General features: G+C 36.3%; 16 protein-coding genes and 2 long non-coding RNA genes across 36 annotated transcripts; 6 read left to right on the top strand and 12 right to left on the bottom strand.

Moving 5' to 3' along the window:
* The first annotated feature begins 6,788 nt into the window (after positions 1 to 6,788).
* Positions 6,789 to 9,997, top strand: LOC103940516 (probable flavin-containing monooxygenase 1). The gene is made up of 5 exons (XM_018645813.2): positions 6,789 to 7,359; positions 7,773 to 8,013; positions 8,606 to 8,787; positions 9,035 to 9,387; positions 9,484 to 9,997. Exons 1-5 carry the CDS (start codon positions 6,913 to 6,915, stop codon positions 9,824 to 9,826), a joined length of 1,566 nt encoding a protein of 521 aa, XP_018501329.1. The 5' UTR covers positions 6,789 to 6,912; the 3' UTR covers positions 9,827 to 9,997.
* A 2,133-nt stretch (positions 9,998 to 12,130) lies between these two features.
* LOC103935328 (peroxiredoxin Q, chloroplastic) lies at positions 12,131 to 13,668 on the bottom strand. The gene is made up of 4 exons (XM_009345091.3): positions 13,373 to 13,668; positions 13,117 to 13,254; positions 12,802 to 12,891; positions 12,131 to 12,518 (listed from the first exon to the last, which is right to left on the bottom strand). The coding sequence occupies exons 1-4, from the start codon at positions 13,571 to 13,573 to the stop codon at positions 12,300 to 12,302; spliced, it is 648 nt and encodes a 215-aa protein (XP_009343366.2). The 5' UTR covers positions 13,574 to 13,668; the 3' UTR covers positions 12,131 to 12,299.
* A 1,033-nt stretch (positions 13,669 to 14,701) lies between these two features.
* LOC108866709 lies at positions 14,702 to 15,845 on the top strand. The gene is made up of 3 exons (XM_018645812.2): positions 14,702 to 14,808; positions 14,892 to 15,102; positions 15,508 to 15,845. Exons 2-3 carry the CDS (start codon positions 14,945 to 14,947, stop codon positions 15,641 to 15,643), a joined length of 294 nt encoding a protein of 97 aa, XP_018501328.1. The 5' UTR covers positions 14,702 to 14,808; positions 14,892 to 14,944; the 3' UTR covers positions 15,644 to 15,845.
* Positions 15,846 to 16,107: 262 nt separating this feature from the next.
* On the bottom strand, positions 16,108 to 21,702 carry LOC103935327 (respiratory burst oxidase homolog protein E-like). 3 transcript variants are annotated; one of them, XM_009345089.2, is made up of 14 exons: positions 20,932 to 21,702; positions 20,621 to 20,780; positions 19,565 to 19,613; positions 19,303 to 19,416; positions 18,665 to 19,090; positions 18,111 to 18,494; positions 17,910 to 18,005; positions 17,727 to 17,842; positions 17,458 to 17,625; positions 17,216 to 17,375; positions 16,925 to 17,113; positions 16,694 to 16,822; positions 16,525 to 16,603; positions 16,108 to 16,373 (listed from the first exon to the last, which is right to left on the bottom strand). In XM_009345089.2, the coding sequence occupies exons 1-14, from the start codon at positions 21,494 to 21,496 to the stop codon at positions 16,264 to 16,266; spliced, it is 2,745 nt and encodes a 914-aa protein (XP_009343364.2). In that variant the 5' UTR covers positions 21,497 to 21,702; the 3' UTR covers positions 16,108 to 16,263. The 3 variants fall into 3 exon arrangements, with proteins under 3 accessions (XP_009343364.2, XP_048431354.1, XP_048431355.1); XM_048575397.1 differs by having other exon boundaries at positions 16,529 to 16,603; XM_048575398.1 differs by lacking the exons at positions 16,108 to 16,373; positions 16,525 to 16,603; positions 16,694 to 16,822 and having other exon boundaries at positions 16,946 to 17,132.
* A 6,714-nt stretch (positions 21,703 to 28,416) lies between these two features.
* On the top strand, positions 28,417 to 30,727 carry LOC103935326. 3 transcript variants are annotated; one of them, XM_009345088.3, is made up of 3 exons: positions 28,417 to 28,859; positions 29,563 to 30,069; positions 30,425 to 30,727. In XM_009345088.3, exons 1-3 carry the CDS (start codon positions 28,841 to 28,843, stop codon positions 30,448 to 30,450), a joined length of 552 nt encoding a protein of 183 aa, XP_009343363.2. In that variant the 5' UTR covers positions 28,417 to 28,840; the 3' UTR covers positions 30,451 to 30,727. The 3 variants fall into 3 exon arrangements, with proteins under 3 accessions (XP_009343363.2, XP_009343361.2, XP_018500020.2); XM_009345086.3 differs by having other exon boundaries at positions 28,418 to 28,859; positions 29,542 to 30,069; positions 30,425 to 30,685; XM_018644504.2 differs by having other exon boundaries at positions 28,419 to 28,859; positions 29,471 to 30,069; positions 30,425 to 30,685.
* A 1,499-nt stretch (positions 30,728 to 32,226) lies between these two features.
* On the bottom strand, positions 32,227 to 36,416 carry LOC103935324 (putative pectinesterase 63). The gene is made up of 4 exons (XM_009345085.3): positions 35,077 to 36,416; positions 33,496 to 33,702; positions 33,137 to 33,372; positions 32,227 to 32,927 (listed from the first exon to the last, which is right to left on the bottom strand). Exons 1-4 carry the CDS (start codon positions 35,572 to 35,574, stop codon positions 32,768 to 32,770), a joined length of 1,101 nt encoding a protein of 366 aa, XP_009343360.2. The 5' UTR covers positions 35,575 to 36,416; the 3' UTR covers positions 32,227 to 32,767.
* A 10,125-nt stretch (positions 36,417 to 46,541) lies between these two features.
* LOC103935323 (auxin-responsive protein SAUR76-like) lies at positions 46,542 to 47,306 on the bottom strand. Its single transcript, XM_009345084.3, has one exon. It carries the CDS (start codon positions 47,209 to 47,211, stop codon positions 46,846 to 46,848), a length of 366 nt encoding a protein of 121 aa, XP_009343359.1. The 5' UTR covers positions 47,212 to 47,306; the 3' UTR covers positions 46,542 to 46,845.
* A 6,527-nt stretch (positions 47,307 to 53,833) lies between these two features.
* Positions 53,834 to 62,530, top strand: LOC103940507. 2 transcript variants are annotated; one of them, XM_009350623.3, is made up of 11 exons: positions 53,834 to 54,918; positions 55,803 to 56,079; positions 56,251 to 56,436; positions 56,524 to 56,676; positions 56,810 to 57,268; positions 57,443 to 59,764; positions 60,204 to 60,403; positions 60,490 to 60,645; positions 60,964 to 61,198; positions 61,301 to 61,608; positions 61,856 to 62,530. In XM_009350623.3, exons 1-11 carry the CDS (start codon positions 54,164 to 54,166, stop codon positions 62,184 to 62,186), a joined length of 5,382 nt encoding a protein of 1,793 aa, XP_009348898.1. In that variant the 5' UTR covers positions 53,834 to 54,163; the 3' UTR covers positions 62,187 to 62,530. The 2 variants fall into 2 exon arrangements, with proteins under 2 accessions (XP_009348898.1, XP_018501330.1); XM_018645814.2 differs by having other exon boundaries at positions 54,780 to 54,918; positions 55,849 to 56,079.
* A 119-nt stretch (positions 62,531 to 62,649) lies between these two features.
* LOC103940515 (pectinesterase-like) lies at positions 62,650 to 64,699 on the bottom strand. The gene is made up of 2 exons (XM_009350637.3): positions 63,805 to 64,699; positions 62,650 to 63,346 (listed from the first exon to the last, which is right to left on the bottom strand). The coding sequence occupies exons 1-2, from the start codon at positions 64,697 to 64,699 to the stop codon at positions 62,652 to 62,654; spliced, it is 1,590 nt and encodes a 529-aa protein (XP_009348912.2). The 3' UTR covers positions 62,650 to 62,651.
* Positions 64,700 to 66,562: 1,863 nt separating this feature from the next.
* On the bottom strand, positions 66,563 to 67,300 carry LOC103940514. The gene has a single exon (XM_009350636.1). It carries the CDS (start codon positions 67,298 to 67,300, stop codon positions 66,563 to 66,565), a length of 738 nt encoding a protein of 245 aa, XP_009348911.1.
* Positions 67,301 to 73,632: 6,332 nt separating this feature from the next.
* On the bottom strand, positions 73,633 to 79,001 carry LOC103935320 (sucrose synthase). Of its 3 annotated transcripts, none has more exons than XM_009345082.3 (12): positions 78,844 to 79,001; positions 77,167 to 77,302; positions 76,922 to 77,048; positions 76,670 to 76,821; positions 76,327 to 76,519; positions 75,788 to 76,219; positions 75,520 to 75,696; positions 75,313 to 75,429; positions 75,049 to 75,215; positions 74,739 to 74,963; positions 74,088 to 74,651; positions 73,633 to 74,001 (listed from the first exon to the last, which is right to left on the bottom strand). In XM_009345082.3, the coding sequence occupies exons 2-12, from the start codon at positions 77,262 to 77,264 to the stop codon at positions 73,830 to 73,832; spliced, it is 2,424 nt and encodes an 807-aa protein (XP_009343357.2). In that variant the 5' UTR covers positions 77,265 to 77,302; positions 78,844 to 79,001; the 3' UTR covers positions 73,633 to 73,829. The 3 variants fall into 3 exon arrangements, with proteins under 3 accessions (XP_009343357.2, XP_018500025.2, XP_048431591.1); XM_018644509.2 differs by lacking the exon at positions 78,844 to 79,001 and adding an exon at positions 77,612 to 77,736; XM_048575634.1 differs by lacking the exon at positions 78,844 to 79,001 and having other exon boundaries at positions 77,167 to 77,538.
* A 4,518-nt stretch (positions 79,002 to 83,519) lies between these two features.
* Positions 83,520 to 89,283, bottom strand: LOC103935319 (sucrose synthase-like). 3 transcript variants are annotated; one of them, XM_048575767.1, is made up of 13 exons: positions 89,185 to 89,283; positions 89,054 to 89,087; positions 87,086 to 87,205; positions 86,835 to 86,961; positions 86,579 to 86,730; positions 86,238 to 86,430; positions 85,699 to 86,130; positions 85,415 to 85,591; positions 85,208 to 85,324; positions 84,944 to 85,110; positions 84,634 to 84,858; positions 83,983 to 84,546; positions 83,520 to 83,895 (listed from the first exon to the last, which is right to left on the bottom strand). In XM_048575767.1, the coding sequence occupies exons 3-13, from the start codon at positions 87,181 to 87,183 to the stop codon at positions 83,724 to 83,726; spliced, it is 2,424 nt and encodes an 807-aa protein (XP_048431724.1). In that variant the 5' UTR covers positions 87,184 to 87,205; positions 89,054 to 89,087; positions 89,185 to 89,283; the 3' UTR covers positions 83,520 to 83,723. The 3 variants fall into 3 exon arrangements, with proteins under 3 accessions (XP_048431724.1, XP_048431723.1, XP_048431725.1); XM_048575766.1 differs by lacking the exons at positions 89,054 to 89,087; positions 89,185 to 89,283 and adding an exon at positions 88,533 to 88,720 and having other exon boundaries at positions 87,086 to 87,510; XM_048575768.1 differs by lacking the exons at positions 89,054 to 89,087; positions 89,185 to 89,283 and adding an exon at positions 88,533 to 88,720.
* Positions 89,284 to 93,508: 4,225 nt separating this feature from the next.
* On the bottom strand, positions 93,509 to 99,614 carry LOC103935311 (3-oxoacyl-[acyl-carrier-protein] synthase I, chloroplastic). 2 transcript variants are annotated; one of them, XM_048575267.1, is made up of 7 exons: positions 99,441 to 99,614; positions 95,551 to 95,721; positions 95,140 to 95,203; positions 94,705 to 94,858; positions 94,465 to 94,524; positions 94,270 to 94,364; positions 93,509 to 94,030 (listed from the first exon to the last, which is right to left on the bottom strand). In XM_048575267.1, exons 1-7 carry the CDS (start codon positions 99,603 to 99,605, stop codon positions 94,005 to 94,007), a joined length of 735 nt encoding a protein of 244 aa, XP_048431224.1. In that variant the 5' UTR covers positions 99,606 to 99,614; the 3' UTR covers positions 93,509 to 94,004. The 2 variants fall into 2 exon arrangements, with proteins under 2 accessions (XP_048431224.1, XP_048431223.1); XM_048575266.1 differs by lacking the exon at positions 93,509 to 94,030 and having other exon boundaries at positions 94,052 to 94,364.
* LOC103929701 lies at positions 96,276 to 98,940 on the top strand. The gene is made up of 3 exons (XR_007254964.1): positions 96,276 to 97,479; positions 97,638 to 97,758; positions 98,688 to 98,940. It is a non-coding gene; the product is annotated as an uncharacterized LOC103929701 (long non-coding RNA).
* Positions 99,615 to 99,693: 79 nt separating the features above from the next.
* LOC125473036 (TMV resistance protein N-like) lies at positions 99,694 to 106,901 on the bottom strand. Of its 2 annotated transcripts, none has more exons than XM_048575263.1 (5): positions 106,103 to 106,879; positions 102,879 to 103,989; positions 102,441 to 102,737; positions 100,434 to 102,305; positions 99,694 to 100,305 (listed from the first exon to the last, which is right to left on the bottom strand). In XM_048575263.1, the coding sequence occupies exons 1-5, from the start codon at positions 106,600 to 106,602 to the stop codon at positions 99,808 to 99,810; spliced, it is 4,278 nt and encodes a 1,425-aa protein (XP_048431220.1). In that variant the 5' UTR covers positions 106,603 to 106,879; the 3' UTR covers positions 99,694 to 99,807. The 2 variants fall into 2 exon arrangements, with proteins under 2 accessions (XP_048431220.1, XP_048431221.1); XM_048575264.1 differs by having other exon boundaries at positions 100,201 to 100,265; positions 106,103 to 106,901.
* Positions 106,902 to 110,855: 3,954 nt separating this feature from the next.
* On the bottom strand, positions 110,856 to 115,118 carry LOC103959105 (3-oxoacyl-[acyl-carrier-protein] synthase II, chloroplastic-like). Its single transcript, XM_048575245.1, has 7 exons — positions 115,104 to 115,118; positions 114,967 to 115,062; positions 114,541 to 114,609; positions 114,419 to 114,467; positions 114,154 to 114,308; positions 113,992 to 114,072; positions 110,856 to 110,915 (listed from the first exon to the last, which is right to left on the bottom strand). Exons 1-7 carry the CDS (start codon positions 115,116 to 115,118, stop codon positions 110,856 to 110,858), a joined length of 525 nt encoding a protein of 174 aa, XP_048431202.1.
* On the bottom strand, positions 113,769 to 125,045 carry LOC103935340 (disease resistance protein RUN1). Of its 7 annotated transcripts, XR_007254957.1 has the most exons (11): positions 124,448 to 125,045; positions 121,638 to 122,760; positions 121,222 to 121,518; positions 120,267 to 121,082; positions 118,996 to 120,148; positions 115,361 to 115,597; positions 114,917 to 115,062; positions 114,541 to 114,609; positions 114,154 to 114,308; positions 113,992 to 114,072; positions 113,769 to 113,859 (listed from the first exon to the last, which is right to left on the bottom strand). XR_007254957.1 is itself a non-coding variant. In XM_009345100.3 (5 exons), exons 1-5 carry the CDS (start codon positions 124,945 to 124,947, stop codon positions 119,504 to 119,506), a joined length of 3,381 nt encoding a protein of 1,126 aa, XP_009343375.3. In that variant the 5' UTR covers positions 124,948 to 125,045; the 3' UTR covers positions 118,901 to 119,503. The 7 variants fall into 7 exon arrangements, 1 of the variants encoding a protein (XP_009343375.3); XR_007254956.1 differs by having other exon boundaries at positions 113,769 to 114,072; XR_007254959.1 differs by having other exon boundaries at positions 113,769 to 114,072; positions 114,967 to 115,062.
* LOC103935312 lies at positions 115,597 to 119,258 on the top strand. 2 transcript variants are annotated; one of them, XR_007254963.1, is made up of 4 exons: positions 115,597 to 116,985; positions 117,130 to 117,205; positions 117,548 to 117,833; positions 118,268 to 119,258. It is a non-coding gene; the product is annotated as an uncharacterized LOC103935312 (long non-coding RNA). The 2 variants fall into 2 exon arrangements; XR_007254962.1 differs by having other exon boundaries at positions 117,307 to 117,833.
* Positions 125,046 to 128,256: the final 3,211 nt, after the last annotated feature.

The following is a 128,256-nucleotide window of genomic DNA, read 5'->3' as shown; positions in this document are numbered from 1 at the left end:
ATTTCTGAAGACGATCAGACTAGAGATTCCAGGGTGAAATCCAATCGCATGGTGGGAGATTCGGTCGGGCTTGGGGTGATCGGGAAGGGGAATTAGGGGAGAGGGAGGTGGGAGAGGAGCCTATGGTAATTTTATTTTATTTGGCTTTTTAGCCAAAATGGTTCATAAGATTTGCATAACTCCTCACTTTGGTCCATGAGATTGTCCATCATCAATCATTTTGTTCATTTCATGAAAAATCTCCATTAAAAAAATAAAATGATAAAAATACCCTCAAATTTTTGGCAAATCATTTTGGCCTATTGTTTGTTAAATTGAGGGTATTTTGTCATTTTGATCCTTATTTAACATAATTTTTAATAGAATGATTAAAATGATTGATGATGGATAATCCCATGGATTACTTCTATTGATTTCAAATCTTAGGGACCAAAATGAGGAGTTATTCAAATCTCAGAGATCATTTTGACTAAAAAAAACCTTTTATTTTTTATTTTTGGATTGGATGTGTTCTTATTGTAAGTTGTAGTATTTCATTTTATTGTTTAATTTAGTTTAAATATTTTTTTTAAATATTAAAAAATTAAAAAGTGATACAATTTTGACAGAATGTTGATGGCGGTTGTAAATTAGCACCAAAGCTTAAGTGTATAGTGGGTAATTGTTAATTTTTTTATTTTTTTATTTTTTTGGTGGCAAATGCACAAAACTTTGAAAATTCAGGTGGTATTTGTGTAAATTTACCATAAAACAACATTCTGAAAATAAAAATAACTTGAAATAGTTTCTAGGTTTTTTTTTTCTTTCTCTTCTATAGCAGAATCATTGCACCACTCTTATCCATCTCTTCTTTCATTCATGTCTTCGCAAGCACAAAAAACAAAAACTAAAAAAAACTAAAACTAAAAACCAAATAATTATCCAATGGCCATTAGTAACCGTTTTCTATATGTACGGCTGTTTGCAAGACGAGTACGTAAAGCGATCTAAATCATTTTGTTTAAGTTACTTAGTACTAGAGTGTAGTGGTATTCTTTTACTTGTAAGTAAGAGATCTTAGGTTTGATTATCACCAAATGCAAATTTGGATCACATTATTACTAATTCATTATGAAGCTTAGCTCACTCTCTACCTTTTAATGTGGATAATATCGTTTGTTAAAAAAAATCATTTTGTTCGACTGTTTTTAATAGTTTCATATATGTGTGTTCTTTTTATTCTCTATGCTAATTGTTTCTCAAATTGTTTCACTATAATCTCAGTAGGGAATTGGTGACGTGACATGCGCAAGTGCTTAATTATTTCTGTGTAAGTGTTGTCATTTTGGCTGTTAGGCTTTTACAATATTTTTTTCCCCGTCTTATTTCCCACCGGTGGGTGGTATGTGAACGATGATTGGCACACATGCACTACTCTTGTGGGGGAAGCTGGAGGTCCATTTGATGATTTAGAGACGCGCCGGCGAGGACTTTGGTGGAAGCCTACATTGTCCGTAGTGTCGAGCATACTTGCGTGCTAGAAAAAGAAGAAGAACAAGAAGAAGCTGCATCGCTTGCGAATAAAGTCTCAAAGGGAAAACATGATATTGAGAATAAAGTTCCAAAGTTTCAAAGGGAGCAAAAAGAAGACTAGTCAGAGTCTTGAAACTGAAAGAGGAGATTTTCTGCTTTATATTGCTGAGTTGGATGTATTTTAGCCTACCTATAGGCTTCTTTGATGATATAGAAGGAGGTTTATGTACCAAAATCTCCATCTAAATTTGAAAGTAAAATTTTAGACGTAAATAAGAAGTAAAAAAATCAGATGGAATGAATGGGTCTTTAATTGAAAAAAAAAAAAAAAAGACTATTGATATGTTGACAGCATAAAAACCTGTTTGGAAAATTCATCAGGCAACTCCAATGGGTCTTTAAAATTGAAAAAACTATATTCTAACTATTCTAGATTTTCGTTCTAGATGAGAAAATTTGGAGACCGATCGATTTGAGACTCCAGAGGTTCAAGTTTTAAAGAAACTTATTTTTCATTAATTTGTCAAGTAAAAGATAAAGGAAATGTACGTTATTAGTTCAGTTGAACATGACAATATGTTCGCCTTAATTCAATTGCACATGGTAGTATGTTTGCAGTCTTATAAGAGTAGTTTATAAACATATATTGTCTCGTCAAAATACCGCATGTTGTAGAATGATTAGTGACTAGAAGTGTGCTTAATAAGTGTAAACCTTCGTTTAGTTTCATGCATAACAAAATAAAAACGATAAATGCCATGAAAAATAAATGTTGGTTACAACGAACCGAAAAAGCAGCTTTGCTGACTTTTTCTAGATCAAGCCACGTTGATGGCTCTGTTTGACTTCCATTTATAAAAAGTCGGATTTTGATTTCAATGTTATGTTCTTCTACGTAACTCTTAACTCACCAGCGAAATTAATCATCAAGAATTAATATTCAATTCTTCTGCTTCCTCTTAAGTGGCAAACAAGACTTTTGGATCAATTCCGTAATTAACGTGGGCTTGCATTCACACGGTACTCAAAATGCCGAAGCTTAGGAAATCGGATTCCTTCGGGATCCAAATGAACTGAGCTTAAGAATCAAATAATCTGGATTATTAAAATTTGATCTAACGGCTAAAAGTATTATAACTTTTAAATGAATCTCTTATTTGTAGCCGTTTGATTAAATTTCAATGATTTGGATCATTTGATTCTTAAGATCAATTCTTTTGGATCCGGAAGGATCCGGTTCGTAGCTTGAAGGATCCGGTTCGTAGCTTGGTAGTCTGACAAAAAACAATAGTGCATGCATTAGGGCTTATCAGTGATGATGGGAGAGTACTGCAGGCAGACTCCCCTCCTTCCTCAGTTCTGTGAATCTAATCATTTCATGTCCTTTTTAGTTGAAAGTGCAGATGACATTTTGTCACGTCTTAAGGAAAAGGAATAACTTTTTTGAATTACATTTTGGAGTATGTACTGCTTTGAGATTCCAAGTCATAATCATCTGTTTTATCAACATGAACTTGAGGAGTGCAAACGAAATTAAAGTTGCAAATGCCATTTTGCCCAATTCTAAAGAAAAGCACTAACTATTTTGAACTACATTTTGGAGATTGTATTCAAGACTCCACATAAATCATCATGCACTCATTTGTTATACTAACATTAAGTTAAAAAGTGCAGAATAATTTTTTGAGCACCACCAACAATTTCTATACATACAATTACATATGTATCATATATTTGGAAGCACATCAGTATATAACTTTGAGCTGGACGTGAGTTTGAAATAGATATGTAATTTAAATGTAGTCGACATCATTATATTGTTTTGTGCGAAAAATATCTTGAATAGATGGATGCATGGATAGCAACGGGGAGACAGGCAGGTGGCACTATTAGTGGGGATGGATATATAAACACGTGAGGGCCGGCCCTAACAATTTGGGGACTTCAGGCGAATTTTCAAAGTGGCGTTATAAACTCTGATTTCTGACCCTTTGTACATCGATATGTATAAGAAAAATTTGCTAAATACATGAAAAAAAATCTATTTGTACATCAAATATCTTTATAAATTAATATCATAAAAGAATATATATATATATATATATATATAAAATACAAACATTATTTAAATATTATATGTTTCACGTTTTTAAATGCATATATACTAATTGAGCACAAAGTTTATAATATTAATTTATATATATATATATATATAAATAAATAAATAATTGAAAGCCCCTTCGCAGTGGGGCCCATGGCGGCTGCCTGCTCCGGCTACTGAATGGATAGCAAAGAAGCAAAATAAGGGAGAAAAGCAAAAGGAGGTATGAGTACGTGGTACTGTTATCCGGTATATACACACTCCACAAGTTCCAAGTCCAGTAGTCCAGGGCAGCTGGGGATAGCTAGATCGATATGTGGCCAAAGTGCCGCAGTCCTTTTGGAAATTAAGATGGATATATGATGTGAAGTGACTTTGAAATTGGAATGGTAATTAGATAGATGCATGGCTAGTTCTCGATAAATAATGCATTTGAAAAGTCGGGTCAGAACTGCATATATCGAATAGTACAGCATATATATATATATATATATATATATATATATGTATGTATCCTTTTTCTGGCTTCCTAAATGTGTATTTAGTGTGGAAAGCCACCTCCTGAGTTCTGACCGGCCACTTCCATCTGCCAAAATTTTCCTTCCTGCTATGACTAATTGACTCCTTATAGGCACAAACCCTAATAGGCTGATAGCTAAGGAACTCAACAAGAAAACTCTAAGACTTGTCCAACAAGAAAACCCATAAAATAACAATATACCCTAACATAATAAATTAATAATAAACCAAACAACTAACTAATTAAGATAGATATTTGCGATTAAGATAGTAGTTTATAGGTTTAATAATAATTTTGTTAATGGTAAATAACATAGTAATACTCTATTGTCAGACAACTTGACGTATCAAATCGTCACAATTCTAAAATTACACCAGTTAAACTTCTTAATCCAGAACAAAAAGCTATAATATGTACATACAAAGAATATGATAGTTATTTTACTTAGATGAAACTCACTAAGAAAAAAAAAATTACCATGCACAAATTATTTTAGTGTATACTTACGTATATAATAAGTATAAAATTACGAATATGTTATGTGGACTATGTGCAAATTTGAATTCAAATTCTTGTTGTAGAAAATTATATATATATATATATATATTAGTGTATACTCACATTTATAAATGTATACAACAAACGAAGATCAGGGGCCCTTTGAAATTGAGGCCTCTGTGCGAGTGCACCACTTGCTCTCTTCAGGCCAATCCTGATTGATGCTACGTATAAATGTGAACTAACTGATGTATATATAATTCATCCAAGAACATGCATGGCAAGTCTTACTATAGACTTCTGTTCTATATATGCATCGCGCATTTGCATGAAATCAACTGAATTTTTTGAAATATCGACTCAAATTCTCAATATAAACCGCATGAATCATGGCTAAAAAATTAGCACTTAAATATACCAACATATCGAGTCAAAGGTAGCTTTGAAATTGCATTAACAATTTCATCACATTGTTTGAAGTTTGAACAGAAATTGTCAACCAAATACTCCACGTGTCTATCTGACTAGCCAATTGGATTGCTATTTTTTAATACATTTCCAGTTTGCTTGTGGCTCAACTTTAGCGTGATAAAGAAGGGTCAGACATAGACCCCCACTTAACTTCGATTAATTTCCACTTCGTTTATGGCTTGACTTTGCAAAATATATAGAAAATACATTCTCATACGTACAAAATATTGAAATTAAGCTAGAAATACACAAATGTTAAAATCAATGTTTTTGTATGAAACCATTGCATCAACAAACAGTGCATGTGTATCTTGGTTGTTGGTTAAAGGATTGCTTCAATTGTTTTCGAGAGAGACGCGTTATCTTTAATTTATTTTCTAATTCTGTATCTTCCCTTTGAAGTAGATTTCAGTCTACAAGTGACCTCATTTCCTGTAAGTTTCTTGTTCAATTCTTGGATGTTTCCTTTTACACACTATTTCATTAATCATATTGTTTCGTGGATTATGTTGCATCAAATTTTTTGGTGGATCATTAATCAAATTGTTTTGTGGAGTCTTGCATCAATTTTTTTGGTGGATAATTAATTGAACTATTTAATGTAGGTTTATATATATGCCTTGCATGAACATATGTATAACAAAATATATGAATTAAATCGTAGCTTTCTATATATATGACATGCATGTCAATTAATGATTTTATTCGAGCTCTAAATATATCATCACATAGGTCTCCTGAAATGTAGTTGTAAACATGATCAACTTAGCCGCGTGGATGTTGCCACTCCCAGTTTTGAATCTTTCTATGTAATTCCTTAGCCCAATATAGGCACAATTGGTTCAAATTCTTTTAGAAGCGAATGCATATATAAAAATAAGTTGACATCTTTAGTATATTTTTTTAATAATATACGTTATGATTAATTGATATGATTCTTATTAGACACTCATATTTTTCAATAATATACAGTATGATCAAGAAACAATCGCACCATCACATCAAGAACTTTTATGTACCTGGAACACTTGTCACATTTTTATGTGTTAAAATATAAGTGAATGATAAGTTGCCTTTGGTCCAATATTTGGACAGGGTGTTGGTTTGTACCCATGCATACCTGGTTCGAAAAACATTCATCTCCTGAATTATTGTAATAGTTTCAAACCCTCCTCTCACCTTAATAATAATAATTTTTTTTTTTAAAAAAAAGATAAGGTTGATAATGTCCTGCTTTCAAAGTTTATTAATGAAAAAAAAAAATAATACATGTGTTACAATTTGTTTGTAACTATAATCTCATGTGACGATGTTCTAGCTACACCTACACCGAAAAATCTCTCGCACCATGTCATACACTCACTATTTTCTTCTTCATTTTTATAATTTCAATTTGCACGAAATAATTAGGATATTATAAATATTTGAATGCTCAAAGGTATTCAACATAATTACTGTATAATTTGATCAACAAATGTAAATAAAACATGAAGCGGTGGAAGGTTCCCCCTCCTTGACGAACCAATTTCGCATAACTAGCTGCAGAAATGGTCGTAAACCACGATCGAAATTCAACCCTAGCATGCCCTTTAGACTTGAAATTCAATTTCACGCGATTCCATCATATATGACGACCCTCTCATGATGCCCCGCCCCGGACCTCCACTATAAATACCCCTGCTCTCACGTTGTTTTAGCAACCAAGCAAATCGACAGTCTACAAATATATCCACCCTCATTTCCAAAACCATCTCAATTTCCAATCGGCTTGCCAAATCCTTCATTACTCTTTATCGTTAACAACAAAATTATGGCTCCAATAGTCTCAAAACTTGGCATCATTGGTGCCGGTGTAAGTGGCATAGCAGCAGCCAAACAACTAGCCCATTACAACCCCATCATTCTCGAGGCCTCTGACTCCATTGGAGGGGTTTGGAGGCATTGTTCTTACAATTCCACAAAACTTCAGTCCCATCGATGTGACTATGAGTTCTCTGACTTCCCTTGGCCTGACAGGGACAACACTGATTATCCTTCTTACCTTGAGATATTGGACTACTTGAAATCTTATGCTGAGCACTTTGATGTGCTTAAGTTTGTCAGGTTCAATTCCAAGGTGGTCGAAGTCCGGTTCGTTGGTGACCGGGAAACTACTGATTTTGGTGTCAAACCTGTGGAGTTTCAGAGTCTCTCGCCGGCCGGCGGTCAGCCTGTTTGGGAAGTTGCCGTCCAGACCAATGATTCAGAGACCATTCAGGTTTAAGTGTTTATTTCATATCCAAATGGTATTTTCGGACAGTTTCATGCATGCCTAGGGTTTGCAGATGACTACTTACTACAGTATCATTGTGGAAATGGAACTCGGATTAATTACTAGAGTCTTACTAAGAAGTATATAGAGACGCAAATATGTTACAAAAAGTACTTTTATACGTAACCGAATTATTGGTAATAAATAAAACTATGTGAACACACAAAATTAACACACTTATGAACACTTTCTAATAAAGGTGAATTTTACCATTTTATGTAAATCAAATTGTATTAGAGAATGTGTCAGCAATTGAGATGATACCTTTTCCGTAGCTTAAATGTCAATCCTACTGGTTATTATCTTGGAAATGATAAAATAATGTTCTGATTTGTTTTTGTTTGTTCGAATTAATTCAGTGGTATGCCTTCGAGTTCATTGTGGTTTGTATCGGAAAATATGGTGATACACGCAAACTTCCAGAGTTTCCACTCAACAAAGGGCCTGAAGTATTTCAAGGTCAGGCTCTTCATGCTCTTGATTACTGCAAACTGGACAAGGACGCTGCTTCTGAATTGCTAAAGGATAAGGAGGTCGTTGTGGTTGGCTACAAAAAATCAGCCATTGATTTAGCTGTCGAGTGTGCTGAAGCAAACCAAGGTAAAAATTTGGTCCTAAAAATTCCTATATATGATGAAATCTTAGGTTAAAAAATGATAGAAAAATAGGTCTACGTTTTCACGTTACGGGGTTGTAATTTGCATGGTTACACACAGCAAACAAAGAAAGAATTCAATGGAAAATACGAATTGCGTGGTCAGGGTGTCAAAAGAACTGACCAATATTATGATGGTTTGGACTTCTTTGACTGCACATGTTTTTCAACAATATGATTCCAAATCACATGGACTGAATTACGTCCACATCATTAGATTTGACTTCATTAATGTTAATTACTAATTAATTATTTGCTAATTTCGCATTCTCTATGTCACTTATTCAATTATCTATGTGTAAAAGATTTGAAATTTTGCAATACATAAAGAAGCGTGTGAATATGAAAAATAGTTCCATACATAAAAATAAAAAATAAAATAAAAAAAATAAAAATAAAAAAACCCTTGCAAAAACTTAAAAATACTATTTTTAACCAATTGTTTGTGGGATTAAAACCTCGATTTCTTACCTTTTAGGTGTCTTGATTATATTGACCCGAACTAATTTTGTTATTCTTTTTATGGATGTATTGCAGGACCAGAAGGCAAACCATGCACCATGGTGGTAAGGACTTTACATTGGATTGTTCCCCATTACTGGATTTGGGGCTTGCCGTTTTTCTTGTTCTACTCAACAAGGTCTTCACAGTTTCTCCATCAAAGACCAAACCAAAGTTTCCTGAGAACCCTCCTTTGCTCTCTAATTATGTCTCCAATGGTAAATTAAAAATCAGTTAGCAAGAAAAGAAAATATTAAACTAATATATGAGAAGTGATTTCTGCACACTTTTTTTTGTCTCCTGCCACATCTTGTTTACTTCTGGCTTTTGGATTGAGTAAATCCAAAAAGAATCGTGCGATAAGACTGAACAGGGTGTACAGAAGAAAGAAAATAAAACAAATGCGGAAATCAGTTCCTTAACATATATGAGATCAATGCTAAAAGTTTTGGTTGTTATTTACAGAGGCATGCAGTTTCAAAATTTATTGAATCATATTTGCTGTGGAAGATGCCTTTGGAGAAGTATGGCCTAAAACCGGATCATCCATTTGAGGAAGACTATGCATCCTGCCAGATGGCTATCATGCCGGAAAATTTCTTCCCCGAGGCGGATAAGGGAAAAATTGTGTTCAAAAGATCAACATCAAAATGGTGGTTTTCTGCTGATGGAATTGAATTTGATGACAACACTAAGATAAAAGCTGATGTTGTGGTCCTTGCAACTGGTTATGATGGTAAGAAAAAACTCAAATCCATCTTACCAGAGCCTTTTCGCAGCTTGTTGGAATGTCCTTCTGGTATCATACCCTTATACAGGTAAACCTAGTTTTCGGTTTGAGATTTCAAAAATTTACACGTGTTAGAAATGTTAAAATTGGAGAGTAAATTTTTTGAATGCATGTTTCTCCTCAGGGGAACAATTCATCCTTTGATCCCAAACATGGCTTTCGTGGGTTATCTCGAGAGTGTTTCAAATCTTCACTCTTCCGAATTGCGTAGCATATGGCTGGCCAGGCTGCTGGATGATAAATTTAAGCTTCCAAGTGTGCAGAAAATGCTTGAGCAAACAAGTAAAGAAGTGGAAATCTCAAAGAAAACAACCAGGTTCTACAGGAGGCATTGCATTTCTACATTTAGCATCAACCACAGCGACGAAATTTGCGAGGAGATGGGATGGACATCTTGGAGGAAGAATACTTGGTTGGCAGAAGCATTTAGCCCCTATGGAAGTCAAGACTATCTGAACAAACATTGAACCTAGGGTTTGCAATACCTATTAAATTTATAATTGACAGTTAGTTTACATAAGTATACTAAGAATAAAGAAAACCTGGCTCCTTACTGAAACAGTAACGAATTATTGTGCCATGTATAAGCAATTCAGAATCTATTTAATTATCTCAATAAAAGATTTCTCCATTGTTTACTTGTTAAACTCCCACAAAATTATGAGCTGCTTGCAAAGTTGCCAATTAATCAGAATAAGCAAAACATCTTCATGACCTACTAGTTATCACGACAGCACATCAGTGATTATATATATCCTTCAATTTTTTATTTTTTATTTTTAATTTGGCCACAAAGTCCGTCTCACTCCAGCATTGCTATCATAGGAAGAGACTTTGAGGAGAATTTATTGATAAACAAGAAAAATATAATATGTCAGGGGGACATGAGGTTAAACCCAGACCATTAAAAAATTCATAACAATAATTGAAAACCTCTTTTAGCAAAACCTATAACAAGGAAGCTTGGAAAGATTCTGAGAATAAGCAACTGTAGCACAAGGAGGGCAAGAATCCCACCAACGGACACCGGGGTGATCAACATCATAATTAGCCAAACAATCAGCAACTTGATTATCCTCTTTAAAAATATGAGAAATCTGATCTGCCAAACAAAGAAAATCAGGATAATGTTTTCTGACAAGGCTCAGTAAAGCTCGCCTAGTGGGGCGATTTGCTAAGCCCCTAATATTCCAATAAATGGTCTTCATGGATCACGGGGAGCCATAGCAGCAACCCTAGCACGAGTTTGAATAGTCTCACGCTTGTAGGTATGATAACCAGATTCCCGTTGTTTTTTCCGTAATCTTCTCTTCTGAGATTTTGAGAGAACCAAAGTCATGTCATCCTCAGAAACATTATTTGCACCATCTAAATCATTGTTTTCTCTACTGACAACATTATTTTGAAGAGCATATTCCTCCACCATATTGTACCAATCATTAACCTTTCGAATTTCAGAGCGAACTTGAGGAGATAAAGAAGGAGGACTAGCCTCTTGAACTTGGGAAACAACTTGAACAGAGTCATTAACATTACATCTCTCAGAGAGTACAAGAGAAGAGTTTAACTGCATACCTATAAGGGGAGTATCCATCGGAGTATCAGAAACATGGTCACAAGTTGTATCATTATCATCAACTAAACCTTCCACAAAATATGAGGGAGAAGCATCATCCAAACCTCTCGCACTAGAGAGGGAGTTCTTACTAACCATACCAGCCTTAGCCAATTGACTAACCATATGATCATGAGAACCTGGAGTTTCTGAAACGTATGCAGAGGTTGTCCCATTATTTTCTAAACCATCGACAACATGTATGGGCGAAACATCACCATCATCCAAACCTCCCACACTTGAGTTGGACACATTATTAACACGAACCTCACCTTCCGGTTGATTGCGGATATCAGTTTCAACTCGAATGTTATCCTGATTGTTCTCATTGCGCTTCACTATTCGTGATCTTGCACCTTCCTTCTCAACCACATGCCGACGCTTAATATCCCTTGCAGCAACACGACAAGTAGCAGGCAGATGCCCAATATTTCCACAAACAGAGCAAAAAGCAGGAAGTTTTTCATATATTATTTCCACAAATAAAACCTCTCCACTATCACGTTCAACCATAAGTGAAGTGGGAGGCTTTTTAGAAAGGTCAATGTCCACTAATATTCTAGCATACGTACCAAAATTCACAGAAGCTGTCGCCCTGTCCAATTGGATTGGTACTCCAACTCCCCGAGCGATTTCCATTAAGGTTTGAGGTTCCCAATATTCCAATCCCAAATCATATAGACGAATCCAAACTTGCGCATGGGTCGACTTCTGTTTGGAGGGTGAGAAATCTGCGGACCATTTGGGAAATTCTAAATAATCCAGGATTAAGATTGAGTGTACCAACTGCCCAAACTCGTCTCATGTCCTCGGCGTGATCAAAACGCAGAGAGAAAAAACCTTTCCCCAAAGGGATTAAACGCCAAGCCTTAAAACCCCATATGGTCTCAAGCTTATTTCTAAGATGAACCATTTGAATTGGTGTAGAACCCTTAGGTAAAACCATAGGCATGAGTTATGGAAGGAGGGTAGACAACGTGGTCGATGGATCAGCAAGCAAAACATGCCGGCCTCACAAAGCTCTGAGGTGTATCCATGTAGGAGTTTTGTGTGTTCAAGAAGCTCCGGTGATCGGGCTTTAATTTCTAACAATATTAAGTTTATTGGCATCTGTGTTCTTCATTTTCGTAATCTCGTTAGTTAATACAAATATCAATTGAAATTTCCACAGTGACATACAAATAGCATCTCACTTGATTTTCATTGCTACCAAATATCACAGTAGTTGATTATACAAAAACTACTACTTGCTAACCCTGTTTTGTGGAGATATAATGGACATGAAAATAGGAATGAAAATTCAGGCAGCTAAAAAGGAGAGAGCTTTAGAGGCTTTGAAGTAGCTTGAGAGTTTCGTCGATATGCTTCTCGGGCTGGAACTGGTTGTTGTAGATGAGTTGAACCACCCCATTCTTGTCCATAACATATGTCTGTCTCCCTGGCAATGCCCCAAACAGATCCGACGGCACTCCCCATTCTTTCCTCACCTTGTTACCCTCATCGCTGAGTAATGTGAACGGAAGTCTGTTCTTCTTTGCAAACTCCTACAAACATTTGCAATCGTAATCAACTTTGAGCTTTGATTTGTAGCGGTTATGCATACAAAGCATACAAAACAAGTGTCGAATAAACTACTAGAGAGAACGAACATGCGCGATTTATAATTCTTAGCTCACGTATCAGCAGCTTAAGTTTTCGATTACATTGAAAAACCAACAAATTTATCCTTACATCTGTTGAAGAATCAATGAGCTTTGGCCTTGTGCATAATTACCAAACTAAGCCTCAATGTGATGACAATCTAAACACACAAAGCTTTCACAGTACCTTGTGTGATGATGGGTCATCACCGCTGATCCCTACAACCTCGGCACCCGCCTTCTTAAACTTCTCGTAAGAATCTCTGAAAGCACAAGCCTAAGGAAGTATCAATTTGTCAGTGTCAGTACTAACTAAAGGCACAATGTTTATCCGGGGTTGTCAGCTTCAATGCAAATTCCATATCATTAACCGAAAATTTACCGATACATAGCAGAAGTGAAAATTATTGGACAAAACTAATCCAGGATAAGCATTTCAAGCATAAAAAACTTCAAATTAATTGGAATTAGAGCATACAAAAAAATGTGATTAGTTTTAAACCTGTTTGGTGCAGCTAGGGCTCTCATCAGCAGGGTAGAAATAGAGAACCACAGGCTTTCCCTTAAATTTGGAGAGGCTCACAGTTTTTCCATCCTGATCTTTCAACGTGAAGGCTGGTGGAACCGTACCCTTGTCCACCTGTCCACAAACAGACCAACCTAACTAATCAATAAAACAAATTAGCCGGACTTGTAGCTCAGATGATTAAGAGCGTTATCCCGATAATAAGAAACACAAGATATATAAGCAAATGAACCTTAGCAGAAATGAACATCTTGCCAGAGGAAGATGAAGGGATTGGCAGAGTGGAAGAAGTGGAGAACTTGAGGCCATAGAATTTAGAATGTGAAGAGCTGGAGGCAATTGGGAGGGTTTGGGAAGATGGGTAGTGTTTGGGAGTTCGGGTGGGGAGTAGAGAGGGGAAGACTGGCTGCTTGGGAACTGAGAGAGAGGCCATTGGATTGGATTAGACTGGACTGGACAAAGCTAATCAGAGAGATATAAAGTTGTCTCCTAGGTTTCTCTGTTTTTTGTTGGGTTTTATGACAATTGGTGGAGGAAGATAAGGGAGGGAGAGTGTTGGGTGTCGGGGAGAAGATGGGGATTTATTGGCTTTTGTGGACGATTGCTGACCCCAACCTTGGTACACGTCACATTTGTTGAGTTCAACCGACAAAGTTTGTAATTTAAATTTCAAGCTGATTACAATATATGTATTTACTCAATTTAATCACGTTAATGCAAGTATCTAGCACGCATCAACTTGTCATTAAATGTGTTTAGTTGTTGAGTTGATGCATAATTTAGTATTAGTTTGCTTTAATTTTTTTTTAAAGAAATTTTGGTCACTGGAAAAATAAAAGGCTTATTTTTAGCAGCGCTCCTTGAATTCTATTTTGATCTTACTTTGCCCTGTAACTTAAAGTCATCATTTTACTCTTTAAAACTCAAATTCGTTCCACTTTGACCTGTGGACCCTCACTTCTCTCTTAAACTTATAGGTTACCTCCTCAAATATATGGGAGACCCAACATCCAATAAGACTCTGCCACATGTGCAATAAACTTGATTATAAATCTCCATTATACTTTAACATTTAACAACCAAATAATATTAAGTTTAAAAGAAATTGAAGAGATGGAAAAAATAAAAAAGAAATTGATTAGTATGTCGCTCCCAAATCAAACCCACATAAGAAATTAACACATCTAGGACAACGTGAAATGAATTCTAAGTTTTATAGAAATGACTTTTAAGTTTCAGGGAGCAAAATAAGATCAAAATCAAGTTCTAAGGACAAAGTGGAGCAAATTATGAGTTTCAGGGAGTAAAGTAGTGACTTAAAAATTATGAGTTTCAGGGAGTAAAGTAGCGACTTTTAAGTTATACGGAGTAAAGTGAGATTAAAATCGAGTTTCAAAAGGCGTAATTAAAAATAAGCCGAAATAAAATGGTATACATACATTTGTAAAGGGCTTTACCCCAAGTGGTTTTTGTTCACCCAAGCCCAAGTTTCTGGACAGAACCAGTTTTGAGTTTAGTTTTATTTTGGGCCTTGAGCCCGGTTATACCAATACAGAGGAAAGAAAATCAAACATAAATATTCCGCGAAATTTGGAGGGAGAAGAATACTCCACAGTAAACTTGGGATCTTTGAAGAAACGAAAGCGTGACCAATGCGAATCGAAATCGGTAATAAACCCTAAACCCCTAAATTCTCAGTACTAATCTCCTTACGTGTGGAATCCCTAATTGGGTTTCCGAATTGTGAACAGGATAAAGCGTTCTGGGTTGGGTTCTCTGCGTTTTCTCTCGAAGCATTAGAATTATGGAGCGTTTGCAGAAGTTGATTGGGAAAATCCCGAAAGAACCCCCAAAATTGGGCTCCGCTTCGGCTTCCTTCGACCCTCACCGTGGGACTGAAGGTCTCGCCGCTGCTCTGTCTTCCTCCGATCAGTCTCGTATTTTGCTCAACAGACCCGCCAGGTACCTGTCTCTCTCTTTCTCTCCTTGTTTTTTACTTTACTTGTTCAGTTCTTTGAAGTTTCAGAATATTTTATGGATTCTGTGAATTGGGTTGCGTTTGGTTTGTAATGGGAGGCTTGGATTTGCGAGTTGTCTTTGAAATACCAAATTGTTGGATTTTTTGTTCAGTGATTTCCCCAATCATGGTTTAGGGGTCTTAAGGCTTGGATTTTGTGGGGTTTTTCTTTCAATGATTTCCCGAAAGCGGGTTTCACTTGGTTTTAAAAGAGTTGAGGTTGATGCATTAATCAGCCATGAATTTGTTTCTATGTATGCATGTTGAATGTAAGCACTCTGAGTGTAAACATTGGATGTTGCTGCCATTGTCGTCTTCTTTTTACGGTAATTTTCAATGTCTACTTGCAGGCAATTGGTGTCACTGTGGACGTGCTCAAAGCTTTGTACAATTTGCTTTGTTGCTGGAATTGTGGTTGGTTACACGCTGAAGCGACGTGTCCGAAGTTGGACTTCCAAACTTCTCAAGAAGATCAGAGATGATTGATTGCTACTGGATCTCTTTATATGAATCCATCTAATGTGTTGCTCTCCATAGAAGAACGATTCTCCACCAATAGTTGTTTGCTCTAGAGGGTGCAATTTTGATTAGCTTCCCGAGGTTATACTAACCCTGCATCTGACCTGATTAACAGATATTGTTAGCCTTCGGCTTTCTATTATGTTAATGATAAATTTTACGAGTTAACCATGAGCATGATTCTGTTCCTGTAGTTTTGAATTGTTGCATTTGCCGATTTAGCTTCGCTCGCATACTTGCATAGATCTATGTGATTGAAGTCGGATGAATTCTGAATACATCAAGTCAGAATGGTATCCCTTTTGCTTGTACACCTCCAGGCTAGGTTTTATCCTTTTCTTCTTGTTTGTCCATCAAATTGCAATACATCGGGTACATATTTGCTAGATTTCGTATTGTTGTAAACTAGCTGAATGTGTCAAGCACTCATGGTTTCGAAAGCTGGGCATTATATATGATAAACAATTACATCTACATCTTTCTAAGTTACTATCCTTGTACATTTATGATTATCTTTCTCTATGGATACTCCAAACGATTAGAAATGAATCGCTGCTTAGTATTTTGATGATGGTGGTCTTCTAGTTTTAGAAATACTCCTTGTGGAATTCAAACCGTGTCGTTGTCTTCTGGCTGAGTTCATGTGAGAGCACCTTGAGCTCCTTTGCCAACATCGGCATCCCACAGTAGAATACCCCTGCAAATTAACTGATTCGTTCAGTCTCTCGGTTTTTTATTTCTTTGCTTGAACAGATGCACTCTTAGGGTTTAGGAAACTGGGTTAAAAGTTTGTAAGAGTTTCGTCTCGTTCTGTTTTAAACATTTTGGTTGTGGTAGAATATCTGTACCTACTGTTGAATACGGATGCTTGGAAGCTATCTTGGTAAACACTTGTTTCCAGTCTGGTCTTGCGAAGTGAGTTCTTACCTGCAATGCATGATTCAATGTTTGAAAGGTCATTAACTGCTTAAGAACACAATTTACCGTGCTAACTGAAATAGCGATGAAGGATCATACTCGGGTGCCAGATAGGATGTCGACACCATGTTTGGCGTGGTTGAGAGCTTGGACCATGGTGATTAGAGTCGACCTGGCGTCACCCTCTTCGTAGACACTCGTAAGATAGTTGTGGAGCTCAATCTGACCCTGTCATAAGAGAGAAGGTTAAAGACTAGTAACTTGGCAGTAGCACATCATCAAAGTTGAAGATAATTATGACGTAAAATGGTAAAGAAATTCATTCATTACTTTGTGATCCATTTCTGCAACCTCGTCCATGACTCCTTTAAACCACTCAAAAGATCCAGGCTCTCTGGTAACCCAGTAGAAGTGAGCATTTGTAGTCTTCTGAGATTTCTTCTTGTCACCGGGCGTCAAACTTGAAGACATAAAACTATTCGGGCTGTCGTCTGATCTACTAGTTTCCGTATTTGAATCCTAGTTCATGATCAATGTACTGTAACTTAGTTATCAGTAACAGAGAAATCTATCAAAACACTGAAACGTTGTACTCGAAGAGTCGGATATTATGAATTGTACCATTTGTTCTTCTGCTGTTCTTGCTCTGTCAAGAAGATCTCGAAGAATGCTTATAAAAGGGGTAGCTCCGATCCCAAGCCCCACGAGGAGCAAGACATCGTAGTGCTGGTAGTCCTGCGCTGGCGCCCCATATGGACCGTCAACAAACAATCTGGGTTGGCTGCATTGATGTTGCATGTAACATTAATAATCCCATACATACACTGACTGTAAATCTCGGAAGGTAAAATATTGGTTCATACCCTCTCTGATCCAGATTTCGCATCTGAGCAAATCTTGCTGGATGAACTACAGATGAATCATCTTCCTCCGCTATGGCTCGCTTCAATTCTCGAGTCCAGTCTCCTACTGTTCGGATGTGAACGCTGAGGTACTCGTCTCCTGGTGCGGAGGTAATGGAAAATGGATGCCTGTAAATAATAAAGGAATGGTTCAGTACTTAATCGTTGTCCGGGTTCTTTTTCTAATTTACATTTCCTGAAAGACGAAGTTTAACATGAATCAGACTCACCATTCAAATGGGGAGATGGTAGAGCATTGAAGAAATATGTACTGCCCACTTTTGTACTTAAATCCAGGTGGTTTGGACATGATTAAGCTAATCACATTTCCGGGGAGGACCGAAGCCTGTTAACAGAGTCAGAAACCAAAAATCTCTAAACTATATGAACAGGTTCGAGTTAAATTTTCTTACCTTTAACATCTTAACTGAATAATGCTTCGATCTACATGTTCTCAGACTGCGCTCCGCTACATAGAGCAACAACGGAACAGAGATGTACATCCATGTCTGCTAAGTAGTAAAACATTAATTACTCGATGGTCGATGCAATCAGTTAATAAGTAAATGAAATTTCCTTTGTAATTCTACTATGTTATTGTTCACATTTCGTACCGTTTTCTCGTACCACCTGTGGGCTAAATACAAGCAGCTTCCATGGATGATTAGCAAAATGTAGACAAGACCTAGCAGATGATGAGAATACCAGAATGCATTAAAACCAGTCAACTTGTTGAAGGGCGCAGGCAGTCTCACCATGTTCCTCCGAAATCTATGAGCTGCTAGCGTGAAGGAGATGGCTATTAAAATCACCATCAAAATTCCAGTCGCGCCTTCACTTCCGGTGAGCAGGAATTCATAGGTGGGCTTTTTGTCATGGAAATCCGAGGATAGTGGTGCAAAATTTTCCGGCGAAGAGTTTACCAGGCGAGGAAAGTCGCACGCCAAATGGTTCCCGGCGTGAATGGTTATTCCAATTGCTATAGCAAATGCAATTATCTGTGGTAAAATAAGATCAGTACAAACAGAATGTCACATTGTTGTGTCTTAAGGAAAGAAAATTGAGAAAAAGCACAAAGCCGACTACAAATAGGCGACAAAATGCACTGGTTTATATACGATTTATTATCTGCTTAGTATTCCGAGTCAGTGAAGATTAGTGCTTATACCTTGTGGAAATTAATATTGTCATCAAATGGGATGAAGGACCTAGCTCTTGTAGACCGAAGGCATGTCAGCGTGTTTCGACAGACCGGTAGCAGGATGAGAGCCATGTTAAGCTTGAGAGTCTCTGCAGCCCCTTTGGCCACTGGCAAGCAATAATGCATGACGTGAAATGTAGCCCTATTTTTTCTGTACTGGTAGAATTTCCATACAAAAAGGCAAGCCATTGCAACAACCCACAACAGTAAAATCCAACCACGCCGCCAATTCTCGAGTGCGAGACACTGGAGTGAACGGCTCAGTCTCCGGACCAGATTCTTGGGCTTCAAGGAACTGGGGTTCTGACTCCAAGGTACACTTGCTGTGCTCAATGGTCCGCTGTAGTTTATGTACACGTCCCTTTGTAGAAGCAGTGCTTCCAATTGCCATAACTGATAAAATGGTATTGGTAAAACATCATCAATTTCCTGATTCAAGACCCTAGAAAGACGATAAACCTTTGAATGTGACGATCACACTACCACTAGTAAACGAATGCACGCGTTAATTATGTTGGTGAATTGATAATGTGCCATGACAGTGTGACGGTCGCTGTTACAAAGTTCGATGACAAACTTTTATTCGAAGGTTGTTTTAATTTTACCTCGATGTAACCGAAATTTTCGGGATCAAGTTCTTCCATTATCAATGAAGCATACTCTTCAGCTTGTTCTTTGAGCTTGGATAGCTTGTTTGCAGAAGCACTGAGCATTATAAGCTGTAATTGAAATAATTAGCAAAAAAAGGACAAAACGAAACTTCATTAGATTGTGCTAATTAGATTTAACTAATGCATGAAGTAGTTTAACAGACGGTTTTATTTATTTATTTATTATTATTTTTTTACTGCAGTTAACAGTTTTTACCTCTTGAACTCCTTCCATTGTGATTCTTCCATCTTCATTGATATCCGCCCTGAAAATTAAATAAAAAAATAAATTAGAAAACAACTTTTGACCAACTAAAAACCCAAGGAAAGTGATTTTCTCTCTAAATTTCTAGTTTTTCGATCCAATAAAAACCATGAGCAATTTTATTTTTTCTAACCAGAGAAATACACAGCCACAAATAACAAAAGGCAAAAGATACACGCAGTTCAAAAGCATTTAATTACTTAACTTTTGTTTTAAAGCTATTGAGATGGAGAAATTTTTTTAGCGTGTCTGGAATATAGGGTGGAACATTACATGTCATTATGCAATTGAAGAAAAATATTTTTCAAGTGTTTTCTAATTGTATAATGATATATAGTATTACGCCATGACATCATGTATTCTGCGCACACTGAAAAATCTCTCGTTGAGATGGGAAAGGTTGAAGTAGATAGAACACAAAAAGACACAGCATAGTTAACCCTATGTGGGTAAGATTCTCTCTTGTTGGTCAACTAAACAAAAATCTCACACAAACGCAATGCACAACTGCAACAGGCAAAATGCCAAAACACAATAAAAAACTCCAAGAACACAAGATTAATAACTCTCCAAAAGGGTGTGACTCATGAGTACCAATCACTTGATGTGTTGAGTGCATTAATCTTGAATGATACAACTATAAAAATATGCTACGATGAGTCATATATAGGGTTTGTAACAATATTTTGCCATAAAATTATGTAAAACTCATGTACACATAGAACATCTTAAGCTCCCACACGTCACTGACTTTAGCACCTCTCAGGCTCTCACTAAGGCAATAATATAAAAATAAAAAATATCAAAAGAAAAGAAAAAACATAGGTACAAGTTAGGTCAGTTTATTATGGTGTCTGCCTCCTTTCACTCAAGTTTCACCTTAAGATATATTAGATTAGTTTAGAATTGGAGCTCTGTCTGTCTGGACCGTCGATTTGTTAGAAGAAAAATCATACAAACCTAATCAACGGCTGAGAATAGAAAGAAATGAGAGTGAGAGAGACCCACATGTCAAAGAAGATTTGAAGGCGCGCGTCGAAGCTGCTGTCGGAAATTTGCAACCAAAAGTCACGAAGCTCCTCTATTGTAATTTTGGTTATCTTCTGCCGCCGCCGCCTCGCCAGTGCATCAAATATCCCCACCGCGAACTCCTCCGAGTCCCCCATCCCTTCGTTTATACAAAATATCATCAATATTTCCCTTGCAATTTTCCGGGGAAGCAAACAGACAAATTTACCTAATCTCAACTACTAAACTTAATTAATATCAATTAATTAAACTTCTACGAGCACTTAATATTTTTTGTTTACACTATTTACCTATACATTCACCGAAGTCTGCTCTGGCGAGCAAGCCGTCCTTAGCAAGCGACTCGAACCTCGCCTCCACTTGCTGCCATTGCTCCGCCGCGTCATTTCCTCCGGCAGTCGTCTTGCTGATGAATCTAAGACCGTTGAGAGCTCTTTGCGCGCTTGATCTCGTCCGTTGAAGCATGGCCTTCATCCTCCTCCCCTCGCGAGCCGACATAGTGAACTCCACCACCGACTCCGAATTTGACGCCGTCGTCCTCGAAGACGCCGATTTCAACCACCCGAACGTCCGCCGTACACTCCTCGACGTCGCGGAAAGACTCCTCCGTAAAATCCCGTTCTCCGCTACCGCCGACGACGTCAAGTTGTCGTTTGCGGGAGCGACGCTGCACACGACAATTGAGCCGCCGTCGTCGTCGTCGTCGAGCTCCAATGTGACTTCGACCAAGTCCTGGCTGAGGTCTCTGAGAAACTTCGGCAGCATTGCGCCGCCGACCGGCGACGGCGAGGAGGGTAACTCAAACCCGGGGGTGTAACTCGACGGCTTCGCGCTAGACGACGCCGTCGACGTCATTGTTTAATTATTATAATTCTTGGGGTTTTCTGTGTTTGTTCCAAAAAAAATGAAACACTTAGGATTTTTCTAGCTCTAGAGAGAGATACAAGACATGCACTTCTTAACCGATTCGTCCCTCACAATTTCTACACAAGTCGTGTTACTGCTACCTCTCTCTCTCTCTCTCTCTAGAGAGTAGTTGAGTTTTTGCTCAAGAACCTAAATTTGTCTCCACGACAACAATACTTTTCCAATTATATATATATATATATATATATATATATCTCTACTAATTAATAAAACACTCATTGTAAACTAAAATCCTATCAAATTACCACTTTAACCATCTAATTAAAACAAAATATGAATAATAAATACGGGGCAAAAATGTAATTTCACATAACTAAATTTGGCTGTTTTTTTTTTCAAAATCTCACCTACATGTAATCTTAACATATCTTTAATTAAAAAAAAAAAAAAATCTAATTCACTCTCTTCCTCTCTCCTTCTATTTCAAAAACAAAAATAAAAAAAATGTCTCACACACTTTGTGTGTGTGTGTGTGTGTGTATATATAAAATAATATAAACTAATTAAAATTTGATGATCTTTGAAAGCAAAGGAGAAAGTACGTACTATATATACCTCCACGTACTATATTTTCCCCGGCAAATTTTTTTGCGTATAGATAAAGTGTGTTATTGGGATTTTATGATTTTGTAATGATTTTATAGGAGGAACTTACCATCTAAAATTTAAGAAGAAACAAAGTTTATGTTAATTGCAATGTTTAGGTTAATTGTCAATGATTATTGTACATACGCACATCTTGTACAGATAAATATTTATGTATATGTATTTCTACAAGACAATAACCCTACAATTTATCTTTTTCCACCAACTACACTCTTGAATCTCACGTTTTAACTCTATATAAGGGGGTGGTGGTGTCGTAAATTTAGACTTGTATTTTATTTTGTCACATATATATTGTATCATACTCATGCAAGCATATACTAAACTTATTAAACTGAATTCTTCATGTATTTTACGTAACCCATCGAGTTATTTTGTATAAGTAATATATTTTGCCCTTAAGTATATCATTATAACCATTAACTATGTGTTTGAAAGGAGAACCATAATAATTAATCTGGGACTAGTGCTATATTTTACTGCATTGCAATACTACAAGATGGAGTAAGTAGCTAGAGTGATGTGTACTGATTGTATGCATCATTTTGCAACATCACTTGATACAAAAATGTGTTCCTCCGAGCAACGCTCGCGGTATGAACATGTATACATAAATGGTTAGAATGCTTATTATCTTAATAATTGACTATAAAATAAAATATGAGAAATACCATGTGTGTGAGTAGGGTTTATTTTCAGACAGCTTTACTCTTGTTTATCCGGCCGGTGGTTCTTTCACTATTTTTATGCCTAACAATTGCCCATCGATGGCTTCTCTAGTTTTAAGTATACGTACGTAAGTAGACATATTGGTAGTGGTGATCACTGTTGTTGAGCAGTCATTCTCAGACTCGATTTTTGATACAATATACCCAGCATAGCTTAATTACCAGCTGGAACCAAACATTTTTATTTATAATGTTATCATTGTCTTTGACTGTTTAAGATTCTAAACAAGTTTCATTGACAAGTGCATTAGCTATTTAATTAAACTATTCAAATTGAATTAATAGGATCCCTTGACTAATGAGTAGAGCTATGATTAAGTCTCATTTTTCATCCCTTTTTTCAGAAGACTTCATCTCTCAATTTATATATATATATATGAGCTAATCTCGTTTAATTCTTTTAGACAATTTATTATAAAAATATACATATATACAAAAGTTGGTCTTTGTTGTTATAAAGTTGTCATACCTTACTACAACTTAAAAATGTATGTGTACGTACTGTCATTGAATTTGTTGCTTGGATTATTTGATTTCCCATTTAGAAGATGCCTTAACAATATTCTTTTATTGTCCGAACTCAAAAAATTCTACAATGAAGTTAAATTTTGGGGCTTTTTGACATAGCTAATTAGAGCATGGCTTCAAGTTGACACATGTTCCCTCTTAGATTTTGGACATGATTTTATAATTACTTCAAATACGATTCAGAGACCTCAATTCGACAAAAAATCAGTTTAACCCCATTAAATTGATTGATAATATTGTCTCCGATGAAATGATGTTCTAAATTATAGATATGAATTAGATTAGTTAGTCAAGTTAATGTGATTTGCATTGTACATGGGTTCGAATCTCCCTCCTCTTGTATCAGAGCAGTTTAGGAAATTGCTTATATCAAAACAATATTTCAACTTAAAATTTATTAATTATTCTTTTCTCATACATGTTATGGCATATATATATGAGAGGATACATAAAGGTGACGCTTTGAATTTTAAAATATGTGGGAAGTAAGAAATTATATATGTTAGCAAGAAGCTTTTAGTTTAATTGGTTATAAGATCATATTTTCTGCTCTCGAGGTCTTGCGTTAAAGTCCTTCTCCCCAACATCTATTATATAAAAGACAAAAAAAAAAAAAAAAAAAAAAAAACCATATATGTGTGTATGTGGCAGAATATTATGCACACAACACAATAGACGCTGGTGCTCCAAATTTATGATTTCAGTTTATTAGTTGATTGTGTATGAATTAGAGGGCATAAATAGAATAATGTTCAGTTAACGTCTGGAATTTTTATTTTCTGTAATATAATACGTCTACCTTATATTCTTCTTATTAGAAGGTTCGTGTCTTCCACTCCTGCCGCCCATGAAGGCAGCTCGTAATACACTTCACGTCAAAGATAGAGATTGGAGATTTGGTGGTGCCCTAAAGTCACACGCATATATATGACCCTTCCATTTATTCGTATGTATACTAGTTTTTTTATTTGATAGAGAATCAAGTTTTGTTTATAGCCAGGCATTGTTCTATTTGTTAATACTATATACTATTGTTTCATTTGTTAATACTATATATGCTTAATTATTATATTGTAAAGGTATTATTATGGATAAATACTTTGATCCATTTTATGGCAAGTATCATTTTATCCATTTCTTATCGTTAATGTATTTTAACTGTACAAATCTCGTAACAAAAATTGTTCTTTTATTTATTTATTTATTTATTTATTTATTTTTAACATCATTTAAATACATTAATGTACTCTTAAGATAAAATCTCAACCCGTGGGGCTGCAGGTACCATGGATCTTCTGACTCCCAATTGGGAAGCAGTAGCTTCTTGGACTAAGCTGAGTTGATATGATAGTTAGGCGAATGAAGCGATTAATATCAAATTTAATAGTGCGTAACCATATATTTCTAATAACAAGCTAGCTAGTAACCAATAGTAAATAACTCGATAAGTAGATATTCAGGGTAGTAGCTTCAACGTTTATTTGACAACTGTAGCTTTTGTAATAGTTTTGAAGCCTCCCTTCTTCTTAATAATAATGTTTTTTTTTTTATAAACATACACACACACACACACTGTACACAATATAAGAAAAACGAGATGAAGTTAATCATGTCATTTCGACATGCTTTTCGTTCAAGTTAGATACGGATGATTTCAAATTATTGCTTAGGTCGAACTTAATTTGTACGTGTCACTCTTTGAATCTGCGGGTCATGATTTGTTATAATTTGATTTACAAATTACTTTAAAAAAGTTCTGCATGCTATCTCATCTGAAAGCTATAGCTTCCATCCTCTTGTCGTCGTTTATGGAAAGAATGTCTATCAAGCACCAGAGACATTTGAGGGAAGTAACTCAACCAATCCATTGACTTTAACAAGTTTGATTAAAGATCTAACTTTAGAGTAAACTTAATACTTAAAACTGTTCTGGAAAATTTTTGAGCTTGACGGTCACACTGCTATCCATGTTTGATGTTAATTACTAATGAACATGTATAATATGTACGGACGTATTGTGGATATTTTATGTACTTAGAGTATAGTATTAACAAATAAATACTCTTATTACAATATGAGTAAACTGGTAACATCACGTGACAATATTCTAATATTGAAAAGCTCTTGTTAGAACGAGAACATTGTAAAATGGGAAGGATTTGTACTTCCAAACCCATTTGATCTTAATTAAATTCTTCCATTAATGTTTAAATTTTCTTGGTTAGAAAGCACATTACATACTTGAAATCCTATAGCAAACAAAGAAACCTTTCCATATGGCCTAGCTTGATCGATCTTGTACTCCCCTTCCCTCGTACTGAAAATATTGTACCAGGCAACAACAACATTAAATAAATTAAAGAAATTAAGATTTCTTAAGCAGCATTTTGGTCAATTAGGTGGAACCTACTAATCAACCAGAAACAAAATGCATGGTTTAATGTGGACATTTTGTGATGGTGATACACGCTGGATTTGGTAAAAATCTAAGATTCCAAGCAAGTCTTTGGAATGACATGACACAAAATAAAATTAGTCCTTCAAGCAAGTTTTTGATGGTGATACATGCTGGGTGTGGCAAAATCTAAGATTCCAAGTAATTTAATCCTTCAAAATCAAGCAATTAAACTCATTGCTACCAATGCATTTCGTGTCCTTTCTCATTCCATTCATTTTATTTGCATGCTCAAAAATTTTAAATTGCCAGAAAGCTAAACAAACAAAATAGTATTAATAAGAATAAATAATCAGCAAGAATAATGGCGGATTCAAAAACTTTTTTTTTTTCGGGGATCGACTTGTGCTCTAACACGAACCAACAAAGATAAATTTTCGCTCTTATTAAGAAGCTTAAAAGATAAGTCAACAGTCCATTTTTGCTTACCCATTAACCCTGATCCAACCTATCTCCATTCAGAATCGTGTCATGTGTCTAAAGCGTATGCATTCTTTGAATATTTTTTTTTTTCTCAATGCGTTCTTTGAATTATACATGGTTTTTTCTAGTTAGAAGGGGGGTAAGGTTACACCAAGATTATGAGTGAACGAAGACTCATCAATAACCACCACAAATTCCCAATGAAAACCAACAGTGTCTCTATCGACCCAAAGATAAACCAATAGTTTCTCAACAGAATATTGATTGTGTTCCAAGATAACTAAATTAAAAGGAACTTAATTAGGTAAATGATCTTCCAGAGATATAGGTCATATCAGGCTCAAGCTGCTCAATTCTATATAATTGACCCAAAAAATATTCGGCTCCATGTTGATCTCAATTATGTGGCCCAAAAGATAAGAAAGTCTTTGTAATCCCGCAGGCAAATTAGTGGCCCGAGTCCAAAGATCCTACTTATCATACACTATTGGCTGAGGCTGCTGAGCTCCTCATCAGATTCTGTGATTTTTCTGACTGGTTTGGTTTCTATACTCCTCCAATGAGAGCAAAAGAAAATTGTAATCTATTCAGCTTATAGAGTAGACAGATAAAAGACGAGTTTCAAATCGCTATCCTTAAACAACTATACATTAACACAGCTGTAATTCATTTATCTATCTTGCGATTCAAGAAAATTTTACTGTATAAACAATTACATTACATTTTTTAACCATTGAATATGACAGATTTATCTTTTACCCCGGCATGATATAGAATGGTAGTTACTACTAATTTAGTAATGTATGTTATATTTTGTTTGTATGGTAAAAAATGATGCTTCGAAGTTAGAATCCATGCCTTCAAGTTTCATAAAGTAGCTTCTAGCATACATAGTAACATACTCTAATTTGGAAGCTTTAATATTAATGTCTTCCCTCTCCATCCTTATCAACAAACGTGGCTGGTAATGTATCCTTAAAAGTTAATTCATCTTTTTGGTCAGCTCAAAAACGATTCCTCAGCATTTGTGAGATGAAAGAACACAACAATGTTAATGAGTGCATGAACATGCATGAAATAAAGATTACAAGAAGTTAACAACAATAAAAAAAACTTTATTTTATTAAGTGAGGTCGGTTGTATGAATTTTAGAATGCAATTGCACTCAGTTTTGCGCAAGTCTTTTATTAGCTCCAAGGTTTAAGATTCATTATCATAGGGATTCGACGTGAAAATAAAGTGCCGATTGTCGACTACTTGACGTCCACCTCCTCCTCCTTTATTCAGGCTTGAAACCTACAACATAAGATAAACTTAAACATGCGGAGTTGCATTATGCAATGATTAAGACCTACATTTTGTTTCAAAGATAATCTATTAGACTTTGGTAAAGTCATCATCTAACGCAACATGTAATGTAATGCGTGGGTTCAAAGTTGCTTAAAGTCGTCCAATGCCAATGGACGATTTCTATTATTTTCAACATACAAACTTAAGGTAGAGCTTATAATGTATACACTCTCATCACCCCGCTTTGCAAGTAACACGAAAAGGCCTCGTAGTAGTGTTGCAATCATTCCAAATAGGCGTGGATATAATATTGACATCAAATTTTTTTTTATTTATTGTTAAATTCTCGAATTGTCATAAAGAAGTGATATCAGCGCTCTTGTAATCTGTTAACGTACACGCCTTATTGGTTATTTATTCTTCATCATTCAACTTTTACGTTCGCTCTTATGTGTGTAGTTAATACGGAGTGAGAAAGGAATCAATGAATGCAAAATAACAATTGAGGAGCGAGAAAGGAAACATAATGAAAAAAAAGTGAAGCTATGAGTTCGCGTTCGTATCTTGGTATAATTTAATGACTTCGTATACAAGCGTTTTCCCCAAAAAGAAAAAACCCAATAAAAACTAATGACTTGGCATCTCATAAACAATGACTTGGCATGGGATTGGACTCAAAGCACGTGGAAAAGCCAAAACTCAAAAACGAAAAGCAAAAGCTATCGCCCTTGTACACACGAAAGGTCGTTCAAAGTTGAGAGTCTTCAGCTATAAATATGCTCCTCTGTTTTTCATAACATCTCTTCTCTGCCAAGTCCTCATAATTGTCCACTTCATCAAATATAAACACACTTCTCTGTTTTTTCCTCTTTTTTTTTTTTTATGGTTTCACAAGAAAACAAAAATATATAAATTATTTATTTATTTGGATATTGAAGAAGAGAAGCCGTTAGGTTTGTTTGGTTCCTAGGAAAACAGAAAAAAACAGAGTCGTCCGAAAGCGTAGGCAGAGCGAGTGAGAAAGGAAAATTTGCCTCCGAAAATTGATGGGATCACAAAAGTAGTAAACTGTAAAACTCCCAAAACATTCATCTCCCCTTTCTCTCTGGGATTTATTTTCAATTATTATTAGCGAAATTTAGAATTTTTTTTTTGAAAAGAATCTCTCTTTGGAGAGCTAGAGCTCGCTGTGTTATTTCCTTCCGAAGCTCCCATGGCGTTTCTTCATCGGGTTTGCAGTTGATGTCCTCCCCCTCCTCAGGTAATTACATTTTTATTTGATATTCTCGTTTGGATTCATGGGTTGAAATTGGAATTATCAGATTTATTGGCTTCTTTTTTCTGTGTACCATTTTGATAGTGGTTGTTTTTGGTCATTTGGGTTCTTTTTATATTTTTTTTTGGGTTTTTCAATTTGTAGATCTTGATTTGTGAAGTCAAATTATCACATCTGACATTGAACTGAAATTATATTCCTAGAGGGATGAAATTATATATTTTATTGAAATTTCACAAGGAAAGATAAAAGAATTCACTTTTCAAAATACAGAAAATATTACCATGTTGCTATTTCATCTTATATGAATGAAAAATCTCAGAAATCGATGTAGGGATGGTTAAAGTTTGGAACTTGGGTGCAGACGTGGGTTTAGGTATGTTGGCTCAAGCGGATGTGCTCCTTCTCCTACGCACCCAAGTCCTAATCTCCGTCCTGGAGATCAAATTAGTTTAAAGTAGAATATCGTTTATAACATTGTATCAAGAAAACAAAAAGTTTGGAACTTGATTGTGTACTTATGGTATGGTAGATATAAAGATGTTGATGATTTGAATTATAATGATGACGGTGAATTGAACTTAATCCTTTCATAGTGGAAGAATATCTGATGAAACCTTGTCGTGTGGAATCGGACAATCTGATTTCTGTGTTGGGATTCTTTCAACAATTGTGGTAAAACCTGTAGCAATGAATGAAAATGGTGGCACCAAGTTGACCGGAATCAGGCAGATTGTCAAGTTCAAAGAAATTCTGCAGAAGTGGCAAGCTGTCACCCTTGGCTCGAGGGCAAACAGCCCCCGAGCCAAAAGTAGTCCCCATTCTGAAAAAAGAGGAGGGGAGAGCACCACTCCCCGTTCTGAACGAGGCCATGGGGGCATTTCACCGGCAATTAGCAAGAGGCTAACAAATGTTCTTTGTGATTCCGACGAGGATATATGCCACAGTCCCGAACCGCCACCTGATGTCCCCCAAGGGTATTTGGCGGTTTATGTTGGACCGGAGCTTCGGAGGTTCATCATTCCCACTAGCTACCTCAGTCACTCCCTTTTTAAAGTATTGCTGGAGAAGGCTGAGGAGGAATATGGGTTTGATCATGGCGGCGGGCTCACAATCCCATGTGAGACTGAGACCTTCAAGTACCTCTTGAAGTGCATGGAGAACCATCAGAAAGCTCACCCTGATGACATCCCAGGTAAAAAACCACATACTTTACCAGTTACCTTTACGTTTTAGTGCCTTATAGATCAAGTCATCCTCTTTGATACCCATAATGAATTCTAAAACTCTCTAACCGCCGGTATATCTCAAGTCAATCACACAATCTTACACGTTTCAACCTACTTTCTCATATGGATGTGTGTAATTAAGATAAAATATCGACACAGTAACATCACAGGTGCATAAAAGTACTCCGGAAATAGGCCCTTCATCCATTTTCAATTTGATGGGTCATGGATCCACATTGCATAAATAATATTACTGTTTTCTTCACGAAATAGGTTGCTAGTTTTATTGATGTTAATTTGGTATTGTTGGTGGTTTTGCAGCTGGAGACTGGAAACTCATTCAATGAAGAGTAAGTGATCGTGATGAAGCTTTTTATTAGTGGTCCAGGTTTTTAGGGGTGTGATTTTCTGGTGTAAAGCAGGGTCTCTCCTTGTATTCAGACATCTTTTTAATTTTTCTCTTTTTATTTTTTATTTTTAATTAAAGAACGATTAGAGAAACTTTAGTTAGATATTTTTAAAGGTGTGGTGCCTACAATTTGGTGCTTAGAGTGGTGGTATTGTTAACCTCTCTATTTTCTCTGATTGAGTGTTACCTACATCTGATATTTGATCCTCAAAGTATGAAACACATTTGTCCTCCATCACAAAATATGCCAAATATTAATTAATTTCCTAATAAATATATGGTTGCCTAACAAGTTCTAGCCAGCTTAAGAAATGATTTTACAAGCTTTTTTCGCTCCCAGCATCTTTGTTTACTTATGTCTCTTTATTTTCTTTTGTTTTATTCGATTCAAATATCTAAAATAAACATAAATGTGCTCGATAAGAAATATCGTTTCAGGGGATAATTTGATGTCGCGTGCTTAAGGACAATACCCACGTACAATCTCTCACTTTCTCTCTTCACATGGTTTCCAGGATCACAATCCTTAACCTACATAATTATTTTTCCAGTGGCCGTTGCTAATTAAGGTCGTAGTTAATATTATATACAACTTGATGGCAGTTATCATGTGAAGGACCAAATCAAATTGCAGACTTTATTTTAATGAGATATACTTCATAATCGAAAATAGCTAAAAATCTCTCATCGTCTATTGGTACGAAGACCGCATTGTATAGGACCTACAAAAGGTTAAACTGCTTGAGCCTTGGAATCGTGTGCTTTTTTGTTTTTTGGGTAACATAAAAGGGTGAATCATCGTAAACTAACTTAAAGAGTAGTTACAAATAAGGTGAATCCTAAAAATTCTATCATATCATCACATAAACAATATATATTTAGGTTGATTCTTAAAATATTGATAACCAAGATTCATATTACAACTCCAATTAACAAGATCATTTGTAATCATGTTTTTACTTTAGTATATATGAATTAAATTGTCTGCAACACTGCACTGATACATATGAGGAGTGACTTTCCTACTTTCTTTTATCTTTATGCACTATTCTTCTTAATCTATACATTACAATTATTCTTTTATTTATTCAATTCAACAGTTAAAAAAAAATTGCAAGAAGTGAAAGTAGGAGTTCATAAATCATTCTCTTACAAGAGAACTGTGCACGCAAAGGGTCGATTTGGGGGTGGGGGTGTTGTCTGTCTGGGTTGGGGGAGAGAGCTTTTCCGCCGCACTGCCGCAGCAGGAATAATCATATATCATACAAAGCGAAGTTTTCAAATTAAAAGGCTAGGCTTTTTCCAGCGAATTGTAGTCTTTAATTTTGCCTTCTGGGTTGTACATGTCGGCCAACTTGGATCACAAATCAAAGATTACGAAGAGGAAATTTTTAGCCAAGTCGGAACTTATTTTGGAAGCCCATTTTACCCAACAACCCGCAATGTCCCATTGATATTACTACCGGGTTAATTGTTTCGCGGAAATATGTACACATTAGCTTCTAAAGGTACCAAAAATTTTCATCACTCTGGAGCCAATATAAATATGCATGATAGGATTGAGATAATGTCACTTTTGCGTCTTTGTTGCATGTAAATTTCTCTGCAGTTTTTGAGAACGATAACATAGATGCTTAAACAACACTAGAATTATTGGCACGGTTGGAACTTATGCAATAATTTAGAATAGAGGCGGAAGAATAAAAATTAGTTGTGGTCCTTGTGCAAGAGAGAAAATTCATAGTAAATAGTTGTTAGTTACAATGATAATTATATGATGTGGTATAACTCCTAGCTAACCCCAAGGGATTGGTCAAGAGTTGAAGCCTCCAATTCGAGTTCGAGCTCCCATGGATGCATGCATTTTTGGGGTCATCAGGTTTGTTTTGGCGTAAGGTTTGACCGAAAGACAAAAATATGACCGTCTCGTACACTATTAAAGCTGCATGAGGATGTGGATTAGTTTGTTACCAATGTGTGGTAGGTTATCTCCTCTATCCAAGAAAAAAAAAAATCAAATACTATGTGGTGTATAGAAACCCCAATTTTCACTAAATAACTTGCTTTTCTTGCAAAGTTACAAGCTTACAACATGGGGTAAACTATATACACATGGTAAGACACTTACAGGAGAGCACATTAATGCTGGCCTGGCTAGTTTCCCTTGACCTTCAACCTAGTATTCCTCATTTTATTTACTACATTGATACACACATATATATACTGATGATATGAGCAGTATACATATATATAATTCATATCTTGGGAGGTGGGAGAACCCACTTTGTTCCTTTGATGAAAGTCAGGCTGAGAAAGGGCTTTGCTTCTTCATCAGATAACATTCTTGCATACTTGACCCGACCCGATGAGCTCGAACCCGGTCCCATACACTTGTACTCTCCATAAAACACAGTCCTACAACAAAATCACCATCATCGTCGCTTAAACTTATCATTTGTATTTTTAATAAAGTTAACATACATGTTATCTATTCTTTTTAGATTGTCTCATGATGCGCATATATATTTAAATTATCAAACAATCATGTTAATTTTTGCTTGAACATAAATTTTTAGTGTGACATTGTAAATCTAGCAAGATAACATTATTAAGAGGGTGCTTACTTGTCACGCTCGGTATGCATGTAGTCAGACCATCCTTGTTTATCGATGAGAGAGCCCATGTATGTGTAAGCAAACACAACCCTAGGTCTCTCCCTCCAAGCTCGCCCAAGAAATGTGTCACCTGTCCCCGTTATGTTGCAATGCACAAATGCAAAACCACTATCGTCTTCCACATTTTCCCTAGCATGTGCCGTTATCACCCCCATACCATTTGCAACTGAATGTATCATATTATTCTGCAATACAAAATATTCATTAATTCTGAATCTAAAACTAAAAACAATATTTACGTACAGTTATAAAATTGTATTATAATTTGGCTAATTAATTGGGTTAATTTTAATTATTCAACGAATTACCAAGTAGAGGGATTTGCCATTGCCAAAGATGAAATCGACCGTGCCTTGGATGTGGCAATCCTTGAAGAAATGTCTCCCCCTATCATCCAATAACGTGTCTTGAAATCCTATGAACCTGCAGTTGTGGAACGCTGCCTTGTCTCCTGATATCCTCATCGCCACCGCCTGTGCCCCCGGCCTTATTCCGTCCGGCATCGGAGCTGAATTCTATAAAAACAAACACACCATGCATGCATGATCATCATTAGTCGAATTATAGAACTCTTTATTTTACAAACTTAAAAGAAAAATATAATTAAACTGGTAGTTAAAGCTGATTTATTCATCTTCACATGTTTTTGCCCTCCCTAGTCCCTATTAAAATCGTGGGGTTTTTTTTTTTTTTTTTTTTCCCTCTCTGTCACCAGGAAAGCTGCCGTGTCTATAGATATTTTGGTTTTGCAGATTAGCATTTTCCATGCTGCAGTTTACACTTCTGGCCATTGTTGTGACTAGGTCATGATTAAGTTTCATCCACAAACCGTCAAACGATATCCATCAATTAATATCATCGTATCTCATATGTATAACGCGTATCATTAATATTTTCATTCACACATCTTCAATCACAGTGGCTTGATGATATGCAGATCTACACCTAACTCAAGTTAGATAAGCCGTGTTTCTTTGAACTCAAGTTCAGATTCACCTTTTCGTAGCTTAGATTAGATAATCAAAATATCGTTTACAAATAAAATAGTGCCTTGATGATGTAATGACAAGCGTTTAAAAAATGTACCATATGATGATGAAGTAAGATTGTAAGATTTTAATTAGGGCAATTAATTTGTTAAAGAAAATATTGAATTGCTAGTGTTTTTAAAGGGAAGCAAAAACCAAAACATGTCCAAGACTCCAAACCTATTTCAGGGAAAGGTAATAAATCTTAATAGCCAGATCCATTCGTCATACTTTTCCTAGGTCTATCTTTCCATTCCCTCATGACCTCATCACTGAAAATAACCACAAACAATGCCATATATGCGTTCCGTTTTGTGTTCTTTCTTTTTCTTCAAGACAGATAGCAATAGATACAACGACACAAAATGTGAAGAATAAAACAAAAGAACAATTTTTCTTTATGGAAAATAATAAAAGTATTTGAACATACAAAATTAACATATTGGTTAATACTCTTTAATGCGGAGCGGATTCTATCATTATATATGAGTTCCTCCTATCTATTAAGGGTAGTGATATTTACATACTCATTTTTATCTCCTGCACACTCTTGTTAATTTTTCTCTATTGATTTTCTTCAATTCATACGATCCGACAACCAAATAATTGAGAGAAGTATATGACAGATAAAAATAGATGTGTGGATAACATCATCCTATATTAAAGAGTATGTCAACAAATATGTCAATTTTATTTGTCAAAATAGCATCGTCAAATAATAACGCACATGCATATCAAATATCATGTTAAGAAATTCCAACAACCAAAAAAAAAAAAAAATCATGTTAAGAAACGACATCAGAATTAAAAGAATTATGAACAAAACGGCAAAAACCATCATGACATGATATTATAACTCACCACGAACGCAATATTGACGGCCACGAAGTAGTCGGACTCCACCGCCACCGTGGAACTATTCCACGTCCCGTACTTCAACGCCGTGCCATCGAACGTGATTGACGGCACGTCGTTCTGGTCCCCGTAAAACGTCACGAACGGCTTCGACGCGTCAACAAGAATCTTCTCCGTATACACGCCCCCGCCGATGAAAACCACGACGCGCCTTGTGTTCCCAGAAGGAATGCTGTTCACGGCGTCTGTGACGGTTCTGAATTGGCCGGTTCCGTCTTTCCTGACGGTTATGATTCTGACGATTTCCTCGGCAGAGAGAATTTGGGCGTCGAAGCGGAGAGTGGCTTGGGTGGCCTTAAGGTTGGTGTAGCCCCTCATGTTGTGGGCGATCCACGAGTCGAGTTGGGAGAAGTTGGGGGGGATGAGGTTGGGGCGACTCAGCCCGAGTTGAGGTGAGTTTATGAAGATGTTGACAACCAGAAGAAATGCTAATAGTGGTGCCATTAGTGAATTCTTGGATTTCTTGAAAATGTTTAGGGTTTGATTGATTTGATGGGTAAGAAGTTGGTGGTGTGGGAATGTTTAGAGAGAGAAGGAATTTAGAAAGTGGAAGAACAAAAAAAAGAGACGTACGGACACATTGCTATACGTGCAGCTTGTTACTGAATTTCATGCTTTGGTTTTAAATGATTTCTTGGATTGTTGTATATGCTTATATAAACTTGGTGTTGGTGATGATGCAAGAAAAAGAAAAAAGTTCTTGCATCTCTCTTGTGTATGTTCCACTCGCCACGATTCTTTATTTACTCGTGTACGAGTTATGGGGATGGTTCGTGTGATCAAAGTTTTCTTGAAGGTACAAAGAAGAAGAGAATTTGTATTCTATGTAAAAAAACTTGTCACGTGGTAGAGTTATGTAACAAGTTATGTGAGAGGGAAATTGTGTACAACAATTGTACGTATGCAAGAATATTGGGGAAGGTAAATATTTAAGGTGGCTACTGGTTTATGAGTTGCGAATTAGGATGTGAAGAGGTTGGAGGAATCTGGGTAAAAGGAGGGTTTGGGTGGACAAAGAGGAGAAGTTGGTGTATGACAATACGAGAGAAGTAACAGATGAAGTTGTTTTAAGTAGGAAAAGGGGAGGTTGGCAGCGGAGTAGCAGTTTTTTTTGCCACGCCCAAAATAGCAGAATGTCAACTGCTTCTTGGGAAACAGCGTTTGCAATTTGAAGCTGTATGGACTTGGATACAGTTTGGGCTGAGAATAGGAACTCTAGCCCTTTCTTAAGGGATTCATAAACTTAACATGAGGGCTTCTCACTGTTAAGAGAGTGAAGGTGTTAAAGGTTGGGCTAAGAAGCAAATTGGTGCTATGGGCCTAATGTTTAAGCATTGTTATACCATTTAATATCAAGATTCCAATCACTAGAATGCAAGAGCATACATGCATTCTCTAGCATTGTAACGAGGACATGCTGAAAGGGAATGTTTACTTATTAGGAATGCCGTGTATGTAAGGCAGTGGTAGATTCATGAATCGTACAATTAGTCAATTTTTGCCGAGTTTTGTCAGTGAGGCATTTTGCTCATGAAAAAATTTGGGGTTCCATCATGGGAATAGATCAACCTCTTATAAAGGTTTATTCTTTTACCAATGTATGACTCTCTTACCTTCACATCATTACATGCTCCCTCACATGTGACAAATTTTCAAGTCAGACACGTGAACAATACAGATTGGGTGACGTGGAACACGTGTGTCCGTGGGCATCGCACGTTCACACGTGGCCCAACTTGCATTAATACCATGAAGAAAGTTGGAGTTCCACCATAAAACTAATTGGTAATATGGGAAGTAGCTCAACCTCTTATAACTCTTGTAAGATTTCTCTTTCATTAATGTGCGACTCTTTTACCTTCACATCTTTATAATTCAAGCACTTGATGTGTCTGTCCACATCTAATGAGTCATGATGTCGAAACATGTACATCTTCCGAGCTATGATGTCCAGGCTCGTTGAAATCTGTCCCAGTCATTTTAAAAAACACAACAATTTATCATCTATACAAACCTACGTAAAATTCCCCATAGGACCTCCCGAACCATTTTTTTCTTTTCAGCTTTCAGTTAGTCACATGACCCTATAGGGCCTTAATGGATATGTTGTTGATGCAAGATAAATGTATCATTTTGATTCATGTCTAATCATGCGTTTAAAATCGAGTAATTAGCCTCTTTTTTAGGGTCAATTATTCTAGCTAGCTAGACACTGACTTTTAGAAGAAGCTACTATCAACTGAGAATAAGAAGAGATTTACCTTTTATTCCGCACCCTGCTCACTACAAGAGTAAGATGTTGGAATATATATACGTATACACGTAAACTAACAGCAAACACTAGAACACAATCCAATTAGATTATCGAGTTCTAACCCGCAGTAGACATGGTTGTGATTCAAAAAGGACTCTTCTACTCACTAGGAGACTTGTATTCTCTTATGGTGATAGTCCCAAATACGAAGAGAGGGTTCTCTGTGAGCAGTGAATCCAATTTATAAAGCAAGGTTTACACAACTTCCATCTATCATGGGAGTTGGTTACAAATCCTATTGCTTTCAGTTCCAATTGGGGATGAGTGAGATCAAGTACATGCTTCAGTTTTAATTGGCAGGGGTCACCTCACTTCGCCGAGAAGGCTAATGAGATGACCCCTGCCAATAAGGATTCAAAAATCTTTCTAGACCGAGACTTGGATAGATAACCAGTCAGCCTCGACGTAGTGCTGTTTATACAAACTGAAGGTGCTTCTTGGTCGACTGATTCTACGGCAACAGTGCTATTTATCCAAACTGAAGATGTTCGCCGGTTACCTTCACAGTGCTGTTTATCCAAATTGAAGGTGTGTTGGCGGAAAAAGAAAATAAAAAATCTCAAGATGTTTGAGAAGTTTGCGCATGGCAGTTGTGTGTTGAATTGAAGGTGGCCTCTTCTAAGCTTTCAAAGCCTTGTATTTATAGAATTCGTAGTGCTCTGTTGCCGAAATAGATTTTCCTAGTTCCACTATAACTTTTCTACATCCAGATATTGTGATAAAAACCCTTTGATAATATCACTTCGCCTTAATCAAAGTGTCAATGTTGTGCTCCAATTTGTATTATTATCTTAACATATTAATTGGAAGGACAATTCACTTCCCAAAACAATCACCTTACTTTTCTCAAGAATCCGTGTCCCCCACATGTTGCAAATGCCTATCCAATTTGCAATTCGAATTCATCCCATCTGCAAGTTACCCACGCATACATGAAGACCACGTATCCCAATCTTGATCAAATTGTATTGCCAACTTATCACCACCATGTATAAAATCTTTTCCCATTGTTCCATGTGGCTTTGTACACGAGTCCATTCAACCATAGATCCCATATGCAGTCGACTAGATACCAAGCTGACATCCATCACCTAACCTTATTAGGTTTCCCATTCACCATCATCTTTGGCTTGCAGATCCATGTTAGGCCACGTGAAGTGTCCAAGAATTTGTATAATTTATTTTGTATAAGATAATTAAGATAATTTATTAAAAGATAATTATTATGATTAAGAATCATAATATTATCTCTTAACAATAGCAAATTATCCTAACTTTCTTATCCAACGATTAAGAACCATGCTTACTCAACGGCATCGATCGCTTGGGCCGATGGTGTAAAATCGGGTCCAAACACACATATACAAAACTCAAAACGTGATTTATAATTTAAATGTGCTGACTCACCTTTATCACTAGTTGAGTCCAATAAGGATTCTTACATAAGAGTAATCCAATAATCCAATGATTCTTGTTTCCTTTTTGTCTTGAATCCAGTAACTAAGTCTATTGTCTAATTAATGTTTATTAATGAACACAATTCGTTCGAACTATTTGGCAAACCATGTCCGCAGTCTCTAGTTTTATGGACGGACTTGTTCAATATTTGGTATAGCCGGAAAATAAACACTTTCGCTACGTACCTTATCCAGTGCTTGAGTTATGATCCTGAATTACTATTGTGAAATATATTGTGCATGAAGTAATTTTTCAATGTAACATTACACCACCACATGCCTTAATAGTCTACTCAAGTTATAACATGTTGATTTTAATTAGTGAAGCACAACCACAATATGTATGAAAATTGGAAAACTAGCTAATGCATGCCCCACAACTTTCAACCTCAATTGTTCGAATACACAACAGTGAAGACAAAATATTAACCCAACAAAAATGATATATATATATATATATATATATATATATATTTATTTATACACAAGGAGAATGGGACGATCTGAAGCCAAACAAGGCACCCCGCTCTTTGTGACTATCAAGGGACACCTTCAGAATTAATTATATGTATGGATATCCCAACAACTAGTTACCAGGGGGAACATTCTCTAATTCCTCAACTTGGCCGACCAACCCATTATATCACTGTGAGCCATACATACATTCCACGACCACCAACAATATTTCTCTAATTTTCCAAGTTGTGTGACATGTCTGGCACCACATTCGATATCTTATCCAGTAAACTTGAGGGCATGCTAGGGTTTAATTCATGGCTTCTGCTTTGGATTAAATTAGGTCATGACTTGTACCCTATGTCCACAACATAACTTGTGATCCATATTTCATCACTCCCCGTTGATTTTCTTACACATTTCACCATATCTTCCACACATATTCCTGACTTAATTCCCTATATCATCATCAAGTCACGTAGGAGTCTGAAACGCCACGTGCTCAATCAAACTCGGATCGTGGTGTAAGAGATACGATCCCGCTCTAGTCTCTAGGGCCGACTGGAAAAAGCTGCACTTATCCATTAATACCCAACACACCTCTTTCCCTTTCAGATGACAACAGAGTTACAGATTGATCAAGGCATGCATGCATATGAAACCCTAGTTCAGTAGTTCTAACGGGTTCTAGTATGGGCTGCAGCAGTGAACAAGCTAAATCGTGCGCTGATATCATAGCATGATAGGAGGGGACCCGATTTAAATCGAAATATTACCACCAAATATTAATAACATGTGCAAAACCTGACATGCATGCTGTAGTTTATCTGCAAATCTGATAAATCCTGACCATAAGGTAACATCACCACATGTAATAATTTTGGCGTCATCGAAATCCAATCCATTCCTCTCAAAAACTTTAATGGTCCCCTTCTCTAATTGGTAATTTCACATGCATGAAGGTTTTCAGAAACGTTTACATGTTATTATATAGTCAACACCTCTTCCTCATATTGATGTTCTAGACAATATATTAACAAAAACAAAACGTAAACTTGTAGTTTGAAAATAACTCTACGTGACAGTGTTTCAAACCGAATGCATGCGACATCTTTTTCTTTCTTTGACTTTGCTTTCTTGATCTGATAAAAAAAATGAACTTCCTCTCTAGAGTCTTCCTAGGGCTCACAGTTTGGAGGAATAGAAGGAATGGAACACACAGATTTTGGATAGTGGTTTGTTTGGTAACGTGGGAGATTGAATTTCAGCTTTCAGGCATCACATGTCGTGTCCTCAATTTGGGTTTAGGGTTTTGTAGTCTAGTGCCTACAAAAGTTTTTTGTTGTGTAACAAAACGTCGCATCGCATCGTTAAGTTGATAGAAACTTTCTGCAGGTACGTCGCATTTGCTCTTGTTTTTTTATTTTTTTTTATTTTATTTAATTTTAAATTGTTAATTCTCACATAGATCCAGTCATCAGGTAGAGGACTAGGACTGCAAAATATGATATTAATGTACAAGGAAAACTGCTTTAAAGTTTTAGAGGATCTAGCTTCCTTTTTATATTTCTTAGTTACGTTTTGGATTTCACATGCATGCTTGATGTAGAACTTATCCTATATATTATTTGGCAATCTGAGATATGTAAAATATTTCATATCGAACTTTAAGAAGTTTTACAAAGATGTATAAATTAAGAGATAATATAGCACAATTTTGCGTTTTACTCTCAATATTGTATAAAGATAAGTTTCAAAATTAGATTCTAATTTTTATATCAAATTGAATTATGAATAAAAATTCAGCAATCTACTGCAGACATTGACTGTGGTTGATGAGCTTTTTCTTCTAATGTGTGTGTGTGTGTGTGTGTTTAACGAACTTATAATGAGCCGTATTTGTGGAGTGACCTTTCAACATCAAGTTTATAAAATGGTAGATAATCAATTAACTCTAAGTCATGGCTGGCTCTTTAGTTTTCATGATTCTGACAGACTGCATGCTGCCGTGGCGCGCACCACTGAGTTACTGTACTCTACAAGTTGACGCTTCCTCATGTCTTCTTTGCCTTCTTGGTAATGGCCGCTTTATATGATGAATCCTACTCACACACACCCCACACCCCCCACGCCCCTCGCCCCACACCCCCACTCTCTACTTTTTTTTTTTTTTTTTTTTTTTTTTTTTTTTAACGATAGATTAGTTAGATTAGATGTTAAATTAAAAAGTCAACAATTTTTGAATCCACGTCATGATGCAAGGTCAACATTCATCTCCATTATTGTGGTATACTAAATATGTATACATATCTCCATCGTAGAACAAGATAATGTTATAGAACATCTTCATCTCCAAATGGTTTTTAGTAGTGGTGGATTTGTAATAATTTACTAATAATTAGTACATTATGCAAGGCCAACATTCATCTCCATTATTGTGGTATACTAAATATGTATACATATCTCCATCGTAGAACAAGATAATGTTATAGAACATCTTCATCTCCAAATGGTTTTTAGTAGTGGTGGATTTGTAATAATTTACTAATAATTAGTACATTCTTATTGAAGTAGATTTTGACTAAAGAATTCATTCTCTTCACTCATGCATGCATGCATGAATATTTTCATAGGATTTCAAGAGACAAAAATTCCTTGCATCACATGGAGTGGTGACTTGCGTCTTTCAAAAAGGCCAAATCCGATTTGACGACGTACGTACACTCCCACGTGGGCTGGTTTTTGGCGCCTAACTTTGTTGATTTATGACAGAATGACATAAATACCCTCATACAGATGCATGTCTGTCCATTCACCAAATGATACCAAAATCGATGCAAAGATGATTGGCATCCGGGGGGCACCCTTTCTCTGTCTCATCAACAGCCGCGAAAAAGGCCGTCTTTTTCTGCAACTCTGTTTTTGTTCTCTTCGATCCTGACAGTTTAGGCTACTTCCGTCATTCAGGGGTATATCTGTCTTTCGACCTCTCCCCATGTTTTGCTAGAATATTTATGTTAAAGAGTAAAGTACAAAAAACTATCTCAATTATTGGTGTCACGATACTTTAATACCTCATATTTTAAAATTGACAATGTCGTACCTCATCTTTAGAATTTGTGCTAATGTTATACCTTCCGTTAGCTTGACCGTTTATTTCTCAGTTAAATACTGACGTGACTTGATTCGGAGATCACTTTCTATTAATAAATTACTAATATATTATTAAAAACTAAAAAAAAAATATTTAATATTTTTTAAATATTAAAACAAAAGTTAAAAAAATAAAAAATAAAAAAGCCCTCACTTCATTCCTTCCCCCCTCTCTCTCTTCTCCCGCATCTTCATCTTCCTGCTTAATCTTCGACCAAAAAAAAAAAAAAAAAAAAAAAACCAAACCAAACGCATTTTGTCCCCACTCTTCCACCCCCACCCCCCCCCCCCAACAAAAAAAAACCCAACCCCTTGTCAACCCCAAATCCACCACTCCCACCCCATCACGAAGGTTTCCCGATTCCACCTCAACGGGATCTGGGTTTTTTCCTTTTTTGGGTTGTAGGTGGTGGGTGCGGGTTTAGGGAAGAAGGGATGGGGGAAGAAAGGAAGGGGGGTCGGGGAAAATCACCAGTTGGGGGGGGGGGTGGGGGAAGATAAATTGGTTTTTTTTTCCTTCTTCTTTTTTCTGGGTTGCAAGAAGGGTGCTGGAAGGGAAAGAAGATGAAGATGGGGGAGAAGAGAGAGAAGGGGTGGTGGGGAAAGGGCCGTGAGGGTTTTTTTTTTTTTTTTTAATTTTTAATTTTAATTTTTTAATTTTTCTTTATTATTTTAATATTTAAAAATTATTAAATGATTTTTTTTAGTTTTTCATAATTTTTTATTAATTTTTTAATAGAAAATGGATCTCGGATTAAGCCACGTCAGTATTTAACTGAGAAATAAACAACCAAGCTAACGAATGATATAACATTGGCACAAATTCTAAGATATTGTCAATTTTAAAAGATGAGGTATATAAGTGTCGTGACACCAATAGTTGAGGTAATTTTTTATACTTGACCCTATGTTAAATTATTCATTATCTAATAGTTGATGACAACTTTCAAATGTGTATAATTAGAAAAAGTTTGAACATGTAGCATTCAATAGATTTTGAATTCGAAATGGGGATGGATTTCGACTTTGCAATCCACTATTTACAATTTTTAGTTAGTTTTGGATTGACTACGTATGTTATAATTAGCATGACTTGATCTCTACTCGTTGCCAACTAGTTTTGAATTTGATGTTTCCGTTTTACCAATTTTGTTCTTAGTTTCTCTTTGAATCAGTCACAACTCATGCCCCAACTTTTTTCTTTTGGTAAGGTGGGACATTACTCTTCAGATTGCAACTCATTAATTCAATCATTTAGAAAAGAAATTGCTACTCACATTCCAAATCTTCTATATTCAGAAAGAATTTTTATTTTTATTTTTATGAGCACTGCACAAGTATTTGGAAAGCCAATAATGGTTTCCTTTTTAAATTATGTTTTGTCTTATTTATATGTTTAACTTTATGTTTTATCTTATTGTGCTTGCTAGCTAGTCTTTAAAACTTTGTCAATATTTTCGAGACTTTAAAGATTAAACCATTATCAAGGTTTTTTATTTTAATTTTATATTCAATTGAAAAGTGCAACATCGTTCACCAAGAGAAGTACTATATATTTTAGAAACCCTGCTCATTGGCTGGAACTTATTCAATGGCGCCACGTACGATTAATATTTCATTTATATATGCATGCATGAACTTCTGGACAGAAAGTGTGGAAGCTGCTGCAAAGCTTAGACTTAAGAGCTTTACGGGTTGGCAATGGCAATCACAGCTTGGCTGAGACGCGTTACTGGTACTAATGCATGCATTCCGACAAAGTTTTGTGTCTTCCACTTCGCATATATTTTATTTAATTATTTTTTTTCTCCAATTAAAACACTCCAAATCAAACAAAAAATTTAAGCGTGCGGTTAGATTTATCATATTTCTATATCCATATCGATCGCAAAGGCATCTCGAACTACCTAATCATTAGCTTCTGAATTAATAAACTATATGTATAAAAAAAAAGCATTTCTGACTTTATGTGTGTGAGAATATTTTGAATCAAATTTAATAATCATAATAAAGTTTAGCTTAATTCAATCAATTAACTAATTAATTTTTGCCGAAAGGTACCACCTGTAAAGTTGTTGACTAATTCCCCTGTTGTCTCATAACATAACATTTTCTTTGCAGCTACCAGCTTAATTTTACATGCCTATTATTTTTCTTCTTTTCTGGCTATTTCAGCGTTACTTTTGAAGAAAGTTAAGGTTCCAAGATAAAATCAATTATCAATATGAGAAGTAATCAAACTTATTTGTAAGGTCGTGCAAGATCCTTCCTCTCATTGATGTGTGATTCATTATCAACATGTCCCCTCATATGTGACGAATTTTCATGCTGAACATGTGAACAACACAAACTGGGTGACGTGGCCATTAAGTTTCACACGCGCGACAACTTATTCTGATATTATAAAAAGAGTTAAAATTCTACATAAACTACTGAAGTAAAATACCATCAGAAACAATAGGTTATAAATCCCCAACCTGTATTAAAGAAAAAAAAATTGAAAAAGTTTTACACCCTTTTTTGAAAGAGTACAATGCCGGCTGTATACACAAAATTGTAATATCATTTGTCTTAATACAGAGAGATTAGTGTAAGGTTAGTCTGGTTAGAGAGAAAAGGACACAACTAGCTAGGCCTCCAAGCTAGCTTTTAATAAACTTTTTTATTCTGGTATAATAACATAATAATGACATATTATAATATATGATGCCACTGAATTAATTAATGAAGGTTACAAGGTTTTGTTGTCTTATTCAAGGATTTGTTGTCTAGGTTATATATACAGCGGGAACTTAATTATCTCATCAAGTAATTAATATGGCTTTCTAAAACAAATCAACGGTTAAGGACGGTTGATAATCATTTCGTTATTTTTTTAGTTTGTACCTATACATGAGGAAAGCATAGATATATATCGTTTGGTATGCAGACGGGACGGGACGGAATGGAATGGGACGGGACGGAACGGAACGGAGCGGGAGCAAAGATGCCCTCGGATGGAAACAAGGAGGAAGAAGAAGGAGACGGAGAGGTTATAATTTTGTGTTCCACGGATGTGGAACGAGTCGTCCCAGGGGGTGAGGTGGAACGAAAATTCACCCAAAACTCGTCCCGTGGAATAGCTCGTTCCACACGTTTTAGGCACACCAAACGTGGGACGGAACGCCTTGTCCCACTCTGTTCCATCCCGTCTCACGTACCAAACGGTACCACATGGAACGAGAAATGAAGAAGGATGATGGAATTGATGAGAATGGTTGAGAAGTGCTAACAAGACTCTCAAATTGAGACTTTTTATGGAATCTTTGTCACCTCACACTTTAATGTCAATTTGCATGCTAACATTATAAAACATTATGCAAAAAGCATGAGATGATAGAGAGTCCATAGATAATTGCACTTTTGAAAGAGACTCTTTAACATTTCTCATTTGTTGTTTTTATTTCATATGATTTTTTCTTGTACATTTCTCCCCTTATCATCCTTGATCCACTATTTTTCATGCATTTTCCCATGTATCACTAACTAACACAAAAAGTTAAAATTATAAAAAAAAAAAAAAAAAAAAAAGGTAACAAAGAAGAATAATTAATAAATAAATACATTTCAATTAGTACACACATGATGGCAGCCATTATATTTTTCTGTTTCTTACCAATTGTCAATCTCACATTTTTATGGTCTTCAAAAGTACTCCTTTGAAGGACCCACCAGCGTTACAATTGATAGGTCATCAATTTTGTGACATAAAAATACAAAGGTCGCACACACCTTTGTCAGTAAAAAAAATACTCCATGGTTTATTAACATGCATTATATCCCCAAATGTCACAAGTTAAATTAGTTACCTAACTAGATCATAGTCCTTTAAATTGGGTAATTAACAGCTACTCTAATTTACACTATGAAAAATGTGAAGGTTAGAATCCGGAGCGTAATGAGTTAAAAATAGACCATACATATCAATCAAGATAATATACCATTTAAGAATTGAATAAAAATGTACTTATGAAAAGATAATCCATGAGAAATAAACATAAAAGTTATATTTATTTATATATTTAGAATGAACAAAGAAGAATTACAGAACTGACGAAATTTCCCACCAGCCCAGATGTGAAATATGGGGTTAATTATCCTCGACCGTGCAATCAAATCACACAGTCAAATCTTTTTTCCCTCAGACGCCGATGATCTATTAACAATGTACAACTTTCTCTACCCAGTGCGGATGACCACAGATAATCACCCCCACCACTCTCTCATTATTTTCCTCAGTAACCTAGTCACACCATGCACATACATACATGGCATAATTACTTGTAAATATTTCCCTCAGCAGGCATAGAACTCGACTAACTCGTCCATTGACTCGGGCTGTGGATCGGCATTCTCGAGCATCCACAACAAGTGCTCGAACAGCACCACCTCGCATGCGACGTTGATCGTGTCGTCGTCTGACCTGTCAGCCAGCTCCTTGAAAAGCGGGTGGTCTACGACGTCGGAGGCCACAAGGTAACGTCTTCTGGACTTGCCCACATAGACGGGGTGGAGGTCTCCTGAAATTATTACGTCGGTGGAGTAATCGTCATCGGCGGCGGAGACCACGGAGTTGAGGCTGCGGCGGCTGTTCTGCTTGCTGAAGGAGTTCCACTTCTTCAGCACTGACTTGAGCTTTGTTAGCTTCCCACCTTTGGCCATTGATATGAATGGTTTTCAGAGAGAGAGAGAGAGAGAGAGATTTGTTTGAGAGTTGAGGAGCGTTGTGTTGCTTTTGGGGGATTTGGAAAGGGGAAGGAAGGTTCATATTTAAACGGAATTTAGGTAAGGGAAAGGGGTGTAAATGTAATATCATATATTAATGGGGCTAATTGCATGAGGAAATTCACAGGGATTATTATGTGTGCTGTGAATATTTTCTTTTTAGGAATTTAAAAAATAAAGGATGTACTTTGCGGCGCAAATAATCATTTTGGTATATGTATATGTAGTCGGTTATAGTTTAAGTAATTAAGAGTATTTACCCTGACGTATTTAGATTGAATTCATTCAAAATTTGATGTCATAGATGTGATAGGGTGCTTTCATTTTTCTCAATTATGCATATTTATTTTAAAATTGATAGAAGTGATAGGGTGCATTCTATGAAAAATCTCTGTTAAATTAAAAAAATCACCAGTTCAAGGAGAAATATTGATTTGACAAAAATACTCTCTATTTAAATTAAGGAGATTTCTCATAGAATGATCAAAATGATTGATGATGAACAATCTCATGAACCCCTTGTATCGATTTTAAATTTCAAAGACGAAAATGAAGAGTTATGTGAATTTCAAAGATCATTAATATTTTTTAAAAAAAAAAAAAAAAAACCCTTTAAAGTGTGACGTTAACCATACACACTAGAGAATCATGGCCCTTATACATATATGACCAATTAAATTCACAGTTTTACGATATAAATATATAAAGTTGTTCAGTAACAGCAAATCAGCATGCGGATTTCCGCACATTATTCCTTCAAAGTTTGGTTGCTGTCTGATGCTTACTAGAAAGTTGTTGGTCTCCACGATGAGAATGAAATACATTGACTCTTTTTTTAAAAAAAAAAAAAACAAAACTGATTTCATTCTAATATTTTTCATTTCAATTTCAAATTACAATAGTATTGTCACTGAAAGAGACAGACATGTGCAAATGGTGTTTTCAAGAACGTCGTCGTCAAATCGACCATCCATAATTCATTAGTTTGTCTGAACTTGTTCATTGTTTTTTTTTTTGTTTTTTTTTGGTAAACGATTTGAGAAGGTGAATTAAATTTAAAAATAATTGAGAATTAAGAAGATTATCGTTGCCTCCATCTTCCAGAATATTATAACTTTAAGTGCTAAGGCAATTGGTGTGTTTCAACGAGGGAATGTGCTTTGGCAATGTCCTTAGATGGATTCTAGAATAAATCACGGTAAATGTAGGTAAAATATGATACACTTTTTTTTCTTCAAATTGTTGAAGGAGTCAGATTCGAACTTGAAACTCTATTAATATTGTGGATTAAGAGCATTTTGCGGTGTGATACAAGTGTAAAATTGCAAAACATATTACCAATTTTCATAGCCTCTTTTGTTTTAGACGTAGATATACAATGACTATATGACTATGCAACCACAACAAAGTTGTATGGCGAAAACTAAGCTAGTTACAATTAGATATCAAAAAATCACAAAAACATAATTTAATCAGATTTATGAGTCAGATTTGAGAGCTTCTCCGGCTAAACAAAGACAACTATTACTAGTCCAATGGTAGCAAGTTATATTCATATCCTCTAAAAAATGAGTCTAAGAATTAAGTGTCTAAATGAAACAGATGAAAATATTGTAACTACTTCGAAATAATTGGGCACTATGAACATCATAATTGGTGGTTAGTTTGGCATTTTATGACAAATCTTGATAAAGATACATGACGGCCGCTGGTGAGCAAAAACATGTGAACAACACATGGACTTAGCATGTCCTAGAATATTTGAGCCATGTCTACATACTAGTAACATTTGTCACACCCATACCTCCCCCACGTGGATTTGTGCAACTATGTATAAGTTGTATAACTAGAGTGGTAATGGACTCATTTTCTTGTCAAATTATTTCGAATATTGTGTGTACAATAATGGTTGATCCTAACCAGCTGATATTTAATTAATTGCAATTTGATTGTTTAATACTAGATAGTGCAAAATGTTTTTATCATGCCATGTTCTCCACAAATCAGTTTAAACAAATTTTGTTGTGTTATGTCTTTTTCATACGAGAAAATTGAATTTAGAAGTCTAAGAAAAGAAGGACCATGCCTTACACTAATAACTAGTTTTATTAATTAGTTGTGTAAGTATCTTAATTATTTATTTTCTGTTTCGTCCCGATTTAGCCCGTACTCGACCCATAAATTAAGGATCATGATTGTTTTTTGGATAAAGGTTGAATCAATTTATGTTCAAAGTCCTAGTCGAAGACGGTGAGATTTGGTTGCTATAGAGTTTCGGCCGAGAATAAGTCCAAGTATATTATGCCGCATAATTGAACTATTATTAGAACTACACTATTTGGTATACTTGGCCATTACAGAATTATCCCTATACATACAAGAGGTTTTGCAACGTAGAAACTCTCACTCCACGTGAAAACCCTTCTCACAACCCTAACAAAAATACTAAGGATCCCAACCCTCTCATCAATACATACACTGTGTTGATAATCTGCGACATCTTCAGTTTGAATATGTAAACAACACTGGAATCATAGACCTAGGCGAAGCATCTTCGGTTTGGACAAGTAAACACCACTGCTTCTAGTTGGTTGGTTATCTATTCAAGTCTTGCCTGGCCGAGAATTCTTAATTCTTTCGCCTAAAGAGGCCACTTCATTAGCCCCGAGAAGTGAGGTGTTCTATGATCGGTTACTCTCATTTGTACTTCACAGTTTGACATTCAAACGATCGAGCCACATTCATCATAAACACAATCATCTCCTTTGAGTACCTTTGCCCGTATAGCTTGATAGCGATTCCTCACTTATATTCTCATAAATATAGTTGAAGTTGTAGAACCCAGCACAGAAGATTTTGAACTTTGCAGTGAATTAAGCAAGATTGTCTTCAGGTTCTAGAACCCTAGGCCGAGAGGTGTTCCTTCTTTGACTACATCACTCAGGTGTAGAAGTTGTTAGCAGTGCAATCAATACCACCACTACTTCATCTATTTTACTCGGCCAACCAAGCTCGTTCGCAAGTTGGGATACCCACATTTACAAAAACGACGTAGTTAGCTCAATAGTTGCTCGACTTACACGCAACGTAGGCTTTGCATTTTTATGGTCAACACTTTCTTTTTTTATTTCGAGTATCTTATTTACTTTACATAATCTTGTCATGTTATATCCAATGATTTAGTTCCTAAGTAACTGTTGATAACATCAACTAATTGTGACCGATGCGTAGTATATATCATCGGACTTGTTAATTCAATCTTATTCATTCATTAGGTCTGCAAATAAAACAACATGTCTACTTAAGCACTAATAAGACGACCCTAATCTCTATAAGGAATCAAAAGATTAATGGATTAAATAAAACAAAAACGTGATAGGTGGTTGAGAGTCATCGGAAGAAAAGATGTTTAAGATTCTTCATGTCCTCCTACATATTCATACATCAGTTTATAGTCAGTTGTTTCTATACAACAACATTATATTTACATTAAGCACTAGGCAGGTGAAGTGAGGTAAGCTAACTCATTGAGTTATTCGTAACAAATATGATATCAAATTTGTGTGATTAAAAGGAAGACAAATTAAAATTTCTTACTTACAAATAAAAAAATATAACTAAACTGTAATGTTAAATAAGTTTGGTCAAAAATCAAAGAGCAGAAAATGGTGTAAATAATAGAGATATGCAATCTGATTCTCTGTTAGAGACACAATCTCATATTTTGCAGGCGGGTATGTGACAAAGAGCACGTGATGAACAAAATCTTTAATCACATTTTGTGAACCATATAATTATTTGCTCTTTTTATTAAGAAAAATTAAAAACATTAGTATGGACAAGAAACTTTTCAAATTGATTCCTACTGATTGGATAAAATAAATTGGAACAAAATATTAAAAGATCTTGATTGGTTTTAAGATAAATAAGTAGAGACAAGGCCACAGTATGATGTCTCTCTATTTCTGTAGCAATGGGTAAATAATATAGGTTCCAAATCATGTGCTTAAGAAAATCGGGTCGACCTCATTTATACATTAATGCAATTATCTTTTTTTTTTTTTTTTCCAAATGAGATTAGTGGGTGGCTTCGCCACGACAATCCATCTTTCCGGGAGCTAGAAAGACTCACAGAGGCATTTCAGCATTCCCCTAACCACCATTGTGTGATTCACAAGCGCCAAGAATCAAACCTAAGACGTGCCATGTGAAATACGAATCTGAAATGAGTTCCCACCTATGGTTATGTTAGTTTTGTCTTGCTAATTTATGAGGCTCACATTTATCTGTTATCATAGACGTTAAGAATCAGAGAATAAGATAATAAACTTACTAGGTAAATTTACTGACATTGTGTTTGATCATGCACCAAGTTAAATACTCTAATATGTTGTGCAAAAAAATTTGGAAGAAAATGGAAAACACTATAACATGATGTAATAGATGTTATTTTTCAATATACAAGCAATATTCTACGACAAACTCATCTAAACTATAACTAAAAGGATTCAAACTCAAGAAGAGAGAACACTGCTTTGTAGATGATGTCATAGATGTTATTTAATTGAATTGCGACACTATTTTTCTCCAACTCGGGTTTTATTCCACTCAGGTAAGGTTTTAATGAAGGTAAAGAACAGTAGAATAATTGGCTTCTTGCGGACAAATTAGACTTTGCCATATAGTTTTAATATGGTGTTTTTGTAAGTATTTTAGATTGTTACTTGCAGTTAAATGAATAACTTCTTACATATAACGAGCTAACAATGGTAAACAAACCCAAACCTCCCCACTGTGCTGTTGGAATCGAAGGATTTGAAGTTCATGATGTTTTTACAAGAGAATGAGGGTGGGCCTGCCTAATGGGTTTCATCGTGAAGAAGTATCCATTGAAGAAAGTGGACTATTCCAAGACTAACAAGAGGTTTGGATTCTTGGTAGGTTCGTTTGAGATTAAATTGCGGGCTGGATACATTAACGCCCGTTCAAATCTGTACTTGGGCCACTTGAGAAAAAATAAAAACCCGTATCGGTCAATGCTACGAAATACTGAAGTAAAATTACATAGCTAGCTAGAAAAAAGAAAAAGTGATTTTTCTTTGTGAGCATATCACGATTAGACATATGTGTATAATTACTTTCTAAGAGTTGTTATTGACACTTCAAAAATAAAATTGTATGTTAACTAATAATTAAAGAACAAATAGATCCACTTAGTACTATAGTCTAGTGGTATTTCTTTTCATTTGTTAGTAAGATGTCTTAGATTCGATTCTCGCCAAATGTGAATTTAAATCACATTATTGTTAGCCCATGGTAAGGCTAAGCCGACCTCCCTCCCCTTATTGTAGATACGTTAGAAAAAACAAAGAACAAATAGAAAAAAAGGAAATATAAAAGACTGTTTTGAAGTAGTAATAATAATTCTTTTTTATTCTTATTTTGATTTGCATATGTAAGGACCTTTAACATGTTGGGAACACGGACTTTACATGTACAATGATCGCACAGTTACATTTCTGCACGCATGCTGTATCTAAGAGTCCATGACACACAGGTCACTGACAACTTTCTAACAATACACTCATGCGTTTCACATAGTAAAATAATTTTTTCATACCTTTTTAGTTTTTCACAAAGCTCTATATATTGATAGTTATTGGATTAAATAAATCAAATGAAATCAACGGTCATAATTAAATAAGAAAATGTAAGAGGTTAAAAAGAGTAAAAATCATTGCCCGTAACATATTGTTCTAATATGTGAGGTCCTTGTATGGTTGTATCAATACTTAAATAGTGCATCAATACTTACCTAGTTGCATCAACACTTTGACATAACACTTGGGGTTGTTTGTAAGTACATTTAAAATGGCTAAAAGCGAAAATAGTAAAAATATTTTTTGAACCAATTTATATTAAGTGCTTTCAAAACCTTAAAACACTGTTTCTAAAAACTCAGAAATAGCTCTTAATGACGAAGTGACAGTTGCCATTGGAGTGGCACTACTAGTACAAAAAATCAAACTTAAATTGATTGAGTACATCGAATAATACAATATTACATAAAAAGTTATTATTAGTATTTTAAAAATTTTATTTTACGCTCTTTAAAAATGTAATTTAAAATACGAAATGAAAATTTTAAAGTACTAATAACAATTTCTTATTATATATTAAATTTTCTTTCATTTCACGTAGCGTTATATTATAAAATTAAAACGTTGCTTTAATTGTGCACCTGCCCTTAACTTCTGAGATTTTTCAATGTGACCGGTACACGGAATGATACAATACATGTCATTATACAAATAGTGGGATATGTGTGCTTAAAAATTAATAACTTAAAAAATAAAATTTTCTACAATTTATATTAAAACACGTGATGTACCACTTGTATTTCTGTTACAATTAAAAATTTCTACACGTGGAGCTCTCATGGCTCACTTTTCCTGGGAAGGGACACTTGTGCCACATGGCACCGCCTTACCGCCGCTAAAATCATAATGTATGGACAATAATATATGGACCGTGGAACTTTCTATACTGGTTGCTCTCGTAACTGTGCCTTTTAGTGAATTTAGTCGGAAATACGGACCGTTAAAGCTCCTTTCTTGGGATCCATTCGCGGGTAAAAAACGCTCCCGCCTCTTCTTCTGACCAATCAAGGTCGGATCCCTCCAACTTACTTTCCGTTTCCATCCACCGTCTTCTTCTCCACCGCCCACGTCACTCTCCATCACAGCTTTCTACATCTTTCTCTCTCTAGAACTCTCTCTCTCATCTCTGATTCCCTATCACTTCTTCCCCACCAGAAAAATAAAAACCGAACTCAGAGTTTTCAAAAAACCCGATTTCCGGTTCTTGGTTTTTCGAAAACCCAAAAACGATGAGCAATCTGAGCTTGAACCTCCCCCACTATTCCAGCTTCACTCCCCGTTTCTCGCCCAGGCACGCTTTCCAGATCCGCGAGTTCCGCGTCTTCCGCCGCCGCAGGCTCAAACTGGCCCCGCGAAGCCAACTCGGAGGCGGAATCCCATTCCACGAATTCATTTCCCAATTCCCGTCCCCCAGTTCCCTGGAATTCATCGCTCCGGTTCTGGGGATCGTCTCCGGCGCCGCCCTCTTCCTCGCCAACAATTCGAATTCGAGTCCGGGTTCGAAACCCGTCGAGTGGAAATCCGACTCGGATATCGGGGAGTGGGTGCTGTTCACCAGTCCCACGCCATTTAACCGGTTCGTGCTGTTACGGTGTCCGTCGGTGTCGTTTCAAGGCAGCGAATTGCTAGAAGACGTGAACGAGAAGCTGGTGAAGGAGGACAGGCACTTCGTGCGGTTGAACAGCGGCAGAATTCGTTTCGATTCGGGTAGCGAAGCGGGGAGTTTTTTGGAGGAGAAATTGGAGTATCAGAGACTGTGTATAAGTACGGACGACGGAGGAGTGATATCTTTGGATTGGCCGGCGAATTTGGATTTGAGAGAAGAGCATGGCTTGGATACCACCTTGGTTCTCGTGCCGGGCTCGTCAATGGGAAGCTTGGATTGGAGTGTCAGGTCGTTCGTGTGTGAAGCTCTCAGGCGAGGCTGCTTTCCGATTGTTATGAACCCGAGGGGCTGCGCCGGTTCGCCGCTCACCACTCCGCGGTATGTTAACTCTCTCAATCAATTCAAAACTTGGAATATTGGGTTATTTTCAGAAAATTTGATATCTTGGATTGAGTATTGCCCTTGTTGCATATAGCTAAGAAATGGGTCTGCATTTGTTTTGGGTTTTTTTTTTTTTTTTTGGAAGGCTAGGATCATGTGTTTGTGAATTGAAGTTAAACACTTGGAGCAGCCGTGGGCGGAGCCGCATTGGAGAGAACGGGTGTACTGCCCGTATGCACCCAAGTTCAATCCTCCTCATAATTTAGCTTAGTTCAAAGTAGAATATCACTTGTATCAGAAAGTTCAAAACTTGAACAACGGGTTATGGTTGGAAATTCGGTATCTTGGATTTAGTATTGCCTTTGTTATATACAGTTAACAAAGTGCCTCTGGTTTTGTTGTGGATTTTTTTTCTTTTCTGTTTGTGCTTTTTGGGAGAATCACAAAGTGGTGATCGTAGGGCTCATGGATGGAGCCAATGAAGACCCACTGGGGGTAGATGCCCCCACTCAAGCAATTCATTGTTAAGCTGTAGACTGCAGCTAGATATTACACTTGTTACATTTGAAGAATGTATATGTATCTAACATCAAGCATACCCCCAATATCAAATATTGAGCAAAAATTCCATCATTTAAACAGTAAAACCCCTCTCCCGCTTAATATTTTTCTCTTCACTTTGCCACTTTTCATTACTACATTAAATTTTTCGTAACATTGAAATTGTGATATATCAGCGTTTGAAATCATCCCCATTATCATATTAGGTATAAGCGATACCATAATAAGGTTTTGTTAGTTGTTTTTTGGGTTTCCCCCATTAGAAGAAATTTCTAGCTCCATCCCTGGTAGGGCTACTTAAGTTACTTCATGTTATGTAGGTTATTTTCAGCTGCTGACAGCGATGATATCTCCACTGCTATACAGTTCATTACTAAGGCTAGGCCATGGACCACGTTGATGGGTGTTGGCTGGGGTTATGGTGCTAACATGTTGACAAAGTACCTGGCAGAAGCTGGGGAGAGCACACCGCTTACAGCTGCCACCTGCATTGACAATCCCTTTGACTTAGAGGAGGCCACTAGGTCCTCTCCTCATCAGATGGCTATTGACGAGAATCTCACTGATGGTCTCATAGATATTTTGAGATCTAACAAGGTGGATGACCGGCTTGAAACTTCTAGTATAGTGCAAGTGCATTCCATCTATTACGGAACAAATTGTTACTCAAAATTCTTAACGTGGTTTCCAACTATGTTCAACCATTTTGTTAACGTAACCTACCCCTTACTGCTAGAAATTATGCTATATGCATGCCTGGTTTTGTAGGAACTGTTTCAAGGAAAATCAAAAGGGTTTGATGTGGAACAAGCTCTTTCAGCAAAATCTGTTCGTGATTTCGACAAAGCAATCTCCATTGTATCTTATGGTTATGAGGCCATTGAGGATTTTTATTCCAAATCAAGTACAAGAGGTGTGATTGGGAATGTAAAGATCCCTGTCCTATTTATACAGGTACCTACATAGTTGTCAACTCAATGCAGTCTTCTTCAATATTGACAAGCTTGTTCATTTTATGCTCATATTATGTCAATTTATCAGAAAAACGATGGCTCAGCACCACTCTTCTCAGTTCCACGCAGTTTGATAGCAGAAAATCCATTCACAAGCCTACTTTTGTGTTCTTACTTGCCTTCTAGTGTTATGGATGGTGGTAGATCTGCAGTGTCTTGGTGCCAGCACTTAACAATTGAGGTAATTAATGAGTTTATTTCTCTTTGAGCTTGAATAATTTTTGTGTATCATTCAACCACCCCATGTTGAAGATTTTGATGGGATCTAAGTTTGCATTCTAATATTCTGATAAGAATGCATGTGGTATGTGCAGTGGCTCACAGCAGTAGAGCTTGGACTTTTGAAGGGCCGTCACCCTCTTCTTAAAGATGTAGACCTACCCATAGACCCTTCAGAAGGATTATCTCTTGTGGAAGGCAGACTGTCCAACAATAGTGGTGCCAAGCTGGTGGATCTTGCCCAGTCAGATTCCTTAAATGGAAATACCACAGGTCCCGCAAACAGTATGCCTGAAGAAAATGATAATGCTGCTAGCTTTTGGGTAAGATCCAGAAAGGACTCTTTGAGAAAGTCAGAGGTCCAAAACACAGGGTTGCAGTGTGTGGAAAATGGTTCCCCGGATCAGACTAAATCTGATGATCAAGAATTGGTCAATGAGGAGGAAGTCAGTCCTGTAGGTGAAAAAGGTCAAGTGTTACAGACAGCAGAAGTTGTGATGAATATGCTAGATGTAACCATGCCTGATACTCTTACAGAAGAAAAGAAGAAGAAGGTGGTGCTCGAAATTGCAGTTTTACGCTACTGTTTACTTTTGTGGTTGTGTTAATGTTAATTTTATATGTTAATTTGGGTCTCTGGTCTTCTCTATGTTTGGTTCTGGTCTATCAGAATAAAATTGTGTACCCAATATGTATTTATCTCACATTTATGTGGTATATGGGCCCAGGTCTTAGCAGCAGTTGATCAAGGAGACACGCTGATGAAAGCTTTGCAAGATGCAGTGCCGGAAGATGTTCGTGGAAAGCTAACATCTGCTGTTTCTGGAGCTCTGCATACTCAAGGCACAAACCTAAAGTTTGATCAACTTTTGGGTATTGCTCGGATTCCTGACATGTCTTCAGGTCTACAGTCAAAGATCGAAGACAAGGTCATGGGAACATCAAGTTCAGAAGGGGTACAGAAAGACAATCGTTCATCAGATCTGTTGAAAAAGGATGATCTGGTGGACAGCTCAACTAACAAACAACCTGATGCAAACAAGCGTCCAGGGGGATTAGAATCAGAGGATCCTCCCTCAGAGGGATCAGAGGATCCTCCCTCAGAGGGATCAGAAAAGATTTCAAATCTGGACCAGTCTCAATCGTTGAGCAGTCAGGAAAGTGATATTTCTGATTCTGTTGGAAAGGACACCAGCGAACCAGGAAATAATTCTTCCAAAGAAAAGGCTCCTGAAGATCTTTCCAATAGTGAAAAGTTTTTAAATCTAGACCAGTCTCAATCATTGAGCGGTCAGGAAAGTGATATTTCTGATTCTGTTGGAAAGGACACTAGCCAATCAGGAAATGACAAGTCTTCCAAGGAAAAGGCTCCTGAAGATCTTTCCAATAGTGAAAAGGGTTCAGAACTAGAAACGACCCCTAACAATTCCAGCCAGGCTGAAATCGTTGGTGGTACTGAGGAAGCAATTGTTGAGGAGCAGAAAGACCAAGATGGTAGAATCACTCCATTAGACACAAAGAAAGAGGAAGACAATGATAATCAAAAGAAGGATAATAAGAATGTGCAGCCCGTGGTGGACCAAAGTAAGAACTTCAGCGTTTCTGAGGCATTGAATGCATTGACAGGGATGGATGATAACACCCAAATGGCAGTCAACAATGTTTTTGGTGTTATAGAAAATATAATAACTCAAATGGAGGAGAGTTCACATGAAAGTGTAGTAAAAGAAGATGATTCTGTATCAGAGTCTGAATCTGCAAAGGACCATGTCAGTCATGTCAATAGTCAAGAAGATTCAGAAGCAAGTAAGACTGACAAAAATGTACAGATGGATATGTTAAGCAGTGTCCTTGTATCTGATCACCCTGAGAATGGTGCGGATTTGCAACATGATGCACCAAATGGATGGGTAGAGAAGTCTAATCAAAGCCCCTCATCAGCTTATGGGATTGGTTTGAACAGTTCTCAGGGAAGTGATGCAGTTAACAGTGTAGGTGATGATAAAAATGAAAAGAAGGATCAACTAGTTGGTACAAATCTTCTTGCTGGAAGTGTAGACAAACTTAATCATGTAAAGAAGCCGCCGCTTTCCGTAACTTCAATTCCATATGGGGTGAATACTCTCGTTTCAAAGGTACCTGACGAATCACTTGATTTAGATTCAACCGCTGCTCTGTTGTTGGACTATTTTCCAGAAGAAGGTCAGTGGAAGCTCTTAGAACAACCGGGACAAGTTGAAAGTTCTGTTGGTAACGTTGCAACTCATAGGGGTGTTGACAGAAATATTCACACCCATTCACCTGCAAAGGTAAATGGTAAAGTTATCGAACCATCATATGTAATATTAGATACAGAAAAGCATCAGGAACCAGTGAAAGAATATGAAACAGTGGAAAATATTGAGGGGAGAGTTGAAATTGGTGAAGAGAAAATAGAGGAGTTTATGCAATTTGTGAAAAATATTGTATTGCATACTTTGAAGATTGAAGTGGGTCGCAGAATAAGTGCGGATGACATGAAACGGATGGAACCCTATCTTTACAAAGATATGGAAAAAGTGGCAAATGCAGTTTCATTTGATGTTGGACATGACAAGTATGCACCATGTTTGGAAGTTGATTACCATAGTATTATTGACTGCACTACGGAAAAAGTTGGTACTCTCCATGGTGAGCATATAATAAGAGCCATATCATCTGCTGTTCAGGGCACTAGTCACTTGAGAAGAGTGCTGCCAGTTGGTGTTATAGTAGGCTCAAGCCTAGCGGCACTGAGAAAATATTTTGATGTGGTTACGATCCATAATTATGGTCGAATAGAAGCCCTGACGCTTAGTCGAGCAAAAGTATCTGGAAAAAAAGATCTGGGCAAGGCTAGTGGCACAGAGATTCACCACATGCCTGTTGATAAATCTGATCAAAATGCTAGCGTGGACAGTTCAGTTAACAGGGAAGGGGAAAAGACCGGGTTGAAGAATATCAACAACAGTGTTATGGTTGGTGCTGTTACAGCTGCCCTAGGGGCATCTGCATTGTTCGTGAAGCACCAGGTAATATGTTCATTTATTCAGACATTTTTAGTTTTCTTAAAATGGTAGCTATACAAGTAGATGCCCATGCAAAATTGTTTTTAGGGATTTGTATTTCTTAAACTACTGTCCAACTTGGTAGTTACCACACAGCATAGTGTTGTCTTTGAGATTAACTTACAGAAAACTTCCTTCTTCTATTGAGGCAACTGTATCATCATTATTCCCACTGCTTAACATGATCTTGTTCAAAATCAGTTACTTTGTATTTACCTTCTCTTTGGTGTTCTGTTATTGTTCTCAATACGAGAGCTGCCTAAGATGATGTCCATGTCACTATGTCAGATTCCATTGCCTTATCCTCTATTGTTTTGTTTATTTGATTTTGTTCTTTGTGATGACAAAAATCAGCTGACTTATTTTATGTTGCTACTTATTATGCATATATACAAACACACAGGATTCGTACAAAGGTGATGAAACTTCTGGCGAGAGTTTGTCCAAGTCATTGGTGAAAGGTAAAGGTCAGAAGGAGCCTGACAAGTTTGAAGAGGCTGAGAAAAACCAAAGTAACATTGTCACAAGTCTCGCTGAGAAAGCCATGTCAGTTGCTGCTCCTGTGGTACCCACCAAGGAAGGTGGTGAAGTGGATCAAGAAAGGTATTAGCACAAAACATATGTATTTCCAATATATAGAGACGTACCACTTCTTTCTTTTACTAATTTTGTAACCCCTTTGCAAATAGATTGGTCGCAATGTTGGCAGACTTGGGACAAAGGGGTGGCATGTTGAGGTTAGTTGGAAAAGCTGCTTTGCTTTGGGGTGGTCTACGTGGTGCGATGAGTTTGACCGATAAGCTTATCCAATTTCTTCATATAGCTGAGCGTCCCTTAATCCAGAGGTATTGTGTAGGTTAATTCTAATTACTGCTTTAGAAAAGAAAGAGAATCTTTATCTCGAAATTATTTAGAGTACAAATTTCTATGTTCAAGAAGTTAATCTTGCATGCCAATCCATATAGTTTACGACTATTAAGAGAGTTTCAAAGTGGAACTTTTATATGTATGTTGCATCATGCATTCGTGAAATCAGTGATCTGATTTCCCTTAGTTTGTTAAGTTCCTTTGGTTTGCATGGTGATCATTTTATTATGTACAAAAATTTGTTCTTGATTATTTTAGTTCCTGATATGTTCTTTTATCCTGATTTGCTTCTGTAGAATTTTTGGGTTTGTCGGTATGGTTCTTGTTTTGTGGTCGCCAATCATCATTCCACTACTTCCATCATTTTTGCAAAGCTGGGCAACCAATACATCCTCTAGATTTGCTGAACTTGCTTGCATTGTTGGCCTCTACACTGCTTTTATGATACTTGTTGTGATATGGGGTAAAAGAATACGTGGATATGAAAATCCTCTTCACAGATATGGGCTAGATTTAACGTCATTTGCAAAGGTATGTGTTAGCTGAAATTGTGGACGTGTACTCTAAGATCATGCAAAATAAGATAGTGTTATTTACTTGCAGTTGTATGATTTTTCATCTCCTTGCTTGCAGTTAGGTGATTTTTTGAAGGGCTTGATTGGTGGAGTTGTCCTTGTTTTGTCAATACACTCTGTAAGCGCACTACTTGGCTGTGTGAATCTTGCCTGGCCTTCTACTCCGTCTTCTTTGGATGCTGTGGCACGGCTCAAAGTGTATACGCAAGGGCTTATGACGGTTGGTCAAGGAGTTGTAGTAGCTACTGGTATTGCTCTTGTGGAAGAATTGCTTTTCAGGGCATGGCTGCCCCAAGAAATTGCTGCAGATCTTGGATATCATCGAGGAATAATTATATCAGGACTTGTGTTCGCTTTATCCCAGAGGTTGCTTTCTATTCATTTTATTTTACTCATCGCCTCCTAGAACCAGTGCTTTCTTTTTGTCTTCTGTATGGTAACTGGAATCGATATTTGCTATACCTTTTAGCTTTTTAGGTGGCCTCAGTTTCCGCTATTGTTGTGCCATACACAAGATACGTGCAATGCAATACCGGAATCTTCTATATAATGCTTTCTGCTGACGACGTGCAAGACAAATCTAACAGTTCTTTATATTTCAATGGAATTTCAGGTCTCCGCTATCAGTACCAGGACTATGGCTTCTATCTTTGAGTTTAGCAGGTGCTCGGCAAAGAAGCGAAGGCAGCCTTGCGATTCCAATTGGGTTACGTGCAGGAATTATCGCTTCAAGTTTCATCATACAGAGAGGTGGCTTCCTAACCTACCGGGCTAACTTTCTTCCTTGGATTATGGGGACACAGCCGTTCAAACCGTTTAGTGGGCTAATTGGTTTTGCATTCACCTTAGTTTTAGCACTAGTTCTGTACCCTACGCAGCCTCTTCGTAAAGAGAATGTGGAAAGGACAATTGAAGAATTTAAAAAACAGCACGGTGGTGAATAGTGTGGCGGTCTTCTTGCTTACCGGTTGTGTTTGCCCGGATACTTATGCCTTGTAGCACAAACAGCGGCAGGTCACCGGAATCAAGTATGGGAGATTCAGAATGGAAATGTTGTTCAAAAGTTCAGAGTGCTTCATGTGACCTTTTCGTCGCCAATGCTACAACTCGCCAAGGGGATGGACGTGGTGTATATATTTACGACCTCATACGCGCTGCAGGCAAATTTTGTAACTAGGTTTTTCCTGTACGTTACATTTGTAATTCCTGAGTATGTAAATTCATTCTTATTCCGATTCTATGTACGTAAACAAGAAATAAAAATGACAACCTGCCTTTTTTTTGTAAATCTCCATTCGATCCTTACACGTAAGATCTAACCATTAATTTTCCGAACCAGTTCCATACCACGAACGAAATTTTGTATTTACAGGATGGTTCTATGTAATTACTGAAATTGATTCAAATTGTTATGAACCATAAGAGAGTGGAATCCCAGTGGTCTGAATCCAGTCACTTTCACCATGCAAAAACAAGCCAACTGTAAACTGCCTCACGATCTCCTCACTGCAATTCCTTTTATACCCTCCCCAATTTACCCTTTGCCTTGTGTCTGATCCAGGTCCAAAGTTCAAGTACTCAATGTACTCCACCGTGTCCACAGTGGTAAATTCATCCCACTTTGACCACCCCTGTGGGTGTATCAAGTCCCCCAGATAGCTCCTCATCACAACTGTCCTTGAGTAGTTCCTCCATGGCCTTCCCAAAAATGCTGTGATAGTTTGCCTCTCGGTCTTGTTGAATTCCGGCGCAGCCACAATGGTGCATTTCTGCAGTGAAATGCCGGTGTTCTGATTCGGGTCCGTTCTGCCTTGTGCAGTGATCATAACTTTCTGTCCGGGGATTGGTTTTCGGACAATCACCCTGCAGCGTTGGAAGACTGCAGCTGCATTACCAAAAATGAAATCAATCGTGCCTTCGATGATGCAGTTGCGGTAGAATTGGCGGAGTGAGTGGACGTAGAGGGTGTCTTGGTATGAACTGAAGTTGCAGCGGTAGAATGCAGAGTTTGAGGTCACTCTTGCAGCAACTGCCTGGAACTTTTCTGAGCCTGCTGTGTTGGTTATCGTCAGGTCCCTAGCTAGGAACTTGTCCCCGATTACAGCTGCAAAGACCGAAAACACAAAAAGGGTTTAACTTTCCATCATCAAATCTCAGATACACATCTCAAAAATGCCAAGAACACAACAGTTCAAATGATTTTCGGAGCCACGAAAATAAGACATACTTAAACCCTAGCTATGAACTTGTCCCTAATGACAGCTGCAAACATCGAAAATACGAAAAAAGTTTAACTTTCTTCAATCAAATTTCAGACACACGTAAAAATAATTGCCAAGAACACGTCAAGATTAAATTAATTACTAATTTTTGGAACTGAAAAAATGTGGCATTCTTAAACCCTAGCTAAGAACTTGTCCTCAATTACAGCTGCAGCTATCCAAAAACACAAAAAGGCCTTAACTTTCTTATCATATTCCGCATACAAATAAAAAAAATGCCAAGAACACACTTGAATCAAAACCAACTAATAATATTCGGAACCGAAAAAATGTGACATACTGAAAGTGGCTGTAGCAAAGGTGGAAAATCCATCTGCAAAGCTCTTAGACCCTGTGATTATGGTTGATTTCATCCCTTCCCCAACAAGCATGATATTAGACTTTACTCTGGCGATCTCTACAGTCTCATTGTAAACCCCGGAATTTATTCTAATTACAAATCTGTCCATGCTAAAATTAGGAGCCACCTTCAGAGCTTCACCAATGGTTTCATAATCTCCACTCCCATCGGCAGCAACAACAATGTCAGCCCTTATTCTTGGCACTAATCTCTGCATCAGATTTCGATCACCCGGCAGCATCCATTTCGGAAACCTCTTCTTCGATGATTTCTTGGTAGTACTGCTACTAACCCTCTTCTGCGAATTCAGAATCTGTTCTTGGTTTCTGATCATTGCCAAGCAATTACTCATCGACTCGGAAATCGGACTCAGCAGCCCTTGCAAGTGACCTTTGAGACCCTTTTGGTTTTCGGAGTCCAACTCCTCCAACTCAAAGAACCCATCAATGCAAGTGTTCTGATTCGTCATTGCAGCGCTCAGAAGGGTCTTGAGGTTGCCGTAAGACACACGCAAACCGTGCAAGTCTTCGATTACCTGGCCTAGTTCGTAAAGGGTTTGGTCTAACATCTCCAAGCAATCTCTCAGCGCATTCCTTTCTTGGACATACAATTCTTGGAGCCTCAAAAGGGCTCTGATGCTCTGCTGGGTTGTTCCAATTGACGCTGCAGTTCGGTTGATGTTGGTCTCGAGGAAGTGGTGGAATGCGGTGAAGTGGTTGTGGGATGGGGCGGAGGCGAGGGCGGAGGAACAGAGAGATGGATGTAGAATGGCGGAGAAGGAAGACATTAGAAGCAGAGAGGTTAAGGAGGGAAAGAAGATGATGAGCTTGTTCATCTTCTTGATGTGGTTTCTTGATCGATACGTTTTGGATTTGGAGTTCATTTATGTGTGGAGTTTAATTTCTACATCAAAGATTCAAAGTAACTAATGGCGCCGGTGTAATAGTAACAACGACAATTTGTCTGATAATATTTGTGTCGTTGGCCCATTTAATAGAAAAATTAAAGCAACTTTAACGAAAAACTTCTGGTACTGTTCAATTTAACAAAAAATTATATTTTTACATTAAAGTCAATTTTGGTATTATTCATTTTATCTTTTATTTTGTCTTTATCGTTAAAACTTAAAATTTTGAAGTCATTTTCATTAGTTTACCTAAAGATGAATTTTTACACCTCAAAAGGTACGACTAATCTCAATGCTTTGTGCCTCGAATCCGAGATCATCCAAGATCAAAAAGCATACTGGGCTTAGAATTCTACTGCAATTTCACTGTACCACTTGTCATAGTGTCATGGTTAATTTAATAATATTACTTTACTCATAAACACTAGATGAGCTTCTGTCAATTAATACTATGGTGTAGTTGTAAATGACAGATCTTAGGTTCGATTTTCGCCAAAGAAGAAATTGAAGCACATTATTATTAACGCATTATAAGGCTTAGCCCATGTGGACAAGACCAAATAGACTTGTCCCGTTTGAACAATTTTAAGTGAATATGAGTAGATGTGTGTCATGATGATATGATAATCTTAGTTTTTCTGTTTACTTGATTACAATTTGCGATTACTATGGACGTAAACTGTGTTCGTTAGTAGCCTAGGAAAAATGATTTTCAAACTATTTTAAACTATTCTAATTTATGAAGTGAGAGATTCAATCAGTACTAATGCGGAAACGATGACCAACTAGTCTAACTCACCTAACTTATGATGAACTTTTGGTATTCCGAATTTACTTATTGATCCCCTATCTCTTTCCATCTTCGAATTTGGCTATTTTATAGAATTCTCTTTTAAAGTCATGTTTTGAGTTGTGCTTACAACTAGGTGTGGCAATTTTAAACGAGTTGACGAGTTAAATTCAAACGCGTTGGTTTACTAATCGTGTCACGTCAAAGTTACTACCCCTACATATTCAACCATCCATTTCTTCTAGATGTCACTAGGGAAATTACTGAAATTACTTAGTCGTCAAGCAAGTTAAAATAAACAAAGAACAGACAAGCCAGATTGAGCTCAGAAACTTCAACTAAAAACGAAAGTGAATTAACAATACAAAATAAAGTTGATGATCAACGAGATCGAATTTTCTTCGAACTTTTCTCAACCAATGCTGCATCATTTTCTTGTTTTAATTTTCTTTTCGTAGACTTGTTGGCACACGCATATGCAGGCTCCTGTTGAAAAATATTAGAGTACAGAACTCTAACACAAGTGTAATTGGAGAGACAAAATAAGTAAACAAATTACTTGCATTAACTTACAAAATATTACAAACACAAACTCTCAAAGACACAATTTAGAAGCTATGGCATTCTCTCACTTCCTAGAGACAAACTCTAGATCACTCACACTCCTCACAAGACCACTCTCACTTCTAAGTTAATTTCTTGCTTCTTTCTCTTCTTGGTTTTTCTTTTCTTTCTTAGTTGTGATTGTGGAGTGGATACTTCTACTTCACTAGGTCTATCTTCTTCTAATTGTTGGTACACGCCAGTTTGCCAAGGATTATGAAGCACTTATTGCTCGACATCATCACCATCAAGCAAATCCTCAAACTCATCTGGACCCGATTGAATTTGAGCAGTTTACTCTCCTATTTTCTCGTGCAACTTATCTTCGATCTCTCTCAAGTCAGGCAACACCTCATTTTCTGAGAACCAGCAAGAAGATTTTCAACGTCCCATTCTTCTTATATGGCCAGATATGTTACGGCGTCCCAATCATCTTCACTTTTCTTTTTTAAGTTGGAAGTGGCAACATTACTCTCTGCATGCCTTTTGAACCAGCAATCCTTCACCTTGTGGCCTTTCTTTCCACAATTGTAGCGTTTTCCCTCAAACCTTTTATTGTTCTGGGACTGACTACAATTGTCATGATACGTTGGAACTCCCCCTTGATGAAAACTTCCTCCTTCTTGATGACATTTTGCCTTGTCACCATTTCTCTTAGATCCTCTACCAACATGCTGCTTGAAGCTGCCTTTACTTTTGTTGGTGTAGAACGCTTCATCTTCACCTCTTGACAGGACCTCTCCCATTTGCTTTGCCAAAGCTTCTTGATCGGCAAGCAATTTTTCAAACTCAACAAGTGATGGTTGGTTTGGCCATTCTTGTATAGAGGCAATAAAGCCTCCGTATTTGGGTCTCAACCCATGGATAATTATTCTTTTTATTATGGATTCTACAATTGCAGCACTAGGGTCTAATTCAAAATTTTCATGGCAAATAGACTTTATCTTGTGAAAGTACTGGGCAATCGTCATGTTCCTTTGGGCCACCGATAACAGCTCGTTCTTGAGAAGTTGTAGTCTTGTGTTGTTCTTTTTTGAACATTGTGTGGCAAAGGTGTTCCATGCTTCTTTTGGTGTTTTGGCTTTCCTTATGTGCTCCAACATCTCCTTTTCAATTGTGGTTTTCAAGACAATCATAGCCTTAACTGCCTTGATTTTCCACTTCCGCAGAGTGACACTGGTGACTTCTTCTGACTATGTAACTTCATTACCGCTGACAACCTCCCAAAGATCTTGGCCTTGTAGGTAAAACTCCATGCATGTCAACCACGTGTTGTAATTTTTGTTGTTCAACTTCTTGATTGCTCCAACAACTTGAAGATCGAACATCATGTCGACAAAACTACGATACGCCGAACAAGATTAGCCAACAATCTTGTGAAGTACTAAACTTCTCACAATTCTCAAAAACTTCACTAGAGTCGGTCCTTGATCGTACTACTCTGATACCAATTGTTGAGGAAAAATTAAAGTACACAACTCTAACACAAGTGTTGAAAAGAGAAAACAAGTAAACAAATTACTTATATTACACTCACAATATATTATAACACACAAACTCTCTCACTTTTTAGAACTCTCACTTCTAAATTATTTTCTTGCTTCTCTTCTTGGCTGCTACTCTCTTACTTTCTTTGTTTGGTTCCTCCCTTCTTACTTTCTTACAACAACAAACAGCCATTTATAGGTGAGCTTAAACCTGGCAATTTCTTACACGACTTGTTAACATGACACGTAAACGATACGAAAATAACAGGTGAGCTTAAACCTGGCAATTTCTCACTTCTAAATTATTTTCTTGCTTATCTTCTTGGCTGCTACTCTCTTACTTTCTTTGTTTGGTTCCTCCCTTCTTACTTTCTTACAACAACAAACAACAATTTATAGGTGAGCTTAAACCTGGCAATTTCTTACACGACTCGTTAACACGACACGAAAATAACAGGTTTCAGGTCAACACGATAACTAATCGGGTCACATGATAATAACCCGTTAATAATGAATCCTTAATAGGTTTACATGAGAGTGACACGCGGGTAAACTATTTCGACACGATAAGAAAAAATTTATTTTGATGATTTTAATTTTTTAAACTACTAAAAAAACTTACTATAAAATACAATATATATAATGAATATGTATATATTGTTTATTAATTATTATTCTATATAAATTTTAAAATTTAAGTTTTATTTATTTTTATAATATATTATAGGTAAAGATTGAGATTAAAAATCATAAAACACATTAAAAATAAAAATATCAAGTAATTTAAAAATACCAAACACATTAAAAAAATTATAATAATTAATTTATATGTGCGAAAAATATGAAAAAAAAATAGGGTAAAGTACAAAAAACTATATCAATTATTGGTGTCACGACACTTTCATACCTCATCTTTTAAAATTGACAATGTCATACCTCATCTTATGAATTTGTGTCAATGTTATACCTTCCATTAGCATGCCGTTAATTTGTCAGTTTAATGCTGACGTGGCTTGATCCAGAACCCACTTTCTATTAAAAAATTAAAAAAACTAAATAAAAAAATCATTTAATATTTTTAAATATTAAAATAATAAAGAAAAGTTAAAAAAACAAAAATACAAAACCTTTCATCCCTTCCACCCCCTCTTCCCCTTTCTCTCTCGCCCCATCTTCATCTTTTTCCCTACTTAATCTTCAACCAAAAAAAAATATTTTGAAAACCCATCAACCCCTAACCCCACCCCACCCCCCCCACCCCCACCTCCCCCGCGGCGAAGAGGAAGAAGAAGAAGGAGAAGAAGGAAGAAGAAGAAGAAAGAAAAAAAACCCAGATCCAGTTCGCCATGCTGATTCTGCGAGTGGAGAACTTGGGTGAGGAGAAAATGGGGGGAATGAGTGTGGATTTAAGGAGTGGGGTGTGTAGAGGAGGGAAAAGGGTGGGTGCGAGGGAAGACAATTGGTTTTTTTTTTTTTTAATTATTATTTTTTATTTCTCGGTTGCAGCAGATAGAGGGAAGAAGAGGAAAAAAGATAAAGATGGGGGAGAAGAGAGAGGCCCCGGGGGGGGGGGGGGAAGGGACAAAGTTTGGTTGGTTTTTTTTTTTCTTTTCTTTTTTCTGGGTTGCATCATGTAGGAAGAAGAGGAAGGGAGATGAAGATGAGGGAGAAGAGAGAGGGCGCGTAGAGGGGAAGTTTTGTTTGGGTTTTTTTTTTTTTTTTTTTTTTAATAACTTTTTTTAATTATTTTAATATTTAAAAAATATTAAATGATTTTTTTAGTTTTTAATAATATTTATTATTTTTTAATAGAAAGTGGGTTCCGAATCAAGCCACATCAGCATTTAACTGAGAAATTAGGTATGATATTGACACAAATTCGTAAGATGAGGTATGTCATTGTCATTTAAAAAAGATGAGCAATGAAAGTGTCGTGAGACCAACAATTGAGGTAGTTTTTTGTACTTTACCCAAAAAAATATACAAACGCTCGTAGTCGCATCCTCTACGCTTTGAGGATGGGTATATGATCTTTTGAATTTTTAAAACCAAACAAACTCTCATGAATAGTATTTTTAAGGGAGTTCAAAATAAAAAAAATTCATAATCATTAATGTATAAGTCTAAAAGATGTGAAAGCATAATAAAAGTTCATAATTGCATCCTCAATGCTTCGATGATGGTTATATAGTCGTTTAGATTTTTAAAACCCTCCAAATCTCATGAACAATGTTTTTTTATTTGAGTGCAAAATTAATAATAATTATTGTAGAAGTGTGAAAAATGTAATCACTCATAATGAAAAGTTTTACAACTTTCATGAAGGGGTCAACTCCGAAATGTAGTTTAGTATTATGTTTTGCATTTTTTTGGATCAAATTATGTTTTTCATTTTCATTTTTATTGATTTAAAATATATTTTTCTTAATAGGTAACGGATCAGGTCATATTACCTGATAATATTAGCGGGTTGATTTCGAGTCGGATCATATTACTCGTTTACTTTAACGAGTATTACACGACACGATCCGTTAAGCTATCGGGTATGACACGAACACAAAAAACACGATACGAATACTAGATGTCCACCAAACTTGAATTTGACATTCTACTAGTTTCTAGCTATTTCTTTCTACAAACAGCCTACCGATATGGGCGTCACATTTTACTAACCTTACAAAGGCTACAATAGCTTTAGATACTTGAAGTGCATGCACCGCAGAAAATTATAGTTCATTTGCACCCGGTCAAAGTGCATGTCTTCTAGAAGCTCCTGCCTTCTAGACTTGCAGCTAGAATCTTCTAGAATCCAAACACCGACCAGGCGGGTGTTGGTTCTTCAACAGCTCTTCCTCCTCCTCTTCTAGAAGCTCTTGCCTTCTAGACTTGCTGCTTGAATGTTCTAGAATCCAAACACCAACTGGGCGGGTGTTGGTCTTCAACAGCTCCTCCTCCTCTTCCAGAAGCTCCTGCCTTCTAGACTTGCTGCTAGAATCTTCTAGAATCCAAACACCAACTGGGCGGGTGTTGGTCTTCAACAGCTCCTCCTCCTCTTCCAGAAGCTCCTGCCTTCTAGACTTGCTGCTAGAATCTTCTAGAATCCAAACACCAACTGGGCGGGTGTTGGTCTTCAACAGCTCCTACTCCTCCTCCTCCTGATGTTCATGATTCGGCTCAACAACATCCAATATTAACTCTTCCTCCAACGATGTCTCGAATTTGTCAAAAGTCGATCCCAACGGCAGTCACAGTACACACAAGGTCAATTTGTAGATGGCATTTTTGGAGGCGGAGGCAATGAGTTGCTCGCGCTGTTTCTCATACTTGTCCTTGTCGACTACATATCCCGAAATCTTGATGAAGGTACTCTTTTCTCCTCTTAGGCATGGCGTTTTTGCCAAAAGTCGAACAAAAAACCTAGAGTTGGCAATGCTAGCGGTATGATCTGCGGATGTTGTCGCCGTGGTCGGGGTCATGATGATGGAACGTCGAGCCACTTCCAGTGTGCTTGAAAATCCAACGTCGGATAACAGTACTTTCACCCGGGGCCAAGATTCTACAAGCCACTCCATGTTGGTTTCGTCTTCCAACAACTCGGTGAAAGAGAACGCCATCGAGTTTCGAGTTTTGGTTCGAACGAAAACACTCGATACAGAAGAATTAGCACGACTAGCAGTAGATCACAGAGAGAGACGATCGATCGAGGATTTTGGGTTGTGAAGGGAACGAGTTTATGTTTATGGAGTGAAGAGGGGTTGCTTATTGCTTTTATATCCCCTATTTCCTTTTTTTTTTTTTTTAATAAAATTTGGCCGCAAAGTCCATCTCACTCCAATATTACTATCATGAAAAAAGATTTTGAGGAGAATTTATTGATAGACAAGAAAAATACAACATGTTAAGATGGATATAAAACCAAACATTGACCATTAAAGAATTCATAAAAGCTTGTCAAAACCTCGTTTAACAAACCTATAACGAAGAAGCTGGTAATTTTGTATGTTATAAAAAATTTATGATATTTATTATGTGAAGGAGAAAATCATGCAAATAATAAATTAGAGATTGCATAATGTGGTTTCTCGAACCATTATGTGAAGGAGAAAATCATGCAAATAATAAATTAGAGATTGCATAATGTGGTTTCTCGAACCATGACACCGCTTCATCACATTTATCTTTTAAAAAAGAACAAACGTTGTGTTAAAAAAATTTTTGGGTAAAGTATAAAAAACTACCTCAATTATTGATGTCACAATATTTTTATACCTTATTTTTTAAAAATGACAATGTTATGCCTCATCTTTAGAATTTGGTCTAATATTACACCTTCCATTACTTGGCCGTTTACTTTTAAGTTAAATACTGATGTGGCTTGATTCGGAACTCACTTTCTATTAAAAAATTAATAAAATATTATTAAAAACTAAAAAAAATATTTAATATTTTTTAAATATTAAAAGAAAAGTAAAAGAAAATTTTTTTTTAAAAAAAAAAAAAACCCCAGTAACCACCCCCTCCCCCCGCCCTGCGGAAGAAGAAAGAGGAGGAAGAGGAAGAAGAAGGAGGTCACAAAGGTTTCCGATTCCACCTCAATGGGATCTGGGTTTTTTTTTTTTTTTTTTTTTCCTCTTCCTTCTTTTGCAGATTCGGGTTTTTTTTTCTTTTCCTCCTCCTTCTTTTGCTGATTTAGGTTTTTTTTTTTTTCTTCTTCTTTTTTCTTTTGGGTTGCATATTCCGTTTTTTTTTTCCTGGGTTGCAGGAAGGGGACTGGTGTCACATCTCGGCCCAGGCCCCCACTACATTCCAGGCTCGACTCCACTGTAGCACGATATTGTCCACTTTGGAGGACCACACCCTCACGATTTTGTTTATGGGAACTCACACGAGAACTTCCCAGTGGGTCACCCATCTTAGGAGTGCTCTCGCGCGCTACTCGCTTAACTTCGGAGTTCCGATGGAACCCGAAGCCAGTGAGCTCCCAAAAGGCCTCGTGCTAAGTAAGGATGGGAATATACATATAGGTATCGTTTGATATGCAGACGAGACGGAACGGAACGGGACAGGACGGAAAAGAACGGAGCGGGTGAGGTGGAACGAAAATTCACCCAAAACTCGTTCCATCCGTTTTAGGCGCACCAAACGTGGGACGGAACGCCTTGTCCCACTCCGTTCCGTCCCGTCCCACGTACCAAACAGTACCATAAGGATCACTCCCTTGGACGATGTGGGATCTTACAATCCACCCCCCTTAGGGGTCCGACGTCCTCGTCAGCACACCACGGCCAAGGCTAGACTCTGATACCAAATTGTCACATCCCGGCCCGGGCCCCCACCACATCCCCAGCTCGACTCCACCGTAGCACGATATTGTCCGCTTTAGGCTCCGACCACGCCCTCACGGTTTTGTTTTTGGGAGCTCACACGAGAACTTCCCAATGGATCACCCATCCTAGGATTGCTCTCGCGCGCTATTCGCTTAACTTCGGAGTTCCGATGGAACCCAAAACCAGTGAGCTCCCAAAAGGCCTCGTGTTAGATAGGGATGAGAATATACATATAAGGATCACTCCCCTGAACGATGTGGGATCTTACAACTGGAAGGGAGAAGAAGATGAAGATGCGGGAGAAGAAAGAGAAGAATGGTAGGGTTAGGGGGAAAGGGTACGAACAGAAGGTTTTTTTATTTTATTTTATTTTATTTTAATTTTTAACTTTTCTTTATTATTTTAATATTTAAAAATTATTAAATGATTTTTTTTAATTTTTAATAATATTTATTAACTTTTTAATAGAAAGTGAGATTCAAATCAAGCCACGTCAGCATTTAACTGAAAAGTAAACGACCAAGTAACGGAAGGTATAACATTGGACCAAATTCTAAAGATGAGGTATGAAAATATCGTGACACCAATAGTTGAAATAGTTTTTTTGTACTTTACCCAAAAAATTTCTACTTGAACCAATAATGGTAAGGAGGGAAATAAAAAAAAATACATTAAAATGACTTCATTTCCAATGGGAATCGAAAATTACAAATAACAAAAGAAAAGAAACATTAAAATTGCTTTGGTAAATAAAATATATATACAAAATCCTCATGCTAAGGAGGAAAAAACTCCACTGTAAGCCAACCAATGCTTCCGCCCCTTTATTTACTCTAAGAAAAACTTTCCCTTCACTCCTCCACAGCAAGAGGAACAGACGCCGCCAGCTTGCGGTACTTGAGGGCGTAAAACATCTCCAGATAGCGGCGGCTCTCCAGGCGATCAAGGTTCGAAACATCTTTCCAGAAGCCATAAACTCCAGTGAGTGTCAAGAGCCTCTCAGAGTAGATTTGCCATGTGTACCTAAACGAAAACAGAGCAGAAATGTAAGATAACTTGCAAGCCAAGCAAAACAATTTACTGCAAAAAATGGATTTGTTCTTGCTTACTTCTCGTAAATGCGCTGCAAGCCGCCTTGAGAAATCTTGTCCCAGTGGCTAGGATCAGCCTTGCTCTTCTCAAAGAAATCAACAAGGATCTCAGCAGCCTGATCGCCGTGGTATGGATCAATGTGGTAGCCCGATTTTCCATTCACAATAATCTCAGCCGGGCCACCCATGCAAGTGGCAAACGTGGGCAGTCCACAAGTCATGGCCTCAATGACTGTCAAGCCGAAAGCTTCATACACAGCAGGCTGCACAAAGGCTCCCCTGGTGTCACAAATGTAGCGGTAGAGTTCACCATTCCTCACACGGTTCATCTGGGATGAAATCCATCTTAACTGCCCGTTCAGCTTGTAGGTGTCGATCAGCTCATACATCTTCTTCAACTCAGCCTTCTCCTCAATGTCCTTGGACTCGTTGCGGCGATCACCAGCAACCACAAGAAGGTTAACCAACTCTCTAAGCTTGGCATTCTTACCATACCACTCGACAAGCCCAGTGATGTTCTTCACCCGGTCCAGCCTTGCCATTGTGAAGATGATTGGCTTGTTCCTGTCCTTCAACACACATCTGATCGGAAAACAATATAAACGCGTTAGCACATATTCGATCACACGAAGTATTGAGCAAAATATAAATGGGAAAAAAGTAACTTACAATTGTTCAATATTTTCGACTTGGCCATAAAGGAGCTCTTCAATTTCAGGGTGGAAGTGGGTCAACCTCTTTTCTTTCTCAGAGTAAGGGAAGTAGACATCCATGTCAGCTCCTGGTGAAACAATGTTGAACTTGGGATCGAAGACATCAATACCATGAACGACACGGTAGAGCCCGGGAAGGGTGAAGGCAGTGTGGCTCTCATACTGACCAACAGTGTCTTTGCTGCAAACATTCATAGAACACAAAATTAGGATCCCAAAAGACAATACGGTTGATAAGAAAAGTCTATGCCGAATGTATATATTACGTTCCAGCAATCTCTTGGAAGGTACTGGTGACGATGAAATCAGTGTGGTTCATGGCGATAAGATCAGCTGTAAATTGGCATGAGAAGTGATAATTCTCATCCAATTTCTTCCAGTAAAGGTCAGAATCAGGGTATTTTGACTTCTCCAGAGCATGGGCAATGGTGCACTGAAAGACAGCGAAAACCGAACAATAAACTTAGCTACTAAGATGTAAAAGGCATCGAAAGGGCATAACTAATTATAACTAAATGGAAATCACAAACCTGTGTAACACCCAACTTGTGTGCCATCAGTGAGGCCACAATATTGCCATCACTGTAGTTTCCAATGATGAGATCAGGCTTGCCCTGCATTTCCTTGGAAAGTTCCTTAATCGCATCCTAATAACACGAAAATCAGCAAGTCTGAGAACCAAATACAAGCAAAAATTAGAACATATGGAAACCGATAGTATTAACAAAGAAGTTCACCTCGGCATATGTCTCTAGGTAGGGCCAGACTTCGAATCGTGAAATCCATCTGCGGACAATGGCACCCTTCTCGTCTCTGAAAGGAACACGAAGAATATCTGAATGCTCACACCCGTAAACTTTCTCAAGACGATCACCACATGTGGTTCCAACAGCATCAGGAAGAAGCCTTGTGAGCTGTGTTTGAAACATAATAAAAGCATCAGAATAGAATGAAATCACCAAATAACATAAATTCTGCAGCCACAAAATTTCAGACAAAACTCACAATGATAATGCGGGGAGTGATATCGAGTCCTTGCTGCTTAATGCGCTTAAGCATCTCAGACTCCAAAGCGCGAACTTGATCCAAGATATAGACAACCTGGCCACCAGTGTCAGGGAACCCCAAGACATGGTCTTGGGCAAAATATCCGTGGGGCGAAAGGATCACAACATTGAAGACCATGGGGATCTGGCCGAGGAATTTCTCAAGAGTAAAAGGATCGGGTGCCTCAAGAAGGTCCAACAGAAGTTGGATCATCTCAAGCACGCGCTCAGCAGTGTCACCCCAACCCCTCTCCAAACCCATGGCTTGCAACTTGGGCTCGAACTCCTTGTAAGGAGTTCTGGGGGCAATTGAAGTGAGGAAATCCTCTGCCTTCCTCAGAACATGTTGCAGCTCATTCACATTCTTAATTCTGTTATTCAGCATCATGTTCTGCACGAAGAAGCCGATCAAATTAAATCCAGAGATCAGCAAAAGAGTATTAATTTCATTTGATTTCAAACAAAGATGGTAAAGTTGCAAATGAAAGAAAATCAGACCCTGCCCTCATAGCAGTGAACTTGGAGAAACTCAAGCAAAGGGTGCAGGCTCTCCTTGTCATGGAAGAGCTTAGCAGAAAGGTGACGATTGAGGAACTCAACGCCATTTCCAATGGACTTGGAAAGAGTTGGGCGGGGGAAAGATGCATTGAACGGCTGAAAGTCCAACTCAAGCACGAAGTTGCCATTGGAACTGCAGTTGAAACCAGCAAAAATGATTAACGACGCAAAGAAACTAACAAATGCGATATTCTAAACTACTCAAAATCTATGAAAAGTAACAAAAAATTAAGAACCGAATAGAAACTTTAGAAATCAAACTATAAAAAAACAAAATATCTACCTCCCATCAACAAGTTCCTCCTTGAATTGCAAGTACTCAGCCACACGCAGCTCCTCGAGAGTGAGAGCATGGACATTCACACGAATGTACTCCCAAACACCGGGCCTTGGGCGCACAGCAAGAGCCACCCATGGGGGCAGAACAACAGCCTCCTACATTAAACAAAAACATTCACACAAACAATTCAAAAACTCCTAAAAAAAACACAGAAACAAATGACTATAAAATATAAGTATGATCGAAAATGTATACCTGGGTGTGCTTCAAAACTTCACCAAAAGCCCCATCCAACAGCTTCTGCCTGTTATTTTCAGGAATCGCTTCGAACTCGGCATGAAGCTGATGGGGTTGCAGAAACCCTTTCCCCTTGCTCTCAATCCTAAAACCCCAAAAACCCTTTTAGTGATCAAACCAAAAAACAACCTTATTGCAAAAGACAAGTTTTTGCATGTTTTGGAACATTTGACAGAAACCCATTTGTGATCATAACATAGTACCTTGAAAGAAGGGCCAGAATCTCATTGCGTTGAGTAGAGAGGGTTTCGTCCAGCCTCTCCCGTAAGCTCTGGACCCGGGTCAGCACACGTTCCGCCATTGACAGCAGCAGCTTGAAAAATCAGACACCCTTAACAGCTGCAAGAAAAGTTAAAAAACCAGAACTTAACAAGTTATCCAGAAAAAAGTCAACAATTCAAACCTTAAATAAGACTAAACCAACAAATCAAACGGATGAACAGGTTTTTTTAATATTCAACAAAAATAAAAACAGACATCTAAACAAAAACAGGGCAAAAACCCATCAAATAAAGTCTGAACCCAAAACGCAGAAGCCATTGATCTATGTGGTCGCGTAATAAAAATCCGGAAAAGATAAAAAAAAAAGATCATCCCAAGAACAAGAAAAATAGAAAAAGTAAAAAGTGGGAAAAAGAAAAGGAGTACCTTAGGGAGGAAGGAAAAGAGTTGAGAACAGTGAAGTGAAATGGTTTGATGAACAAAGATAGTGGGAGAGCGAAATAAAATGGTAAGAAAAAGACTTGGACAAGATTCCATTTCACTTTTGACCTTTTTGTCTCAATTAGGATGGAAAAAATACTCATAGGCTTGGATAGACGTGATTATCTGTAAATTTAAAGTTCACGATTATGGTTATGGGTAACCGTTTAAATGAATAAACGGTTAAGGATATAATTGTTTATTTGTGAAATTTAAATGGATAGTTATGGTTATTACTCGCGGTTATAACAGGTATCGGTTATGAATATTACTTACGGTTATAACAGGTATCCATCAGTTATGGTATTACCCAAAATCCACAAATTTTATTTGACAGATCTGTCCTACTGTTGATTTTTAAGTGTCGGTAACGAAAGTTACTTACGCATATAAAACTCTACGGTGATGATATTTCAAACAAATATCCCACTGCTAGGTGTTGGACTTGCACAGCATGGCAAGTTCAGGCCCTTGAGCTATCCTAAGGGCCAGGTCGGGTTTGATGGGCTCAAGCAACTAACTAAAGTAAAATATTTGATGAATCAATTTAATTCGAGAAGTCAATTTGAAGCAATATAAAGACATCTTCTCATCCATTTGAAGCAATTAAAATTTAATATATGTGTTTAATTATCCAAAAACGAAAATATGACAATTTTTTTTTTTTAAGTTGTTAAAAAAAATATGTAGACAGATGAAAAAAATGATAAATGGGTAAAAAAGGATAAACGGGTTCAAAACGGATAAATGTTTATGGTTAAATAGGTAAACGAATATGATTAAATGGGTACACGGATACGAGTATAAGTATAACTGTTTATGCAATTACCTAACAGGCAAACGGTTATGCAGGTATGAACCTAAGCGATTATGGGTAAATAACCACGGTTACCTGCCCGCCATAACCGTTGTCAATCCCTAGTCTCAATTTCTTACCAAAAGTAAACAAAAATAGTAGGAATTTTTAGTGCAGGTGCAGGCATTGTAAATGTGTATAGAAAATGAGAGTATTAAATGCATGGAAATTAAGCTGGAAACATTCAATTGAAACACAAGAATCAAACGCTGTGGTTACAAGCAATTTATTCATAAGCGCTTGAAACTTTTGGATATATATATAGGATCAATCAAAAAATGTGTATAAACTTTTTCTAATGGTAAAGACTAGCTATCATTACCTTAAAATCCGACGAAGAATTACCACCAACAAATGTTCTTGACCGAAAGAGTAACGAATCAACGAATAAATCGAAGTGGTGATGAACGAAGTATTCAATATACAGAACACAGAGATGATAGAAATGAAGAGAGGATGAATAAGAATGGGATGGAGGAGAAGGATGGTAGAACAGCCTTTTATACATGTCCTTTGCCTCCTTCCTTGCTGTTGGTCGTGACTGCTGCGTAATGCTGTTGCTAATTGACTTGACTATTAATTTAATTTAATCTCTTTTTAAATTACAAAATAAAACAATTGGTTCCTGCGGCTTTCATTTCCAGCGGTTTCGTTGTTGTTTTTACAAAACTGCTTTACTTTTCTTCAGGAATATGAGTCTATGACCCCATTTCTTTTATACTCATTTTCCATGTACACTTTCTTCTTCAACGTCCCTTTTTCTGCTCATTAATTATTTGTTTATTTCTGTACTTTATAGCTTGTAGGACCTTTTGCCATCCTATATTATCGTCTACGTTCTTTTTATATCTTATGGATGCATTTGTTGTGTTGGACTATTTCATACTGGACTAGTTTCGGAGATTAATTTAAATTGGCTTAGACTAGACTAAGCTGATTTAGTGAAGGATTTGATGTAATGTCAAGATTAAGGAACAAATTAATAACAAATTCAAATATTATATTATTTAATTCATATTTATTAATATTTTATATTATTTAATAAATATTTAGTAATATTTTATTATTACTTCGGTCTATTTTCTCATTCTAGAAACCTCCTTCCATTCCTAATTGTTTTCCTTCCATCCCCTTTTTCTTCCTAAATTTAAGGGTTTGATGTAATGTCAGGATTAAGGAACAAATTAATAACAAATTCAAATATTATATTATTTAATTCATATTTATTAATATTTTATATTATTTAATAAATATTTAGTAATATTTTATTATTACTTCGGTCTATTTTCTCATTCTAGAAACCTCCTTCCATTCCTAATTGTTTTCCTTTCATACCCTTTTTCTTCATAAATTTTCTCGGCCCCTCTCCCTCCGTTTTCTTCCTCCCTTTCCATCTTTTTCTTCGTCCCTCTCCCTCTTCATCTCCATATTCTTCTTCCTTTTGTTCTCCATTCATCTCCCTCTTTTCTTCCTTTTGTTCTCCATTCATCTCCCTATTTTCTTCCTAATTTTTCTAAGACCCAATTGGTGAATCAGAACTCGAATCAGAATCTAGGTCATCTGGGTATTCATGGGTCTGCTTCTCCGACGTCAATGGCAAAGGTCTACGATAAAGGAGTCAAGACTTGGTGCATGTGTGATTAGAGCAATTGTTATGCATTTCATACGCACAACAATTTTTTTTTCTTTTTTTGCTTTTTTGTTTAAAATTTTGGATTTGGATATGATTTGAAAATGGAAAGACTGCAAAATTTTGCCTTTTTTGTTTTGAATTTTGCTAGATATGGATCGAAAAATGGTAGATGAGAGGGGCGAAGTAGGGAGTTGGTAGATGGGAAGGGGGAAGTGAGGAGGGCGAAGCGGATAGGAGTGGGCTTAGCAATCAAGCCGATTTCGGCGGGTTTCGCTAAGACCCTTTAGCGAAGAGCTTAGTCCCGTTTAGTCGGAATGAGTCTCATTAAACTTTGTCTCAATGTGTAACAAACACGGGACTACTCTGCCAATTAATCCAGTCAAATCTAGGGAATGCAAACAAACGATACTTTTTTGAACTACTTAATAGTCCCAAACTATTAAAAATTGAGCTACAACATGTAGTTTTCATTGAGTTTCATTTTTATTGTTGTATTTTTAATTGCGTCGAATTTGGTTTCTGTAGTTAATTGTTCTACTCCGAAAAGTATTTTATCTTTTTAAATATTTTTCTTTTGTCGGAAAAAAAAAAGCCAGATAAATAGTTTCATAGATATGCATCAAGCTCCTTTTGCAAGGGATCCGGAAGCTTCAAATCTTCCTTGTGTCGTGTCGTCACTTTTACAAGCATGGCAAGATAAAACACCATTTAAAATAAAGGAATTTTAACGAAAAGTTTTATTGTAAAGTTCTCTTTAACGAAAAACCATATTTTTATACTAAAAAGTCAATTATGATATTATTCACCTTATCATTTATTTTGCCCTTATCATTGAAACTCAAAGTTCGCAAATCATTTTCATTAGTTTTCTTTAAAATAAAGGTTCATTGCACATGTATACCGCTTCGTAAAACCTCCCTGTTAGCAACAGTTCCACCAAATAGAAAGTAAAAACGAAGAACACCTTGCCATCGACTGGTCTACAGCAACCGCTACAGCATCATACTTAATTCTTCGGACAAATGACCTTGAGGGCCCATGGTAGACATGACAGTCACCACAAAATCCTTTCCATCCTTAAACCCGTCCTTGATCTGTGTAAGCACTGTCATCAGTGGGAAGCCTTATATCCCGAAATATTGACGAAGGTAATCTTTTGTCCTCTTAGGCATGGCGTTTTTGCCAAAAGTCGAACAAAAAGCCTAGCGTTGGCAATGATATCGGGATGATGTGCGGTCGTCGTCGTCGTCGTCGTGGTGATGGAACGTCGAGCCACATCCGGTGTGCTTGAAAATCCAACGTCGGATTTCGGGTTTCGAGTTTTGGTTTGAATGAAAACACTCGATTTAGAAGAAATAGAACAATTGGCAGTAGATCAAAGAGAGAAAGACGATAGATCGAGGATTTCGGGTTGGGAAGGGAATGAGTTTATGTTTATGGAATGAGTGGGGTTGCTTATTGCTCTGATGGTTGGAAAGTAATACTATTTTATGATTATTTGGATTTAGTTGTTAGTTTAATATTGGGCTTAGCACATATGAAATAGGGTTTTTAGGTTTTTTTCCTTATAAATATAGTTTATAGTTTAATACGAATATATGTTAGTCACAATGTAATCTAGTGAGATTTTGTATTTATTTTAACATTTTCGTTTGTTTAATAATATTTTTGTTATTTTGTAATCTTGTTCGTCGCACACTCTTATATTCAACTTTGATCCTTTGAGATTTAATCTGTTTAATCTGAATTTGTTGTTGATTCGTATAAGTATGTCTGTTTGTGTTGTCCGTTGTTTATTTCTAGTTTAGATTGTCGTTGGTGTAGTTTGAAAAACAAAAAAATCTGGAAAAGAAAAACTGTCATTACGTTGAGCCCCCGGAGCGCGTTGCACCATAGCCAATCCGAAACGTAAGGTCTGTAACCCAAGCCACCATGCCCAGCATCCATGACCACCCCACCATCACCTGCATGACTCATCGTCGCTGCGCACCACCCGTTGCCAGACCTGGCTGATCAACCCGCACCCGATCCATTCATGGTTCGCCACTGCAGTACCCGCTGCCTGAGAGCTAGTCACTTGCTGCTCATGTTTGCACTTGTTGTTTGTTGACCGTCGTTGCCGCTACCAAATCGAATCCAGGTTGTCGGTCCAAGGAACTGCTGTTGTTCGAGGCTGCTCTCTTGGCCCCTGTCTTCAATTCTGATGAACCCGAGTATTTTATGATGATGGCCCCTTATTTTGTTCAGATGGACCTTTACTTTGATCTAAAGTGTTGGAAAAAAGACAAAAAATTGTTTGGTTTTTTTAAGGCCCATACGGGCAATGAGAAATAATTCGCCAGGAAAAGATTGGCATTTTTGGTTTGAACTTTTTTTAGGCCCACAAGGATAAGTGTTGCGAGTTTGTTTGTCTGAGTGTTTGGATTTTTGACCACTCGAGTGATAATAGTTTCTTGATTCTCTCCATTTGTTGTTGTAGTTGGAATATGGGAATCTCGTTTGTGACGAGGAGCACTAGTATACTTTCTTTCCATACTCTCAATACTAACCAGTCGGAATCAGTTTGCCAGTTAAGTCAAGTCAAGTTTGCATGTCTGCCAGTCCGCCTAACGAAGCCAGTCCACATCTACTTGTTTGCAAATCCACGTCGTATACCACCATGAGTTTGACGAGGTATTGGAAAATATTAGTATTTTATGATTATTTGGGTTTGCTTGTTAATTTAGTATGTGGGCGTAGTCCATCCGAAATTGGGTGTTAGATCCCACATCGCCCAGGAGAATGGATCCTTTATGCATTATATGTACATGATTATCTCTTCCTAGCACGAGACCTTTTGGGAGCTCATTGGCTTCGGGTTCAATCGGAACTCAGAAGTTAAGTGAGTTCGCGCTAGAGCAATCCTATGATAGGTGATCCACTGGAAAGTTACTCGTAAGTTCCTAGAAACAAAACCGTGAGGGCGTGGTTGGGGCCCAAAGCGGACAATATCGTGCTACAGCGGAGTTGAGCCCAGGATGTGGTGGAGTTCGGGTTGGGATGTGACATTGGGTTTCTAGGTTTTTCTCTCTATAAATATAGCTTATAGTTTATTATGAAGATATATTAGTCACGATGTAGCCTCTTAGGATTTTGTAATCGTTTTGGCATTCTCGTTTGTTTAATAATATTCTTATTATTTTGTCGCACACTCTGATATTCGATTTTGATATCCCCTATTGTACAATAATTAATATGTAAATGGGGAAATCAAGCAAATAATGAATTACAAATTGTATAATGTGGTTTTTTGAACAATAGCGCCTCTTGATTACATTTATCTTTTAAAAAGAACGAACGTGTTGTTAAAAAAAGAAGTCATGTTCTCTAAGAAAATAAAAACATTGAAGTTGACTTCATTTCCAATAGGAATAGTTACAAATAACAAAAGAAAAAAAGAAAAAAAAACATTAAAATTCCTTTGGTAAATCAAAATATATACAAAATCCTCATGCTGAGGAGGAAAAAACTACACAGTAAACAACCAATGCTTCGGCCTCTGTACTTACTCTTTAAGGAAAACTTTCTCTTCACTCCTCCACAGCAAGAGGAACAGACGCCGCGAGCTTGCGGAACTTGAGGGCGTAAAACATCTCCAGATAGCGGCGGTTCTCCAGGCGATCAAGGTTCGAAACATCTTTCCAGAAGCCATAAACTCCTGTGAGTGTCAAGAGCCTCTCAGAGTAGATTTGCCATGTGTACCTAAACAAAAACAGAGCAGAAATGTAAGATAACTTGCAAGCCAAGCAAATCAATTTGCTGCAAAAAAATGAATTTGATTTTGCTTACTTCTCGTAAATGCGCTGCAAGCCGCCTTGAGAAATCTTCTCCCAGTGGCTAGGATCAGCCTTGCTCTTCTCAAAGAAATCAACAAGGATCTCAGCAGCCTGATCGCCCTGGTACGGATCAATGTGGTAGCCCGATTTTCCGTTGACAATAATCTCAGCCGGGCCACCCTTGCAAGTGGCAAATGTGGGCAGTCCACAAGTCATAGCCTCAATGACAGTCAAGCCGAAAGCTTCATACACAGCAGGCTGCACAAAGGCTCCCCTGGTGTCACAAATGTAGCGGTAGAGTTCACCATTCCTCACACGGTTCATCTGGGATGAAATCCATCTTAACTGCCCGTTCAGCTTGTAGGTTTCGATCAGCTCATACATTTTCTTCAACTCAGCCTTCTCCTCATTGTCCTTGGACTCGTTGCGGCGATCACCCGCAGCCACAACAAGGTTAACCAACTCTCTAAGCTTGGCATTCTTACCATACCACTCGACAAGCCCAGTGATGTTCTTCACACGATCCAGCCTTGCCATTGTGAAGATGATTGGCTTGTTCCTGTCCTTCAACACACATCTGATCGGAAAACAAGATAAATGCGTTAGCACATATTCAATCACACGATGTATTGAGCAAAATATAAATGGGAAAAAAATAACTTACATTTGTTCAATATTTTCGACTTGGCTGTAAAGGAGCTCTTCAATTTCTGGGTGGAAGTGGGTCAACCTCTTTTCTTTCTCAGAGTAAGGGAAGTAGACACTCATGTCAGCTCCTGGTGAAACAATGTTGAACTTGGGATCGAAGACATCAATACCATGAACGACACGGTAGAGCCCGGGAAGGGTGAAGGCAGTGTGGCTCTCATACTGACCAACAGTGTCTTTGCTGCAAACATTCATAGAACGCAAAATTAGGATCCCAAAAGACAAGACGGTTGATACGAAAGGTCTAGGGCGAATGTATATATTACCTTCCAGCAATCTCTTGGAAGGTGCTGGTGATGATGAAATCAGTGTGGTTCATGGCGATAAGATCAGCTGTAAATTGGCATGAGAAGTGATAATTCTCATCCAATTTCTTCCAGTAAAGGTCAGAATCAGGGTATTTTGACTTCTCCAGAGCATGGGCAATGGTGCACTGAAAGACAGCGAAAAACGAACAATAAACTTAGCTACTAAGATGTAAAAGGCATCAAAAGGGCGTAACCAATTATAACTAAATGGAAATCACAAACCTGTGTAACACCCAAGTTGTGTGCCATCAGTGAGGCCACAATATTGCCATCACTGTAGTTTCCAATGATAAGATCAGGCTTGCCCTGCATTTCCTTGGAAAGTTCCTTAATCGCATCCTAATAACACGAAAATCAGCAAGTCTGAGAACCAAATACAAGCACAAATTGGAACACATGGAAACCGATAGTATTAACAAAGAAGTTCACCTCGGCATATGTCTCTAGGTAGGGCCAGACTTCGAATCTTGAAATCCATCTGCGGACAATGGCGCCCTTCTCATCTCTGAAAGGAACACGAAGAATATCTGAATGCTCACACCCGTAAACTTTCTCAAGACGATCACCACATGTGGTTCCAACAGCATCAGGAAGAAGCCTTGTTAGCTGTGTTTGAAACATAATCAAAGCATCAGAATGGAGGGCATAAAATGGAATCACCAAATAACATAAATTCTGGAGCTACAAAATTTCAGATAAAAGTTAAAACTCACAATTATAATGCGGGGAGTGATATCGAGCCCCTGCTGCTTAATGCGCTTAAGCATCTCAGACTCCAAAGCACGAACTTGATCCAAGATATAGACAACCTGGCCACCAGTGTCAGGGAACCCCAAGACATGGTCTTGGGCAAAATAGCCATGGGGCGAAAGGATCACAACATTAAAGACCATGGGGATCTGGCCAAGGAATTTCTCAAGAGTAAAAGGATTGGGTGCCTCAAGAAGGTCCAACAGAAGTTGGATCATCTCAAGCACGCGCTCAGCAGTGTCACCCCAACCCCTCTCCAAACCGATGGCTTGCAACTTGGGCTCAAACTCCTTGTAAGGAGTTCTGGGGACAATTGAAGAGAGGAAATCCTCCGCCTTCCTCAGAACACGTTGCAGCTCATTCACATTCTTAATTCTGTTATTCAGCATCATGTTCTGCATGAAAAAGCCGATCAAATTAAATCCAGAGATCAGCAAAAGAGTAATAATTTCATTCGATTTCAAACAAAGATGGTAAGGTTGCAAATGAAAGAAAATCATACCCTGCCCTCATAGCAGTGAACTCGGAGAAACTCGAGCAAAGGGTGCAGGCTCTCCTTGTCATGGAAGAGCTTAGCAGAAAGGTGACGATTGAGGAACTGAACGCCGTTTCCAATGGACTTGGAAAGAGTTGGGCGGGGGAAAGATGCATTGAACGGTTGAAAGTCCAACTCAAGCACAAAGTTGCCATTGGAACTGCAGTTGAAACCAGCAGAAATTATTAAATCGCAAAGAAAGTAACAAATGCGATATTCTAAAATACTCAAATCTATGAAAAGTAACAAAAAATTAAGAATCGAATCAAAACTTCAGAAATCAAACCATAAAAAGATCCAAAATCTACCTTCGATCAACAAGTTCCTCCTTTAATTGCAAGTACTCAGCCACACACAGCTCCTCGAGAGCGAGAGCATGGACATTCACACGAATGTACTCCCAAACACCGGGCCTTGGGCGGACAGCAAGAGCCACCCATGGGGGCAAAACGATAGCTTCCTACATCAGATAAAAAAACATCCACACAAACAATTCAGAAAACGCCTAAAAAAAAACACAGAAACAATTGACTATAAAATATAAGTATGATAAAAAATGTTTGCCTGGGTGTGCTTCAAAACTTCACCAAAAGCCCCATCCAACAGCTTCTGCCTGTTGTTTTCAGGAATCGCTTCGAACTCGGCAAGAAGTTGATGGGGTTGCAGAAACCCCTTCCCCTTGCTCTCAATCCTAAAACCCCAAAAACCATTTTAGTGATTCAACCAAAAAACAACCTTAAAAATGCAAAAGACAACTACTTTTTGCATGTTTTGGAACATTTGACAGAAACCCATCGGTGATCACAACATGGTACCTAGAAAGCAGGGCCAGAAAATCATTGCGTTGAGTAGAGAGGGTTTCGTCCAGCCTCTCCCGGAGGCTCTGGACGCGGGTCAGCACACGTTCCGCCATTGACAGCAGACAACCTTAGAATCTGCAATAAGAAAAAAAAGAACCATACGCATGCAAGTTATCCATCAAAGTCAACGATTCAGACCTTTAATAAGACTAAACCAACAAATCAAACAGATGAGCAGGTTTTTTATATTAAACAAAAATATAAGCAGAGCAAAAAACCCATCAAATAAATAAACCCAAATTTCAGAAGCCATTGATGTTTGTGATTATGTAATAAAATCCAAGAAAAAACACCATTTGGCCTAAAGAGAGATTAATCACCCAAGACCCAGGAAAATAGAAAAAGTAAAATATGGGGAAAAGAAAAGGAGTACCTACTACCTAGGGCTGGAAAAAAATCCCAAAAATCCCAAACCAAACCGAAAAAATCCCGATCCCAAACCAAAAAAATCCCAAACCAAAATTCCCGAAAATTTCGGTATGTAATCCCGAACCAAACCGAAATTTTCGGTATGGGATTCGGTATTCCATCTCCATTTTTTCGGTATTCCCATACCGAATTGAAATAAATATGATTAATCTTTTGTTTGTTTCTATATTCCAGTTGTCTCAACTAATGTGATTAATCTTTGGATATTAGTTTAAGTTCATCAGAAAAGTTTGATTATATATATCAGTATACATATATTATACTAGTACCTTAATATTGTGCATGCATATTGTTAATTGATAAACTAGTACATTAATAAAACTAATTAATATAACTGATGTGGTGTAATTCACTATAGGGAGGTTAATAAAGGGTATACTGATAGTTATAATTGATGCACCTTAATATTTGATGTAGTTTAAGTTCTAACTAGTACTAATAGTTAGTGATATGAAAAGTTTGTATTTGAATTATTCATTATTTATTAGTTGTAAACAATTTAATTTCCTCTTTTATTTTCTTAGTATTTATTATCTATTAGATTATAATTCAATGTAAATGATTTGTGGTTTATTGTTTTAGACACGGCTAATTTGGGAGGTGAGGAGAATACAACACAATTTTGGCTCATAACTAATTTTTTTGATTTTGGGTTTGTTACTTTATTTATAAACCTTGGCTTGTAACTACTATTTTTGCTTTTGAGTTTGTTACTTTATTTATTACTTTATAATATGTCAAATTTTAGCCCAAAAACATAATATGTCAAATTTTAGTCCAAAAGCCCAAAAGCATTTTGGGATTCCCGATTTGTCCCGAAATCCCGAAATTATTTCGGGATTCCCGAAAATTGGGATTCCCGAAAATTTGGTTTGGGATTGGGATTGAATTTGGGATTCCCAAAAATTTCGGTTTGGGAATCGGGACAATGGTTTCGGTATGGGATCCCATACCGAACCACCCCTACTACTACCTAGGTAAAAAAATGGTGAAAGAAAGCCTTGGACAAAATTCCATTTCACTTTTGACCCTTGTTAATTTCTTGAAAAAAAGTAAACAAAACAGGGGTAGTTTAGTAATTTGCGCATTCGAATCAGACATGTTATGATTTTTTACTGCGGTTGCAGGCATGTGGAAAGAAACTTGCTCTTCAAAATTTGCCTTTTCTATTGGCCTTGCTCTCCAAGAAGAAATCCGATTAATTAGATTTTTTTCATCATCTTTTAGGGCAAGAAAATTTGGGAAATTTGCGATTGGTGAAGGTGCTTGGTGATGATTCAAAAGTTGGGCTTTCGGATACGTGTAGAACTTTGTAGGTGATCCCTATAAAATTTGATGTGATAAACCCTCAAATTGTGGGTTTAGTGTCACCCACTCCTTGGTATTGAAAATATTTTAGGGTTGTTAGTGTGTATATACACCCACAAGTATATATACACACCAAACATTCAATTGAAACATAGGGATCAAACATCGTGGTTAAGAACAATTTACTCATGCACTCCAAACTCTTGGATAAATATAGGATCAATCAAACAATGTGCATAAACTTTTTCTAATGGTAAAAGCTAGCTATCACTACCTTAAAATCCAACGAAGAATTACCGCCGACGAATGTTCTTGACCAATAAAGTAACAAATCGATGAATAAATCGAAGCAGTAATGGACGGAGAGCTTCAATATACAGAACGCGGAGAATGATAGAAATGAAGAGAGAATGAATACGAATGGGATGGAGAAGAAGAAATGCTAGAATAGCCTTTTATACATGGCGGATGGAGAAAAGGAAAGAGAAAGCTGACATGTCTTTTGCCTCTAAAACTTCACCTTCCTTGGTGGTCACTGCTGGGTAATGCTGCTAATTGACTTTATTATTAGTTTAATTTAATCTTTTTAAATTACAAAGCAAAACCACTGGTTACTGCGGCTTTCATTTCCTGTGGTTTCGTTCTCGTTTATACAAAACCGCTTTACTTTTGTCTGGTATACGAGTCTGACGTGTCTATGACTCCCAACTTTTTATTTTTTACTCGCTTTCCTTAGAAAAATGTTATGTTTAAGATTTTATACGAAGGTTCTGTCTCTTCACATTTTTGGTACAATGTTTATAATATTGATAAAGGAATTGATGTTAACTGTTAGGTGTTAGAAAGTTTATAAAAATTCTCACTTTAAGGAGAGATGTTTCAGTATGATCGGAATACAGGATGATACACTTGTCACTATGCAAATAGTGCGATATGTGTGTTAAAAATTTGATAACTTAAAAAATAAAATTTTTCACAATTTATATAAAAACACGTGGTCTAAAACATATGTTCCGATCACAAAGAAAAATTTCTTTACTATGAAAATGACTAACTAGTGGCTCGTTTCGAGTGCATTTCTCTTTTCCGTATTCACTTTTTTTTTATTATTAAGAAAATGACTAACTAGCGGTTTGTTTATGAAAATTTACCTTTTTGTGAGTCGAAAAGACTTTCAAAGATATTTCAATATCTTCTTAATCGTCATGGTGCGTTTTACCAATATTAGCAACTTATTCGCTTTCTTCTTCAAACTCCTTTTTTCTACTGATTTATTATTTGATTGTTTCTGTAGTTTATAGTTTGTGGGGCCTTTTACTATCATATATTATTGTCCTGTACCTTATAATTTTAATTAATCAGATTCAACTTATTTTTTTTGTAATATTTAACATGCGCATGCATACTCCCATAGCTGCCTGGTTTTTTATGATCCTGTTTTCTTTGACTCGACGCTCGAAGGAGCAGGTATTGAGTATTGACCTATAATTTTATTTTTAGAAAACAATGTTCATCATTAAATTATTTAGATTCGATCTTCACCGCACATTTTATGAACTGTGCACCAGTTGCGGGGCCGGGGACACGTCACTGTGTCAGAAAACGAAAACAAATGTCTAAATCTTCTTTCTTGGTATGACGTGGCAATTTCTGATTGCATAAAAGAACGAGCGCAGAATCTGCAGACTGCAGAGGCTAAGAGAGAATCTGATCTCCACGACGAGAGACCAGAATTATGGGGCGTCAGCGAGGCAGGGAATTGGAATCTGCTGCATGAGGGCGGCCAGAATTTTGAAAATAATGTGGTCCGTGAGTGTGTCACACCAAACTGGCCAATAACTTTTCCAGGAAAAATATTTCTGGATGTCTGATGTGGCAAATACCATCGACGTCGTAGGTTTTTAGCGTAAATCTGTGTTGGTTTTTGGTGTTTAATTCGGCCAGTAAACATATACATGCATTAATTATGATGGATCGAAACTGATAATCTAGCTAACATGTGGAAGAGCATGTTAGTTCAAAACCCATCGGCCGTTTTAGTGGGTTAACGATGATTTTTTTGTATAAGACTCTTTATTAATTTTCTATCACTTTACAGTTTATTGTCAATTCTCATGTTAATATTATATAATATTATGCAAAAATATATGAGATGACATAAAGTCTATAGAGAGTCACATTTTTAAGATAGTCTCATTAGCATTTCTCTAGTAAAACTTGTGTTTCATATGTTATAGTTGACTATTTAGGGTTTTTGAACTTTTGATGATACAATTTGTGTACCCTATTCAATTGCTCTTTGACCAATAAATTGAAAAGCGTCTTGAAAAGCATCTGCACAAAAGCATGAAGTGATTCAATTTCAACTGTTGAGTAATTGTTAAAACTACATCACGCGCTATACTAATTTGTTTCAAACAAAAATTATATCACGATATTGTTCACATATAGATCCACATAATGGTCATGAAAGTTTTAAACCAATGGTTATGAAGATTAGACGTGATTAGTTTCTCATAATCTTGATTTTTTTTTTTTTTTTGAAGAACTATCGGATATATTTGGCGATAAAACACACAAGGATATAACTCCATGCATCAGTCAGACCATATATCCTATATATATCTGATGCAACCCCTTATGTATTGCCAATATATGATAGTCCCTACAAAAGAAGTTCTCCATATTTTGAGACTATACGTTGCCATATTGTTTGGAACCATTCCAATTTTGGCAACAAGTTGTTGTTGTTGTTTTTTTTTTTTTTTGTTGCTATTACAGAATTGTCATCAAGAACTTTTTCCTACTCGATGTCAACTTTATCAGTTTGGCTGCGACAAAATGTAATTTTATCTATTTAAAAGTATATATTTCTATCAAAATCCTAGTTGCCATTAAGACGTGCACGGCTAACAAGCTCAAAACAGTGTATTGCATGTGTACGTGCGTACATAGGCGGAAATATTTTTAATCATCACTCTAAAGTGATAGTGATGTTCATTATTCTATTCATTATTGTTAAATGAGTTTGATCTACTACATAAATATTGAAACTTACAATAATCTAACAGTAATTCATAGAGTAGTGAATATCACCACCGTTTTAGGGTGAGCAAAAATACACTCCTGTATAGGCCATAGCATCATATGTTTCCTTACTGCTCACGTCAATTTTAATTTGCAATTTTTGTTCTCTTTCACTCATCAAGTAATTATTCACATCAAAGATTGCAAGGAAATTGGAATTCGATTTGCTGCTTTGTTTTTTAAACCAATGGATAAGGAATTTTGGGCCGTAATTGAATTATATATGGTGCCACAGAGTAGTTGTAACTATAGATTTGATGTACGAGTAGTTTGCTTTGTTACCATTTGTTAAAGTTGGAGCATCCAACTCGGAATCAAAATACCTGATCTAAAACAGCATAGTTAAAGCATCCAACCCAAATCGAATATAATTTGGGTTAGGGTTGAATTGTGGCATGAGCCGGAATAAAAATAATTAGGGCGGTTGACTTTAGAGCAAACCACTTGACTTAGGGTTGACTTGTGGCCCTTCACAAAAGTGTTGAAATAAATGTACGTATTTGTAGGTGTTTTGATTTGTCTTACCCATGTATTAGGGGAAGTTCTGCCGAAATTTCGGTTGTTTATAAAATTTAATAATTTTAGTTATGAGTTCATGCATATTATGGCTTCATCACATATTTGAGTGATGGTCATCGCGCCTCGATTTTGATGCCCATTAAACATTGGAGTTGGGGTGTGTCAATAGAACCCAAATTTGAGTTTAGCCGTAGGCATCCCAACATGGTTGGGTACAGCTCGAACAAAAAACAAGGGGAAAATTGACTTGCTTCGAGATTGGAGCAGCCTAGAGAAATCGGGGTGTTGTCCATGTAACCCAACGTGAGACAGCCCAACAAAAACAGCTTCAGGTTGCAGGAAAAAAATGGTTTTTGCTCTAACCATTTAATGAGGGTATTCTTATCTTTCTTGAGAAAAAGTTCACGTGTCTTCTCTAATTTTTGGGATATTATGGCCACATTTTTCGTCAACTCCGTTTTAACTTCTATCAAAATGAGTCATGTGTCACACATGTGAAGTTCAACCAAAGGACAAATATGAAAAACCAAATGAGAAAAATTGCAACGATGATCCCTCAACTTTAACCTATTTGGAGAAATGATCCTTCAACTTTAACCCAATTGAAGCAATGGTTCTTCAACTTTAACCGAATTGTAGTAATGATCCTTCCAACATGACTCATTTTGACGGAATTCTGACAGAGTTGACAAAAATGACCATGGTTGCACTTTTTTATGAGTTAAGGAACCAATAATTATGGATTTTTGGTTGAGAAATCATTACTCTAATTATATTAAAGTTGAGAGACTATTATTACAATTTTCTCTAAACCATTACAACCCAAATTTTAGCAACAATACTTTCATGCCCCTATGTAACGGCCGCTATTTTTTTATCTTTCTCCTCAAGTAACAATAAAATTGTCTGTCTTATATTTCTCTATACGTGACAAAAAAAAGAGGAAATGGTTCATATATATATATATATATATATATATGAACCATTTCCTCTTTGACCCCGCCAAAAAAGTTTATTAGGTCCAATTCCAAAACATAACCAAAATCATGACCCATACATTAATCCACAACTTAACATTCACTTTCTTATTCCCCACCTCTTACTGGAGAAGTAAATTGGCGCAATGATCCATATATTGTAACTTGGTCCTTGAATTTAAAATCCATTACATATGACCCTTGAACTTGATAAAATGTGAAACATTTGTCCTCAAGTCTAACTCCGGTAATTTTCCATCTATTATGCTTACATAACATGCAATGGTATTTTGCTTACTTTGCCACATATAGCAAAAAGGACGAAAAAAATTAACGGAGTTAGACTTAAGGACCAGTGCCCCATATTTTATCAGGTCCAGGGAACAAATGTTATAGATTTCTTGTTAACCATTGGGTGAGCCCTTAATATTTTCTACTTAGGGGCCACCTCAACATTCTTCTCGAGCGATTCGGATTTCATAACCGCAATCCATCCCACCATAGAGAAGATCGAATACAAAGGAGACTTCTTGGGCTCTTACTTCAATGTGGATTCAGTCCCATCCGCAAATAATTAGTTCTGCTTAATTTGAAAGCAAAATAAACGAAAGAAAGATCATTGATTTTATTGTCCAAGAAACATGTGACAGTGCTTGTTACTGTTCTACGAATGTTGACTTCAATTTCATAGCCGCAATACTGCAGAATTATGTTTCCGACTACTATTTTTCATAAGAAATCCCGACACTTTGCTTGATTTGTTTACATATTACCATTCCTTCTAAGTTGTAATAAAAAGGTGGCAGTATGCAAACATACCTTCAGTAAGATTGCAGCAAAAGTTGGAGTAGCACACTAGATCTGTGCTTCTACTTGTATGGAGCAAACAAGACTGTTGGATGTAGTTTTGTATCCTGCATTCATGTGCTGACAGAATTAGAGGATTCCAAATATACTTTCATTGGACATTATATACTTGTAAAAGTGCGACAAGGGGAATGGAAGACAACATACCACGCCCTCATCTGGGTTTTCCAGATTGATATTTGGATGTATCCACCCAGTTCGCATCGCCTACCCAAAAAGAAGATAATATGTCAAGAACTACACTTCAAGCCAAACAAAGAAGTACTGTATTTGGTCTTTACGTATAACGTCCAAAAGTTGTACAGCTTTTCCAAGTCGAAGATCTCATCGAACATGGAAATATAGGAACTAAGAAAACAGATGATGCATGTTATGTATTGTGGTTACCTCAGGATTCTGGCCAAACAATGAATGAGAGCATTATACTCCCTGAGATCTCCGGCCGGCGTGGAGGTAGCATGTGCATTAATGTAATTAGCATCTTCCCTAGACACCCCAGACTGTTCTAAAGCCTTTTCAATGCAGAGAATAACCCCGGCCCCTGTTTCCAAGTACATTAATAAAAAACACCATATTGCATAGTAAGATAGAAATGAATGGTTAGAAAACATGTTTGTGAGACTATAGGGGTAGCAGCAAGTTCAAGAAACGCAACAGAAAGCATGATGTGGATTAGCTTGAGGGAACCACTGGATACAGAATGTCCCTACAGACTTTGGACCTACAACCTTACAGACGATGTGATCCTACACAGAAAGAGCGAAGGCATATCCAGACACCAAAATGCCATTGCCAAGGTCATACATTTAGAAAGTACCTTACCATGTTCTAACTCTTCTAGAGGCAAAACGCCATCTCCTTCTCCCCTAGCAAATCCATCATGATTCTGTCCAATAACAAAAAAACATGATTTCGTTAAAAACAGCACCTATTAAACGTTTCAAACTTATTCATTCGCAATGCAATAACTTTGCACTTGTTAAACGTTTCTAAAATTAAGAAACTCAACTCTCAAGCTCAATAGATATGACTAGGTTTAGATATAAATTACGAACATATCATTTCAAAAAAGCTGACCATATTCTATCACAAATTTACATTGAGACAACCAATATATGACATGCCTTTCAATAATTCTTGTTCTTAACAATATTTACAGAAGTTTCATCATATAACCAATCACAGTGGAAATAAAAGAATAAATGAATCTAGCATAGTTATTGGTCGCATTACACTATCCCAAGGGTGTGATGCTTTGGTTGTTTCTTTGTGACAGTGCTCTGCATGCCACAAAGCCTCCCAATCCTCCAGTAATTGCATAAGAACAAGATTATTGTACGTGAAACTCTGAGTAAAACCAAGAGGTATCATCCCTGAATCTGAACCACCACAGAGCATAAGGTCCTGCGTAAGATTTCAACAAATTACTTCACGTTGTAGGAATACTTACTGCATTGGCTTTAATGATATGATTTTCCGAATTCAAAGTACAGAAGCTGCTTGTAGCGCAAGCAGTAGAGGTTGAATAGTTTGGGACCATCCAACCCTGCAAGTGTAAGAGTAAATATCAACAGTGTTTACAAGATGTTTTACTACAGGAGAGAGATACTGATACACTGTCTTAAATTAATAGATAAAGAACATAAACAAGTCCAGTTCTGAAAATCAGCAGTGTTTCATTGAAAGACCAAATGGTCGAAGAAATATACACAAAAGAGAGATCAGGAGGTTCTTCAGACCAAAACAAAAACCATTACAAAGAAGTGTCGAGCGGGCGATGACAACTCTAGTGATCTGGTCTAGCAATGCCCTTGCATCCATAACAATAGGGCCAACTGGCGAGAGGTTGAGGGATTGGTCCTACAAAGCTAAGACAATCTGGAGAGAATCGCTCTCCTGAATAAGATTTTGATAACCCGCGTTGATCACCAAAATGAGGCCTTCTCTAACCCCTGGAGAAAGAGAAACAACAAATTCACAGTCCTACTAAGTTCATAAACATATAAACATGATGGAGCTCCAGCATTAGCCCCACACTTTAAAATTTGCAATCACACAATGGTCACCAAATCTTTATACACCAAAACAACACAAAATATATTTCATAGAACTTCACTATTTTTGAATCATTTCAAAGAGAGACAAAAGTTCAAACCTCAAGAAACCTAGCCCAAAAAACAAGCAAACCAAAATTTAAAATTCCAACCATGGCCTCAATAGACTTGCTAGTTAACCAGGTGAAAACTATAAAGTGACATTATCTATAAAAACTTCAAACTGATTTTAGATCCGTATAAATTAATTTCTGCATTTTTGAACGATTATTTTCACAATTCATGCACTTCTGCAAGATTAATTTCAAATTTTCTTTGCACTTCTGTAAGGTCAGTTTCAAAATTTCTACAAGATCAATTTTAAATTCCAGCACTTTGAAAAGATCAGTTTCGAAATTTTCAATACTAGTAGAGATAATGATGTAGGAGGAGGAATAGGGAGAAGTACGAAGAGAGAAGAGAAAGAAAAATACAAAAAAGAAGGTGGAGAGAGAGAGAGAGAGAGAGAGAGAGAGAGAGATGGGTAGAAAGCAGAAGGATGAGAGAGAGAGAGACAGAAATGGGTAGAAAGCAGAAGGATGAGAGACAGAAATGGACCAAGAAGAAAAAACAAGGACATAAAACTAAAATTTATAAATAAGAATAGGAAAGAACTTGGCTGCTGAATTTTTGGCAGCCAAGTAGTGTTCATAAGAATATAAAGACTTTACAGCAAAATTGTGAATCGGAAAGCAATTAAAAAATAATCTTGATATCACATGTCACGCGAATAAGTTTAATCTCTCTCAAATAAATAATAAAACTTAGTCTCTCTCAAAAAATATAATGTAATCTTTTATCACAAAATAAAGTCATGACAATGATGTAATTTTGAATAAACGAAATTTTTACGTTTTCTTTTTTTCCTTCACCCACCCACATTAACCTAACATATCTCTAAATTTTTAGGGAATTGTTATTAGCATTCTAAAAATCTTATTTTGCATTTTAAATTTTTTATAATTAGAAAGAAAATTACACATGTGAGGAATGTAGAATGAGATTTTTAGAATGCTAAAATTCGATCTGCAGAGGACTCTGTTAGGGTTTTGGTCTGTTGAGATCCGAGGTAATTTTGAATCATTTCTTATGATTGGATTGAATTGTTTCGATTCGCTTCTTATTATTATTATTTTTTCATTTTTCTGAATTATTTATTTATTTATTTCGTTTTCGAAGAACTGATTGGATTGATTTCAGGAATACTTTGTATTTCTATGATTTCAGATATTTGAGGCTGCGATTTCGAATATTGGAGCATCGAGTTCAGAGGTTTGAGACCTGCGATTTTGAATATTGGAGGCTACGATTTCATAATTTTGAGGCTGCGATTTCTGGTTGTTAATACGTAAGTCACAAATCTAAATTCTCTATCTCTAAGTTTCGTTTTAAGTTTCGCATCATATAGAACCCTAGAAACTCACAAATTGCCACGTTTCAGTTCGTTTTATTTTTTTATTTTTTCTCGTGGCCGATGAAAACCTCATTCTGCAGTTGCCCTAACGAATTTAATTTGGTTAGATTTACTGCGATGGAGTTTGGGTCAAAGTTGCAGCCTAAGGCGTCTTGAAGCATTTTTGGTTTTGGACAAAATTCTGTCTCTTGCCTTTTGCCTTTTATGGGTCCTTTATTGTTCACAAAATCAACAACTGGTGGAGGGATGCTCTTGTTGTTACTTATAAATTAGAAAGTGAACGATTGATTTTAATGCCATGGCTATTCAGTTATTGTATTTAAATGTATATGTGAAGGAGTTTCCTCACTTTAGATTAATGTGAACCCCGACTCGTGATTAAACAGTAGTCCAACAAGTCTACCGTCTCTGCGTGGATACTTGATTAATAAATCCAGGAACAGAGGAGTAGTTGCTTTACGTGTTCATCCAAATGATGTAGTTCTTTGATCACCTTGTAGAAATTTTGTACTTATAATCTCATTTCTCCTTGTAGGTTTATATATCCGGATAAAACCAAGTTTTTAGGTAATTAATGTTGAATTCATAATACTTCTTTCATTCACGTATCTGAAAAAGGCCTGGATTTAACTGAAAACGAATAGTTCTTTATAGGTTTTATCTACCCTGTCTACTTCTGTGGTGAAACGAATATGAAGTATGTTTTCCTTCCATCGTTGTTTGTTTGAATTAATTAGACTTTGGTTTTGTTAGTCGAGGGCTGTGGCTTACTCACTCACAGTCACAGATATCTTTAGGATACAAAAGTGGTTTCTGTTTTTGTAATAACTAGCCACCTACAGATGAATTCTTTGTTTCTGCAGATTGAAAACTAATGTTGTATTACTGAGAAGAGCATATGTTGGAGAAGCTTTTCTCCATTTCTGGCATTTGACTTTATCTTGTAGACACGACTTTCCATTGATTTCATTAGCCTTATGATATTTCCATTTTTTATTGATGATATTTTTAGACTTTAGGTAAGAGAAAAGCAAGTGTAAGTGATAGAATGGAAGATATTAGTCTTTGATTTGAAGTTGTGATTAGTAGATTTTTGTTACAGCCGCTAGTTGTTACCAATCGAGTTTTAGTAGTTACTAATTTTTTTTTATTTATCATATACTAGCATATGGCCACGCATTAAGTGTGCATGAAAACTTTTTATTTTTGTTTTTTTAAGTAGAAGGAGAGAGGAAGAGAGAGAATGTGGGAGTGGGGAAAGAGACTTAATTTTTATTTTTTTAATTAGAGATTTGGGTAAGGTTTTGAAATAAAAACAAAAAAAACAAAATTTTGATTGTTTAAAGTTACAATTCTGTCCATATTTCTTATTCATGTTTAGTTTTAAGTAGAGGGTTAAGCTGTGAATTTTATAAGAGTTTGGTTGACACAAGTGTTCTAGTAATATGTAGTTTAGATATATGTATATATATATATATATATATATAAAATAAAAAAGCCAGAAAGGCAAATGCAAGATAATAGATCAAACAAGTTTTCGGTTTGCAAACTGAAATGGTTCTCAAACAGCCTCTTAGTTTTAGATACTAGTAAAGTGCAAACAAAAATGTACGTACCCAAACTCCTAATAAATCAGAAATGCAAATCATCTGAATCGGACGGTTGCTCTTGCTCCTCATCCTCCTCAGTATCAAAAGGAACATTGGGATCAATCTGCCAGCGTTTTGGACGATCATCTGCTGGCTTCGAAGATGAGGAAAGCCATTATTGTTGCTGATCATATTGACTGCTCGTTGGTCTCAGAGACAAGTGAAGATGCTCCTCATCCTCCTCAATATCAATTGGAACATTGAGATCAATCTGCCTGCGTTTTGGATGATTATCTAAGTCGGACGGTTGCTCTTACTCTTGCTCCTTATCCTCCGAAGATGAGGAAAGCCATTGCTGTTCCTGATCATATTCATCATCGACAATATCTGAGGATCAACGTGGATGAGGCCTCATCCCAAGACTGCTCGTTGGTCTCAATAGGCAGTGCACGCCGCAGCTTTTAATGGGACACCCTTTCTGGAATCGAAATACAACTTGACAAATATGTACCCCCGGCTCCTGTTCCCATAAACCCACTAATGCAAGCCTCACATGAGTTGCCTTTGTGTCCTCACCATACCATAAATTATGTTCAAGTAATTCTTCTCCGTTGATGATAATACACGGGTCAATAGGATAATCATGATGAGTCGATGGTTCAACAACAAAAGATAGAGCCAATCCTAATAACGTCTCCCCCACTTGTAATTTTAGAGGAATTTCAAAACGAAATTCACGTCCTCCAACATATGTTTCTTTCCTGTCATATTCATTCGATTCATATTCTGGTAGAGGTTGAATGGTTATGGGATGGTTAGAGGTATAGCTGAACCACTTTGGAACTTCATTGCCTGGGTAAATAATGTCCAATTTAGAGCGCGGATCAATTTCCTGCAATAGTAGATATATATATATATATATAGTTAACAAATTACAAACATTTGTGATCTGATCTCTCTTTCAAGTATCAACAAAATTAATTTTCATTTGAACATAAATTAAGAAGAAGAGAGACCAACCTCATTCAACAAGTTGTTTTCCAACTTTGCTAGCTCATCGCCACTTAGTCCAGAGCAGTTACACAAGTTAAGACGCTTAAGCCTCAGCGGCAGTTTTGGAATTTTCTCCAGTGACGTGCAATCATCCAGATATAACTCTTCTAGTTTTGGTGGAAGGACTGGAATTTCCCGAAGCCTCTTGCAATCCCTCAAGAAAAGTGTCTTCAAGTTGACAACTTTGCTAATACAATTCGGAAGGCTAACAAAATTGTTTCTCGACAGATTAAGTGATGTTAATGCGGACCAGCAATCAAGAGGCGCAAGGAAATCCCTTTCTGATAAATTGCATCCTTCTAGATCAAGAGACAATTGTAAATTGGTACCGCAGGATGAAACTTCATCAAACTTCACCTTCTTTCCAAAAGGGAGGAGTTGGATATTTTGCAACTCACAACCAGATGCAGTCACGTGCGTAAGCCCAGTAAGATACGCAATTGATGAAGGCAATTCTCTTATGCCACTATTTTGTATATTCAAATGGCTTAGGGATTCCATCTTGCCCTCTATTTCTGGGAAACTCTCGAGCCTTCTGCAACCTTCAAGAGAAAGATAATATAGGGACCTTGATTCAAGTCTTGTTGCAAACCTCGTAAGCTTAGAGCACCCATCAAGATGCAAAAATTCAAGTTTATCAAGGAATCCAACTGAATCATGAACCTCAACCAAACTTGTGCAGTCACTTAGATCCATGTAACTTATGTTTGGGTTTCCGGATAAGTCAGGGACATTTTGCAACTCACAACCATTTGCAGACAAGTGCGTAAGCCCAGTAAGATACGCAATTGATGAAGGCAATTCTCTTATGCCACTTTTTCCTATCTCTAAACGCGTCAGAGATTTCATCTTGTCCTTCTCTATTTCTGGAAATGTCTCCAGCCTTGTGCAACCTTTGAGATAGAGACCTATAAGGGATCTCAATCCAAGTCTTGTTACAAACCTCGTAAGCTTAGAGCACCCATTAAGATGCAAAAATTCAAGTTTATCAAGGAATCCAACTGAATCATGAACCTCGACCAAACTTGTGCAGTCTCTTAGATCCAACACCATTATGTTTGGGCTTCCGGATAAGTCGGGGACATTTTGCAACTCACAACCATTTGCAACCAAGTCCGTAAGCCCAGTAAGATATGCAATTGATGAAGGCAATTCTCTTATGCCACTTTTTCCTATCTCCAAACGCGTCAGAGAATTCATCTTGTCCTTCTCTATTTCTGGAAATGTCTCCAGCCTTGTGCAACCTTTGAGATAGAGACCTATAAGGGATCTCAATCCAAGTCTTGTTGCAAACCTCGTAAGCTTAGAGCACCCATTAAGATGCAAAAATTCAAGTTTACCAAGGAATCCAACTGAATCATGAACCTCGACCAAACTTGTGCAGTCACTTAGATCCAACACCCTTATGTTTGGGCTTCTGGATAAGTCGGGGACATTTTGCAACTCACAACCATTTGCAACCAACTCTGTGAGCCCAGTAAGATACGCAATTGATGAAGGCAATTCTCTTATGCCACTTTTTCCTATCTCCAAACGCGTCAGAGATTTCATCTTGTCCTTCTCTATTTCTGGAAATCTCTCCAGCCTTGTGCACCCACAAAGATTAAGCTCTTCAAGGGATCTCAATTCAAGTCTTGTTGCAAACCTCGTAAGTTTAGAGCACCGACTAAGATCCAATATAACAAGTTTGTCAAGGAATCCAACAAAATCATCAACCTCAACCAAATTTTTACATCCACTTAGATTCAAGTGCTTTAAGTTTGGGCTTCCAGAGAAGTCGGGGATTTTTTCCAAGAATTCGCAACCACTTAAATTCATCCATGTAAGCTTTTCCAAAATCTATAAAACCAAAAACAAAAACAAAACAAAAGTTCACATGCTTTAAAAAGAATATAATAAAACACTTGAGTTTTTTTTGGGGAAATAAAATATATGTTTAAATAATAATGATTTAAAATCATTTAAAGTATGTACCTTAAATCCCTTCAATTGTCTTATGTCACTGTATGACATATCAAACTTAACGAGATATCTTGGATGAAAATTGGACTGCAAATTGAGCACAACCGTATGCTTAATATTAATAATGGATCGTCCACCCAGGTCAAACCACCTCAAACTGTTGGGCAAATAATTAACGCATCCAGAAAAGTGTGCATTACGGTTTATCAAAATTTCAAGATTTCCCATCCTCAAGAAGCTTTCTGGATTCAAGGGTATCACATCTGATTTGGGTAGCTCCACCACAATACTTCTAATTTTCTCTGTTCCCTAAGATGGAAAAAAATAATGAAATATTGTTAACAAACCATGTCGTTTAATTAACAAGCAAAACACAATCTCTGTTTTAAAATTTTTGTTTTTTTTTTCTAGATCATGCCAGTCAAATGTATGAACCTATATTCTACTTACCTTGTTTTCAGTTAGAACATCGTACACATCCTTATGAAACCACAACCTGCTCCGCTCACCTGGTTCGTAGGGCGATTCTTGCCAAACTATATGCTTACCCATTTTTTCTAGTAAGTCATGCATCAAAATCCAATTATCTTCAATAGTTATTATGGCTTTCTCAACGAGCACTTCAATACAATCTTGACGTGCTCCGAGCTTTGAACTTCTTAATATTTGTAACACTTCTTCTTTATCTCCACCCTTAAAGAAACATGCAATGTCTAGGAAAACTTGTTGCAGCCCATAATCCCAGGCATCATAAGTTTTTCGAAGTATTTCTTGAATATCTGTATAAGGTTCTCCATCGTAAGAATTGTAGCCATCCAATATAGCTTGCCAACGATTTATACGTTTATCACACAGATGAGAACCTATAATATTAAGAGCCAACGGAAGGCCTTGAGCATAGGCTATTGCACGTCGTGCGAGTCTCAAATAATCCTTCGGAGGTTCATTACTTCCAAAGGCATTCAAAAGTAAAAGCTCAAGAGCTTTGCCTTCTTCTAACGTTTGGACCTCATATACCAACTTGACTCTATAAGAGTCCAACAATCCTCTATCTTTTGTGGTTATGATCACTCTGCTACCCTCACCGAACCAACTGATCTCTTGAACCAAGTTGTCTAACTGCTTCAAATGATCCACATCATCAAGAATTAAGAGAATCTTCTTTTGACTCAACCGATTCTTAATAAGACTGATTCCTTCATGATAACTGTCAATTTGGAACTCTGTACCACATAGAATTTTAGATAGAAGTCTCTTTTGTAGTTCGATTATGCCTTCACGAGATGTCGATCTTTCCCTAACATCTGCCAGAAAACAACTACCTTGAAACTTATGAGCAATTGCATTATGAACAGCTTTAGCAATTGTTGTCTTGCCTATTCCAGATGTCCCCCAAATCCCAACCACACGACGATCATTTTCACCGACACCTAAAAGCTCTTCCACCTTTTCTACACAAGACTCTATTCCAACTGGGTATTTAGCCACATGCAAATATGTGCGATTTAATACTTGGGTTGAAATCTCCTTAACGATGCCGTTAATAAATGTAGTTTCATACCTACCAGAGAAAAAAATAATGACATATTTAATTTAGTTGGCATGGTACGACAATGGCACAACCAATTTCGTGGCCTATTTCATTAAGTTTAACCCCAGTTTTTTTATGGTCCAATTCATTGATAGACTTTCTTGGCCGAAAACTGATTTGTATTTTTATTTTTATTCCTATGTTGTACCTCAAAATGTATTATCAATCACTAGCATCTTGCTAAACGCTAGTAATTGGCTCTTTTTTTAATTTTATTTATTTTATCATTTTTTTAATTTTAAATATTATTATTTTTTATTATAATATATTTTTTAGAACAAATAATATGTGTTATTTTAAAAACAACTAGGGCACGCACAATGTGTGTGTGAATTTTTTTTTATTTTTGTTTTTGAAATAGAATGAGAGAGGAAGAGAGTGATAGAGAATGTGAGAGTGGGATTTTTTTTTTAATTAGAAATATGTTAGGATTACATGTAGGTGAGATTTTGGAAAAATAAAATAAAAATTTGGTTGTGTGAAATTACATTTCTGCTCCATATTTCTTATTTATGTTCTATTTTAGTTAGAGGGTTAAACTGGTAATTTCATAAAAATTTGGTTGACAATGAGTGTTTTATTAATTAGTACTAGCAGCGAGCACACACTTTGTGTGTGTGAATAATTTCTCTTAATGAGTGCATATTTTTTTCTAATATTACATAATTACTGTTTTGTCCTCCTTATTAAATAGTGTATCAAAAATTAGGGTAAAATAGAAAAAAAGGGGAAAAAAAGTTGACAAGGAGGGTTCTCTTAATGGTATAGAATAGATGAACAAAACTACCTATAGTCCTACTATGTGAATTTTTTTGTGAATTTTTTTTTAATTTTTGAAATCTTATTGAGAGAAGGGTGATTTGGGTATTATAAAAGTTTCACCATCTTTGCCATCTCCCTTTACACACACACACACGCACACATAGATGATAAAATATACACATAATGAGTTGTTACTTAACGCCTTTTTTAATCATTGAGGTAATCTAATATACTTGTTACCTATAAACAAGATCCATCACTCACATTTCAAATATATGTAGTAAGTCAAGCCATGCATCAAGATTTAATATACAAATTAAAGTTAAAAACCAAATAGAAGTTACAAAATAAATCAAATGAAAGTTAAAGTACAAACTAAACGAAAATTGCAAAAGCAAAATAAAAAATAGCAAACCAAACAGAAGTTAAATTTACAAACAAAATGAAAATGGAAAAGTGTATCTATATTTTAGAAATTTATTCCACGATCAATTTCTTCAACTTTGGGATGTAGAAGCATTTCCATATTTAATTGACAATTTCTTTTAGTTTTATATATGTAAATTATATAGTTTTATATTTAATTAATTATATATAAATATAAGTATATATAATAATTATATTGGTATGGTACGGTACATTGGTGGTATTGATTTTAAATACCAATATCGTACCAATTATGTTGGTGTGGTACAATTACCGTACCATTACTAATTGGTACCAAAATTGGCACAAAATCGATGTGGTACAGCTAGTAATTTGGTTAGTATGTTAATACGGTAAAAAAATTCACTCCTAGTAATGAATTGATTGCGGTTACAATTTTAAGTTTTTGTAAACCGTTTTAAACCAAATCAAACCGACTACTCACATATTTGTTCTTATATTAATTTTATTTTACCCATTTAGTACTCTTATTGGCGAATAACTAGATAAGGATGTTGAATATAAAGTTATTGATATCGTAGAGTTATATTAAAGTTTGACGACATGATGAATTTTAAGATGCATGGTTCGTTGTACTAAAAAATGATTAATATGTGGCAGATTTTGGAATTGTTCGTTGTTGTTGGGCTACTACGCTAAGTGCTAACAAAGTAACAAAATTGCAAAAGAAAAAAAATATAAGATTTAGGCCTAAACTGCTCAAACCAACCTAACCAAATTGTTGATTATGGTTTGGTTTCTTTAAGAATTTTTATCAAATTTCGACCAAACTAAATCCTTATATCGTAATCAAGTGAATTCTGAAGTATATATAGAGCTAGCGAAGCAACTAAAACCCCATATACAGTAGCATAAGGGTCAGAAATATACGTACTCTCCATTGTTGAGAGTAGCTCCCTTCAGATCTGCTGCTTCTGTAAGAGTTGTCCTCCATCTTTGCACCTTCTCCAGGTTATTCTCATATTTGCGGCTATGGTCAGCAAACGCAGCACCATAACTATTTCTTTGGTGTCGGACATCCGATGGATCCACCTTGTAGAAGATTGCCCTTGTCATCTGTCCCCTTGACTTTCTACATTCAAGAATATGTACGAGCTCGTCCAAGCACCATCTTGAAGAAGCATAGTTTTCAGAGAATATGATGACAGAAATTCTCGAGTTTTCAATTGCTTCGAGAAGAGTTGGTGCTATTTCTTCTCCTATTGGAAGTTCACTATGATCAATGAAGGTGTGGATTCCGTGACGGACCAAGGCTTGGTATAGATGATCTGTAAAATTGTAGCGTGTATCCTCACCTCTGAAACTCAAAAAGACATCGTATGTCCATGAAGGAGTAGTGGTGAAGGAAGAAGAAGGGACAAGTTGATTGGCCATAGGATAATTAAAGCCAGACCATAAACAAAAGAAAAGAGCCTCTCAAAGAATTGGAATACTGGAATGGTGTATCAGTCCTCAAGCTTTTCTCACTACCAACGAAACGGCTTCCTACCTATACCTTTCAATATGAATGTGATAAAGTAGAAGGATTAAAGTTCACGGAACTTCCTCTCTCTTTCTTTGCAGCTTCATATCGGCAAACAGTTTGTTTTTTATGTTACTGGACCCATTACTTTTCTGCATGCCAGATATATTCACAGATCTCAGGAAATCAAATTAACCACTGGTATATCATCAAATGTACATATTCGGATTTTTATTTTTATACAACAATATATTTATATTATAAATCGACCTAACAAAAACAATGAAACATCATAAAAGAACATGAAACACATAAAAAAAATGTATAAAACATGAAACACACGAAATATATATGAAACACATCCAATCTAAGTGTGCTAGATTTGTTAGTATGTTGATATGCAACATCCAATCTAGGTTGACAAAGAATGATTTGCTTCAATTATACCAAAAAGAATTAATTAGTCCTCATTTCACCAAATAGTTGACCCCCGAAAGGAATTAATTAGTCTTCATTTCACCATCTACATCACTTAATTGTGGTGAATGTCTGCCGTTGGATTAGTAAAAAGAGCCATTGGGCTCAATATTCAAGCCAGCAAGTGGACGTACAGCCCACGTGGGTGGGTCACCTCCTGCAGAAATGGGATCGTGCCCGTCAGTTTCCGTGTTTGTGCTTCAACGCATGGCTCTCCACTTGCAGGAGTGGGCCACGATAATAATAGACCAGTATAGAAGAGACATCATCGTCACGTACTCTTTGTGAGGATTCAGTAACTCTTAAATTATATTCGTTTATTGTATATCGTGTGATTATAAATTATTGTAAATTTTTTATTTAAAATTAAATATAAGCTGTACTTAACAAAAAGTGATCGCACGATGGACGAATGTGATTGAAGGATCTCTGAGATCTTCACAAAAAGAATCCGGCAAAAATTTTCTCTTTTAGTATGAAACTTGTCATTTTTAAAAAAGTAATGGTATGGAGACTAAATTTATAAATTAAAATTAAAAATTAAATGATGTGTCACTAATAAAAAATGAGCACGTTTATTAACATTTAAGTAATAATTCAATTATCAATTTTCATATTATTTAATTTACAAAATTTAATCTATAAATTTAATTTTCGTAACATTACTTTTTATAAAAGTCAAACTTAAAACCATGCAGGTATAAGTTCCACAATATGACTTAAGTTGGAGGAAAAACAATCCAGACTTTCAATTTGGAGAAAAAGAGTACAGAGTTTCTTTTTTTCTTTTTCTTTTTTTTGGGTGAACACAGACTTTCAATTTGGTAACTCATGACTTAGAAGAACCCTATCCCATATAAAGGCTTTGTTTGTGGATGGAAGCCAAGGAACTAGAAACCGGGACAATCATGAAATTTTAACGGTATAATAGGGTGATATTTCTTTTCATTCATAAATGAGAGATCTTAAGTTTGAATCTGTAAAGAATAAATTCAATACCAAATTTGGTTGTCCGTTACGTAAGATTCCATTATAAAAACAATTAATAAAATAAAAAGTAGCTTAATTACTTATAAGCATATATAAGGTTACTTTTTTACCCGATTTGAAATTCACTTTTAACATCAGTAAACCATTTAGAACTTAACATATGAATTTTTATTCACTGTCTTTTCATCTTAGAAAATGAGGGAGGATAAAATGTCTATATATCTATTGGATTGATGAAACGGTAATCATCTAAATACCTAGATGAAACCTAACTTTACGTAAACAAAGGTTCGCAGTCAACTAAGTCATGACCAAAAATCAAAAGAACAACTTCCAGGACATTTCTTGGTATATGTAGTGTAGTAGGGACAATGGACTCTCTCTTGTTATATCAGCCCTCGCTTTTCTTTCTATCTGCAAAACAGTTTCCTACCTACTACCTTCAAATGTGAATGCAATCAAGCTAAAAGAGAATAATCATCGTGACAACTTCTTCTCAAAAGTGATTTATACAAAGCATTTTCATATATACCACCTTTTAATGTGAGAGTAACTTTCATAGCAACTTAATTTCATCAACAATAATTTATCTTTCTTTACTGATTCGCTCCTTTTTAACCTCATGTCACTAGCACGATGCAATGCAACGTGATGCTACTATGTTCGTATGTCAAACCAATCTTGCACATGGAAAAGTTACTTGAATACTGCAACAAAAGCAAGTTAGATTGTTAAGTGGTTTTCTTCACACCCTTTTTTTTTTTTTTTTTATCTTTTGTACTTCCTTTTTTATTTGAGGGCGAACCTGAACGCAGTGGAAATGTTGCTCCATTATAACCAACGGGTTACAAGTTCTTGTAATGAAAACAGCATATTTGCAAAGCAAAAGTAAGACTACGTATGATAGACATTCCTTCTCCAACCCTCGCAAAATAGGGAGTCTTGTTGGCTTGAGACTCCCTTTTTATTTCTACTCAGAGGTTGACTCCAATAAAATTCGAACTTATTTATTTTGATTTTTTGGTGTTAAACCCTTTGTCACACCATAAGGGAGGAGACTTATGTTCTTCCTCTCTCATATGGATGCTACACACCACAAACATTGTTCTCTCTAGTGTCTACCTCTTTACACAAAGAGGTGTTTGTACTTTCATCTTCGAATACATCAAGAATATAAGTCATAGTTCATACCAGGACCTTTTACATAGCCTTTGGAATTCTTTTGGTATTGCTTTAACCATTTAGTACGCATGCCTTTGTTGCTTTCTTTTTTATCACGTAGACGCCAGAAAGGTATTTTCACACCCCCAAACCAAAAACTGCAAAATTTTGTTTTGTAAAATTACGTTACTGTTTTTATCTTTTTTGTTGTGATAGAAGACTAAATAGCATTTTCACCTCTTTTTGGTTGACAGAAATGGTTCTATTAATTTGTAGTAAACCAATTCCTAATTTATTTTTAATTTAATTAGACTTGCAGAACTCATTTATGTATCACATCAGCATATAATAAAATTTTGACAAAATTATAATGAAAGAACCACATTAATTTAAGACACATTTTCAAATACTATATTGATCGATTTTAATTTTATAAATCATCTTAATGATATGAACTAATTTCAGAAACCGTTTGATATTGGAATTTGAGTTTGTACCCTTTGAATTTTCCTTGCACATTGGTTCGCCTGGATATAAAGTTTACCATCTGCTTTGACATTTGTGACGTCAAGCATTTGGTAAAGCCTTTATTTATTTATTTATTTATTTTTATCGCTCCGTAATTCTTCAAGGCGCTTTCCAATTTAAAAGTGCTTACATTTTTCTTTTATTTTACATAATTTGTTGTTCATATTTATAATTAAATATTGAACTCGTCATCTGTAAAAGTTAAATTTGAGAACTTTTACATATAAGTGAAGAAAACTATACCGTTTATTGATCATATACTTTTTAATTTCATTTATTAAAGTGAACTCACTCACTGAACTAACTAAAAATGCCCTTCAACTTACTCATTGTCATTTACATGTAGATTGCACCACTCAACAACTCGATTACCTTAGCTCATAAACAATAACGATACTGGAGATTCGATAGTGCATAAAATTGTGATATAATCAGGTTAAGAAAAACAGATCGAACAAACATCACAAGGTTAAGGGAAAAAAAAGTGAGATAAACATGTATGCTTATATGCACATTAATTTAAAGAGCAGAAGCCAGGAAAGTCAGCGATGAACTACATTAATTTGTATAGAGTTGAAGTTAAATTCAAGTTTAGTTGTGCGGAGGCCGGACAAAGCTAACTAGTGGCATAACCCATGTTAGCACATTTAATGAGGTGTGTTTGGAAGTGTTTTTAAAATAATTGAAAAAAACTTTTGAAGAAAGTGTTTTCGAGACAAATCCTTAACAAAAATACAAGTGAATCATGGAAAAACACTTGAAATGCTTCCTGGTGTTTTTAACCAAAATGCACTTCAAGTACTTTTTCTACCCAAAAACACTTTCACTAAAAGTACTTGCAGACATTTTAGAAGCACTTCCCAACAAAAAGACTATAACTCTTTTTTATTTGCGGGCCAATTTTTAATTTGGGCTTTGTTGTTAGGTTCGGGCCGGTTTCTAATATTGGAGCTCTGCCTGTGTATTCGAGCTCCACGTCCCGTTTGCGGTTGGAGAACACAGAACGTGACTACTGCAGGGGGACACGTGTCTTTAACAGAGCGTGGGTCCCAACCCCCGTCCTCCCTGCCTGCCAACCCACAGGCGCCAGAAATTCAAAAATTCTGAAACAAACGTTTTAGAGCATCTTCTCAATTTTTAAATATAAAATTTAAATTTGACAATGTATGTGGTATTTTGATATTTTTTAAAATTTTATTTTTCATTTGATTTGTCAAATTAAATATTTTTTTACCACATTATTTTTTTTTATTAAACTATTATTTTATTAATTTCCTTGTCTCCTACTCCTACTTGCATTAAGTCTTTCTCCATGAAAACTATCCACACCTGCAATATGTTCATCACTTTCTCAACTCCCCACATCAAAGCCAGATCCCTCAATTGGGTTTTCCTCCAATATTTCACATGAAGAAATTGCATTTTTTTACATAATGAACAAAACCCAAATGCTGACTTTGATCGTTGCACTGACTCCATCGACAACTTTGGTGTTTTTCCTGCTTTTCATCTACTTTTACTGCAAGCAAACTGCAAAAAGTGAGCAAAAAGATGTGGAAAAAAACAGAGTAGAAGCAAGAGGAAGCTGTGGAGGCAGAGGAGGAGCTGGTGACTTTTCAGGATGGGGAGGACCTCACAGTATGTGACATTCTCGATGCTTCGTGGGAAGTAATCGAAAAATCGAACTATGTCAGGCTGTATAAGGCTTTGTTGCAGAGCAGTAACTCAGTGAAGGCAGGCAGATCTGATAGCTGCTGTCAAATTTGACAGCAAGAGAGAACTTATTTCATGTCATGTCATGCTACATCAAATTTGATTTTTTATTTGAAAAACATTGCAGCAATTGTTTTGTTTTTTTTACTGTTATTGCTGATTTGGACATTTTGACATTTCCTTTTATTATGTTCTCACTTCAGGTGTGCCTAAGCCGACGGAAAAGTTAACCGAAATTAATTAACACTACCACTCACGTCTGAATTAGCCGTTACTACTTCCATCTCCCTTCCTCCCTCCCTCTCTCTCTCTCTCTCTCTCTCTCTCTCTCTCTCTCTCTCTAGCATTGCAGTTCTTCACTGGCACTCTGGACTTCGCCGACTGTTCGTCTCCCTCAACCTTCAAGAACTCCATATTTACAGTAAGAAGTCCAGCTACGGTTCGCCGAGGGCAAAGTTGCGCATGGAAGAAAAAAAGGATAAAAAGCAGGAAGAAGAAGAGAGGAGGAGCATCCGAGTCGAGTATTCCTTGAACTGAGGGTGTATTGTTATTCTTCTGCACCTGCGCATCTCACACGTTCATCAATCACTGCAGTGGGATTTCAGCTGAGGGTTTTCTAGTAGGACTATTGAAATTACACAAAAATTCTCAATAACAAGTGTTAACGGATTTTGCGGGTTCATCTAAAATGACCCGTTATGTAATAGGTGATTAACGGGTTAACCTGTTAATTACCTGATCCGTTTATCACTCATCCGAATACTAACTTTAAAAGATCAAGTCGGATCGGATTGAAAATGCCAGATCTAGTCATCACGCCTATTTTGGTGTACACTGGAGTTGGGGTGTGTCAATAGAACCAATTTAGCCGTTGGCATCCTAACATAGTTGGGTACACTTTGAAGAAAAAACAAGCCGAAAATTGGCTTGCGTCGAGGTTGGAGCAGCCTAGAAAAATCGGGGTGCTGTCCATGTAACCCAGCGTCTGGGGGAGGCTGGGCGCAGCCCAACAACAACAGCTTCAGGTTGCAGGAAAAAAATGGTTTTTGCTCAAACCATTTAATGAGGGTATTTTTATCTTTTGAGAAGAAAGTTCACGTGTCTTAGATAAGGAGGATGTAGTTAAACTTGGATTTGAGAAGATTTTAAAACATTTTTAAAATTCTAGTGTAATCAATTAAAAGATTTTAAAGGATTTTAGAATCCATTCAAATCTAGGTGAGTCAATTAAAGAAATTTAGAATCCTTTAAAATCTAAGTGTAGTCAATTAAAAGATTTTAAAATCCAAACAAATCTAAGTGTATTAAAAAAATTAAAATTTTGAAAGATTTCTATAAGTTGTGGATTTTGTGGAATTTGAGAACCAAAAGTATATATAACCAAGACTAAAAAAATCCAACCTCACCCCGTAGGATTTCAACTTTTTCCACCACAATCCATTCAAATTCTTTAAAAATCCATATAAATTTTGTAGAAGTTTCTAATCCTCTTAAATCCTATCAAATCTATCACTTTTAAAATCCCTTAAAATCTTAATTTGACTACACCCTCCTAATTTTTGGGATATTTTTGGCTCCACTTTTTTTGTTAACTCTGTTAGAACTTATATCAAAATAAGTCACATGTCACGCATGTAAAATTCAACTAAAGGACAAATATGGAAAACCAAATGATAAAAATTGCAGCAATGATCCCTCAAATGGTCCTTTAACTTTAACCAAATTGAAGTTCTTCAACTTTAATCAAATTGTAGCAATGGTCCTTCCAACATCACTTATTTTGACAGAATTCTGACAGAGTTAACGAAAAAGACCATAGTTGCACTTTTTTATGAGTTAAGGAATCAATGATTATGGATTTTTAGTTGAGAAATCCATACTCTAATTAGGTTAACATTGAAAAACTATTATTACAATTTTCTCTAAACCATTACAACCCAAATTTTAGCAACAATACTTTCGTGCCCCTATGTAATACCCGCTATTTTTTTGTAACAATAAAATTGTCTTATATTTCTCTATATGTGACCAAAAAAAAAAAAGGAAACGATATATATATATATATATAGATCCTCTCTGACCCCGCCAAAAAAAGTTATTTGGTACAATTCCAAAACATAACCAAAATCATGACCCATACATTAATCCGCAACTTAACATTCACTTTCTTCTTCCCCACCTACTGTAGAAGTAAATTGGCGCATTAGAGGATTCCAAATATACTTTCATTGGACATTATATACTTGTCAAAGTGCGACAAGGGGAGTCGAAGACAACATACCACGCCCAGTTCGTATCGTCTACCCAAAAAGAAGATAACATGTCAAGAACTACACTTCAAGCCAAACAAACAAGAATTGTACTTGGTCCTTGCGTATATAAGGTCTAAAAACTGTACAGTTTTTCCAAGTTGAAAACATCACGTAAGTTACCTGTAGTGCTGCAACAGCTTCTACAGCACCACATGCTCCCAGTAGGTGACCAATCATGGGCTTTGTAGAGTTCACTCTCAACTGTAAAACGTAAAGATCTCATCGAACACGGAAATACAGGAATTACGAAAACAGATGATGCATGCTATGTACTGTTGTTACCTCAGGATTCTGGCCAAAACAATGAATCAGAGCATTATATTCCTTGAGATCTCCGGCCGGCGCGGATGTAGCATGTGCATTAATGTAATTAACATCTTCCCTAGACACCCCAGACTGTTCTAAAGCCTTTTCAATGCAAAGAATAACCCCGGCCCCTGTTTCCAAGGAAATTAATAAAAAAACATCATATTGCATAGTAAGATAGAGATGAATGATTAGAAAACGTGTTTATGAGACCATAGAGCTTGAGGGAACCACAGGATACAGAATGTCCCTACGGACTTTGCACCTACAACCTTACAGACGATGTGATCCTACAGAGAGAAAAAAAGGATATCTAGACAGACACCCAAGTGCCATTGCCAAAGTCATAGATTTAGAAAATACCTTAGCATGTTCTAACTCTTCTAGAGGCAAAACGCCAGCTCCATCCCCCATAACAAGGCCACCATGGTTCTGTGCAAAAACCAAAAACAAGATTTCGTTAAAAAGCTGCACTTGTTAAACGTTTCTAAAACTAAGAAACTCAACTCTCAAGCTCAATAGACATGACTAGGTTTAGTTATAAATTACGACACATCATTTCAAAAAAGCTGACTAGATTCCAACACAAATTCACATTGAGACAACCAATGTATGACATGCCTTTCGATGATTTTTACCATTCTTGTTCGTAACAATATTTACAGAAGTTTCATCATATAACCAATCACAGTGGAAATAAAAGAATAAATGAATCTAGCATAGTTATTGGTCGCATTACACTATCCCAAGGGCGTGATGCTTTGGTCGGATCGTTGTAGGAATTCTTACTGCATTGGCTTTAATGAAATGATTTGCCGAATTCAAAGTACGGAAGCTGCTTGTAGCACAAGCAGTAGAGGTTGAATAGTTTGGGACCATCCAACCCTGCAAGTGTAAGAGTAGATATCAGTTAAAAGGACAAGTACAAAATCAGCAGCCATCACGAATTGTAAGAGTATTGCATCGAATACATATATCTTATAATCTCGCAGGATCCATGGCGAGCACGGCAGAACCCATATTTGTGGTTGTGAAAGGCACACAGAAAGGGTTCACCTTCTTATTTATTTATTTATTTATTTTTGAAAATCAGCAGTGTTTTATTGAAAGACCAAATGGACGAAGAGATATACACAAAAGAGAGATCAGGAGGTTTTTCAGACCAAGAAAAAAAAACCATTACAAAGAAGTGTCGAGCGGGCTAGACAGTGCGCTGCTTCATTCGCTTGGCGGCATATATGGGTGATGACAACTCTAGTGATCTGGTCTAGCAATGCCTTTGCATCCTCAACAATAGGGCCAACTGGCAAGAGGTTGAGGGATTGGCCTTATAAAGCTAAGACAATCCGGAGAAAATCGCTCTCCTGAATAAGATTTTGATAACCCATGTTGATCGTCCGAACGAGGCATTCTCTAACCCCTGGAGAAAGATAAAACGACAAATTCACCATCCTGCTAAGTTCATAAACGTATAAACATGATGGAGCTCCAGCTTTAGCCCCACACTTCAAAATTTGCAATACACACAATGGTCACCAAATCTCTGAACACTAAAACAACACAAAATATATTTCATAGAACTTCACTAGTTTTGAATCATTTCAAGGAGAGACAAAAGCTCAAACCTCAACAAATCTAGCCCAAAATCAAGCAAACCAAAATTTTAAAATTTCAACTATGGCCTCAATAGACTTGTTAGTTAACGAGGCCAAAACTATAAAGTGATAAACTAGTCCAAAACTATAAAGTGACATTATCTATAAAAACTTCAAACTGATTTTAGATCCGTAAAAATTAATTTCTGCATTTCTGAACGATCAGTTTCACAATTTATGCACTTCTGCAAGATTATTTTCAAATTTTCTTTGCACTTCTGTAAGGTCAGTTTCAAAATTTCTACCAAATTAATTTTAAAATTCCAGCACTATGAAAAGATCAGTTTCAAAATTTTTAGTACTAGTAGAGATAATGATGTAGGAGGAGGAAGAATAGAGACAAGAGAAAGAAAAATACAAAGAAGAATGTGCAGAGAGAGAAAGACATGGGTAGAAAGGAGAAGAAAGAGATAGAAATTGACCAAGGAGAAAAAAAAAGGACATAAAACTAAAACGTAAAAATAAGAATATAGAGACTTAGAGTAAAATTATAAACAGAAAAGCAATTAAAAAATAATCATAACATTGCATATGACGTGAATATGTTTAATCTCTCTCTCAAATAAATAAAAAAGTTGCTCTCTCTCAAAATATAATCTTATCTAAATTACATGATAACAAAATCTCTCCCCCTAAAGAAAGGAAAAAAATAATGTAATTTTTTTATCACAAAATAAAATCATGATAATAATGTAACTTTGAATAAACGAAATTTTTAGGTTTTCTGTTTTTTTTCTTCACCCACCCACATTAACCTAACATATCTCTAAATTTAAAAAAAAAAAAAATATATATATATATATATATAGATAAACTTGTTCACGTTTCTCCGTCTTCCCTATACTTTCCAACTAAAAAATCTTGTATATTTACGCTCACATTGTGTTTCATCTACTGTATATATATTAACCAAGAAAAAACAAATTCTCCAGCTCGTCGAGAGCTCTCTCTCCAACTCGTCGACCTCTCTCCCTCCAACTTGTCGAGCTCTCTCCCATTGCTTTTCCGTCGATTTTGATATGAGCTAGAGGTTAGAAGCTACGATTTCAGAGATATTCTACTTTCAATACAATTTCGACTCGTTTCCCACTAGTCTAGTACGAATTCGATCTGCAGAGGACTCTGTTAGGGTTTTGTTCTGTTGAGATTCGAGGTAATTTTGAATCATTTCTTATGATTGGATTGAATTGTTTCGATTCGCTTTTTATTTTTCATTTTTCTGATTTTTTTTATTTTTTATTTTTCGAAGAACTGATTGGATTGATTTCAGGAATAATTTATATTTCTATGATTTCAGAGATTTGAGGCTGCGATTTCGAATATTGGAGCTTCGAGTTCAGAGGTTTGAGACCGCGATTTCTGGTTGTTAATACGTAAGTCACATATAGAACCCTAGAAACTCACAAATTGCCTCGTTTCCGTTCGTTTTATTTTTTTATTTTTTCTCCTGGCCGATGAAAACCTCATTCTGCAGTTGCCTTAACGAATTTAATTTGGTTAGATTTACTGGGATGGAGTTTGGGTTAAAGTTGCAGCCTACGGTGTCTTAAAACATTTTTAGTTTTGGACAAAATTCTGTGAACCCCGACTGATGATAAAACAGTAGTCCTACAGGAACAGAGGAGGAGTAGTTGCTTTACATGTTCATCCAAATGATGTAGTTCTTTGATCACCTTGTAGAAATTTAGTACTTATAATCTCATTTCTCCTTGTAGGTTTATATATCCGGATAAAACCAAGTTTTTAGGTAATTAATGTTGAATTCATATATCCGAATAAAATTAAGGCCTGGATTTAACTGAAAAGGTACACATCATGCCTTTCTTTTGGATGCTCGACTTTTGTGGTTTCCATGTTTTTGTGATTTCTAGAATATTAACCCTTCAATGTATAATCCTATTCATTTTTGTTCTCATTTATCAACAAATTGCTGAGGAGGCAATGATCCTATTGATTCCACGTTATCCTTCGATGTCAGTCCAAAGTTACAAGTAAACCGAGGTATGCAAAGCTTGTACGTGTTAACTACTAGTGCAGATGTTCTCTCCCGATTCTCATGGTAACATTTTTCAAGTTAGTTCATGTAGAAGAGTTGTGAGTCGTATAGGTGTTGCTTGAGCACTGCGGTCAAACTCATAGAGTATGATGGCAGGTCAAGGTGAGTGAAAGAGGGGAAACAAATATGAAATAGTTTACAAAGTAAATAATTTATGATGGAGGTAGATAAATTGGGGTGAAACGAATAGTTCTTTATAGGTTTTATATACTCTGTCTACTTCTGTGGTATACGAATATGAAGTATGTTTTCCTTCCATTCTTGTTTGTTTGAAGTAATTAGACTTTGGTTTTGTTAGTCGAGGGCTGTGGCTTACTCACTCACAGTCACAGATATCTGTAGGCTTACTCACCTACAGATGAATTCTTTGTTTCTGCAGATTGAAAACTAATATTGTATTACTGAGAAGAGCATATTGGAGAAGCTTTTCTCCATTGCTGGCATTTGACTTTATCTTGTAGAAACGACTTACAATTGATTTGATTAGCTTTATGATATTTCCGTTTTTTATTGATGATATTTTTAGATTTTAGTTAACAGAAAAGCAACTGTAAGTGGTAGAATGGAAGATATTAGTCCTTGATTTGAAGTTGTGATAAGTAGATTTTTGTTACAGTCGCTAGTTGTTACCAATCGAGTTTTAGTAGTTACTAATTTTTTTTTTTATCATATACTAGCATATGGCCACACACTAAGTGTGTATGAAAACTTTTTATTTTTGTTTTTAAAGTAGAATGAGAGAGGAAGAGAGAATGTGAGAGTAGGGAGAGAGACTTAATTTTTATTTTTTTAATTAGAGATTTGGGTAAGGTTTTGAAATAAAAAAAAAAAAAACAAAATTTTGATTGTTTGAAGTTACAATTCTGTCCATATTTCTTATTCATGTTCAGTTTTAAGTAGAGGGTTAAGCTGTGAATTTCATAAAAGTTTGTTTGACATGAGTGTTCTAGTAATATGTAGTTTAGATATATATAAAATAAAATAAAAAGCCAGAAAGGCAAACGCAAGATAATAGATCAAACAAGTTTTCGGTTTGCAAACTGAAATGGTCATCAAACAGCCTCTTAGTTTTAGATATTAGTAAAGTGCAAACAAATATGTACGTACCCAAACTCCTAATTAATCAGAAATGCGAATCATCTGAATCGGACGGTTGCTCTTGCTCCTCATCCTCCTCAGTATCAAAAGGAACATTGGGATCAATCTGCCAGCGTTTTGGACGATCATCTGCTGGCTCCAAAGATGAGGAAAGTCATTGTTGTTGCTGATCATATTTATCATTGACAATATCTCAGGATCCACATGGACGAGGCCTTATCCCAAGACTGCTCGTTGGTCTCAGAGACAAGTGAAGCTGCTCTTCATCCTCCTCAAGATCAATAGGAACATTGGGATCAATCTGCCTACGTTTTGGATGATCTTCTGCTGGCTCCGAAGATGAGGAAAGCCATTGTTGTTGCTGATCATATTCATCATCGACAATATCTGAGGATCCACGTGGGCGAGGCCTCTTCCTAAGGCTGGTCGTTGGTCTCAGAGACAAGTGAAGCTGCTCCTCATCCTCAATATCAAAGGGAACATTGAGATCAATCTGCCAGCGTTTTGGATGATCATCTCAGTCGGACGGTTGCTCTTGCTCCTCATCCTCCTCAATACCAGAAACTAACTTGATCCATTGCAGTTCCTGATCATATTCATCATCGACAATATCTGAGGATCCACGTGGATGAGGCCTCATCCCAAGACTGCTCGTTGGTCTCAATAGGCAGTGCACGCCGCAGCTTTTAACGGGACACCCATTCTGGAATCGAAATACAAATTGACAAATATGTACCCCCGGTTTCAGGGCAAAGTCCCATAAAGACATTAACGCAAGCCTCACATGAGTTGCCCATATGTCCTCATCATACCATAAATTAACTTCGTTCATTAGTGGGCCATGCCATGGACGAATATCATAACGAAGCAATTTTTTTCCGTTGATGATAATAGACGGGTAAATACCACAATCAAGCTTAGTCGATGGTTCAACAACAAAACATAGAGCCAATCCTACTAACATCTCCCCCACTTGTAATTTTAGAGGAAATTCAAAACGAAATTCATTGCCTCCAGCAAATGTTTTGTCCCAGTCATCTTCATCCGATTCATATTCTGGTAGAGGTTGAAAGGTTGTGGGATGGTTAGATGTATAGCTGCACCATTTTGGAACTTCATTGCCTGGGTAAATAGTGCGGAAGTCATAGCACGGACGAATTTCCTGCAATAGTAGATATATATAGTTAACAAATTACAAACATTTGTGATCTGATCTCTCTTTCAAGTACCAACAAAATTAATTTTCATTTGAACATAAATTAAGAAGAAGAGAGACCAACCTCATTCAACAAGTTGTTTTCGAACTTTGCCACCTCATCGCCACTTAGTCCAGAGCAGTTATACAAGTTAAGAAACTGAAGCCTCGGCGGCAGTTTTGGAATTTTCTCCAATGACGTGCAATCCGGCAGATGTAACTCTTCTAGTTTTGGTGGAAGGACTGGAATTTCCCGAAGCCTCTTGCAATCCCACAAGCAAAGTAACTCCAAGTTGACAACTTTGCTAATACAATCCGGAAGGCTAACAAAATTGTTTCTCGACAGATCAAGTTCTTCTAATGCGGACCAGCAAACAAGAGGCACAAGGAAATCACTTTCTGATAAATTGCATCCTGAAAGATCAAGATACAGATGTACATCGGTACTGCAGGATGAAACTTCATCGAACTTCACCTTCTTTCCAAAAGGGAGGAGTTGGATATTTTGCAACTCACTACCACTTGCGTTCAAACGCTCAAGGTTAGTAAAATAAGCAATTGATGGCAATTCTCTTATGCCACTTTCTTCCATATCCAAATAGCGTAGGGATTCCATCTTGCCCTCTATTTCTGGGAAACTCTTGAGACTTCTACAACCATTGAGATTAAGAAAACGTAGGGACCTCAATCCAAGTCTTTTTGCAAACCCCGTAAGCTTAGAGCACCCAGTAAGATACAAGACTTCAAGTTTATCAAGGCATCCAACTGAATCATGAACCTCGACCAAACTTGTGCAGCCTCTTAGATCCAACTTCCTTATGTTTGGGCTTCCGGATAAGTCGGGGATTTTTTCCAAGAATTCGCAACCACTTAAATTCATCCATGTAAGCTTTGCCAAATTCTATAAAACCAAACACAAAAACAAAACAAAAGTTCACATGCTTTAAAAAGAATATAATAAAACACTTTTGAGTATTTTTTTGGGAGATAAAATATATGTTTAAATAATAATATGATTTAAAATAATTTAAAGTATGTACCTTAAATTCCTTCAATTGTCTTATGCCACTGTATGACACATCAAACTTAACGAGATGTCTTGGATGAAAATTGGACCGCAAATTGAGCACATACGTATGCTTTTGATCAATATTGAGTCGTCCACCGAATTCAATCAACCTCAAACTGTTGGACAGATAATCAACCCGTCCTGAAAAGTGTGCATTATAGTTTATAAAAAATTCAAGATTTACCATCTTCAAGAAGCTTTTTGGATTCAAGGGTATCTCATCTGGTTTGGGCAGATTCACAACAATGCCTCTAATTTTCTCTGTCCCCTAAGATGGAAAAAGAAATAATGTTAACAAACAAGTCACAATAAAATCTTTTTTTCTTCTTTTCTAAATCATGCCAATTAAATCAAATGTAATTATGTAAGAACATATATTCTACTTACTTTGCAATCAATTAGAACATCACGCACATCTTCATGATGCCACAACCTACTCCGCTTGCCTGGTTCAGTGGATGATTCTTCGTAAACTATATGCTTACCCATTTTTTCTAACAAGTCATGCATCAAAATCCGATTATATTCAATAGTTATGATGGCTTTCTCAACAAGTACTTCAATACAATCTTGACGTACTTTGAGCGTCGAACTTCTTAATATTTGTAACACGTAGTCTTTATTTTCACCCTTAAAAAAACATGCAATGTCTAGGAAAACTTTTTGCAAGTTACAATCCCAGGCATCATAAGTTTTTCGAAGTATTATTTGAATATCTGTATAAGGTTCTGTATAAGGTTCTCCACCGTAAGAATCGTAACTGTTCAATACATCTTGCCAACGACCTATACTTTCATTGCGCAGATAAGAACCCATTAGATTAAGAGCCAACGGAAGGCCCTGAGCATGGTCTATTGCACGTTGTGCGAGTCTCAAATAATCATCATCTGGAGGTCTATTTCTTTTGAAGGCATTCCAACTAAAAAGCTCAAGTGCTTTGTCGTCTTCTAACTTTTGGACTTCATATATCCACTGACCTCCATAAAAGTTAAGCAATTTTCTATCTTTTGTGGTTATGATCACTCTGCTACCCTCACCGAAACAATCGACATCGACCCAGTCTTTTAACTGCCCCAATTTATCCACATCATCAAGAATTAAGAGAATCTTCTTTTGCCTCAACCGATTCTTAATAAGGTTGATTCCCTGATGAACATCGACAATTTTCCACTTTTTACCACATAGAATTTTAGATAGAAGAGTGTTTTGTAGTTTGATTACGCCATCATTCAATGTCAATGTTTCTCTAACATTTGCCAGAAAACAACTACCATCAAACTTATGAGCACTTGCATTATAAACCGCTCTTGCAATTGCTGTCTTGCCTATTCCAGATGTCCCCCAAATCCCAACTACACGACGATCATTTCCACCGACACCTAAAAGCATTTCCACCATTTTTACACAAGACTCTATTCCAACTGGGTAACTAGCCACATGCAAATATGTGCGATTTAATAGTTCGGTTGAAATCTCCGCAATGAAGTTGTTAATAAATGCAGCTTCATACCTACCAGTTAAAAAAAACAATGACACATTTAATTTTGTTAGCATGGTACGGTAATGACACTACCAATTTGGTGGCCTTAACCTTTTTTTTTTCAATACTCCAATTCATTGATAACCTTTTTTTAGCCGAAAACGTATTATTGTTATTTTTAAAATTTTTAAGTTGTAACCCAAAATTTTTTAGACGTAAAAGTTTCTTATCAATCATGATATAATACACACGTATTAGGTTGTTACTTAACACCATCTTCAATCATTGAGATAATCTAATATACTTGTTACCTATTTAGTTATAATCAAGATTCATCATTCACATTTCAAACACATTTAGTAAATCAAGTCATGCATCAAGATTTAAGATACAAATTAAGTTTAAAAACCAAATAGATGTTATTAACTAAATAAAATAGAAGCTAAAGTTAAAGTAACAAACTAAATAATAAAAAAAATTGGTTAAATTCTAAAAATACATCAAATATCCTATTAAAATACAATTATGAGATATATAAAATGAGGCATCTAATTCTAGTTTTCTATGGTACTGTATATATTGATTTTAAATACCATAATCATACCAATTATGTTGGTATGGTACAATTAGCACACCATTACATGTGGTACAAAAAAATTGGCACAAAATTAGTATAGTATAGTTGGTAATTTGGGTGGTACGGTAAAATGGTGAAAAAATTCACCCCTAATAATGAATTTATTGCAGTTAGTACTCTTATTTGTTCGTATATTAATTTTATTTTACCCATTTAGTACTCTTGTTGGCTAATAACTAGATAAGGATGTTGAATATAAAGATATTGATATCGTAGAGTTAAATTAAAGTTAGACGACATGATGAAGTTTGATGACATGATGAATTTTAGGATGCGAGGTTAGATTACTAGAATATGATTAATATATGGCAGATTTTGGAATTTTTTGTTATTGTTGGGCTACTCTTAAGTACTAACAAAGAAAAAAAAAATTGCAAAAGAAAAAATATTAGCTTCGGTTATGGGTTGGTTGGTTTGCTTCGGTTTGTTTCAGATTTTTATCAAGTTTCAACTAAACTAAATCGTTATATCGTAATTGATTTGACATTGTTTTGGGGGTAAACAGTAAATTTGATCCAATCCGGACCCTAAACACCTCTTAATTCTTATTTTTATTTAAGCAGTTCTTAATTCTTCAGTCAACTACAAATTCATAGTAACAAACGATTTTTTTTTTAAAGTAAAAACGTTATTTTTATATTTTATTTCTATTATCCTTTTAATAAAGATAAATTTAAATATATTGGTGGACGTTATCTTTATTAAAAAAAATAATACAAATAAAAGATAATTGCAACACTACTTTTAAGAAAATTCCAAATTCCCAAGAATAAAAAAATTTTGCCATTTTTAAGGAGAATACAATAATATCAATTGAGCCCTAATTTATAACTGTTATTCTCTTTTTGTTTGAAAATTGTTGAATTAGCTTGAGTTGTTTTTATTAGCACACTACATATTATTAAACGATTTATATAATGACTGTTTAGGCCTAATAAGATTTAAAAAGATTTATATAAAACAACCCTAAATGTCATTAGATTGAGAAAAAGAATATTTTGTAAAGGGAAGTAGTAAATTCTGAAATACAGAGTAAAGCAACTCAAAAACCATATACAGGAAGGTCAGAAATATACGTACTCTCCCTTGTTGAGAGTAGCTCCCTTCAGATCTGCTGCTTCTGTAAGAGCTGTCCTCCATCCTTGCACCTTCTCCAGGTTATTCTCATATTTGAGGCTATGGTCAGCAAACGCAGCATCATAACTATTTCTTTGGTGTCGGACATCCGATGGATCCACCTTGTAGAAGATTGACCTTGTCATCTGTCCCTTTGACTTTCTACATTCAAGAATATGTACGAGCTCGTCCAAGCACCATCTTGAAGAAGCATAGTTTTCAGAGAATATGATGACAGAAATTCTCGAGTTTTCAATTGCTTCAAGAAGAGTTGGTGCTATTTTTTCTCCTATTGGAAGTTCACTATGATCAATGAAGGTGTGGATTCCATGACGGACCAAGGCTTGGTATAGATGATCTGTAAAATTGTAGCGTGTATCCTCACCTCTGAAACTTAAAAAGACATCGTATGTCCATGAAGGAGTAGTGGTGAAGGAAGAAGAAGGGACAAGTTGATTGGCCATAGGAGAATTAAAGCCAGACCATAAACTAAAGAAAAGAGCCTCTCAAAGAATTGGAATACGCAGTATGGTATGGTGTGTGGACAAAGGACCATCTCTTGTTATATACATACCGACGAAGCAGCTTCTTACTTACTACCTTTCAATGTGACTGTGACAAAGTGAAGGGATTAAAGTTGACACGAAACTTCTCATCTCTTTCGTTGGAATATCATTTCATCAAGCAATTTGTTTTTTTTTTTTTTTTGTTACCAACGAGTTCTTTTTCCATACGCCAATATTCTTAGAGCTGATGCTCTTGGGTCAATTCATTGTCTCATCACACTATCATTAGTTGGAAATCACTAAGCTACAATTATTTACTTTTTTATTTCGGTTATATAATAAAGTGATTATATTGAACCATATTTGTTTATTTTATATTGAACGATCATAAATTATGTAAATTTTTTATTTAAAATTAAATATAAATCATACTTGACAAAAAAATTAGTTGCACAATGCACGATAAACGAATGTTATTAAAGGATTTTCGAGATCCTCACAAAGAGGATCCTCTCTCTATATAGAACTCACCATTTCCAAAAGAATAATAATAAAGAGAATAATTTTCAAATGTGAATGTAATCAAGCTACAAGAGAATAATTTTCGTGAAATCAAGCTACAAGAGAATCCTCCTACCTGCAGAGCAGTTTCCCACCTATTACCTTCAAATGTGAATGTAATCAAGCCACAAGAGAATAATTTTCGTGGCAACATTTTTCAAAAGTGATTTAGACAAAGCATTTTCATAAATACCATCTTTTAATATGAGAGTAATTTTCGTGAAAACTTGATTTCATCAACAATGATTTATTTTTCTTTGTGCTCCTTTTTCACCAGCACGATGCAATGCAACGTGATGCTACTATGTTCGTATGTCAAACCAATCTTGCACATAGAAAAGTTACTTGACTTGAATACTGCAACAAAAGCACTTTAGATTGTTAAGTGGTTTTCTTCACACCCTATTTTTTCCTCCTTCATGCAATACGTACCGATGAAATGCAATTTCTTCTACATAAGGAAATCAAATTAACCACTGGCATGCCATCAAATGTGCATGTTTGGATTTTTATTTTTACACTATAAATTGATATAAAAAAACTCATGAAAGATTATAAAAGAATACAAAATACATAATAAATACGCATAAACACGAAATATATATACGTATGAAACACATCCAATCTAAGTGTGGTAGTGTTGTTAGTGTTTATAATAAATTTATGTATACTAGTATAGGGATATATAACATCTAATCTAAGTTGACAAAGACTGATTTGCTTCAATTATACCAAAAAGAAATAATTATCCTCATTTCACCAATTAATTGACAAGTAATTAATTAGTCACCATTTCACCATTTAAATCACTTTAGTGTGGTGAATGTCTGCCGTTGGATTAGTCAAACGAGCCATTGGGCTCAATATTCAATCCAGCAAGTGGCCGTACAACCCACGTGGGTGGGGTCACCTCCTGCAGAGGCTGTCCGCGTATGGGAGCTTGCGCGTCGGTTTCCGAGTTTGTGTTTCAACTTTCAACGCATGGTTCTCCATTTGTAGATCGGTATAGAAGAGAGGATCCTTGCATCATCCACTTCCTAGGATTTCAAGAATTTTTAAATTTTATTTATTTATTTTATATTGTACGATTATAAATTATGTAAATTTTTTATTTAAAATTAAATATAAGCTATACTTAACAAAAACTAATTGCATAATACACGATAAACAAATATTATTAAAGGATTTTCGAGGTCCTCACAAAGAGGATCCTCTATCTGTATAGAACTCACCATTTCCAAAAGAATAATAATAAAGAGACTAAATTTATAGATTAAAATTGTAAACTAAATAATGTATCATCAATAAAGAATGAACACGATTATCAACGTTTAAATAATAATCAAATTATCAATTTTCATATTATTTAGTTTAAAAATTTAATCCATAAATTTAATTTTCTTAGCATTACTCTTTACAAACCATGCAGGTATAAGTTCCACTATATGACTTGAGTTGTGGGAAAAAACAATCCAGACTTTCAATTTGGGGGAAAAAGAGTACAGAATTCCGAACTTTTTTTTTTATTGGGTGAACACAGACTTTCAATTTGGTTACTTATGACTTAGATAACCCTATCCCATATAAAAGTTTTGATTGTGGATGGAAGCCAATTAACTCGAAACTGGGACAATCATGAAATTTCAATGGGAACCGGATCCTCTTCTGGTCCCAAAAAAACTGAACATCGTGAGCAATAAATCAAGATCGTTAAAATTTGATTCAACGGCTACAATTATTATATTTTTTTAGAGGAGTCCTCTATTTGTAACCGTTGGATCAAATTTTAACGGCCCAAGATCATTGCTCAACAGCCTCAATTTTTGCGGATCCGGTTCCATTTTAATGGTATAACATGGTGGTATTCCTTTTCACTTGGAAGTAAGAGATCTTAATTCGAATCTCATAGATGGCAAATTCGATATCAAATTTGGCTATCCATTACGTAAGATTCCATCATAAAAATAATTAACAATATAAAAAATAATTTAATTACTTATAAACACATGTAAAATTATTTTTTTATCCGATTTGAAATTCACTCTCAGCATCACTAAGCCATTCAAAACTTAACATAGAATTTTCATTCACGTCTTTTCATCTTAGAAAATGATGGAGGATAAAATGTCTACATATCTCGTGGATTGATGAAACGGTAATCACCTAAACACCTAGATGAACCTAACTATACGTAAACAAAGTTTCCCAGTCAACTAAGTCATGACCCAAAATCAAAAGAACAACTTCCAGGACATTTCTTGGTATATGCAGTATAGTGGGCAATGGACTCTCTCTTGTCATATCAGCCCTCGCTTTTCCTCCTACCTGCATAGCAGTTTCCTACCCCTTCAAATGTGAATGTAATCAAGCTACAAGAGAATAATTTTCGTGACAACATCTTTTCAAAAGTGATTTATACAAAGCATTTTCATATGTACCATCTTTTAACGTGAGAGTAATTTTCGTGAAAACTTGATTTCATCAACAATGATTTATTTTTCTTTGTGCTCCTTTTTCACCTCATATCACCAACACGATGCAACGCAACGTGATGTTACTATGTTCATATGTCAAACCAATCTTGCACATAGAAAAGTTACTTGACTTGAATACTGCAACAAAAGCACTTTAGATTGTTAAGTGGTTTTCTTCACACCCTTTTTTTTTTTTTTTGTACTACCTTTTTTATTTGAGGCCGAACCTAAG

Source organism: the organism of the source record quoted next, unplaced genomic scaffold (assembly GCF_019419815.1).
Source record: "Pyrus x bretschneideri cultivar Hongxiangsu unplaced genomic scaffold, Pyrus_bretschneideri_v1 Contig8, whole genome shotgun sequence".
Lineage (NCBI taxonomy): Eukaryota > Viridiplantae > Streptophyta > Magnoliopsida > Rosales > Rosaceae > Pyrus > Pyrus x bretschneideri.
This window is presented reverse-complemented; position numbering and strand designations above follow the sequence as displayed.

Bases quoted from the DNA above. Each gene is read 5' to 3' on its own strand.
- LOC103935327 (XM_048575397.1), bottom strand. From the start codon at position 21,496: ATGACGTCGACGGCGTCGTCTAGCGCGAAGCCGTCGAGTTACACCCCC. The intron at 20,781-20,931 runs GTAAATAGTGTA...GTATAAACGAAG, and splicing joins AGACTTCGGTGAATGTATAG to GGATGGGGGACTCGGAGGAG. The intron at 17,114-17,215 runs GTACAATTCATA...ATCATGAACTAG, and splicing joins GAACAGCAGAAGAACAAATG to GATTCAAATACGGAAACTAG.
- LOC103935324 (XM_009345085.3), bottom strand. From the start codon at position 35,574: ATGGCACCACTATTAGCATTTCTTCTGGTTGTCAACATCTTCATAAAC. The intron at 33,703-35,076 runs GTGAGTTATAAT...TTGTTTTTATAG, and splicing joins CCGTCAATATTGCGTTCGTG to AATTCAGCTCCGATGCCGGA. The intron at 33,373-33,495 runs GTAATTCGTTGA...TTTGTATTGCAG, and splicing joins ATGGCAAATCCCTCTACTTG to AATAATATGATACATTCAGT.
- LOC103935326 (XM_009345086.3), top strand. The intron at 30,070-30,424 runs GTAAAAAACCAC...GTGGTTTTGCAG, and splicing joins TCACCCTGATGACATCCCAG to CTGGAGACTGGAAACTCATT.
- LOC103940515 (XM_009350637.3), bottom strand. From the start codon at position 64,699: ATGAACAAGCTCATCATCTTCTTTCCCTCCTTAACCTCTCTGCTTCTA. The intron at 63,347-63,804 runs GTATGTCACATT...CGGTCTTTGCAG, and splicing joins CTTTGCTACAGCCACTTTCA to CTGTAATCGGGGACAAGTTC.
- LOC125473036 (XM_048575263.1), bottom strand. From the start codon at position 106,602: ATGGCCAATCAACTTGTCCCTTCTTCTTCCTTCACCACTACTCCTTCA. The intron at 103,990-106,102 runs GTACGTATATTT...TTTCTCTGGTAG, and splicing joins GCTACTCTCAACAATGGAGA to GTATGAAACTACATTTATTA. The intron at 102,738-102,878 runs GTAAGTAGAATA...TTTCCATCTTAG, and splicing joins ATGTTCTAACTGAAAACAAG to GGAACAGAGAAAATTAGAAG.
- LOC103959105 (XM_048575245.1), bottom strand. The intron at 114,468-114,540 runs GTATTTTCTAAA...TTCTCTCTGTAG, and splicing joins AAGAGTTAGAACATGCTAAG to GATCACATCGTCTGTAAGGT. The intron at 114,309-114,418 runs GTATCCTGTGGT...CCTTGGAAACAG, and splicing joins AAAGTCCGTAGGGACATTCT to GGGCCGGGGTTATTCTTTGC.
- LOC108866709 (XM_018645812.2), top strand. From the start codon at position 14,945: ATGGAGCGTTTGCAGAAGTTGATTGGGAAAATCCCGAAAGAACCCCCA. The intron at 15,103-15,507 runs GTACCTGTCTCT...GTCTACTTGCAG, and splicing joins TTGCTCAACAGACCCGCCAG to GCAATTGGTGTCACTGTGGA.
- LOC103935323 (XM_009345084.3), bottom strand. From the start codon at position 47,211: ATGGCCAAAGGTGGGAAGCTAACAAAGCTCAAGTCAGTGCTGAAGAAG.
- LOC103935340 (XM_009345100.3), bottom strand. From the start codon at position 124,947: ATGGCCAATCAACTTGTCCCTTCTTCTTCCTTCACCACTACTCCTTCA. The intron at 121,519-121,637 runs GTAAGTAGAATA...TTTCCATCTTAG, and splicing joins ATGTTCTAATTGATTGCAAA to GGGACAGAGAAAATTAGAGG. The intron at 120,149-120,266 runs GTTGGTCTCTCT...CTACTATTGCAG, and splicing joins AAAACAACTTGTTGAATGAG to GAAATTCGTCCGTGCTATGA.
- LOC103940516 (XM_018645813.2), top strand. From the start codon at position 6,913: ATGGCTCCAATAGTCTCAAAACTTGGCATCATTGGTGCCGGTGTAAGT. The intron at 7,360-7,772 runs GTTTAAGTGTTT...GAATTAATTCAG, and splicing joins ATGATTCAGAGACCATTCAG to TGGTATGCCTTCGAGTTCAT. The intron at 9,388-9,483 runs GTAAACCTAGTT...GTTTCTCCTCAG, and splicing joins GGTATCATACCCTTATACAG to GGGAACAATTCATCCTTTGA.
- LOC103940507 (XM_009350623.3), top strand. From the start codon at position 54,164: ATGAGCAATCTGAGCTTGAACCTCCCCCACTATTCCAGCTTCACTCCC. The intron at 56,677-56,809 runs GTAATTAATGAG...TGGTATGTGCAG, and splicing joins GCCAGCACTTAACAATTGAG to TGGCTCACAGCAGTAGAGCT. The intron at 61,609-61,855 runs GTTGCTTTCTAT...ATGGAATTTCAG, and splicing joins GTGTTCGCTTTATCCCAGAG to GTCTCCGCTATCAGTACCAG.
- LOC103935320 (XM_009345082.3), bottom strand. From the start codon at position 77,264: ATGGCGGAACGTGTGCTGACCCGGGTCCAGAGCTTACGGGAGAGGCTG. The intron at 77,049-77,166 runs GTACTATGTTAT...TTGGGGTTTTAG, and splicing joins ATTCTGGCCCTTCTTTCAAG to GATTGAGAGCAAGGGGAAAG. The intron at 76,520-76,669 runs GTAGATATTTTG...TTTCAACTGCAG, and splicing joins GAGGAACTTGTTGATGGGAG to TTCCAATGGCAACTTCGTGC.
- LOC103935328 (XM_009345091.3), bottom strand. From the start codon at position 13,573: ATGGCCTCTCTCTCAGTTCCCAAGCAGCCAGTCTTCCCCTCTCTACTC. The intron at 13,255-13,372 runs GTTCATTTGCTT...GTTTGTGGACAG, and splicing joins AGATGTTCATTTCTGCTAAG to GTGGACAAGGGTACGGTTCC. The intron at 12,892-13,116 runs GTTTAAAACTAA...ATACTTCCTTAG, and splicing joins GCCCTAGCTGCACCAAACAG to GCTTGTGCTTTCAGAGATTC.
- LOC103935319 (XM_048575767.1), bottom strand. From the start codon at position 87,183: ATGGCGGAACGTGTGCTGACCCGCGTCCAGAGCCTCCGGGAGAGGCTG. The intron at 86,731-86,834 runs GCAAACATTTTT...TATCTGATGTAG, and splicing joins AAGTTTTGAAGCACACCCAG to GAAGCTATCGTTTTGCCCCC. The intron at 84,859-84,943 runs GTAATATATACA...GAATGTTTGCAG, and splicing joins TTCCAAGAGATTGCTGGAAG to CAAAGACACTGTTGGTCAGT.
- LOC103935311 (XM_048575266.1), bottom strand. From the start codon at position 99,605: ATGATCAGCAACAATAATGGCTTTCCTCATCTTCGAAGCCAGCAGATG. The intron at 95,204-95,550 runs GTAATGCGACCA...GTTATTGGACAG, and splicing joins CATCACACCCTTGGGATAGT to AATCATGATGGATTTGCTAG. The intron at 94,525-94,704 runs GTAACCACAATA...CTTTTTGGGTAG, and splicing joins TGTTTGGCCAGAATCCTGAG to GCGATGCGAACTGGGTGGAT.
- LOC103940514 (XM_009350636.1), bottom strand. From the start codon at position 67,300: ATGATTGTCTTGAAAACCACAATTGAAAAGGAGATGTTGGAGCACATA.